The sequence below is a fragment of the Mustela lutreola genome, chromosome 9, assembly GCF_030435805.1.
Source record: "Mustela lutreola isolate mMusLut2 chromosome 9, mMusLut2.pri, whole genome shotgun sequence".
NCBI lineage: Eukaryota > Metazoa > Chordata > Mammalia > Carnivora > Mustelidae > Mustela > Mustela lutreola.
This window is the reverse complement of record NC_081298.1, coordinates 23,255,529-23,396,991: the sequence shown is the minus strand read 5'-3', so window position 1 is coordinate 23,396,991 and position 141,463 is coordinate 23,255,529. Positions and strand designations below refer to the sequence as shown.

General features: G+C 46.6%; 6 protein-coding genes across 9 annotated transcripts; 2 read left to right on the top strand and 4 right to left on the bottom strand.

Moving 5' to 3' along the window:
• Positions 1–4,710: 4,710 nt before the first annotated feature.
• Positions 4,711–36,959, bottom strand: EDEM2 (ER degradation enhancing alpha-mannosidase like protein 2). Its single transcript, XM_059133433.1, has 11 exons — positions 36,752–36,959; positions 36,425–36,535; positions 34,543–34,582; positions 30,473–30,578; positions 24,838–24,963; positions 22,327–22,538; positions 20,252–20,393; positions 18,871–18,995; positions 10,058–10,202; positions 7,110–7,231; positions 4,711–5,269 (listed from the first exon to the last, which is right to left on the bottom strand). Exons 1-11 carry the CDS (start codon positions 36,856–36,858, stop codon positions 4,769–4,771), a joined length of 1,737 nt encoding a protein of 578 aa, XP_058989416.1. The 5' UTR covers positions 36,859–36,959; the 3' UTR covers positions 4,711–4,768.
• A 14,547-nt stretch (positions 36,960–51,506) lies between these two features.
• PROCR (protein C receptor) lies at positions 51,507–56,045 on the top strand. Its single transcript, XM_059133643.1, has 4 exons — positions 51,507–51,826; positions 54,174–54,416; positions 54,832–55,110; positions 55,359–56,045. Exons 1-4 carry the CDS (start codon positions 51,748–51,750, stop codon positions 55,472–55,474), a joined length of 717 nt encoding a protein of 238 aa, XP_058989626.1. The 5' UTR covers positions 51,507–51,747; the 3' UTR covers positions 55,475–56,045.
• A 25,679-nt stretch (positions 56,046–81,724) lies between these two features.
• On the top strand, positions 81,725–122,654 carry MMP24 (matrix metallopeptidase 24). The gene is made up of 9 exons (XM_059133416.1): positions 81,725–81,943; positions 100,282–100,430; positions 104,333–104,449; positions 106,145–106,449; positions 113,835–113,996; positions 115,892–116,106; positions 118,109–118,247; positions 119,686–119,952; positions 121,811–122,654. Exons 1-9 carry the CDS (start codon positions 81,740–81,742, stop codon positions 122,146–122,148), a joined length of 1,896 nt encoding a protein of 631 aa, XP_058989399.1. The 5' UTR covers positions 81,725–81,739; the 3' UTR covers positions 122,149–122,654.
• A 2,264-nt stretch (positions 122,655–124,918) lies between these two features.
• MMP24OS (MMP24 opposite strand) lies at positions 124,919–125,644 on the bottom strand. The gene is made up of 2 exons (XM_059133421.1): positions 125,513–125,644; positions 124,919–125,430 (listed from the first exon to the last, which is right to left on the bottom strand). Exon 2 carries the CDS (start codon positions 125,425–125,427, stop codon positions 125,248–125,250), a length of 180 nt encoding a protein of 59 aa, XP_058989404.1. The 5' UTR covers positions 125,428–125,430; positions 125,513–125,644; the 3' UTR covers positions 124,919–125,247.
• Positions 125,645–126,154: 510 nt separating this feature from the next.
• Positions 126,155–132,595, bottom strand: EIF6 (eukaryotic translation initiation factor 6). Of its 4 annotated transcripts, none has more exons than XM_059133418.1 (7): positions 132,505–132,595; positions 132,135–132,253; positions 131,916–132,001; positions 129,975–130,150; positions 129,242–129,418; positions 128,862–129,043; positions 126,155–126,444 (listed from the first exon to the last, which is right to left on the bottom strand). In XM_059133418.1, exons 2-7 carry the CDS (start codon positions 132,239–132,241, stop codon positions 126,435–126,437), a joined length of 738 nt encoding a protein of 245 aa, XP_058989401.1. In that variant the 5' UTR covers positions 132,242–132,253; positions 132,505–132,595; the 3' UTR covers positions 126,155–126,434. The 4 variants fall into 4 exon arrangements, with proteins under 4 accessions (XP_058989401.1, XP_058989400.1, XP_058989403.1 ...); XM_059133417.1 differs by having other exon boundaries at positions 132,502–132,587; XM_059133420.1 differs by having other exon boundaries at positions 132,491–132,568.
• Positions 132,596–133,696: 1,101 nt separating this feature from the next.
• FAM83C (family with sequence similarity 83 member C) lies at positions 133,697–140,216 on the bottom strand. Its single transcript, XM_059133423.1, has 4 exons — positions 139,634–140,216; positions 137,375–137,542; positions 137,035–137,159; positions 133,697–136,537 (listed from the first exon to the last, which is right to left on the bottom strand). Exons 1-4 carry the CDS (start codon positions 140,144–140,146, stop codon positions 135,097–135,099), a joined length of 2,247 nt encoding a protein of 748 aa, XP_058989406.1. The 5' UTR covers positions 140,147–140,216; the 3' UTR covers positions 133,697–135,096.
• Between the last annotated feature and the right edge of the window lie 1,247 nt (positions 140,217–141,463).

Here is a 141,463-nt window from a genome sequence, read left to right as displayed (position 1 = left end):
TAATCAAGACAGTATGGTAATGGCACAAAAACAGACACACAAATCAATGGAACATAATAGGGAACCCAGAAATAGAGCCACAATTGTATGGTTAATTAATTTGTGACAAAGGAAGAAAAAATACACAATGGGAAAAAGACAGTATCTTCAACAAATGGTATTGGGAAAACTGGACAGCATACACCACTTTCTTACCTGATTCACGAAACTAAACTGAAAATAGATTAAGGACCTAAATGTGAGACATGAGGGGGGCCTGGGTGGCTCAATTGGTTAAGCGCCTGACTTCAGCTCAGGGTCCTGGGATGAAGCCCCATGTTGGGCTATGCTTCTTCCTCTCTCTCTGCCCCTCCCCCTGCTCGCTCTCCCTGAAATAAATAAAATCTTTTTTTTTTAAATGTGAGACATGAAACCTTAAAAATTCTAGAAGAGAACACAGTAATTTTTCTGACATCAACTGTAGCAACTTCTTTCTAGCTATTCTCCTGAGGCAAGGGAAACAAAAGCAAAATAAATTATTCAGACTACATCAAAATAAAAAGCTTCTGCACAGCAAAGGAAACAATCAACAAAACTAAAAGACAACCTACAGATCAGGAGAAGGTATTTGCAAACAACATTATCTGATAAAGGGTTAGTATCCAAAATATATAAAGAACCTATGCAGCTCAACACCAAACAAACCAAATAATCCAATTAGAAAACAGGCAGAAGACGTGAGCAGACATTTCTCCAGAGATGGGGTGCCTGGGTGACTTAGTCTGTGAGCGTCTGCCTTTGGCTCAGGTCATGATCCCAGGATCCTAGGGTCTAGCCCTGCATCGGGGTCCTTGCTCAGTGGGAGGCCTGCTTCTCCCTCTCCCACTCCCCCTACTTGCGTTCCTTCTCTTGCTGTCTCTCTGTCAAATAAATAAATAAAATCTTTAAAGGAAAAAAAAAAAAAGAAGAAGACGCATAGATGGCCAACAGGCACATGGAAAGATGCTCAACATCACTCATCATCAGGGCAATACAAATCAAAACCACAGTGAAATATCACTTCACACCTGTCAGAATGGTTAACATTAACAAAACAGGAAACAACAGATGTTGGTGAGGCTGTGGAGAAAGGGGAACTCTCCTACACCATCAGTGGGAATGCAAACTGGTGCAGCCCCTCTGGAAAACAGTATGGAGGTTCCTCAGAAAGTTAAAAATAGAGCTACCATATAATCCAGCAATTGCACTAATGGGTATTTACTCAAAAAATACAAAAACACTAATTCATCTCAATGTTTATTGCCACATTATTTACAATAGCCAAATTATGGATGCAGCCCAAGTGCCCACTGAAAGATGAATGGATAAAGATGTGGTATATATACATATATACAGCAGAATATTATTTGGCCATAAAAAAGAATGAGATCTTGCCATTTGGAACAATACATATGGAGCTAGAGAGTATAATGTTAAGCAAAATGTATCTGTCAGAGAAAGACAAATACCTTATGATTTCACTCATATGTGGAATTTAAGAAACAAAACAAATGAACAAAGGAAAAAAGAAAGAGAGAAAGACAATCCAGGAAATAGACTCTTAACTTTAAAGAACAAACTAATGGTTACCAGAGGGAGGTGGGGGGATGGGGAAATATGTGATGGGGATTAAAGAGTACACTTTAAGATTTAAGAGTACACTCATGATGAGCACTGGGTGATGTATAGAATGGTTGAATTGTTATATTGTACACCTGAAACTAATATGACACTGTTAACTATATTGTAGTTAAAATTTAAAAAGCTTCATAAAATTATATATTTATATTTACTAATATATATGTATATATATGAGTATACTTATCTTGATGAACACTGAGAAATGTATAGAATTGTTGAATCATTATATTGTACACCTGAAACTTATATAACGGAGTGTTATATAAATTAAATTAAATTTAAAAAATTATAATTTTTTAAAAGGTTAAAAAAAAAACAACCAATGGCTGTTATAAAGACAATCAAACATGTATCTCCCGACTGAAGTATACAACACCACTTATGAGCCATTTTTGCAAAATTAAAACAAAAAAATCTGAATGATGAAGCCTCTAGATCTTAATATCAACTTACCAAAAAACAAAACAAAACAAAAACAAAAAACAAAACAGACAACATAGTTCCTTCAACAAATTTCAATGAAACCAAGAAGTAGTTCAAGAGAATGAAAAGACAAGCCACAGAGTGGGAGAAAGTATTTGCAAGACATACATGATAAATAACTTTTTTTAATAATTTTTTTTATTTACCTGACAGAGATCACAAGTAGGCAGAGACAGAGGAAGGGAAGCAGACTCCCCGCTGAGCAGAGAGCCCAATGTGGGCTCGATCCCAGGACCCTGAAATCATGACCTGAGCCAAAGGCATAGGCTTTAACCCACTGAGCCATCCAGGTGCCCCTGATAAAGAACTTTTACCCAGAATATACCAAGAACACTTTAAGTTGAGCAATAAAAAATTTTTGATTAAAAAGTGGTCACAGACCTTAACAGACACTTCACCAACGAAGATACACAGATGGCAAAAAAGCATATGAAAACATGCTCCATGTCAGGTGTTATCAGGGAAAGGCAAACTAAAATAACAAGATACTACCACACACTAATTAGAATGGCCAAAATCTGAAACACTAACAACGCCAAATGCTGGTGAGAATGTGGAGCAACAGGAACGCTGTCATACATTACCGGCAGTAATGCAAAATGGCCCAGCCTCTTTGGCAGACAATCTGGTAGTTTCTTACAAAACTAAACCTACTCTTACCCATAACCCAGCAATTATGCTCCTTGATAATTCCCACAGGAGCTTAAAACTTATATCCACGCAAAACCCAACACACAGATATTTACAGCAGCTTTATTCATAATTTGCCAAACCTTGGAAGTAACCAGGATGCTTTAGTAGATGAATAGTTTAATAAAACGGTACAACCAGACAACGTTCTAGAAAAAAAAAAAGCTATCAAACCTTGAAAAGTTGTGGAAGAAAACTAAATGTATATTACTAAGTGAAAGAAGCCAATCTGAAAAGGCCATATACTACATGATATTCTGGAAAAGGCAAAACTATGGAGACAGTAAAAAGATCAGTGATTGCCAGGAGTTGGGGGAGAAAGGGATGAATGGGGCAAGCACACACATTTGTCAAAACCCAAAGAACGTACAACACCAAAAGTGAACTTTAAGGTAAACTATGGACTCTGGATAACGATTTGTCAGTGTAGGATCATTGATTATAACAATGTTCGGCTCTGGCAGGAGATGTTGGTATTGGAGGCTATGCAGGCGTGGAAGAAATGGGTATATGGGAAATTCTTTATACATTCTGGCTAGGACTTAAATGAACCTAAAACTCTTCTAAAATATAAAGTCTACTAAAAATCGATAAATTCATTTCCTCGGTCACAGAGAGCCCCATTTCCAGGTGTCAACAGCCCCTGTAGTGGTTACTCTATGGGACAATGCAATCATTCTAATTGTTCTATTAGAACATTTCATCAACTTGGAACAGTCTGTAGGAGAGCACGGTTCTGTATCTTCATTGTGGTGGTGGTTACATGGGTGTCCAAGTTTGCAAAAGCTTACAAAAAAAGGATGAACTGGGTGTAATTAATTGTATGTAAATTATATCTCAACAAAATTGGGTTTTTAAAAAAATAAAGAGAAGACCTATAGACAAGAAGATAATTCAGAAACAGATCATCTGAAATCAGGATCCCTGCTTGGATCCTGATTCAAATAAATTATTTATAAAATATCCAAAAAAAATTGAACATAATTAGAGACTTGGAGATTATTAAGGAATAATTGTTCATTTTTGTAGGTGTGTTTTGGAGGTACATTCTGAAATACTTAATGGGTGAAATGATCTAGTATGGATAGGGGGTTATTATCCTGTTCTCCACACTTCTGTTCATTGTCAGTTTTCCATAATTAAAAGTTTAAAACCTCACTTCCTCAGAGGCCTTCCCTGCCCTCCCTAAGGTAAGCTAAGATTACCTCCCCTCATTCTTTTCTAGCATGCATCCCATTAGCTTCCTGGCACTTCCCACAATGTGATTTTATATTATCTACTACTATTTCTCTCCGCTAGAATTTAGTTTTCCCGGGGATAAAAACCTTGCCCTGTCCACACTGGCCACTACGGCTGGGGCTGGGGTGCCACAGTGTTTGTGCTAAAGGGTGGGAGCACAGACTTGGGCCAGAAGTGACAAACCCATTCTTAACCACATCCTCCCCAGAGATACCAGAAGATGGGAGCCTTGAAAGGAAGGGAGATTCAATCATCAACCCCCCTGGGGTCTGTGCAGTGGGTTCAGCTGGACTTTGGGTTTAGCTGTTTCTCCAATGGTATGAGAAAAGGAAATGAGATTCACAATGTTTTTTTTTAGCCATGAGATCTTTTCTTTGAACCAAATCTCCCAAGACAACCCGATAGGTAAAACAGAAAAACAAGGGGCACCTGGGTGGCTCAGTGGGTTAAAGCCTCCGCCTTTGGCTCAGGTCATGATCTCAGGGTCCTGGGATGGAGCCTCACATCTGGCTCTCTGCTCAGCAGGGAGCCTACTTCCCTCTCTCTCTGCCTGCCTCTCTGCCTATTTGTGATCTCTCTCTCTGTCAAATAAATAAATAAAACCTTAAGAAAAAAAAAAAAAAAAACAGAAAAACAAGATTGTCAAAAGCAGGTTTATTGTCACAGTTCAAACACAAAAGAAAAAATCAACCAGTGGTTATGAGGAGTCCAGGAAAACCTGTCCCAGTAATGCCAACTTGGAGGTAAAGGGCTGACTCGGGCAGCTGAGCAATGGGATTTTCGGCTTGGCAGGCTGCTTCTCCCTCGCCTGGTCATGGCTCTCGGGTGAGGAGACTGTGCCTGGCCGTGTTGGCGGTTGCCACGGCCCCGAGCTCATCGTTTTTTTCTGAAATCTCGACCTGTTCCGTTTGAGGGAGTAGAATTCCCTCATCAAGTCTTCTACTTCCCACTGCTCCTCCTTCAGCCTCCGGCAGCAGTGCAGGGCGGCGGGGTCGATGGGGTGCGCTTCAGTGTTGAAGATGTAACCGCCGGCCCCTAGGATGCACTCCCCGTAGGGGGTTATCACCGCGTCGAAGGTGGAGCCGTTGTTGTGGATGAAGTTGGCCGGGTCGAACAGAAGGTAGAGGTATTTCACGGTCTCGGCCAGGAAGAAAGACTCCATGCGGTTGTCCAGCTTGTGGTCTCGCAGATCTTTGATCTACCACGAGGAAGAGGGAGGCGAGTCAGAACAGTGGCAGGGGACAGCGGATGGGGCCGCGGAGCCATTAGCTATTTCCACTTGGCTATGGAGCAGCTGAGCACCAACCCAGTAGGTTGGAAACCTAACGTATAGTTATAGGGTAAGGCTTAGGGGTCACTCCTCCCGTGAAAGCGCTCTATTGACATCCCACCTCATGAAGACTCAAAACCAAAGTCCCGATCATGGCCTGAGCGGTCCTCCGGGTCTGGCTCGGGCTCTCTCCCTTGATCTCGCGGGTCAACCGGGTCAAGCCAACGGGTTGTTCCGTTAGCAAGCACACCCGCACTGCCCTTGATCCTACCCTTGTTGTGACCATACACAGATCGACTCATCCCCTTGAATGACACTAAAAATACAGCGTCATTTACTTAGCTAATCTCCCTTGATGGGCCTTAAGGTGGTTGCCAAGTTTTTGCTACTGCCATAACCAATTAGAAGTCTGTAAGAAGAAAAATTCATACTAAGTTCACAGTCATGGATGAGTAAGTTTACTTCCTACATTTATAGTTGCGTCTCAGAATTAGAGATACATTTTCTTAAACTAATTCTCGGTGGACATCTATTTTTCACCAAAAAATGTGACTAAAATATGGACTTGATGTACCGAGAATTATTATTTGTCAAAGGCCAAACAGTCTGACGCCTATTCCCATCATTTGCCTTGGAAGACCTCCAGAGGGCTTTCATTTTCATGGAAATAAGTCAAATATTTTTAAGAAGTTCGCATTGGGCTCATCCACTTTGGCTTTTCACAAAATACAATACGTTAGACACTAAATCATACCACTGCTTTATTTTCTCCCTACATATATAGGTCTTTTAAAATAAATATATCTCTTAAATAGAAACATATATTTAAATTTTTAATTTTAAATTTTAAAAAATTTATATAAAATTAAAAATTTATATACTTAAATTAAATATATATATGTATGTATGTATATACACACACACATATTCATATTCTACTTGTAGAATATAACCACAGCACAAAATTTTGAAAAAAGAAGGATTTTTTTTGGGGGGGGGTGTCTGTTTTTAATCCCATACCCTAAAAATCCTCTGTGTACTTTTTGGTGAATTTTCTTCCAGACAAATTTCCTACACATCTGGTTTTTACATGTCCGTAATGATGGTTTATTAATAGCTTGCCTGCTTAGGTCCTCTAAGGATGTGACATGGCTCTTACCCTTGACCCTTTCAATTCCTTTTCCACAGAGCAGCCAGAGTGATCCTTCTAAAATACAAGTCAGACCATGTCCCTGCTCTGCTGTCAGTCCTACAACAGCTTCTCCTGTTAAGTAGAACAAAATGCAAACTCTCCCCAGCACCTCTTCCAAAGCCCTACACCATCTAGCCGCTTCCTCCTTCTGGGATTTACCTCTTCCTCTTCCCTCCTTGCTCACTCCATTCCAGCCATATTGGGCTTCTTTCCGTCTCCCAACTACATGTTTGTTGTTCTTCCTACTAAAATATTTGCTGGGGGGCTGGTCTTTGTTCATTGCTAGAACCCTCGGTCTAGCATAGTGCCTGGCACATAAAAGACATTCAGAAAACATCTGTGAAACTACTGGACTATTTCATTAAGGACCGCCAGATTTGAATATAAGGCCATGGGACTCTATTTCCCTTCTAGAATCTACCTTACAGGCCTTTCCACAAAACTTTTTACAAAATGTGCCCCAGTAAAATAAAGGCATATGTATATCTCTAAGGTCCCTTCAGTGCTCCTATGCCAGAGGCTTGTTAGCAGCAGAGGGAGACATTTCTCAACTCTTGGGCCCGTGGAAACACTTACTGTTGCAAATCCACACTCCACCTTGCTGATTTTTTCAATGGATTCCACAGCATCTCTTCCGAGTTCTAAGAGGGTGGGGTCCCCCGTGGCACGGTAGAGGTACATTGCGCTCTCAATGAGCTCTGTAAAGTCCAAAGCAGACCCTTCTCATCCAGGGGCTGAGCAGGGAAGGCTCAGGGCCCATTTCAGGCAGTGAGAGACTCCTTCCCTCCATACCTTGTCCACAGGGCCCCAACCAGGAGGAACAGGGGATAGCTCACACAGTGCTGAATTTCCAGAGCCGATATACCCAAAGCCTGAAGTGGAGATCAGCCTTAAAACTGACCATGGACTTCCAATCCCAAGGGAGAGAGAGGCAGCTAGGTTCTGGGATGGGGAGGTGGCAAAGGTTACTCCCTGTCTCCCACTATCTGTCCTCTCCTTCTTCCTTAGTAACAGCATCCTTAACTATAGCCATGTACACCCAGCAGCCAGGTGTGAGACTAAGGTCCCTGACACCATAGAGGGACATATAAGGCCAGAAGTGAGAGAAGAATAAATGTCTATCTTAATTAAGCTACTACTTACTTTCTGTCACTCACAGCCTAACCCAAACCTAAAACTTGAAAGTATGAGGCCCTTTGTCATTATGAGGCCCTTTGGAGACGGGATGGACAAAAAGATGAGGTTAAGATATTCAAGAGGCAATCTTCAATCTAACAAAGAAGGAGCCACCAGTTCACCAGGCCCAGAACACGGCGATAGTCTTGTCTGACTCTATATGCACAACCGGAATTGGACATTCAGACATGGGCCCCATTTTCAGATAAATATTGGGCAACAGAAGTTGATTGTGATGAGGAAGTTTATTCTGGAGAAAAGAAAACCCAGGATGTGTTTACTACTTTCAGATATAGAGCTAGTATAGAAAAGAAAGATTTGACTTCCAGAGTGACCCCAGTGGGCGGAAGGTACAGCCCAACAGACTTTTCTACTTCTTCCCCCATCTCTTCTCAGAGAGGAGAGAACTCCCCCCTTCCTAGACCAACCTCTCCTCCTGATCGCCTTCCCTGTTCCCTCCTGGGCCTTGGTCAGCACTTTTTTCCCTTTTGATTTATTACTGCAAACTCTATTTCTTACTTTCGGAAAAAAGACCTCTGCCTGTCCCCCAGTTCTTCCCCACCTCTCCCTCCTTTTCCCCATGGGTCTCTAGACAATTGCTAATCTGATGCTCATATTCTAGGCACAGGTGGGGGCACATCTAGTGGTAAGAGAACATGCTGTGTGCGTTCAAAGAAAGAAAAGCTAGGGAAGGCTCTTGTCCTGCTGCTAGCAGGGGCTGGCTCAGTGTCCCTAGGGCCCAGCCACTTTGTTTTCTTTTTCTCATACATAGGCCTACATGGGCTATCGTCGTCGTTTTAATTTCTTCTATTTTGACCAACTATCTAGAACAGCGTGACAGCCCAAGGCCTAGACTTGGACTTAGGCGGAGGTAAAAGCCCTCAGACTCTTAGGCCAGGTTCTATGCTACCATGCTGCTGATCAGATGCATGTACCAGAGCATAAGACACTCATCAATCTAACGAAAAAGCACTACCTTATCTCCCATTCGCTATTGTTTTAGGGTAGGAAGGGTGACTAGCTAAGGCTATTACTGGATTCCCGGCTGTGCTGCCTTACTTTCCACTGAGGCCTTCCGGCCAGCCCCTCCTGCAAATGGAACAGGGTGCCTCTGGAAGTAGTGAGCTCCCTGTCACTGGTGCTAACTGAACAAAGACCAGATAACCACTTGCCAGGGCAATGACAGGGGACCTCAGTTAGAAGGCCTCTTGGGTTCCCTCTAACTCTGAGAATGCACAAGCTTCCTTCCTATGTTTAGCCCCAAACTGTCTTCATCTCATCTACTGGTATCACTGGGTAGGATACCTTTTGAGAGTCTTCTCTTTAAAAAAAAAAAAAAAAAAAGAAAGAACGAACGAACAAGAACGGGAAAGAAAAGAAAAGGGAAAAAGAAAAGAAAAAGCTGTGAGAACAAATGCATTAGAAATACCAAGAACAAAAAAAAAAAAGAAAAGAAATACCAAGAACAGCAGACTCGAGGAATCAAAGTGACTAATTTGCTCTTTGCAGTTGCTGTTTTACTTCCTCTTCTGTTCCGCCTCCACAACTTCCACAACAACCTCTTGAGCAGGAGGAAGGAGATGGGCAGGAGGAAGGAGAGAGCAGAATGGGCAGGAGGCATGCGAGGGCCGGTCCTGCAGCTCAAAGGCATTCAGGTGGGAAGGTGGGAAGAATGTAACAATGGGAACGCAAGCCCCTTTGGGGTGGGGGATGACTGTGTGCTGACTAAGCTTCCTTCCTCTGGCCCCCTTCCCCTTCTCCTCCTTGCAGTATTTAGCTTTCCTGTAGTGAATCAGAGGCTCAGGGCTGGAAAGGAACTCTAAGACAGTTATCGAGTGTGGAATACCTTCCTTCTCTGAGCCTTGATTTCTGAGCTGCAAATGGGGAGGTGGACAAGATGATTCGTTCCTAAGGTCCATTCCAGAATTCTAACATTCTGTATTATAGAAGCATAACTCACGTGACCCAGTGATTTAGGAAGTTTGTCTACACTTCTGAAATCCCGATGGCAAGAACTCAAAAGGAGACAACCTGGCTCTTCCCTTTGCCCTCACTTGCTCAAGTTTGAAGGAGCCTAAGATTTAGCTGAGAGGCCTGGGTTCTAGTCCCACCTCATACACTTAGTCTAGGGCAAGCCAGCTCAACCCACTAAGCTTCAGTTTCTTTATCCAAAAATATATGGGTAGGTCATTCCTACCAGGAAAACCACCCAGAGCTGCTGGAAGCATCAGATGGGAAAAAATTAGCTTGTGAGCACTTGTGAGGCATGGAGCCTCACAGAAACCTGAGGGTTTGGGATTTAGAGAACCGGAGCTTTTGGGTTGGGATGAGCCAGAGATACTGCTTACCTGGCCGAAGAGGGTAGCCCTCTCGCTTCTCCACTGTGTATCCCTGAGGAATGTTGTAGAATTCTGGGAGCCCCCCAAACTGCTTCCATATAGTGTAGTAGTTGAGGAAGGTCCTCATGGCATTGTCAATGTCCCCAATGAGGCTCTGTAGGACAAAAATGGTTGTCAAGCCAGCAGCCACCAGGCATAAAAACCCACATACAAAAAAGAACTCCCATACCACACCCCACGTACAACTTCCCGGAAGAGACAATAAAGGCTTTAGAGCCACAAAAGCCTGCAATCAAACCAAGTCACCCATTTATTCATTGTTTGGCCCTCGGCCAGACACTTAGCTTCTCTGAGCCTCATCTCTCCCATACAAAACACAAAAACATTAAAGTTACCGTGAGGGACAGAAGTTGTATTCAAAGTCCCTGCTCAGTCCCTGGCTACTACAGTTTTTAAATAGGTAAGTCAGCTGTCTGGTTCAAAATTCTAAAAATAGGAAAAAGGTTAATTTTACTAAGTCTCACTCCTATCCCATACCCCAAACAAATCTGTATTCATTTGTAAACATAAATATGTGTGAGACTCTATTATTTTCCCTGACATAAAAGATCACTATTTAAACATACAGTTCTGCACTTGCTTTTATTCATTTAACAACTTTCATTAATTTTTCATCTATGTGCATAAAAAGCTGCCTCCCCCTATCTACACAGTTGTGTAGTACTCCACTGCCTGGACCACAGTGTAACTAGTTCTCTATTAACAGCTAGTTGGATTGGTTCCAATGTTTTGCTCTTTGCTAGAACAACCAACAGTGTAGTAAATAACCTTGCACATATGTCACCTCAAACATATGCCAAGTTTACCTGTAGGACAGAATTAGGATTGCTGGGTCCGAAAACATACACATTTGTAATTTTATTAGCTGTTGCTAAGCAGCTAATAATACTAACATGAGCTTGCAAGGAAACAGCTTTTTTTTTTTTTTTAAGATTTTTATTTTATTTATTTAATAGAGGGAGAGAGAGCACAAGAAGGCAGAGCAGCAGGCAGAGGGAGAGAGAGAGAAGCAGGCTCTCTGCTGAGCAGGGAGTCCAATGCAGGGCTCCATCCCAGGACTTTGGGATCATGACCTGAGCCAAAGGTAGCCACTGAATTGACTGAGCCACCCAGCTGCCCCAGGAAACAGCTTTTTGACCTGACATTCTTGACATCTCCTGTGGGTGCCTCGTGGATAGGGCAAACTTAACATTTCCCCAAGAAAGCTCTCGGTTCCCTCACTTTCCCACAAAGTTGCCTCCTTACTGTCACCTCTCCCTTCTTAGTACACGGCACTTAGCAAATCGTGGCCATCCTCGACTCCTCCCTTCCCCTCTCCCCATATCCATTCCGTCAGCAACTCCTGTCCATTCCATTCTAAACCATCACCGTCTGTCTCTCCGTACCTCCAGCACCGCCGCCCCATCTGGTCACCAGCATCTCACACCGGGATCCCTTCCACAGCCCTCTCACGTCTCCCACCACTTGTCTCCATGCCCCTCTCCAGTGCTCTCTCCCCATACAGGCAGAGTAACTGCCTTCCTACAAACACCAGACCTCAGGGTTTCTCAGGGGTTCAGCATAAAGTCCAGATACCTCCCCACAGCCCTCAAGGCCTTGCATGACCTGCGTGCTGCTGACTTCCACTGACTGATCTTTCCCTCCCCTGGACTGTGGCCAAATTGCTTTTGTTTCTGGTAAACAGCCAACTCTTTCCTGTCTCAGGACCTTCACACATGATGTTTCTCTGCTTGGAACATCATCCCCTATCTCTGATTCCTGAAATACCAGCTTTAGCATCACATCTCTGAGAGGCCTTATTCCCTCAAGTTTAGGTCCCCCTCCAACATTTTCTCTCAGACTTTCGCTTTGTGTCCTTCATTGCAACGGACTATTTTATGCATTTGTCCGCTCAATTTTTTCTTTTGTGCCTCACACTCTATAAACCAAACAAGGGCAGTGCCTGGAATGCAGCAGGAATTCGGATATTTGTTGAATAAATGAATGAACAAATTGGACGTATCTAAGCCTCCTTTCTTCATCTAGCAAGCAACATTTACTTCAGTGTGCTGTGATCATTCTGTGTCAAGTGTCTGACACAGAAATCATTCTCTTATAAATATTTATCACCTCTGTGTGTCAGTCACACAACAAGGCACTGACAAGATGTTCAATAAATGTCAGTTATTAGTGTTTTTATAATCTCACAGAGAATGAACCCATGACCCCTGGTCAAGCCAGGAAAAAGTACCACACCAAAGGAGATGAAACGCTTTCCTTCCTTATCACACCCTCTCTTTTATTTTCTTAATTTTTATTTTAGGAAATTTGAAAAATAAAGGTATAAAAAAGTCACTCTTAACCTTACCACACAGATAACATAGTTTTGATATCTACCTTCCTAATTTATATTCTATTCAGAGTTACAGAAATTTTTTTTTAAAACATACAGAAATAAAAATGTAATCACCTCCACAGTAGAAGCTGTTTACATTTTTGTCTTCTATTTCATAACGTACCAAAACCAAAATTTTAAAATTATAATCAGTTTACACATAACATAATGCCTTTGTGTGTATTTTGTTATTGTTAAATCTACTTAGAGAATTTAAAAAAAATTTAATTATCACTCCTAATTTCTCACTATAGCCCAACAGTATGTTTCATTCCTTCACATTTTCTTGATTCTTGTTGCTACCTCTTCATGTAACACGGGAGTTTACATATTAATTTCTTAAAGTTGTATAATGACCCATTCCATTAAAATGTAATTATTCAGGGGCACCTGGGTGGCTCAGTTTGTTGAGCAACTGCCTTCGGCTCGAGTCATGATCCTGGAGTCCCGGAATCAAGTCCCACATTGGGCTCCCTGCTTGGCAGGGAGTCTGCTTCTCCCTCTGACCCTCCCCCTTCTCATGCTCTCTCGCTTTTGCTCTCTCTCATTCTCTCTCAAATAAATAAATCTTTAAAAAGTTTTTTTTTAACGTAATTATTCATTTGCCCCTCCATTAGTGGGTATTTGGATCACTTCTAGGTTTTCTTTGTCATGAACTTTGTTGCTAGGAATATCTGTATACGTGATGCATCTTTCCCTCTTGAATTACTTTCTTGGGGAGCAGGCAGAGAAATGGAATTTGGCAGGGTCAAAGGGTGTGATCAGTGATACAGCTGGATTGGACAAGCAGGTTTCCCAAGAGGAATGTAGTCACAAATAGTTTTAAGGCAATAGAGTTCTAGATCCTCTACTTTCCTAAAATGGATCTGCCTGAAAAGATGCTTATAACACAAAGGCAGGCTATCTATTATCACTGTTTCCTTCACAGTTATCCTTCTGCCATTTTACCTTCTCCAAAGGGTACCGACCAGCAATCTCTACCCATTCTGTGGAACACTGTCCTGGGGAATAAAGACTTCCTGAGCACCAAATTAGGTTAAATTTAAAATACTGGTGTAGAGGGCACCTGAGTGGCTCAGTTGTTAAGTGTCTGCCTTCAGTTCAGGTCATGATCCCAGGGTCTTGGGATCAAGCCCCCCCAGGAGGCTCCCTGTGGGAAGGCTCAGTGGGAAGCCTGCTTCTCCCTCTCCCACTCCCCCTGCTTGTCTCTCTCTCTCTCTCTCTCTCTCTCTGTCAAATAAATAAATAAAATCTTAAAAAAAAAAAAAAAACTGGTGCAGGTGTTGAAAAAATGAAATGACTCTAACCACCATGTAACAAATTCTTTTGTGTATCAGATGGTTCCCAATACTCTACCTTCAAAAAACTGGAAGAGGATCTGGTCAAGTTGTCAGCAGAGGAATCATTAAAAATGATTTCTGATGACAGATTATGACTATTTTCATCATATAAAGAACGAACCATATAATACTGCCATTTTTGTAGGTAAGACTATGAAATACTGGCAGTTTTATATGGATCAATCTATTAAGTCAATGATTACAAAGAACTGAATGATGGGCACCTGGGTGGCTCAGCTGGTTACAAGTCCAACTCTTGATTTTGGCTCAGGTCACGAGATGGAACCCCAAGGGCTCTGCACTGGGTGTGGAACCTGCTTAAGATTCTCTCCCCCCCTTGGCCCCTCCTCCTCCCTCCCTGATGTTCAAAAAAAAAAAGGTCTGAATGTCATTGCAATAATCAAACTCTTTCCATTCCTATCTACTTATTTATATGCATAAGGCTACTCAGCACTTACAGCTAAAAGATGAAAACAGGAACAAAACTTTTGATCCATAACCATATCCCATTGTAGCAATATGTGTTGTTCACGCACAAATACAAACTACTTAAAAATTAAAAAGCTCCCAAAATCTCACAAAGTGTATTTCTAATTAAATTGCCTTTATGTTTCATAATTATTCATCAAAAAATGTAAGCTATTAATGTTGCTTTACTCATTTAACATACTAATGATAACCAAGTCAAGAAGAAAACAAATTTAATACTCAGAGCCTATGGTCAGAGGAAATTCTAAAGTATTTTAAATTTCTATGTATGCAAAAATTTTATTACAAAGATATAAGAGGATTTCAATAAAATTTATCTAGCATAAAATATAACAATTAGTATAAAATCTTGTTGGAGGAGGAGAATGAAAATATGAGTTTGAGGAGAAAAAGGTTAAAAACATGCAGGGGATTCCACGATTCTTCAAAATTCTTTTAGTGGGCATCCAAGCAACAGAATTTGAATACCTTAGAAAAGTTGGACCTATATTTAATATTGTCAACAAGTTTTCTCTGAGCCTGTTTCCCCATCTGTAAAATAAGAAGGCTGGCTAAAAGTACATGATGGGGGACTAGTACATGAATTGCAGAATTATCAATTTAATGGAATATATTCATCTGTTAAAAAGAAGTAAAATCAAGGGGCGCCTGGGTGGCTCAGTTGGTTAAGCATCTGCCTTTGGCTCAGGTGGTGATCCCAGAGTCCTGGGATCAAGCCCTGCAGTGGGCTCCTTGCTCACTGGGTCTGCTTTTCCCTCTGCCCCTCCCTGTTATTCGTGATCACTCTCTCTAATAAATAAAATCTTAAAAAAAAGTAAAACTGACCTATATGTATCAATAAAGAATGATCCCCAAGACATATTCAGTGAAAAGGTACATAATATATTCCTATCTATGTAAAGAAAAAAGGTAAATATAATTTATGCATACATTTATGCATACAGATTTCTAGAAAGCTATACACAAAACGTAATACAAGCTGGACTGGGGAGGGCATCTGGGGATGGGTGCTCAAGATTTACTTTTCACTGTATTCCTCTGTGTGCTTTTAAAATTTACCACCATCTACATGTATTATCTTTTCTTAAAATAAAAAAAGAAACGAGCTTGTAAAAATATTGTGGTATACATAGGGGCCTGTTAGATGGGCTCCAACATCCCACCCTCCCAGCTGTGACTCCATCAGATCATGTAATAGAAAACAATAATGATGGCACAGAGAGCAGCCCCAGCTGCTTTCACGTCTTTTCTCAGGCCCGCTGTCAAGAATGAAGAGATTTGACAGAACTGTCCAGTGGAGAAACAGTTGTTGCCAATAGCGGTTACTGGCCAGCCTGGAAAGACACTTCCTACTTCATTTTATTTTATTTTATTTTAAAGATTTTATTTATTTATTTGACAGAAAGAGATCACAAGCAGGTAGAGAGGCAGGCAGAGAAAGAGAGAGAGGGAAGCAGGCTCCCTGCTGAGCAGAGAGCCCAATGCGGGACTCGATCCCAGGACCCTGAGATCATGACCTGAACCCAAGGCAGCAGCTTAACCCACTGAGCCACCCAGGCGCCCCTCCTACTTCATTTTATTTTATTTTATTTTATTTTATTTTTATTTTTTTTTTTTTTAAGATTTTTATTTATTTATTTGACAGAGAGAAATCACAAGTAGTCGGAGAAGCAGGCAGAGAGAGAGAGGGAAGCAGGCTCCCTGCTGAGCAGAGAGCCCGATGCGGGACTCGATCCCAGGACCCTGAGATCATGACCTGAGCCGAAGGCAGCGGCTTAACCCACTGAGCCACCCAGGCGCCCCCCTACTTCATTTTAAATGGTATCACATTTCACAGCACACTGGAAGCTCAGTTCCTGATACCTTAAAGCTCCCTTTGGAAAATTCAGCTTGGCAGAGCCTCAAGTCTGTCTAATTCACTCTAACTCTCTCTTCTGTCTCCAACTCAAGTACTCAAGCAACTAAAATACCTCATTTGACTTATACCAGAATGAATCTGCTTTGATCCTTTCTTAATTAAACTCTTCAGAGTGTAGGGATAAAGGGTACATACCTCAATATCATAAAGCTATCTATGAAAAACCCACAGCAAATACCATTCTTAATGGGGAAAAACTGAGAGCTTTTCCCCTAAGGCCAGGAACACACCAGGGATGTCCACTATCCCCACTGCTATTCATCATAGTAGTAGGAGTCCTAGCCTCAGCAATCAGACAACAAAAAGAAATAAAAGACATCCAAATCAGCAAAGAAGAAGTCAAACTCTCATTCTTTGCAGATGATACTTTATGTGGAAAACCCAAAAGACTGCACCCCAAAACTTCTAGAACTCATATAGGAATTCAGCAAAGTGTCAGGATATAAAATCAATGCACAGAAATCAGTTGCACTTCTGTACACCAACAAGACAGAAGAAAGAGAAATTAAGGAGTCAATCCCATTTACAATTGTACCCAAAACCATAAGATACCTAGGAATAAATCTAACAGAGAGGCAAAAAATTGATATTCAGAAAACTATAGAACATTTATGAAAGAAATTGAAGACACAAAAAAATGGAAAAACATTCCATGCTCATGGATTGGAAGAACAAATATTGTGAAATTGTCTATGCTACCTAGAGCAATCTATGCATTTAATGCAATCCCTATCAAAATATCATCAACTTTTTTCCCCACAGAAATGGAACAAATAATCCTAAAATTTGTATGGAACCAAAAAAGACCCTGAATAGCCAGAGGAATGTTGAAAAGAAAAGCAAAGCTGGTGGCATCACAATTCTGGACTTCAAGCTCTATTACAAAGCTGTCATCATCAAGACAGCATGGTACTGGCACAAAAACAGACACATAGATCAATGGAACAGAATGGAGAGCCCAGAAATGGACCCTCAACTCTATGGTCAACTAATCTTTGACAACACAGGACAGAATGTCCAATGGAAAAAAGACAGTCATGGGACGCCTGGGTGGCTCATTGGTTGGACGACTGCCTTTGGCTCAGGTTATGATCCCGGAGTCCCGGGATCGAGTCCCGCATAGGGCTCCCAGCTCCACGGGGAGTCTGCTTCTCTCTCTGACCTTCTCCTCGCTCATGTTCTCTCTCACTGTCTCTCTCTCAAATAAATAAAATATTAAAAAAAAAAGAAAGAAAGAAAAAAAAAACAGTCTCTTCAATAAATGGTGTTGGGAAAATTGGACAGCCACATGCAGAAGAATGAAACTGGACCATTTCCTTATACCACACACAAAAATAGACTCAAAATGGATGAAAGACCTAAACGTGACAGAGGAATCCATCAAAATCCTTGAGGAGAACACAAGCAGCAACCTCTTCAACCTCAGCCACAGCAACTTCTTCCTAGAAACATCACCAAAGGCAAGGGAAGCAAGGACAAAAATGAACTATTGGGACTTCATCAAGATCAAAAGCTTTTGCACAGCAAAGGAAACAGTCAACAAAACCAAAAGACAACTGACAGAATGGGAGAAGATACTTGCAAATGACATATCAGACAAAGGGCTAGTATACAAAATCTATAAAGAACTTATCACACTCAACACCCAAAGAACAAATAATCCTATCAAGAAATGGGCAGAAGACCTAAACAGACATTTCTATAAAGAAGACATCCAAATGGCCAACAGACACATGGAAAAGTGTTCAACATCACTCACTGTCAGGGAAATACAAATCAAAACCATAATGAGACACCACCTCACACCAGTCAGAAAGGCTGAAAATTAACAAGTCAGGAAATGACAGATGTTGGCGAGGATGCGGAGAAAAGGGAACCCTCCTACACTGTGGGTGGGAATGCAAGCTGGTGCAGCCACTCTGGAAAACAGTACGGAGGTTCCTCAAAAAGTTGAAAATAGAGCTACCCTACAACCCAGCAATTACACTACTGGGTATTTACCCCCAAAACACAAATGTAGAGACCTGAAGGGCCACGTGCACCCCCGTGTTTACAGCAGCAATGTCCACAATAGCCAAACTATGGAAAGAACCTAGATGTCCATCAGCAGATGAATGGATAAAGAAGATGTGGTGTATATGTATGACGCAATATCATGCAGCCATCAAAAACTGAAATCTTGCCATCTGCAACAACATGGATGGAACTGGAGGGTATTATGCTAAGCGAAATAAGTCAATCAGAGAAAGACAATTATCATATGATCTCACTTGTATGTGGAATTTGAGAAACAAAGCAGAGGATAGTAGGGGAAGAGAGGAAAAAATGAAACCAGAGAGGGAGACAAACAAAAGAGTCTCTTAAGGCTCTTCATCTCAGGAAACAAACTGAGGGTTGCTGGAAGAGAGGGGGTGTGGGAGGGGTAGGGTGGCTGGGTGATGGACACTGGGGAGGGTATGTGCTACAGTAAATGTTTTGCATTGTGTAAGACTGAGGAACCACAGAACTGTACCCCTGAAACAAATAATACATTATATGTTAATAAAAAATAAAACAGAATTAAGTTAAAAAAAAAAAAAAAAGAATGAGCTTGCTTTGTCAGTTTCAGAAAAACAAAATCCACCTCTCTGATCATTCCTACCTGAAGACCAGGCCAGTAGGCCTCTAGGGACTGGAAGACTGGCATGGACACAGTCCCCTTGTACATCTGTACCCACAGGTACCAGTCATCGAAGCGGGTGTAATTCCGAATGGCTGTGTTATATTCTGCAGAGGAGATGCAATAAGACACATCAGTGATCACAGAGATGAAAGGCAGGTCTTGACCCCAGAAGCACGGACTTACACTTTTGAAGACCATATGATGGTGTAGCTTCAAAGCAGACTAGGAAGCAACAAGGCATAGAGAAAAGAGCATGAGTTCTGGAGCCAAACTTCCAGACTCAAATTCCAGCTCTAGCTTTACCACTTGCTAGCTGTGACCTTGGGTAAGGTTTTCCTTCTTAAGCCTCAGTTTCATTATCTCTAAAGTGTGGAGAGTAATGATACACACCTCATGGGACTGTTCAGTTATTCATTCACTCAACAACATTCACTGAGCATCTACTAGGTACAGGTACCTACAGGGTAGCAAACAAGACAAAAGGCAGGCCCTGGGGCCCTTACATTCTGGTGGGAACTTGAACTTACACTTCTCTCTAGATTGTAAATCCATGAAGGGCAGAATCCTCCATGCTACATAGTGCATAATATATATGCACAATAAATTATTATCCAAATGAAGTACCAAATACATATGCAAATTAATAAGACAATCTCAAATAGCGCCATAAGGATGAAATGAAATAGTCCACATTGGGTGCTTGCACGGCGCTAGACAGATCAGTGGTACTAAGTATCTGCTGAATAAATGAATGGTAGCCCTCACAGTAACTATTACTAGGTGCTCAACAATTCCTCAATTTCATTATTATTAGTGTCCAAGGGCCTAGAGGATAAAACGCTTTTATTCCACAGGCATTAATCAACCACCTACCTCACGCAAAGCACCGTGGGGGACAGAAAGATGAATACGGCATAGACCCAGCACTCAACTGTTAGCTGTGGACGAAAGCTGACTCTACAAAGGTACTGAAGGCCCTTAGTTCTAAGGAGGGATCAAGCTGCTTCGTGGGCAAGGTGTCACTGCAGCTGGGCCTTAGAGGGTGAACAGAATTTGGACACATGAAAACAGGAAAAAAAGGTGTTCTAGACAAAGAGAACCCATGTACAATGGTCAGCAAATAAGAAACCCAGGGCCACACACAGAGAACAGAGCACAGTTCACTGGGATCTTGCAGGAAGGCCTGAAGAGCTACAGCGGGCACTAAGGGGGCAATGTTCAGTCCATCCTGGCTCTGAATGCAGACTCAGGTACTCAGAACAGATGCTGTCAGCACTTGGGAGCAAGGGGAAATTTCTAAGTAAATCACTTGTTGATGGGAAAAATCACGACAAAAGCCTCCCTACCCCACGCTTTTTACCTAGGAACATGGCCATGAGTTTCTTATCCTGAAGCAAAATGGCTCCTTTCACCAGGTACTCGAAGTAGGAGTCCACGCCAGCCCCGATGCCGGAGTCCTGGGCCACCCACTTTCCAGTGAGCACATCGATATGGTTGCCAACCTGGGAGGAAAGAAGACACACACACACACACATAGTCTCCAGGGAGGGCTCGAGACCAAACACGGATCTCCCCATACCCGTGACTGGCCAGTCAGAGGCAAGGCAGGCGGCCTGATACTCTCAGAAGACACGCAGGCTATCGGGGTATGGGGTTGGGAGGCCACAGACTCCTATTGGTATCTGTCTCTGATTTGGGGAACTGCTCCATGTAGTTTTAAGTTCTGGAACTTCCATCTGAAGGCAAACAGAGCAGACCCTGGGCAACAGAGAAGGCCCGTGGGAGAGACACTGTCAGAAGGCAGGCCATGGTAGGGGCTGAGAGGATTTAAACTCCACTGTGGTGTTCCAGGGCTGGAGAAAAACCTGCTGGTGTTGGACCTACTAACGGAGTTACTGTAGGTCTCCACAGTGGCATCTTCTTAAGGGATTTTCAAGGATTCCTCATACAAGTTTCACTTTTCAAGCTTAGAACCAGACTTGCATAAAATGTGTCCCTGCTTGAATCACTTTCAGACAACTCAGTCTTTCCAAGTCATAATGACTCACCAAAAGTATATTAGTACATCAGCATTACTGCTCTAGTAACTAAGGATCAGAGAGGTTGAGTGACTTGTCCAGGGTTGCAAAGTTTCAGTGTAGCAAGGCCAGGGATCAAACCCAATTCTGACTAAATCTAGTGTTATTTCCTGGATAGCTTTGGCTCAATTACTGTTAGTTTCACCAGATTATCTGATTTAAGAGCTGAAACCAGCCTTAGAGATCATCTGGCTCAAAGTGTGTTCAATCTCCATGGGTTCACAGGTATTAGAGAAGAAAGGGAAGCTCTGGGGTCAAATAAATTTGGAATATAGTGAGTTAAGCCAAGTTAAATAGATTTACTTACCATAGGATTTCATAACCTTTAACCTATTCATGTTCATTATGAGTCTCAAAAAAAAAAAAAAAAAAAAAAGATACTACAGTTGGCCCCTGAACAATGTAGGGGGTGGGGTGCTGAGCCCCATATAGTCGAAAATCTGTATATTAACTCCTGACTGTCAAAACCTAACAACTAATAGCCTGATCTCGAGTGGAAGCTTTACTGATAACATAAATAGTCAATTAACACATAACTTCGTATATGTATTATGTACTGTATTCTTTTTTTAAATGTATTTTTTTTAAAGATTTTATTTATTTATTTGACAGAGATCACAAGCAGGCAGAGAAACAGGTAGAGAGAGAGAGGGAGGCAGGCTCCCCGCCGACCAGAGAGCCCGACACAGGGCTTGATCCCAGGACCCTGGAACCATGATCCGAGTCGAAGGCAGAGGCTTCAACCCACTGAGCCACCCAGGTGCTCCTATGTATTATATTCTTACAACAAAGTAAGCTAGAGAAAAGAAAGGGAGTGTTATTAAGAAGATCATATAGAAAAAAAAAAAAGATAAAAAATAAAATAAAAAAGATCATATAGAAGAGAAAATATGTTTTATAGTACTGCATTGTAAAAAAAATCTGTCTAAGTGGACCCATGCAGTTCAAAACTCAAGGGTTAACGGTCTATGTAGTATTCCCCAAACTTAACTGACTAGGAATTACTTTTTTCATAGAACAGCTAACCATTCAACATCTCTGGCCATCCACCGTCACCATGCGAGTCATGGGCAAGAAGCATATGACACACTTACTAAAAATCAAGAAGCTCAAGGCGTCAAACCTCAACAGGGCCCCCTCCCTGAGAGAGGATGTGCTCTCTCGTGCCCTCTTCCCCCGTGCCAAAACTTGAACTGGAGGCTTGCTTAACTTTCAGTGTCCTGATGCGAAGTCCTGGGTCACTGCTGAGGTCACCCTAAGTTTCCCTTGGTTGGGCTGCAACTTACTGCTCGAGTCTTATAAGCAGGGGCTACGGTGGCCAACTTGACTCAGACAGAAAGGGTGGCAGCCGACCTACCAGCCCAATATCCGACCGGCTCTCCCAGAGGCGCATGAGGGCCACTCTGGCCACATCTTCAAACACGGGGTCACCAGTGAGGCTGCTCAGGGTGGCAAATTCCACAATGAAGGTCCCAATGCCTGCCGTACAGGTGACAGGGGTTTCTCCCGGGTTCACACCATGAAGCAGGTTCACCGTTCCATACGGCATTCCAGTGGGGGTCTGAAATGCTGAATAATCACAAAATAATGATCTCAGACAGGAGTGGGGACATAGGGATGGTTCAACACACAGGCCCAAACCCGAGGCCTCAGCCTGCACTTCCCTCTCTATCTCCTGGGTGATCTGTTAAGAGATGAAGAAAGAGAGGGATAGAGGTCATGATTACAGGCCCTTGGTGACCACCTAACCCAGATGCTGTCAAGCAATGATCAGTGGGGCCGTCGGGCTTTTGCCCATGATGAGGAGGAAAGCAGCAGGCTGTGCTCCAGGCTGCCATGTCCAGGTAGGCCTACTCTGGCTAGAGCAGCTCCATTTTTAAGTATTTTACATGATGCCTTCAGAGGCAGGCAGGAAACGTAGTGGGAGGAATGTAGGGTTTAAGCCACAGGAAGCAGCTGGGCTTGTGGCATCCTAAAGAGCATGTGCCATGAGAAGCCCTTCACATGCTTCTCTCTTTTTGAGTTTATTGAGATACAACTGACGTACAGCACAAACACCTGACTTACCTATACGGTGAGAGGATGAACGCAGAAAGTTAACATCCACCGACTCATACAGATACAAAAAGAAAACATTGGTTTTTTTCCCTTACGATGAGAGCTTTTAGGATCTACTCTCTTAGCAACTTTCAAACATATCGTATAGCAGTGTGAGCTATGGTCATCGCGTTGTACATGAGAGCCCCAGCACTTATGGATAACTGGAAGCTGGTATCTTTGACCACCTTTGTCCGATTCCCCTCATATGCTTTTCCAGACACAGTATGACCAAATGAAACCTACCTGCAGACCCGAAGAAGTCCCAGAGGAGGCAGTTTGAGATCCCTGCTTTAAACAGTTTAGGGGGTAAACTATTACAATTTTTTAAAAAGGATATAAATTGCTTAACTACTGATGTGGTTCAACCCTCAATTTATAGATAGGAAAAGTCATGTCTGTAAGGAAGTGACTCAAAGGTCATAGAGAGGGAGCCAAACAGAGCTGGGATGAGAATGCCCACCTCGTGCCCACTCTGTTACGCTCTGCCCTTCCCACCCCTGTGTCTTCTGATTCAGGGCAAGGAGCTAGATAAATAGCCAGCGGCAGAGATTTCCTCTCTAGGCCAAAGGTCAAATAACCCCAGAGCAGCCCGTGCGTCACTGAACTGTGAACAAAGTTATCAAAACTTCCAAGAAACGCAAGGCCCAGCGACTTCATGATGAGTGGCAGACTTGTGTGTGGCAGGCCCAAGTGGCAAGTGAGGAGAACGGAAGTCACAACCTCGGGGCGCAAAGAAGTATTTCAGAAAAGTCAGGCAGTTTTCAAAAGGTGGGGGGGGGGTGACAAAATCCTCTCTTCACCTGAATGGCAGATCGGTGGGGGCTTGCTCCAATATGGACTTTCCAGCCTGTGTATTTCTCAATACAAACTGGTTTTTAATGACCGAAAAAGAAAGGAGGGGGAAGCAACCGAGCAGTGTGCCGTACCCATGACTCACACAGGATATGATGTTTTTAAGGAGACACTGAGGCTACGAGCCGTAAGCCATGAGTGCATCTGAACCAGCTCCCTCACTTTCCTCTGCTCTTCTCCAGAAAGGGAGAACTGTGGTGGCCAAGAGGTTGGTGAACGCCTCGGGTGATGTGTTTGGGTGTGAACAGCCCCAGAGTCCCCACCACGCCCCGAAGAGAACACAGTGTCCAGCTCGTGCGGCCATGCTCGGCTACTGCACCGCCAGGCAAATACACCGAGGCTTGGCCCGCAGCCCCGGACACAGCTGAGCTACAAACAAGTCCCCTGTGTTTCAGCGGTATTTTCAGCGGTTCTCCAAGCACTTTCTTCTTTCTGACCTCGTTTTCAGCCTCTCAAAAAGCCAATGCGGCAAGCAAGCAGGGATTATGATTCCCTTTTGAGAGACAAGGAAACTGAACCAGGGAGAGAAGAGTGGCTTGGTCAAGACATTGGCTAGTCCAGAACCAGGGGCTTCTAATGCACTGATCGAGGCTCTTCTCTGGAATCCCTTTATTCCAGGAGAGTGTGGGGCAGGGAGGAGGCCAAAGGGCTCGCTCAAGTAAGAGAGCCTTCCACCCACCAGGCTGGCTTTCAGTGCCACCCTGTGAAGAGTCATGAGGTCAGCTCATCTGTCCTGGGCCAGGGTCCCAGCAGGCCCTTAAAATGCCCAGAACTCTGCTGATTTCCATGGTGGGGGTCCAGAGGCAGAGACAGCAAGGGTTTGGGTGAGAAACAGCAGAAAATAACTCAGCATCACCACCCTGGTCTCCAGCAAAAGTAGCAGGACCTACTGGACTTCCTGTACCCCATGTCTTACCTGGGAGGAGTTTTCGGGCCGCCTCTTCAGCCATCCTCAGGAGAGGCCCAGAGCAGGGCCAGCCAGCCTCCACTTCCACCCCAGCCTTCTTCGACAACAGGTGAGCCGACAGAAGTCCTCCTACCACTACAGAGAGCACGAAATACAAGTGTCAGAGTCCCAAAGACCAGTCTTTCCCTTGCGTAAATGAAACCTACATGCTCTGTTGGGTGGCTGCCGGGAAGGGCCTAGAGCCACCTAGTGAAAGAATCCCTTAATCCCACATACTGGTACACTGGTAAGCTTACAGTTTTTTGCTCTTTGTGGGTGGATCCCCCAAACAATGACTATCACTTATTTTTAATCCCTATTGTATACCAAGCCCTAGGTACTACTGTCCCCTCTTTAAGTGAAGATATTGAGGTTCAGAGAGGTAATGTGACATGCCCTGGGTCATTATCTAGCAAATGGTAGGGCCAGGTCTGTCTCACTCCAAAAACCATGCTCATTTCACTTGGTTACTCTGTCTCCCAATCCCTGCCCTTGCCCCCGAGACCTGGACGGGCATGGTGGGGGCAGAGTAGTTATTACCTTTATTGCATTTAATTCATCCGTTTGAATTTCTGACACAATATTTAGGACTTATAAAAAGACATAAATATGGGGCGGCTGGGTGGCTCAGTCTGTTAAAAGGCTGCCTTTGGCTCAGGTCATGATCCCAGGGTCCTGGGATCGAGCCCCATGTTGGGTTCCTTGCTTGTTGGGGAGCCTGCTTCTCCCTCTACCTCTGCGTGCCTGCAGCTTCCCTTGCTTATGCTCTCTCTCTCATTCTCTCTGTGTCCCTAAATAAATAAATAAACAAATCTTAAAAAATAAAACATAAAAAGACATAAGTGTTCTGTATCTGGAAATATGACTAAATAGATATCCTGAATGGCCCTCTCATTGGAAAAGAATTGGTGACCTTGAGCTTCAGTTTCCCCTTCCTCCAGTCAGGGCAGGAATAAGAAACAAAGGCAGAACGTACTGAAAGTGGAAAGTCTGATAAAAGATACCACCATAGGGGTGCCTGGGTGGCTCAGTCATTAAGCATCTGCCTTTGGCTCAGGTTATGATCCCAGGGTCCTAGGATCGAGCCCCAAGTCAGGCTCCCGTTCAGCAAGGATCCTGCTTCTCCCTCTCTCTCTGCCTGCTCCTTCCCCTACTTGGGCTCTTGCTCTCTCTATCATATAAATAAATGAAATCTTAAAAAAAAAAAAAAAAAAAAAAAAACTCCCCAAAGTTGCGATCTGAAAGAATTATATAGCCTGTATAAGGATGGATTCAAAATAAACCCTACCCACCTCCCCCAGCATATTTTAAGGAAAACTGCATGCCTCAGATCTTGATGCCAAGTAAAAGAAAGGGAAAACAGAAAACAAAACCAAAAAAACTTCCCTAAGAATTAGTAACTACACTCACTAAGTTTTACAGTTTGAATTCACACTAACTGTGTAGTCTAGGACAACACAAACTTTTGGCATTAAACAGTTTCTGGGAAACAGTGCCTCCAGCCAAGTGGCAGAAGTAAACAAAAAGTCTACCTGGAAGAACCAACCTTCAGTCTAGGCCTCAAAGGAGCCCAGAGATAAAGTCTAGGGAATGAGTGTACATTAAAATCTAAATAAATCATAAAACATACAAAGAAACAAAGCACTGGGAGTATAAACCAGCAGAAATGACAAAAGAACAAGACTTACCAGTATATCAAATATTGGAATTATTGGACACATTACAAAATAATTATGTGGAAATGTTTAAAGAAATCAAAGAAAGGTCTGGAACAGGCGACTAAGTAGCAAGAAAATATATAAAGGACCAACCCTATTTACAAAAGAACCAAACGGAATTTCTAAAAGTGAAAAATGTAATAATTGGAGTTAAAAATTACTAAAAATTACATAGACAGGTTCAATAGCAAATAAGATATATCTGAAGAGAGAATTAGTGGACTTGAAGACAGATTCCAAAAAATTACCCAAAATACAACATAAAGAGACAAAATTGTTTTTAAAATATCCCAAAGAGATTTGGAGGATACAGTAAGAAGGTGTAACACCTCCCTCGCTATAGTCCTAAAAAGAGAAGAGGGAGGAAATGGGGGAAAGGAACTACTTAAAGAGAAAAGTTCATAACTTTTGAAAACTAATGAATGACACTGATTCTCGGATCCCAGGAATGCCAAGCAAGATAATTAAAAGTAATCCACATTTATGCACATCGCAGTAAAACTGCAGAACACTAAAAGAAAAACAAAAAAAGTTAAGAGTCCATGTTAACTATGTTTTTTTTTTTAAAAGATTTTATTTATTTATTTGACAGACAGAGATCACAAGTAGGCAGAGAGGCAGGCAGAGAGAGAGGAGGAAATAGGCTCCCCACCGAGCAGAGAGCCCGATGTGGGGCTCGATCCCAGGACCCTGAGATCATGAACTGAGCCAAAGGCAGAGTCTTTAACCCAATGAGCCACTGAGGCACCCCCCATGTAACAATGATTATTGAAATTGGGTGATGGGTAGTTCTAGCTCATTATATTATTTTCTCTATTTTTATATATTTTTGAAAGCTTTCATAATAAAAAGCTTTTAAAAGGAGGGGACAATGAGCATAAATAAAACCAACCACGTGCAAAATAATAACAATGAGACTGACAGATTACTTCTTAACAATGACAATGAAATGAGAAGACAATTGAAAGGTTTCTTCCATGTGCTCAGAGAAAAATCCCATCAATTTAGAACCATATGTCCTGCAAAATTATCCCTCAAAGACCCAAGAAAGGCAATGAGATAAAGACATATCATACAAACAAAAGCTGAGAAAATCTGTCAAGAGGGGCACCTGGGTGGCTCAGTGGGTTAAGCCTCTGCCTTCAGCTCAGGTCATGATTTCAGGGTCCTGGGATTGAGCCCCTCATTGGGCTCTCTGCTCAGCAGGATGCCTGCTTCCCCCCTTCTCTCTCTGCCTGCCTCTGCCTACTTGTGATCTCCATCTGTCAAATAAATAAATAAAATCTTTAAATAAAAAAAAAGAAAATCTGCCAAGAACACATCTGTAATAGAGGACATTCTAAAGGAAGTGCTTCAGATAGAAGAAAAGGGATCACAGATGTAAAGTCTGAGACATAGGAAGGAAAGATGGTCAAAGAAGTGGTAAATATGGGGTGCCTGGGTTGCTTAGCCATTAAGCATCTGCCTTCAGCTCAGGTCATGATCCCAGGGTTCTGGGATTGATCCCCACATTGTGCTCTCTGCTCAGCAGGAGGCCTGCTTCTCCCTCTCCCATTCCCCTCCTTGTGTTCCCTCTCTTGCTCTGTGTCTCTCTGTCAAATAAATAAATAAAAATCTTTTTTAAAAAGTATTTAAAAAAAAGAAATGGTAAATATGAGTAACTCTAAAACCTCAACTGTACAGAACAGCAATCATGTATGGAGGGCTTAAAACAAAAAAACAAAAATGCAAACTACAGCATACAGGTCAGGATATCCTCAGAGCCAGGCTTTGTATTATTCAGGTGAATAAAGATTCTCATAAACTCTAGACTTTTGTTATGTTATGTTAAATTTTCAGGAAAACTATTTTAAAAGCTAGATACTGAGCATGATTTCTACATTAATAAAAAGGGATGGGGCGCCTGGGTGGCTCAGTGGGTTAAAGCCTCTGCCTTCGGCTCAGGTCATGATCCCAGGGTCCTGGGATGGAGCCCCGCATCGGGCTCTCTGCTCAGCAGGGAGCCTGCTTCCTCCTTTCTCTCTGCCTGCCTCTCGGCCTACTTGTCATCTCTGCCTGTCAAATAAATAAATAAAATCTTTAAAAAAAAAAAAAAGGGAATGGAATAAGGGGGAAAAAAATCAATCTGAGGAAGGCACCAAAAAAAAAAAAAAAAAGAGAGAGGGAGAGAGTGAAAAAGAACATAGAGAAGATGGGACAAATAGCACAAAATAATACCACAGAAACTAATGCAAATACCTAAGTAATTATAGTAAACGTAAATGGGTTAAATGCTTCAGTTAAAAGAAAAGATTGTCAGAATGGATAAACAAAATATAATATGTAATTTATAAAAGATCTATCTGATCATAAAAATACAGAAAGATTGAAAGTAAACAAGTAGAAAAAGATCCTGGTCGAATGCCAACCAAAAGAAAGCTGGTATAATTATATTCATATCAGCAATAAAAGTGTAACAGACTCATAAATCACAGATAATAAATTAGACTCACAAGCTGTGAACACAGCAGTGAGCATGGCCTCCAACTCAGGTCTGATCCCTCAGCCAGATTTTGTATCATGCTGTCCCTCTGCTCCCTAATCTTTCCAAAAACGTTATCACATACCCGCAATACAAGTTTCATTGCAAAACACATACAAAATAAGGGGAAGAAATATAGCTTGGCCTCCAGAAGTGACAGTTTGTTAAGCCACTGGTGGTCTAAGGGTTCACTGAAAGTAAGGGTTATACTAGCTTCATAAGAATCACTGGAAACCTGATAAAAATATCGATGCTAGGACCCAACTCAGAAATCCCCATTCATTAGGTTTAGAGTGGAACCTAAACATTGAACTTTTTTAAAGGTCCCAAGTGGTTCTGATGCACAGCCAGCTTTGGAAACTAATGCCCAAGACTTGCACCGTATAATGCAGTAAATCATGAACCACATGCCACTATTTTTATTTATTTATTTATTTATTTATTTTAGTGGCAAGGGGCAGAGGGAGAGAGTGTCTCAAGCAGACCACTCTGAACACGGAGCTTGACGCAGGGTTCAATCTCACAACCCTAAGATCATGACCTGAGCTGAAACCAAGAGTCGGACACTTTTTTTTTAAATTACATAATGTGATATTAGCCCCAGGGGTACAGGTCTGTGAATCACCAGATTTAACACTTCACAACACTCACCATAGCACATACCTTCCATAATGTCCATAACCCAACCACCATAGATAGCACATACCTTCCCCATGTCCATAACCCTACCTACCCCCCTGGCAACCCTCAGTTTGTTTTGTAAGATCAAGAGTCTCTTATGGTTTGTCTCCCTCCCAATCTCATCTTGTTTCATTTACAAGAGTCAGACACTTAACCGACTGTGCCACCCAAGTGCCCCCCCCATATGTCACTATTCAAATTTAAATTTGTTAAAAATTAAATGAAATTAAAAATTCAATTCCTCAGTTGCAGTAAACACATTTCAAATATTCGATGGCCATGTGTGATTAGTGGACACAACACTGGACAATATAGATACAGAATATTTCCATCATCATAGAAAGTTCTATTGGATAGCCCTTCTTAGAAAATAAGATCCAAGAAGGCAAGGGTTACGTCCTTCTTACTCATGGCTGGCTGTAAGCCTAGTGTCAAATACAGGAATCACTCTGGCACAATTTTTTCCAGTCTTTTCTCTGTCCCCTGCTCATGTCTAAAACTGATGGGGGAATCCTGAGACCTCCACACCCCATCCTCTGCGGGGAAGATCTCTGTCTGTCACTGGTCTGGGCCAAGTGCTCTGGCAAGGTTGACCCTTGTGATCCTATATACTAACTCCTGGTTTACACAGAGGCAAAACTCCACACTCTCTTTTCTTCCAAAAGTTCTAGAAGGCAGCCCTCACCTCGGATGTTGGTTTCAAAGACGGAGGCATTCACATCAATATCAAAGTCTACGCTGTCCTGGAGCACTTCAACCACTCTTTGGAATTCTGAAACATTCCCCAAAATCTGGAAGAGAAGACAGACTTGACAGTGAGGCTCTCTCAGGCTTGAAGGCCCTGAAGACACTGGATGAAGAGTCTGGAATCCTACACTCGTGTGGCCTTCACTTATTCAACTTAAGACCTCCAGTTTCTGTTCTAGGACTGGTGACAGGAGAAGGAAACATTGAAATCTAGAAATCACCCAGTATCAGGAGACAGGTTAAGTAAATTCTTAGGGACCACTTAAAGAGTCACTATGCACCCACTTTTTTTTTTAAAGTTATGTGTGTTTTTTTTAATTGTATTTATTTATTTGACAGAGAGAGAAAGATCACAAGCAGGCAGAGAGAGGGGGAAGCAGGCTCCCTGCCGAGCAGAGAGCCTGATGCAGGGCTCGATCCCAGGACCCTGAGATCATGACCTGAGCTGAAGGCAGAGACTTTAACCCACTAAGCCACCCAGGCGCCCCCACTATGTACCCACTTAAAGGAAACAATAAAGACTGTAGACTGTGTGAGGAAAAACTAGTTTGACATTTGCAGTGGGTATCTGTTATTTTTAAACTTCTCTGATCACCTTCATCCTTGTGGGAAACACTGCAGATTGGTTGGTCCAATACTGATTTCCAATCTCCTTTACTCTGGTAGTCTCCACTATAGAAAACAGAAATCCAGATACTCGCTTTCTCCACCTCCTTTGCTGCTAGAGGTGACCATGTTATCTAGCCAAGGCTAAACCTTGAGAAGTCTAGTGAGGGTACATCTGGGAAAGCTTTGGTTTTCCTAATAAAATTCGGTTTTCCTAATAAAAAGGGACACTGCTTACTCTTATTTCTGCCTTGAAAGCAGACTTGATTTCTGGAGCTGTAGCAGCCATTTTAGACCCTGAGGTACTAATCATGAAAATGAAAGCCAATACACTAATGATGGTAGAATGGAAACATACAAAGAGCCTGGGTCTCTGATGGCACAGGTGGACAGCCAACCCCATGCTAGAAATTAACTCTAGGGGCGCCTGGGTGGCTCAGTGGGTTAAGCCGCTGCCTTCGGCTCAGGTCATGATCTCAGGTCCTGGGATCGAGTCCCGCATCGGGCTCTCTGCTCAGCAGAGAGCCTGCTTCCCTCTCTCTCTCTCTCTGCCTGCCTCTCCATCTACTCGTGATTTCTCTCTGTCAAATAAATAAATAAAATCTTTAAAAAAAAAAAAAAAAAAGAAATTAACTCTAGACCTCCTCTCACTTGAGAATATTAACCTTCTTCATTTAAACTATCAGCCAAATGCAATTCTGATACCTTTTACTCTGATAGTAGTACCCTAATTCTCTCTCGAGGAATCACTCTTCTTCTACAGCTGTTCCTGCAGTTTGGGAGAGGCTGACCCCATCCCCTCAGCTGCAATAATGCGTGCTTGATGTGGAGCACTGTACTGTATCCCTTGGCCAGTGACTGGTTCAGGAATAAGTGGGTGACCCAAGCCAAATCAATGAGACTCAGTTCCTGATATTAAAGCATAAGGGCTGATTCTTCCCATATGCACTGAGTGGGAAATTAATCTGGAGATACTCTTGGCTACTCTGCCCAGCATACGGAGAGCCCAAGAACACAGCTAACAAAGGAAGCAGAGATAAAAGAAGGACTTGGGAAGACATTTGTTCATATGCCTGGATCCAGCTAAGTCTGACGCCAGGCTTTATCTGGACTTTTTACTTATCTGACTCAGTAAATTCCCTTCTTGTCTCTTATCAGTTTGAACTGGGTCTCTTGTCACCTGGAACCAAAACAATTCTTATTATCTCAAGCTGCTCAGTGATTTGGACTCATATTTTCTTTTCTTTTTTAAGATTTTATTTATTTATTTGAGAGAGAGAGAGCAAGCATGAGCAGAGGGAGAGGGAAAAGCAGACATTCCACTGAGCAGGGAGCCCAATGCAGGGCACAATCCCAGGAACCCAAAATCATGACCTGAGCCAGAGGCAGACACTTAACCAACTGAGCCACCCAGGTGCCCCTCAACCTATGTTTCTCACTGTTCGTCTTCATGTAACCTATCCTCACCTACTTCAGGAAAACCATACCTGCTACTGCTATGCCTCCATTCTTTGCCTTGAGACATGCTGTGCCCTCTGCCAGAAAATTCTCCATCATGTGTCTTCCCATTTCCAAATCTGACCTGGCTTTGATTGTCTGAATGTCACTTCCTAGGAAGGAAGCCTCTGATCCCTCCAGCTAAAATGAACCTCTTCATCCTTTAAAGACTATTTTACCCACAACTCTTACAGCACCTGTTTCTTTCCACATTAAGAGAGACCTTTGTCTGGGAAGGAGCTTCATTCATCCCTGCCTTCCCCCAGGGTGCCAAGCGCGGCCCATGCAGCAAGTACTCCACAAATGCTTACTGAATGATTACGCGAATCTCCTTCCACAATGCAGGTAGTGATCTTCTCAAAATCCCAGCACTTCCCACCCTCTACTCAAACGTTTCAGCCGCTTTCCATTCCTCTCAAATTAGAAATCAAAATCCTTAACATAGTGAACAAGGGCTTCCATCATCCTGGTCCCCAACCAGGCTTCTAGCTCCACTCTGCTTCCTGCACTTCCTTCTCCGCATCCCAGACATACTGGCCCTCCTCTAATTTCCTGCATCTGCCTTGCTCTCTCCTGCTGTGAGGCCCTTGCCCATGCCCACTGTTCGCTCTGCCTGGACCACTACGTCCTCCCCAACTTCCCTAGTCAACACTGGCTTCTCCTTCAGATCCCAACTTGAAGTGTCATTTCACTGCCTTAGGGAAGTCCTCCCTGACCTCCTCAGTCTAGGTCCATTTCTTTTGTTACATGACCACTCACATGTTCCCCTCCCTCGGAGCACTCATCTTGATTTGTAATTCTTTGTCCTTTAAGATTAGTTTTTGATTTCCCATCTCCCTCACTGAAGTCGTAAGGCCACGAAAGCAAGGACCATGTCTTTTTAAACTTACCACTGTTAACTCCAGAGCTTAGCACTGTGCTTGGCATACAGGGAACCCCCAGTAAGTATTTGATGAGTGGACAAGTACATACAAGTTAACATTAAGGGGAAAAAGGCAAAAGTACATCTACAAGGTGATCACATTCAGGTCAATGTTATTAATATATAAAAATGAGGGGCGCCTGGGTGGCTCAGTGGGTTAAGCCTCTGCCTTTGGCTCAGGTCACGATCTCAGGGTCCTGAGATTGAGCCCTACATCGGGCTCTCTGCTCGGCGGGGAGCCTGCTTCCCCCTCTCCCTCTGCCTGCTTTTCTGCCTACTTGTGATCTCTCTCTGTCAAATAAATAAATAAAATATTTTTTTTAAAAATGAGAAGATGTGACAGAAAACCAGAAATAGTGAAGTAGGGAGAAAGTTGTTCAATCCTCTCCTGTGACCTTTTTAAGGAGGACAGATAAGACTCCGAGTCATTCAGAGTTAAACTCAAGTCCTAGCCCCACCATTTCATAGCCTTGGACCCTGGCCAACCCTTTTTACCTTCCTAAGCATCAGATTTCCCCACACTAAGAAGCGGTAAAGGTACATATCTCATGGGGTTGTTGGAAGGATTAAACAAAGTAACACATACAAAGTGCTGTGCACAAGCCCTACACACAACACATGAACTCGTTACTGCTACTATTTTTTTTTTTTTTTATCACCGAACATGGCCAGTTAGAATGTAAGCCTCTGAAAACAAGGAGGGTCTCAAAGTCTCTGCATCATCCAGTTATACAGGCCTATCCCAGTGCTGTGTTCACAAGTCCTCTATAAACGTCTGCTGAATCAATGACCCTGAACACGTTTGGAATTCATCCTTTTCCTCTATCTAGCTGGACAACCAAAACCTGATGGCTCAGAATCTGGAGATGAAGATAAAAGGCCTAAGTGAAGAATTCGTTTCTCAGCCACAGTCAAGCTGCCAAAAGAGGAAGGATCTCGGTTACACAACAGTGGTGCAGTAAAGCAACTGTCAAGACACTTACCAGCAAAGTATCCAGGGCATCAATTAGCGTCAGAGAAAAACTGTAAAAGGACAGAAATCCCAGCTGCTTAGTAAGAAAATCAAATGCAAGATAGTAAGGCTGCCCCAGATCAGATACCCCCCTAAACCAGTAAGTGAGACACAGCAACGCCTCTGCCTGTCCCAACTTCCAGTCACAACAGAGAAGCCAGAGTGATAATTGCCAAGAAGCTCTGACCCATTTAATGCACCTGGGAGGATGGGCTGATACTGCTCAGCTGTGGTTAACCACAGCCTCTATATGCACTGGCATTCTTCTCTGCCATAGGGAGGCAGTATAAGATTCTAGCGAAGGGTATAGGCTTTTCCCCATCTAGGAATTTATCTCAATGTGTGCAAAGCTGTATGTTTGAGAATGCAGATCCAGTAATGTGCAGAAGAGCAAAAAGCTAGAAACAACCCAAACATACACCAGTTGGAAGAATAATTATCTAAATTGCAATACATTGGAATAGTCCAAAACTATGAAGTTGTCAGAAAAGATTGTTATCAGGAGTTCTATGGATTAATGTTAAAATATTCAAATTATATAGTTCAATGGAAAAGACAAGGAATAGAATAGGCAGTGAGAGGTATGTTTCCATCTGCATTTTCGAAGACAGACATGTAAACAGAAGGCAGATTAGCAACTGTTTGGGCCAGTAGTGGAGGAAGGATCAACTTTAAGTTCCTATATAAGGGAACTTTTTAGCATGACAGAAATGTACTCTCTCTTGACTATGATAATGGTTACTATATGCTTTAAATGGGTTCATCTTATTATATATAAGTTATGCCTTTTAAAAGCTGATTTAAAAAGACACATATACATACTTATATGATGGTATAAACTGAAAATATTTTGGGGAGGATGTACATGAAAATCAACAGTGGTTGGAGTTCTAGGCTAAGGGAGATACGGACTTTATTGTATATGATTTGGTACTGCTTGGATTTGCCATTTGCTTACTTTTCTTGTCATCTAAAAAAAGAAAACCAGCACAAATTTTGTTGAGTTAACGTCTCCCGTGCTTAGCATACTCATTTGTTAAATGGAGAAAGCAGCACTTAATTCCTAAGGGTGTTAAGAGAATTACATGAGAAGACACAAATAAAATGCTTAGCACAGTGTTTAATCAATGTCAGCCTCAGCGAAATGCAAGGATTCTTCACTCACTCAGCAAGGAACAAGACAGAGAATTCCATCTCATAAATTTTTATTCTAGTGGAAGTGAGAAAGACAAACTAGCAGACAAGTGAAAATGATAGTATCAGAGAGTGAGAAGTACTACTAAATAAAAAAATAAATAAATAGGGTGATTTAGGAGAGTGACCTGTAGGGGGTGGGTAGTTAAGGGAGCTGATCCTGAGGTGACATTTTGAGCTGAAATCTCAAGAAGCAGTCAGTAATGAGAGTGTGTTTCAGTTACTAACAACAAATGCTCTGAAGTTTCGAGTTTGGAAGAGCTATACCCCCTCCTGGGCCTATTGGCCCAATTATAAAATGAAGGGGTTGGGTCTTCTGACTTCTTGGAGTCCTTCCTCTATAGCCTAGGACTCCAGAAATCTGTCCATTTGTCCAAGTCCCCACTGCGGGTGCCTGTTACTGTCGTGGCTGGAGCCCAGAGGTCCAGTCCACCAGGCTGTCAGGCTTTTTTACACGGTGGGATCCAACTTTCCAGGAGACTGGGTGGATCCCGGTGGTGCTGGCCTGAATTGGAGGGAACTTGGCCTCACCCTCGCTAGGAGCTTTTTTGGAACTACTGAGGAGACCGTGAAGCCACCAGCGCCAGCAGACCCGCCCACAGGACTGGACTGCCACACCCAAGCCGCCCCCCCCCCCCTTGCTTCTCCACTCCCACTACCTGCCCCAGGTGTCGTGCCCGTCACAGGTGAGAGGTCGCAGCTCGTCGTAGGGAAAGGCATTCTCCAGGTAGCTGTCGTAGGCGTGGTAGAACATGGCCTTGACTCGCTCCCTGGTGCGCGGTACAAGAAATAAGTCAGGGGGCCACAAAACGAAACGAGGCAGGGAAAAGGACAAGAAATAGGGCGGAAAGTGGGGAATCACCACCTGAGCCCAGTGGCGGGATCCCTCAGGGTGGCGGGTCCTGGGACCAAGGGAAAGGAAAGGGACCGGGTCTGCGCTTCCCCTTCCCCAACTAAGGAAGGGTTAGGAGCCTGACCCCCTTCACCTGTAGTGAGCGGGGTCGGGCGCGGTGCCATCCGGGCCTGGCGCACCATGGTGCAGGGACAGCAGCACGCACAGGAGGCCGAGCGGGATCAGCAGCCGGAAAGGCATAGAGCTCGCGTCCTGTCAGCGAGGCCGCCGCAGCAGCAGCCACCGCCACCCGCTCATCCTGCGAGCCTCTCTGCTGGTTGTTCCGGGAATCCGCGCCCCTGCGCCTGCGCGCTGATGAATCAGTTACCCACTTCCGGACTACAAGTCCCAGAATATAATGCGAGGTGGAATCCAGGCAAAGAGCATCTTGGGACATACAGTCCCTGAAGTGGAAATGAACGTGGCTGAAAAACAGTGGCTACTACAGATACTATAATTAACTAATGTTTTAGTAACAGCATTTGTTGAGCACTTATTGTGTACTACGACTGTATTGAACACTTTAAATACATAATTTTTTTCAACCACCGTATAAACATTAAAGACAGAGGACAGAAAGCAGGAGACTTAGATAACACAGGTGCACTGCAGTAGTTTCCTGTGACGACTATAAAAAATTACCACACATTTGGTGGCTTAAAGCAACAGAAACCGATTCTCTCTTACTTCTGGAGGCCAAAAGTCTGAAATCAGTTTCACTGGATCAAATTCCTCTGGAATCTCAAGAGGAAAATAAGCTCTTTGCCTCTCCAGCTTCTCCTGGAGAAGAGAAAGTTGCAGTATTCTTTAGCCTGTGGCCGTATCACTCCAATCTCTGCCTTCTTGTGAGTGTGTCTTACCACTCTCTCCACTTATCTCTTATAAGGACACTTGTGATTGCATTTAGGTTCCACCTGAGTAATACAAGATAACAACCCCCCCCCCAACTCAATCACATTTGCGAAATATGATTTTTGAGTAAATATTTGTGGTTTTTTGTTGGGTAATATCGTGTGTGTGTGTGTGTGTGTGTGTGTGTTGTGTATACACATATACAGACACACACACAGTGTGCAGAAGCTTTTTTTTTTTTTTAAGATTTTATTTATTTATTTGGCAGACAGAGATCACAAGTAGGTAGAGAGGCAGGCAGAGAGAAAGGAGGAAGCAGGCTCTCCGGGGAGTAGAGAGCGCGATGTGGGGCTGGATCCCATCACCCTGGGATCATGACCCAACCTGAAGGCAGAGACTTTAAACCACTGAGCCACCCAGGCGCCCCTGCAGAAGCTTTTTTAAAAATATATTTTATTTATTTGAGAGAGAGAGAGAATGAGCACATAAGCAGGGGTGGGAGGGCAGAGGGAGAGACAGACATCTGTCCCAGTCTGGGACAGATGAGCAGGGAGCCCAATCTGGGGCTCAATCCCAGGACCCCAAGATCATCGCCTGACCCAATGGCAGTGCTCAACAGACTGAGCCACCCAAGTGCCCCCGTGTAGAAGATTTTTACTGTGATGTAGCCCCAATAGTTTATTTTTGCTTTTGTTTCCCTTGCCTCAGGAGACATATCTAGAAAGATTAAGTCACTATGGCTAATGTCAAAGAAGTCATTGCCTGGGGCACCTGGAGGGCTCAATCGGTAGAGCATATGATTCACGTTCTTGGAGTCATGAGTTGAAGCCTCACATTGGGCATAGAGTCTACTCAAAAATAAAGTTACTGCTTATAATCCATTTTAAATTTATTTTTGTACGTGATGTAAGAAAGAACTCCAGTTTCATTCTTTTGCATGTTACTGTCTATTTTTCCCAACACTATTTACTAAGGAGACATTCTTTTTCCCATTTGATATTCTCTCCTACTTTGTCACAGATTAAGTGACCATAGTTGTGGGTTCATTTCTGGATTTTCCATTCTGTTCCATTGATCTACATGTCTGTTTTGCCAGTACCATGCTGTTTTGATTACTACAGCTTTGTAATATAACTTGAAGCCTGAAATTGTGATGCCTCCAGCTTTGCTTTTCTTCTTTAACATTGCTTTAGCTATTGGGGGTCTTTTTTGGTTCCACACCAATATTAGAATTGTTTGTTCTAGCTTTGTGAAAAATGCCTTTGGTATTTTGATAGGGATTGCATTAAATATATAGATTCCTTTGGGTAGTATAGACATTTTAACAATATTTGTTCTTCCAATCGATGAGCATGGACTGTCTTTCCATTTCTTGGTGTCATCTTCAATTTCTTTCATCAGTGTTTTCTAGTTTTCAGAGTACAGATCTTTCACCTCTTTGGTTAGGTTTATTCCTAGGTATTTTATAATTTTTGATGCAGTTGTAAATGGGATTGTTTTCTTAATTTCTCCTTCTGCTGCTTCATTATTGATGTACAGAAATCCAACAGACTTATGTACATTGGTTTTGTATCCTGTGACTTTACAGAATTTATCAGTTCTAGCAGTTTTTTAGGGGGGAGTCTTTCAGGTATTCTGTGAATAGTACCAGAACATCTGCCCTTATTAATTGAATGTGTTGTTGTAGGCAATAATTTCTGCCCTTGAGAGTCTGATGGACAGTGCATGGCATACAATCAAAATTCCAAAGTAGTCAGGCCACAATCCTTTCCTTTGAAGTGCTTGCAATTTTGATAAAAATGAAAGACATCTATTGGAAAATACCTGAAACCGTAGAGGGTCAAGTCTTCTTGTGGGTGAATAGAGTTCGAGGATGCTCAGATTGTGTTAGTCCCCAGCGTGAAAGTTCTTGGTCTCTGTGACAAGCAGAATGAGCTTTGGACTAGTGGTCAGAAGCCCTTGGTTCTATTACTGGTTTAGCCATCATTTCTGTGTGATCTTTTTCCCCTGTGAGGATTCAATTTCCATATCTGGAAAGTGAGAGAACGAGACTGCCTCTCAACACAAGGAAAATATTAACAGATTCATGCAGAGTCATTGCAAAAAAAAAAAAAAAAACCAAAAAAACAGAAAACAGAATTCCACACATATCAACTGCAGAATTTTCCCCCAGAAACAATCATGAAGCCAAATAAAACTATAGGAAAACACTCTAAATTTGACTGTTTTCCATCTGAATAATAACCATAATAATGCTAATATGAAAATGGCCAAGATATATTGATCATAGCAAGTACTTATATAGCAACTTACTATGTTCCAGACACTGTTCTTAGTACTTTACAGGTATCAACACCATTAATCCTCACCACAACCCTCTGGAACAGTACTATTATTATCATCTTACAGATTTAAAAGAAATGGAAGCACAGGTTTTAAAAATTGAATGAGGGGTAGAGCCAAGATTTGGTGTCAGTCTATGATGAAATTAATGATAAATGTTTAGATAAAAGGCCAATACAGAATTTAAAAAGTAGAGATTTGATTGACTTCTGCAATGTCCTCTGGCTTTAGCTGCATATAATTCTACATTCAACATTCCCTTTCTTTTTGCTGGGAAGTCAGAGTAAAAAGTTCAGTTCCCTGGGCACCTGGGTGGCTCAGTGGGTTAGGCCGCTGCCTTTGGCTCAGGTCATGGTCTCAGGGTCCTGGGATCGAGCCCCACATCGGGCTCTCTGCTCAGTGGGGAGCCTGCTTCCTCCTCTCTCTCTGCCTGCCTCTCTGCCTCTTTGTGATGTCTGTCAAATAAATAAATAAATCTTTAAAAAAAAAAAAAAAGTTCAGTTCCCTGAAGCTGGAAGTCAAAGCACTATAGTTCTCTTTTGACCCAGTTCTCTCTTGACTACTTTTAGCAAGGAAGTATCTGGGAATTCTTTTTCTAGCATCTGGGGGCCATGTGGTTCAAGCAGATTCAACCACCTCCCAGAGCAGAACTTGTATGCTACATATTTTGTGACTGCCAAGAAATAACTAGTTTATCCCTGGGAAAGTTTCCATCTGTTGCTTTGTAGAAATGTTTGAATTCCCCCTGTCTCCAGCATGTCCATGCTTTTAGAACAATGATCCTTGGACAGAGCCCCAGAACGTGTTTTACAGTGCTCATGTTCCAACTGAACTTGGACCTATGGCAATTTGCCTAGAGAAACCTAGCCATCCTGGGTGTATTTAGGCAAAAGTGTAGAATCAAGAAGAGACCACACATGGTCTCATACTCTGGTCTGTCCAAGGTCTTGGGCCAGATTACAGTCTTTGACGTCTCAAGCCTTGAAAATGGTGTCCATCCCTCATGTGCAATTTAAAACAAAAGTAATCCTATACTATAAAAATTAATGGAGGCAATAGGCAAAAGATGGAAATAGTGCAAATGCCCTCTGATCCACAAATGGATAAACAACATGTCATAAAAATACGATGGAATATTATTCACCCTTCAAAAGGAAGGAGGTTCTGACACATGCTACAACATGGACAAACCTTGACGACATTATGCTAAGTTAAATAAGCCATCCACAAAAGAACAAATATTGCATGATATCACCTAGATGAGGCACCTAGAGTAGTCAAATGCATAGAGACACAAAAGTAGAAGGGTAGTTGCCAGGGGCTTGGGATGAGGGGAACGGTTTACTGTTGAATAGGTACAGAGTTTGAATTCTGCAAGATGAAGAGTTCTGGAGACAGATGGTGGTAATGGTTGTACAACATGACTGTCTTTAACACCACTGAACTGTGCATTAAAATGGTTAAATAGATCTTGTGTGATATGTATTTTATTATAATTTTTTAAACTAAAAAAAATGGAAGAAATAAACAGATAGTGGGTCAACACTTTTCTGATTTTTCCATGGTGTCTACTTTACTGTGTTTTGGAAACATCCAGTTCTTTCAAAGCAAATATGTCCTTTTGGGGATGGGGGTGACTCCTCTGTGATGTCCAAAGCAGACACTCCCCTCTGCCTATTTGGTGACACAGAATTAGCCAGATAGCACCCCAAGTTGAGGGAGGGAAGAGCATAGGTATCCTACAGGTTTCCCCTCTCAGCCAACCTGTTCTGTAGGCCCTAAATTCTGCTGCTGGAGAAAAGGAAAAAAATCCAATCAAATGAAAATCATTCAGCAAACATTTATTGAGAACCTTAACAACAACAGTTAGTATTTATAATTAAACTTATTAGTGTTAAGAAAAACGATCTGAAACATGTTACTAAAATAAATAGATGACTCTGTGACTTTTTTTTCTAAAGATTTTAAGTAATCTCTACACCCACAGTGGGCCTCAAAGTCACAACCAAGAGGAGATCAAGAGTTGCATGCTCTACCCACTGAGCAAGCCAGCCGCCCTCGTGAGACCTTTTAGTCTCATAATAAAGCATGGACCAGCATGTCTACTTAAGAGTCATCGGCTTGTAAAGAGAAGTTTAACATTATTGACACAACTGGCTAGGGCCCAGACACTTTACAGTTCTGTAAAATGATAAACTGTGATGATTTCATTTTCAGTCTGTAGTGAAGACAATCCCAAAGGTTATGGTTTTATTACCCTGTAAGACATTAATTCATTTTGCATATAATTTAGCAATCTTATTTTTTTTCAATGTTTTTCTTTTTCATTGACTATGAAAACTTCAGTTTTTATATTCTATTTTGAACTGGCTTTGCCATCCTGCTAGTCCCTTTATTAATGAGCTAAATGAAAATTTGACCCATGTTCAGTGTCTGTTTGTATGAGAATGATGTTTTTAGCATACTGAGAATTATCCGTGACACTGTATAAGATCTGTGATTAAGCATTTCACAGACCCATGACACCCCTTTGGGATAATTTCTGTTTTATCCCCATTTTCCAGCTGAGAAATCGGAGGCACAAAAAAGATTAGATAATTTTATTTTTTAAGAAGATTGATTGATTGATTTTAAAGATTTATTTACTTGAGAGAGAGAGGGAGGGAGAGGGGGAGGGGAGGGGGAGAGGGAAAGAATCTCCTGCAGACTTCCTGGTAAGCGGGGAGCTGATGTGAGGCTCCATCTCAGGACCCTGAGATCATGACCTGAGGCAAAATCAAGAGTCGGACCCTTAACCGACTGAGCCACTCAGGCACCCCAAAAAAGATTAGATAATTTTCTATGGGCCAATTACGTGCCAGGCATTTTGTGAGTCACAATTTTCTTTCCTTCCCTGGATGTCCTATTTATTTGTTCATTCACCCAATAAACATCAATTGAACACTTACTCTGTGCCAAGTACTCTGCTAGCCTGGTGACGCAGAAATGTTAAAACACATTCCCTGCCCTCCTACAGCTTTTGGTGTGGAGGACAGATGCTTAAACAGACAATTATCACGGAAATAATTAAGGGCTATGAAGAGTGAAAAGAGAGAGCTATAGTAGAACAGTAGGAATTGCCAGCTCAGACTTGTGGGTATGAAGTTAGGAAAGGCTTCCTCGAGGGGCACCTGGATGACTCAGTCAGTTAAGCATCTGCCTTCACCTCAAGCCATGATCCCAGGGTCCGGGGATCGAGCCCTACATGGGGCTCCCTGTTCAGTGGGAAGCCTGCTTCTCTCTCTCCCCACTCCTGCTCATGCTCTCTCTTGCTATATCTCTCTCTCTCTCTCTAATAAATAAAATATTAAAAAAAAAAAAAAAAGACGTCCTGGAGTAGGTGGCACCTACTCTAACAAGTGTTGGGGAGGCCAAAGAAGGAGGTGAGAGTCACCTCAAGATAAAGTCTCAATTCTTTAATGCAGCAGGAAAGACTCTTCGTCAGATTCCAGCCCCCCCCCCCCTTCACATCACATCTGCCTCCCCAACGTTTGTTCTGTTTTGGCCATCCTTAAATACTACCAATGGCTCAAGCCTGTTACGTTCATTTTCTTTCTTTCCTTCCTTCTTTCTTTCTTTTTCTTTCTTTCTTGCTTGCCTGCCTCCCTCCCTCCCTTCCTTCCTTCCTTCTTTCTAAATCTTATCTGTTTCAGGTCCTAGCACACAGTAAGTACTCAATAAATACCCATTGAATAAAGGAATGAAGCATCAGGTGAAGCACATTAGAGGAAATAAAGGAAGAAGAGAAGATGGCTCCAGAAGCGTTTAGAAATAAATAATGCCCCCCCCCCCAAAATTGTGAATGGCTCACAGTAGCCGAAGCATAGAGTAGTGGTAATGACTGCTGAGTGAGCTAACAGAAATAATATGTGCCCAGAGCTGTACTAAGTAATTCTCTTATACCAGCTCATTTCCTTCTCACAACAGCTCTGCGAGGCAGGTACTATTGTTCTTCCTGTTTTTCTGATGGTCTCAGAGAGTCCGAACAGCATCCCCTAAATCTAACAGCTAGCAAGTGGCAGGACTGAGATGTAAATCCCGGCAGCTTTACCCAAGCCCATGTTCTCATCCTAGGTCACACTCCATACTTCCTCTGTTCTGGGTCCTGGAAGGTAGGAGTGGGATGAGAAGAGAGCACAAGATTTAGAGTCTGGGAGAGAAGACAAGAGAAAGGAGGTGACAATGGAGCTACAACCGGACACAAATTCTATTGGTTTTGTAAGAAGAGGGAGAGGTCATTTCTAACATCTGGGAAGGCTTTTCAGAAGGAGGTGGTGCCACTGCAGGGCTTTATAAGGAGTGGGGAGAATTTGGAGACATCTGGAGAAAAAGAACCAAAGAATAAAATATACATAAAAAGGAAAATACCTCATAAAGAAATTTCATCTCAGTAATGCAAGGTTAGTTTGATAATATAAACTTAAAACATTTGTCATGTTAACAGGTTAAAGATGGAAACTTGTATGATCATGTCATTAGATTATGGTAAAGGATTTGAAAAACTCAAAACAGTTATGATAAAAACTCAGTAAACTAGAAATAAAAGGAATCCTATTTAATACAATAAAGGGTATCTATTAAAAATACAGCAAGCATCATGTTTAATGGTAAAAAGGTGAAAACTTTCCATTTTAAACCAGGAAAATTTTAAGAATACTTAAAAAAATTATTTCTATTCATATTGCATTAGAGGTTGTAGCCAGAACAATAAGTTAAGAAAAGGAAACTATAGGGGCACCTGGGTGCCTCAGTTGGTTAAACATCTGACTCTTGATTTCGGCTCGGGTCATGATTTCAGGGTTGCGAGACTGAGCCCCACATCAGGCACTGTGCTGGGCATGGAGCCTGCTTAGGATTCCCTCTCTCCCTCTCCCCCTCCCCCCCAAATAAAGAAACTATAAAAATTAGAAAAAAAGAAATAAAAGTCACTATGTATTAGTGATATATGCATATAACTATGCATATATGAAATTCAAAAGAATCTGTAATTATTGAAATAAATAAAAGAGTTTACTAAGGTTTCTAGATACAGAATCAATGCAACAAAATAATCATATTCTTATACTAGCAATAAGCCGCTAGAACATGGCATTTCTTTTACATACTATTTTCGGTAACATTTTAAGATATGAAAGGCCCAGGGACACCTGGGTGGCTCAGTCGGTTAAGAGTCTGCCTTCAGCTCAGGTCATGATCCCAGGGTCCAGGGATGGAGTCCCACATCAAGCTCCTTGCTCAGCAGGGAGTGTGCTTTTCCCCCTGCTTGTGCTCTTTCTCTTTCTCTGACATAAGAAATAAGTAAAATATCTTAAAAAATATATGAAAGGCCCAGGGGGGAAAATCTGTCAAAGGATGGGGAAGATGTCTAGAGATAAACTTATAAAACTCTGAAAGGCACCAAAGAAGATATAAATAAACGAAGAGATATACGCTATCATGCATTGAATGATTTAATATCCTGAAGATGTCAATTCTCCCCCAAACCATTAACACATCTAATGGGATACCAACCAAATCCTAACAACCTGGTAAAGTGATTCTAAAAGTTATGTATAGAAGTTCAACATACAAACACAGCCAAGATACTCTTGAGGGACAGAGTAGGAAGACTTGATTTCCAAGATATGAAGGTGTATTATTATAAAACCATACCAATTAGGATAACACAGCCTTGGTGCAGGGAGAGAAAAATAGGCTATTGAAACAGAATAAACACATTTACTGTCAGGCATATCACTGCAGATCAGTGAGGAAGGGCAGAATTCTAATAAACGGTGTTGGGGAAACTGGATACCCGCATAAAGGAAACTAATCTTGACCCGCACTTCACACCATACACCTAAAGGTAAAAGGCTAAACTGTAAAGCTTTGGAAGATAAATTGGAAACATCTTCATGACCCCAGGATAGGGAAGGATTTCTGAAGGCACAAAAAGCATGAACTAATGGAAAAGATTTATAAAGTTGACCATCTTAAAATTAGGAACTTCTGTTTATCTAAAAAGAAGATAAGGAAAGTGAAAAGATAATATTTGTGTGTTCTGTGTTCAGGAAATCAGGAGGAGCAGATTTGGCTGAGACCAGAGTACATGGAAAGATAAGGCTGGGTAGATAGGCAGGAGCTGAGCCAGGAACATACCAGGCTTCCACTGAGGAGGCGAGAGCGGGAATCGCTCTGACGTGACGGGCTTCTTTTCATCTTCCCTAAATTGGGGTGGGTTAGTGACTACATGGGGAAAGTTCTGAGGAAGATTCATATCTTCCTTGCCTCCCCTTCAGGATCATACTTAAAGTCAACGGTCATTCTTCCTGCTGCAGGGTCACTTCCGTTTGCTGCCCCCAACCCAAAGCCAAGGCCCTTTCTTATCTCTCCCACCTACTGAATTCACACTCTGTCCTGGCACTTTGTATAAAAGTAACCTCATTTATCCTTATGGGACGGTCTAATAGTTACAAAAGTATGTTTCAGGTGAACAGGTCAGATCACTGTTCTCTGCCTCCGTTCCCTCATCTATGAGATGTGAATAATGGCTGTTTCTTTATACGTTTCATAGGGCACTAGTGAGAATAAAACACATGTATTCTGCTTGCTTAATACAGTGCCCAGTACATGCGTAAGTTCTCCATGCGTGGTTACTAGTCCTCGTCGTAAGCAGGAGGTGATCTCTGAAGGGACCACACTCCGTTGTTATCTGAGTTGGGTCTGGTTGGTCAAACCGTTAGCTACTCTCCAGTAGCTAAGAGGGGAGGGAGAGCCCTGGTCTTCTGAAGTCCAGCTGGGCACATCGCCAGTCCCTGGCTCAGCTCAGCCTCTCCTCGCCCACTGGGGCTGCACCGGCACTGGCCCCTGCTCGGCTTCCTGTCTCCCTTATCTTCTCCTGGCATGTGCTCTCTAGAGTGGGAAATGCTACCACTGGCTTCCTTCACTTCCCCCTGCTCAACAGGACCTTCATTCTTTAGATCTCAGTCAAATTGCAGCTGGCCCTATGCCCACTCTGCTCTGTGATCTTCTATCCCTCGTCCACCCAGGCCCCATGTAGCACAGGCTCCAGCTCCAATCACAACCTGTCTTTTCTCTTTCCCGTCCCAGCCCTGAGTTTAGAAGGGGATGTGAGGATGCCCCTCAAGCTGTCCCCACTCGCCACCTTCCCCACCCCAATACTCTCTTCATACTCCCTGTACCCAAACCCATACCCCTTGGTTTTTGAGTTCAAATCTCTGCTCTGTACTTTCATGGTGTGTGACCTTGGGCAAGTTACTTAGCCTCTCTGGGCTTGAGTTCTCTCATCAGCAACATGGAGACATTGAGCCTGGTGCTATCCTCCCCAGAGAACACGAGAAAGGCCTAGGACACAGTATGAATTGGGGGCACATTTTATATTATATATAACATAAATATTCAGGAGTGTTGGAAGTATGTGTTCAAAAATGTATTGCTGGAGAGTGATCCCCTAAAACTTTTGAGACACTATGTGGTGGCTAAATTCACAAACTTTGGCATCAGAGAAACATGGGTTCAAATTATAGTTTTTGCTGTGTGATCTTAGGTAAGTCACTTACCCTTTCAGAGCCTCAGTTTATTAGGAAAATGGTGATGTTAATGAAACCACCTCGAAAGACTGGCATATGGATAAAATGAGATTATTTGTGTATAGAGCTTACCACTGCTCCTGGCCCACTATAAATGTTAGCTATAATAATAATCGTTATCTCTGCTATTTGATTTTTGGGGCACTGGTGTGTGAGGAGGACGCTTGGGAAGTAGCCATTGCTGTTGTCATCTCTGTCTATGACAGATCTAAGCTTGGTGGGAAAGGCCCATCTGTGATTAGCTCTGCGGATGCAGGTGTAGATCACTTTAACCCCAGGGATACAGGTCCTACCTGCACAGATCAGGCTGACAGCACCCAATTCTAAACTGGTCCAATCATATACTTTATTACCCTCCATCCCAAGGCGGCTTTCAGATCCTCAAGGGAGGAAAAAAAGGCAAAGCAAAAATATGCACAAACTCACTAGAAATCAGATGAAGCACAGAGAAACCAAAATGTAGTGCCATTTTATACCCATCTGACAATGCCAAGGGTTGGCAGGGATTTGGAGTGAGGGAAATCTCGTGCGCTGTTGGGAATGTAAATTGGCCCAAACATTTTGCAAAACATTTTGGCAATTTTTAGTAAAGCTGAAGATGAATATACCTATGACTCAGCAATTCTACTCCCATGTTTGCACCTACAAAAACTCTCCCACGTATGCATAAGAAAACACATACAAGAAAGTCATACCAACACTTTGCATAAGCGAAAAAAAATTCTGGTGGGGGGGAAGACTTTTAACAGAAGAATGAATAAATAAATTGTGGTATATTCATAAAATGGTATTATAAAGCTGGGGAAATTAATGGACCTACATATAATAATACGGATCAATCTTATTAATACATTAGGTGAAAAAAGTAAGTTGCAGAGGAATACACGCACTTCAGTATTATTTATACAAAGCTCAGAATACGCAAACCATCATAACATATTGCTTACGGATATATGCACATACAGTAGAGAATCCAGAAATGAGGAAACAAGAAATAGTAAATTCTTTTTGTTTTTTTTTTTTTTAAGATTTAACTTATTGGGCGCCTGGGTGGCTCAGTGGGTTAAGCCTCTACCTTTGGCTCAGGTCATGATCTCAGGGTCCTGGGATCGAGTCCCGCATTGGGCTCTCTGCTCAGCGGGGAGCCTGCTTCCTCCTCCCTCTCTGCCTGCCTCTCTGCCTACTTGTGATCTCTCTCTGTCAAATAAATAAATAAAATCTTTAAAAAAAAAGATTTAACTTATTTATTTGAGAGAGAGAGCATGAGTAGGGGGCAGGGGGAGAAGCAGACTCCCCAGGATCATGACCTGAGCCAAAGGCAGACACTTAACCAACTGAGCCATCCAGGAGCCCAGAGAAATGGTGAATTCTGATTAGTGGTTACTTTGGTGACAGGGCAGGGGGGTGAAAGTCACGGTCAGGGAGTTTAAGGGTCTTCAATTATATTGGTAATATTTTATTTCTTCCCCTGGGTAGTGAGGACAAGCAGGTTTGTAATAAAATTCTTCAGCCATGAAAAAAATTCTTCAAATATGGAATATTTCATAATCATTTTTTATAAAAGCCAAAAGAGTGTAACTGGCAGTGATTTAAGACTGTCCATTCTTCCTGAGTACCAGTCCAGGAAACCAAGGTCCCCATTTGCCTCCTGACTAGACCATTTTGGCAAGCTGGAAAAATACTTGATTCTTTCTTTCTTTTTTTTTAAAGATTATTTATTTATTTATTTGACAGAGATCACAAGTAGGCAGAGGCAGGCAGAGAAAGAGGGGGAAGCAGGCTCCCTGCTGAGCAGAGAGCCCGATGCGGGGCTCGATCCCAGGACCCTGGGATAAGAACCAGAGCCGAAGGCAGAGGCTTTAATCCACTGAGCCACCCAGGTGCCCCAACACTTGGTTATTTCTAAGCTTATCTACAATGACTGAGGAGTAAGCACGGACACTCTTATATTCAGTTCAGAGAACGGGAGGCTGGTATGTGTTCAGGGTTTGCCCTGAAACCATTAGGACATCAACTCTCCCTCCAAGGAACAGTATATAAAATAAGGAAGTTAAAACCCCCATTTCAACCCTTTATCTAATCCTGTTTCCCAGAGCTAATCTCTCCTGACATCCCGCACCTGGTATTCTTCCTACAGATATAGGTGTATTACTCAGACAGAAGTAACACTCTAAACTAAAACTAGATGGAATTATCCTGTACGTATCATTCCACACTCCCCTTTCTCACTTATCAATGTCTCATGTCAGTACGTCAGCTCACGTGATCTGCCACCTTCTTCCCCCATAGTTTATTACTTAAACTTTTATTGTTAATTCCACACAAGATATATCATCTCATGTTAGGGGCGAACTTTTCTTTCTTTCTTTTTTTTTTAAATTTAAGATTATTTATTTATTTGACAGAGATCACATGAAGTCAGAGAGGCAGGCAGAGAGAGAGGGAAAGCAGGTTCCCCGCTGAGCAGAGAGCCTGATGCGGGGCTCCATCCCAGGACATCAAGATCACCACCGAGCCGAAGGCAGAGGCTCAACCCACTGAGCCACCCAGGCACCCCAGGGGTGAACTTTTCAAACAATATAGATAGAGTGATAAAACCCTTCACAAAATAGACGGAAAAGGCCTTCACAAGACTGCCGCCCCGACACACACACACACACACACACACACATTCACACACGCATGCGCCCACACAGGTGCCCACACACATTCATATGCACACACACACGTGCTTACACACATACACACACCATACACATATACATACACATCCGTATACTTTTAACCTTGGGCTCCTCCCTGATAATGAATCACTGGAGATAAATCACTGTTATATTTGATGCACATCCTTCCAGATTCCTTCCATAAAGAAATAGGTTGTTTAGTGGTAACGTGTGTGGCAGACACATACATGGTTCTAAACCTGATGTCCTGCAACTTACTCTTTGAGATTTATGCATATCTTCACTGTCTCAGTCAGCAATCACTGAGTCACTATCTCAATCACCTGTTAACTGATAGTGATTATGCATTGTAGTATTTATTATGTGCTCCCTTCCAAGCAAGGGAGCAAACAAGATGGACAACCTCTTGGGGCTCACATTCTGGTGGGACATTCAGACAAGAAACATGTAAATGAATAAGTAATATAATTTCAGGTAGTATTAAGTAATATGGAAATAGAGTGGAGATTAGGCAGGGGAGGGCTTTTGTTTTGTTTTGTTTTGTTTTTTAACTACTACATAGTATTCCATAGGTAATTCTATAGGATTACCATAGCTGGGTGGAGTGACTTCCAAATGTTTCCACTTGCTTCCAGAGTAAGAAATACATTTTAAACTGCCATTCAAAATCCATCACAGAAACATACATTCACAAAACTAGAACAGGCATGTGTACAACTGAACGACTATTTCATAAAATAATGCTTACTCTGACCCAGAAGGAGGCACTGAAAATTTTTATTCTGTTCCAGTTCATAAAAACAAACAAAAACAAAAACAAAACTGCTGCTAGTCATCATCTGCTAAACTGTTTCATCATCCAGGAGTAGACTGTGACCTGTTTGAAAAATACTGCTTTAAGTGACCCATCCCCTAATGAGATTTAGATTGTTCATAATTCTCTCCTTTTACAAAGAGCACTGCAGTGAGCTGTTTTGTACTCATTTTGTAACTACGTATTTCTGAGAGCAAGATCCTTGATTGTGTAATTACTATAATCCTGATAAAACATAGCCAGCATGCTGGAAAACTGAACTCTAATCCCAATCGGTTACCAGCACGACATACAAACTTCTGTTGGGCAAGTCCCTGCACCTCTTGGGGCCTCAGTTTCCCCATCAATAACCTGCTGATCGCTACACCCTAGAGGGTGCTCCAAGTTGAAAGCAGATGCCCCACCCCCTGACTCAGCGAGGGCAGAACTTCTCTCTGAATCTGACTCCCCCTTTTCCGCTCCCCGTTTGGAAGAGGCCCAGGGAAAAGGGAAAAGGCAGGTCTGGGCAGGAGAGCCGATGCAGGGCGGGGCAAGGGAAGGGCAAGAGGGAGGCCAGCCCCCTAGTAGGAAATGAGACAGGGGAGGAATAACTTTATAAGCCTGCCGCCTTCTTCCTCCTCCTATCCTCTGGCCACCTTCCAACCTCCTCCGTTCAGCCTCCTCCCCTTCCAGACACTCCTCACTTCTTTTCCCTCTAGGCTGCAGCCAGCCAGAGCCCCCTGCCTGCCAGAGCCAGGAGCCCAGGTGGGGTAAGAACCTCAGCCCCAGGATGTTGACAACATTGCTGCCACTGCTGCGTCTACTCCTCCTGCCTGGCTGGGCCTTTTGTAGCCAGGACGCCTCAGATGGTGAGTCAGGGGCACATCTCCTTCCTCGGGATGGTTCTGGAGACTCTCAGCTTGTCTGGGGCACATGGGGAAGACCAGCGGAGCGCTTCTCCCACAGTGCCTGTGCCTGCAGCCAGCCAGATCTCTCGATGGGGCAGGCTGGGTCCCGGGGACTGATTTGTGTCCCAAAGCCAAGGTGAGGAAGTACAGTTCGCCTGGGAAAGGGGGTGATGGAAGAGGCTGGAGGAACAGGACTGGAGAAACGGAAAGGGATGGGCAGAAAGGGTAAGGGGGTTGGCCCTGGGGAGAGGGGGTGAGTCTGGAGAGGGAGTGCTGAGAGTAATGTGGATAGGGGTGAGTCCACGGAAGATGGGAAGAGACTCGGAGGAGAGATGAGAGATGGAAGGAATGGGAAGCTACTGAAGAGACTGGGGTTGAGAGAAGCAAGGCAGATAGGAGACTGGAGAAGGTGGAAGATGGGTGGCAGGGGGCAGCGGGAAAGTCTGGGGAAAGGGAAGCTCTGGTCCATGGGTGAGCGTACAGGGGTCAGGCTGCCTTAAGTGGCTCTTTAAGCGGAGAAAGGAGTTATTGCTCTGTATTGTGACTGCACAGGGACCTCCTCTCCCCTTTCCTACAATCTCCAGAGCTATACCCCCCCCCCCAATCAACCCCTGTCTTAGAGAGGGAGCAAATCACCAGAATTCTACAAGCATTCACTACGGTTAATACACGCAGTGACGCATCAACCCCCGCGATATCTCTATGGCGAGCAATATGATTATTTCCATTTTACAGCAGAGAAGACTGGGCGCGGGGCAGTTAAGAACCTTATCTAGGGTTACCCACACAGACCTACTTATTCATACCTGCAGACACAGAGCACTTTTCATATGCAAATGTGGACCAGCCGCACACACCACACACCCACAGATTGACAACCCCAGACCCACCCCTCCTCATACATTCTCTGGACATCAACCCTGTGCCAGGTCCTTAATAGGTGTAGAAGGCAGATAACCAGGCACAATTCTATAGCCTAGTGGAGCCCAGTCTAGTCTGTATATTCAGAGACAGTTATGTATTTGAAAACAGTTATGTGAAATCTGGGATCATTGAAACGGACTCACTGTGTCTGGGAGAGTAGGTAAGTATTTATTTATAGATTTTACTTATTTATTTGAGAGAGAGAGAGAGAGAGAGAGCACAAGCAGGGAAGGGACAGAGGGAGAGGGAGAAGCAGATGGGAGCCTGATGTGGGGCTCAATCCCAGGACTATGAGATCATGACAAAAAAGAACGCTTAAGCATCTAAGCCACCAGGCGTCCCTGTGTCTGGGAGGGTAAAGAGGACAGGCATTAGGAAAACTTTTACAAGGAGATGGCAACAGAGCTGGGTCTTTAGGCACGAAAAGAAGTTTGCCTGGAGGCAGAGCAACCTGGACAGGCTATTCCTGTCAGCCAGAAGGCAGCAAGAGGAACTCCAAGTAGTTCACTGTATCTAAGCACAGGAAGAGGCCAGAGAAGCCAGCTGGGACCTGGTCTCCTGCAGCCTTGAATGCCGAGCGAAAGACTTTGGACTTCATTCTGTGGACAGACATCCCATGGGAAGACAGTACGGCTGAGTGGCTAACCGTGCCAGACTCACACTGCCTGCATTCAGATCTTGGTTCTGCTGTACCACTTAGCCCGCTTCCCTTATGCACTGAGGTTAATAATAGCAGCCACTGCATTGAGCTAATGGGAGGAAAGCACAAATAAGATAATAATGTGTGTAGGTACACTGTTTGGTTCATCATAAGTACTTAACAGCAATTATTACTATTATTGATAGGCGAATGTGTCACTGGAGCATTTTAAGTAGGAGAAGGGCATAATCTTACTTCTGGGTCAGATGGAGGTCAGATTGGAAGGAGTGAAACTGAACAACGAGGACAGGGGGATGAGGAAGGAAGTTACTACCCCCGTCCAGATGAGCACCTATGAGGCCTGAAGTAGGGCAGTGGCGGGGGAGGCTGAGAACTGGAGAAGGAATGGGATTTTATTGTAGGTCAGCCTGTGCTGACCAACCGGAAATGGAGGTAGTTAGGGGTGAGAGAGAAAGATCGGAGCGGCTCTTCCACTGACTGGATTACCCTGGAGCAAGTGGCTTCTGCTCTTCCCAGCCTCAGTTTCCTTATCTGTAAAATGGAGATAATAATCCCTGTCCTGCTCTCCGGACAGGATTGTGGGAGGAAGGGTGAAAGCACACTTTATAACTATAACTATAACTATGGGCGGCCAGGAAGGTGGGCGGCCGGCCTTTGGGTAGGGGGTTATTATCTCCAGCTTCACGCCGGCCCAAGAGCTGACGCGCTGACACCTACCCGCAGGCCTCCACATGCTCCAGATCTCCTACTTCCGTGACCCCTATCAAGTGTGGCACCGGGGCAACGCGTCGCTGGGGGGACTGACGACGCACGTGCTGGAAGGCCAGGACACCAACGTCACGATCACGCAGCTGCAGCCCTTGGAGGCGCCCGAGAGCTGGGTGCACACAGAGGAACACCTGAAGACCTACCTGAGAGAGTTCCAGATGATGGTGCAGCTGGTGCACCAGGAGCGGCGCTTGACCTGTGAGTGGCAGGTGCAGCCTGGGCGGGGCCGGCGAAGGTGGGCCTTCCGGCTGGGAGGCGTGGCCTGTGGGAGGGACTTGGTGGGGGCGGGCCTTGGAGAAAGGGGAGGGGCGTAAGGAAGAGGCGGGGTTCCTGGAGGGGTCTCTGTGATCTGGCTGCTCCGGAGGAGCCCAGGTGTCAGGGCACCTGCCTTTGCTGATTGCTGGGTGGGAGCTTGAGCCCGAAGAGGAGTCCTACTTGCGGACCCTAGGTCAGGCCCTCTTCTTGCTGGCATGACCTCGGGGTAGACCGTGTTGGGACGTCCTGTCCCTGATCCATCCTAAACCCCAAAAGTTCATGTTCCCCCCGGTGGCCATCCTCCCACACCTGACACCCTTTCCACACAGCTGTCTCACCCTGAATCCCTCATCCACAGTTCCTCTGACCTTTCGCTGCTTCCTGGGCTGTGAGCAGCCTCCTGAGGGCTCTCCAGCCCGCGTCTTCTTCGAAGTGACTATGAATGGGAGCTCCTTTGTGAGTTTCCAGCCAGAGACAGCCTTATGGGTGGCAGGGCCCCAGGCACCGTCCAAGGTGGTTACCTTCACTGTGCATCAGCTCAACCTTTACAATCGTACTCGGTACGAACTGCAAGAATATCTGCGGGACATCTGCGTGCGGTACATGCAGGAGTATGTCACTTGGAAAAACTCAAAAGGTAGGATGGGAAGGGGGTAGGGGCTGGGTATAGGGTGGGTTCCAGGCAAATGGGTGGACCTGAAGGATGGGTGCCTTGAGCAACAGGAGGCCCCGGGCTGGAGGTTTGGGACAGAGTATACACAACTTCCATCACTTGGTGAATTAGCCCCTTCCTTTGCGGGTGGGAATCCCTTCGGGTGTGACTCAGAGCATGGACGAGAATGTTAGAGGTAGGTTCCTCAGGCTAACTCTGTGCATGTTCTGCAGGGAGCCAAACAGGCCGCTCCTACACTTCGCTGGTCCTGGGCGTCCTGGTGGGCAGTTTCATCATTGCTGGTGTGGCCGTAGGCATCTTTCTGTGCACAGGTGGACGGCGGTGTTGATTACTCTCCAGCCCCCTCTGAGAAAGGGCTGGACTGACGGGGGCTGGCAAGGGAAGACCTCAGCTCATGACAAAACCAAACACAGTCCCCCATCTGGGACATTACATCCCAGAAGGTTTGGAGTGGCGGCTCCTTCTCTCTGATCTGCCCACCCAGAGTCTGGGGGAGGGGAAGGGAAGGGAGGAGGCTAGGTAGACAGAGTCTTTGGTTTGCTGAGCACCTAAGAGCTTGCATGCTTTGCTGAATTGGTCTGAGAAGCGAATGCTTATCTATCTTTGTGGAAAACAGTTGATGGAGTTGGGTGGGGCTGGGGGGATGTCTATGGCACATCCTTCAAGGACAGAATCGCCTGAGGCATTCAAAACACCTAACAAATACAAGAAGTCCATCCACAACCAAAATAAACAACATTCGGTGCTTCCAGGCACATCAGACTTGGGAAGGGACACTGGTATAATAGAGGTAGACAGAAATAACCATAGAAATGGTGAAAGTGTAAAATATAAGTAATATGGGAGCAAAGAGTTATTAATTACTTAATAATATTATTAATAAATTCCTTACTTATGTATATGGCATTATTTTTTTCTCCCTCTACTTTGCAAAACTTCTGGGAATGTAACCTTACCTTTTGCTTCTACTTTCTCATCTTCTGTACACTCCCAAACCACTGCAAACTGACTTCCTTATAAACTGCTCTAAGATCATCAATGACCTCTAATTGTAAATGCTTCATCCCACATGATATCCGTAACATTTTCCTTTGTGGACTAGAACCTTGACTTCTGAGATACCATCCTTCTAATTTTTAGAAACTGTTGTGGCCACTCATTCAATCCCTTTGCCTTTGTCATCTTACTCCATTTGCCTTGGAAATGTGGCTTCCTTAGAATTCCATTTTTTGGGCTCTTTTTGTTCCCATTTGAACTGTACCCTTTGTGGATGAGCTGCTATGGCTTCAAATGCCATGTATTTGCGGTGTTTTCCATGGAAGACACATTCCATGGAAAACACATTTTGTCTTTAAAAGCCAGTGTTTTATCGTCAGGCTTGAGTTTTACTTCTTTGAATGAAGAATTTAACTTCTTCAAGTCTCAGTTTCTTCATAAATAAAGAGTATAATAAAAATAACACCTGCCTTTACCTCATTGAGGCTTTACAAGTATGAAGTAAGAATATAGATATACATCCCATAAAGAGACTGAGTTGGAAGAGATGAGGGAGGTTGCCTACTGTCTCCTCCTCGCTTTGATTTTCAAAGCACCTTTGTATCAATGATCACATTCAATTCTCACAACCTCCCCTCAGAGTAAGGTCACAGAAGGCTGGAAACCACACGCCCACCTCAGACACTCCCAGACGGTGGCCCCCAGAGCTACAACTCAACCTAGAGGTTCATAGTAACACCTCAAGCTACCCCTGCCCACAGAATTTTCCCAAAGAAACTGCTTTGTCCTCAGTCCCTGGAGAAGAGCCAGAACTTGGGCAGCCATATCCCATAACAGGCAACCCTACTTCCATGAACAGATTTGTCTAAGGGTGGGCACTGATCCAAGGACAGGCACCCCAGGGTTTCTCAGACTTTGGTCACCTGTGACCCACCTTCATGATTTTGCTATAGCATCACACCCTGACTATTTATGTACTTTTTCCCTTTAAATTGATATACTTCTTAGGTATGCATTTTCCCCAAATATAAATTAAAATAAATGAAGTACTAAGTGCATTCAAAATTAAAAAAAGAAAGAATATAGATATAAAGCACTCGCCGCTGACCTCCGACCCCCCATTTACATTAATTCTTGAAATCATCTCTAACTTAATATTTTGCAGACATTTCTGAGTCAACATGTTCTAAATTAAATTCCTTATCTTTCTCCCCAAACCTTTTCTCTCTCTCCTGTTGTTTGCTGTCAGTTAAACAGAATTACTATCAAATCATATCAGGGTAGAGATCTCAGGGTTAACCTTTATTGACTCCCTTTTCATCCCCACCTAGAAGAGAGAGTATCTGTAGAATTTAATCCACGTTTTCCACTCTCTTGCTTTTTTTTTTCCAAGATCGGGTCCCTCCTGTCTTTCTCTGTGGCAGGCCCGGAGGTATACTACCCGGTCCTACCTTCAGGGAAAGTCTAGCCATTTAGTTACAGGGCGTAGAGGCAGCAGCTAGCAAGCCTCTAGCCGCTTCAGTTCCTTCCGTGTCGGCCTCACCTGCAGAGAACAGTCCTGCAGGAGGTCACGTTCCTCCTGGGGCTGTCCTCATCTGGTGACTGAGCAAAGCAAAGATGCAAAGTTTCAGCCATTCTGGCTCACTGCAGGACAATTCTGATAAGCAGCATTCACTCCAGAGCTCCTTGCCAGGGGGCGCTGGGTCTCTGTCATTGTCATATCTACACTGCAGTTTGACTTCTCCCTCTCTTCAACCCTGCTTCCTTTCCCCACTTAGTATCTTCTACCTCAATTGTCTCAGCATCTGCTTCCAGAAAACTCTACCCTATGACTGATAATCTTTTTTCTTTCTTTCTTCCTCCTTCCTTCCTTCCTCTTTCTCTCTCCCTCCTTCTCTAGATTGAGAGATTTGCTCAATATTGTATGTGGACTATGGCAATAGCCTCCTTCTGACTACTCTCCTGTCCTCTAATTTCTCTGAATTCTTATCCATCTACATGGCAATAAACAAACAAACAAACAAACAAAGATCTCTCATGTCATCGTTGCTCTGCTTTGTAAAGCAGAGTAATTATTGAGCTAAAATCAGAATCCTTAAAATGATATTCAAGGCCTTGTACAATCTGGCCTCATCCTGAGTTTCATATTTTATATCCTACCACTCCTCTTCCCCCCACTGTGCTTTAGGCTCTCAATTTCAAAAGTATATTTTTATTTTTTTAAAGATTTTATTTATTTATTTATTTGACAGACAGAGATCACAAGCAGGCAGAGAGTCAGGCAAAGAGAGGGGAAGGGAAGGAGACTCCCCGCTGAGCAGAGAACCTGATGCGGGGCTCAATCCTAGGACCCTGGGATCATGACCTAAGCCAAAGGCAGAGGCTTTAACCCACTGAGCCACACAGGCACCCTAAAAGTATATTTTTAAAGATTTTTTTTAAAAGATTTTATTTATTTATTTGACAGACAGAGATCACAAGTAGGCAGAAAGGCAGGCAGAGAGGGAGGAAGAAGCAGGCCCCCCCGCCGAGCAGAGAGCAAGATGTGTGGGGCTCAATCCCAGGACCCTGGGACCATGACCCAAGCCGAAGGCAGAGACTTTAATCCACTGAGCCACCCAGGAGCCCCTAAAAGTATATTTTTAAATAACAGAAGTAATACAACAATACTAGCAACACAGAAATTTACAAAGAAAGTTTTTGCAAAGGGAAAAGTGAAAGACCTGTGCTTTCTCTTTCTCCCTAACCTTACCTCAACAGTATGCCAGGTTTCTTAGTTTCCAGCAAAAGAAACCAACTCCACCAACTTAAGGAAGAAATAAACATACTGGAAGGTTACCAAGAAATCCTCGGTTTGATAGGAAGGTTAGCTAATTAAGTTCAGAGAATAGAACCAGGAGTATCAGCCAATGTCACAACAGAGGAATGATCTAGGTAAGGGGGCCACAGCTGGAACCACTGCTTTCATCATGAGCATCATTATGATGATGCCATCGTAAATTAATTCTACTCTGTCCCCGTGTTTTTACACTATTTGTTCAAGATTCAAAGTCCTGATGAGAGTGTCAAATGACCAAGCCTAAATCATGCCGCCCTTGCCTTAGCTGTAAGAGGGGAAAAGAGAAATTTTACGAGAGTAGCAAGGTTAGGGGAAAATGTATAGTTGCAAGTGCCTATATTAAAAAGAAGAAATACCTCAAATCAAAAACCTAACTTTTCACCTAAATAAGGTAGAAAAAGAGGAGTAATCCAAACCTAAATCAAACAGAAAAAGGGAAAGAATAAGTAGATAAAATAAGTAAAATATAGACTAGAAAAACAGTAAAGAAAATCAATAAAACCTCTTTAGCTGAAAAGATCAATAAAATTAACAAAACTTTAGGTAGACTTACCTATTAAAAAAATGAGAAGATCAAGTTATAAAAATGTTACAGAAATTACATTAGAGGGGTGCCTGGGTGGCTCAGTGGATTAAAGTCTCTGCCTTTGGCTCAGGTCATGGTCCCAGCGTTCTGGGATGGAGCCCCACATCAGGCTCTCTGCTCGGCAGGGAGACTGCTTCCCTTCCTCTCTCTCTGCCTGCCTCCCTGCCTACTTGTGATCTCTGTCTGTCAAATAAATAAATAAATAAAATCTTTTAAAAAAAGAAATTACATTAAAGAAATAAAAATGATTCTAAGGAATACTACAAACAACTATATGCCTAATAAATTAGAGAACTTGGATGAAATGGACAAGTTCCTAGATAGACATCCATGCTTGACACAATCACAGATGCAGAAGAAATAGAAACCCTAAATAGATATATATATCAAGTAAAGAGACTGAATTAGTAATTTTGGAAAAATAAAATCCCACAGCTAACATCATACTTAATGATGAAAGCTTGAAACTTTCCCCTAAAATCAGAACTAAGACAAGGGTTTTTGCTCTTTCTTAATTTCACTGTGTATTATATGTGAGATTCTAGCTTGCACACTCAGGCAAGAAAAAGAAATAAAAGGCATCTGGATTGGAAAGAAAAAAGTAAAGGTATACCTATTCTGAAATTACATGATCTTGTATATAAAAAATCCTAGGGTGCCCAGGTGGCTCAGTGGGTTGGGCCGCTGCCTTTGGCTTGGGTCATGATCTCAGGGTCCTGGGATTGAATCCCGCGTCTGGCTCTCTGCTCGGTGGGGAGCCTGCTTCCCTCTCTCTCTCTGCCTGCCTCTCTGTCTACTTGTGATCTCTCTCTGTCAAATAAATAAATAAAATCTTTTAAAAAAAAATCCTAAAGAAGCTCCCCAAAAACCCCCACCTTATTTATTAGATTTAATAAACAATTTCAGTAAGGTTGCAGGATACAATATTAATATATAAAAATCCATTGTATTTCTATGCACTAGTAATGGACAACCCAATAATGAAATTTAAAAGAGAATTTCAGGAGCACCTGTGTGGCCCAGTTGGTTAAGCATCTGACTCTTCAAAAAAAAATTTTTTTTATCTACTTATTTTAGAAAGAGAGAGGAATCAATCAGAGGGAAGGGAAGGGATAAGCAGACTGAGCACTGAGCACGAACCCTGATGTGAGGCTTGATCTTATGACTTGAGATCATGATCTGAGCTGAAATCAAGAGTCAGACATTTAACTGACTGAGCCACCCCAGGCATCCCAAGCATCTGACTCTTGATCTCAGGATCATGAGTTCAAGCCCCATGTTGAGATCCACACTGGGTGTTTAGCATATTTTAAAAAGAGAGAGAGAGAACCATTTACAATAGAATGAAAAAGTAAAATACTTAAGAATAAATTTAACAAAAGAAGTGTAAGATTTTTACATTGAATATAAATACTTATTGAAAGAGATTAAAGGTCTAAACAAATGGAAAAACATCCTGTATTTATTGACCAGAGACTTAATATGTTAAGACAGGAATACTCCCCAAACTAATCTACAGATTCATTGCAATTCCTATTAAAATCCCAGCTGCCTTTTTTGCAGAAATTGATAAGCTGATCCTGAAATTCATATGGAAGTGCAAGGGATCCAGAATAGATCCCAAAGAAATCTTGAAGAAAAAAAAAGTTGAGGACTCACACTTCTTGATGCCAAAATTTACCACATAGCTACAATGATCAACACAGTGTTTTACTGGCATAAAGACAGACATGGAATAAGACAGAGACTCCAGAAATAAACCCTTACATTTGTGGTCAGTTGATTTTCTACAAGATGCTAGGAAAATTTGATGAAAAAGGAATTATCTTTTCAATAAGTAGTTCTAGGGCAACTAGTCATCACCAACAAAAGATGGAAGTTGGAATCCCAACATCACCCTATATACACAAATTAATCCAAAATGGATCAAAGGCATAAATATATTATCTAAAGCCATAAAACGCTTGGGGCACCTGGCTGTTTCAATTGGTGGAGCATGCAACTCTTGATCTTGGGGTTGTGATTTCAAGCTCCCATGTTGGGTATAGAGGTTACATAAAAATAAAATCTTAGAAAAAAAAACCCATAAAACTCTTAAGGGAAAACATAGATGTAAATATTTGTCTTAGATTAAGCAATGGTTTCTTAGTTATGATACAAAAAGCACGAGCAACAAAAGAAAAAAAAATAGATGAATTGGACTTCCCCAAAATAAAAACACTTTTGTGCTTCACAGGACACTATTAATAAAGCGAAAAGACAGCCCACAAAATAGAAGAAAATATTTGTAAATCACATATCTGATAAGAATCTAGTATCCAGGGGTGCCTGGGTGGCTCAGTGGATTAAGCTGCTGCCTTGGGCTCCGGTCATGATCTGAGGGTCCTGTTATGGAGCCCCCCATCGGGCTCTCTGCTCAGCAGGGAGCCTGCTTCTCCCTCCCCCTTGCCTGCCTCTCTGACTACTTGTGATCTCTCCCTCTGTCAAATAAATAAATAAAATCTTAAAAAAAAAAAAAAGAATCTAGTATCCAGAATATATAAAGGACTCTTACAACACAACAATAAAAAGACAAAGGACCCAATTAAAAATAGACAAAGGATTTGAATTAACACTTCTCGAAGATACATCAGAGGTCAATAAGCACATGAAAAGATGTTCAACATCACTAGTCATTAAGGAAATGCAAGTCAAAACTGTAATGAGATACTAATTCACACCATCAAGAATGGCTACAATAAAAAAGACAGACAATAACAAGTGTTGGCAAGGATGTGGAGAAAGTGGAACCCTCCTATAGTGCTGCTGGAAATGTACAATGGTATAGCCATTTTGGAATACATTTGACAGTCCCTAAAAATTCATCATAGAGTTCCATTTGACTCAGCAGTTCTACTCTTGTTACATACTCGGGAGAATGGGAGACACATGTCTACACAAATACTTGTACATGAATGTTCATAGCAACATTATCCATAACAAACAAAATGTGGAAACAATCCAAATGTCTATTACTTGATGGATAGATAAACAAAATGCAATATGTTCATACAATGGAATCTCACGTTGGCCTAGAATGAATGAAGTCCTGATTTATGCTACAACATGGATGAGCCTTGAAAATGTAATAAGGGAAAGAAGAAGCCAGTCACAAAGAATCACATCTTATATGATTCCACTTCATGAAATTTCCAGAAGAGGCAATCCATCAATATGGAACGTAGAGTAGTGGAACGTAGCGCTGAGAGGATGGAGTGGTGGCAGAGAGTCACTGCTAGAGGGTACACGATTTCTTTTTGGGGTGATGAAAATATTCTAAATGTACATTGTGATGATGGAGGCATAGTTCTGAATATAGCTTTAAAAAACCGAATTGCAGGGTGCCTGGGCGACTCAGTGGGTTGAGTATCCCACTCTTAATTTCAAGTCAGGTCATGACCTCAAGGTCGTGGGATCAAGCCCCGCATCTTGGGCTCCATATTCAGTGGGGAGTCTGCTTGGGATTCTCTCTCTCCCTCTCCCTCTACCCCTCCCTGCTGCTTGCATACATGCTCTCTCTCTAAAATAAATAAACAAATCTTTTTTTTTTTTTAATATTTTATTTATTTATTTGACAGACAGAGATCACAAGTAGGCAGAGAGGCAGGCAGAGAGAGAAGTGGAAGCAGGCTCCCCGCTGAGCAGAGAGCCCGATGTGGGGCTCGATCCCAGGACCCTGGGATCACGACCTGAGCCGAAAGCAGAGGCTTTAACCCACTGAGCCACCCAGGTGCCCCATAAAATAAATAAACAAATCTTAAAAAAAAAACACCCCACTGAATTGCATACTTTAAAAGGATTAATTTTATGGTATATGAATTATATCTCAATAAAGATGTTACAAAGGGGTCATGAGAAAACAATCTTGAATACAAAGAAAGAAAGAAAGCAATGGATGCTTAAATCAGAGGCTGTCTAAAAATGTTAATAATTATTAAAAAGATGGGGGCACCTGGATGGCTCAGTGGGTTAAGCCTCTGCCTTCAGCTCAGGTCATGATCCCGCATGGGGCTCTCTGCTCTGCAGGGAACCTGCTTCCCCCTCTCTCTCTTCCTGCCTCTCTGCCTACTTGTGATTTCTCTCTCTCTGTCAAATAAATAAATAATTTTTTTTTAAATCTTAAAAAAATTTGTTAAAAAGAGAGAGAGAGTGAGACTCTGGAGTTAGGTTGGGAGAGGTACATTCTCTCTTTGTACTTTCTCAGTCCACGGTCTGATGAATCTTCCACTGTGTCCACAAGAAGAATAAGGAGGTAAAATTACAAAATATTAGACCCAAACGCACTTGTCCTGATGGTGAAATTGAAGCTGGGAAGGACTAAGCAGCGTGTCCAAGCTTCTACAGTTGGCTGGGACAAGAGCTGGAGCTAGAGTTTGGGGCTTTTGACTTGAGTCCCTGAGTTGTTGCTGCGACACTGTGTCCTGGGGGAGGAGAAGCAAGAGTCCCACGTTGTAGGAGTAACAGGATTCTCTGAAAAGCTTTTGTCCACATCCAAAATCAGGAGAGGTAAAAGCATCAGGGAAAACAGTAGGATGGGTAACTCTTGGGCCTTTAGAGGTATGATCCTCATTTCCAGGACGTTCTACAACAGGGGAGAGAGTGAATCGAAAGTTCATCTGCCAGTGTGTGAATATTTGTTTCTAGCTGTGTGACCTTGGATAATCAGTCAGAGGCCCCTCTCTGAAAGGGAATTTATAATTTCTAAAGATACCTCCAGGTCTAAGAATTAGGATTCTAAGTTCCTAAGCCCAGACTGCTAGAACTTGGGCAATTCTAAGTGTCCTAGAAGTACCCTTCTTATTCTCGGAATGACCTCAGAATATTTGGCTTAGGCCTGTCCCCTGACAGACAGACCACGGGAGGTCATGTTGGAGTTTACACAAGAAATAAACAAATCTGGAATAAATGTAAATAAGAGTCTCTCTAGTGCATCCTAAAAATCTCCTTCTGGGTGGCTTGGATTACTTTGATTCCTCCGCTTTTTAAAAAAAACTTTATTTATTTGACAGACTGAGATCACAAGTAGGCAGAGAAGCAGGCAGAGAGAAGAGGAAGCAGGCTCCCCACTGAGCAGAGAGCCCTATGCGGGGCTCCATCCCAGGACCCTGGGATCATGATCTGAGCCGAAGGCAGAGGCTTTAACCCACTGAGCCACCCAGATGCCCCTAATTCCTCCACTTTTTAATTCAATTCAACGTGTGTCTCATGATTAGATGCCTCATGCCAGCTGGCCTGAGGTTCAGGGTTTTGTACCCAGTTCAGCCAACTACTGCTGAGGTCTATTTGATGCAAAGCATTGTGCTCACTGCTCTCAGGGATGCAGAAAGAGGTAAAACATGATCCCTGCCCGGGAGCTCCCGGTCTGGAGGAAGAGGCATACAAACCACGTCGTTTGAGCACAGAAGAAATGAAAAAGGCAAAAAAGTGATTATAAGCTATGTACTGAGGAAAAGAGATCAGGGAAAGCTACACAGAGGCCATATCTTCCATCTGAGCCTTGTAGAAAGAGAATTTTACTAGGTGAAGAGGGAAAGATATTTCTCTCCTCTTGGGCTAAGATCTTTGAGGAAAGAATAAGGTCTTATTTATCAACATGTTCCTGACACCTAGAATAATACGTCATATAAGGAAAGAGCCCAGTATGTCTTTGTTCGGTAAGTGAATAATGAGTGGATTCTGGACTGCTATAACAGCACAAAAGCAAAGGGGATGAAAGTGCCCTGTATGTTTGGGGAACAGTAAATGGTCTGATGTTGCTGCTCTGAATTAAGTTTATGCAAGGAAATGTGGGAGATGGGATGAAACACTTGGGTACCAGATTACGTATGCCATGCTAAGCAGTTAAACTTAATTCTATGGGCTAACTAAATAGGTTATGTATTTACTCCTCTAGGGAAATATTAGCCTTGTTCATCTTTGTGTCCTTAATATCTAGAATAGCCACAGGGATTTGGAAGATAGACAACAAATGGCTGGATGAAAGAATGAACTCATGATTTTTGAGAAATGAAGCTATTTCATCCAATATCAGTTTATACTACTACTAATCCTCACTTTTATATGTAATTTTTAAAGATTTTTTTTTTTTTTATTTGACAGAGAGAGATCACATGCAGGCAGAGAGGCAGGCAGAGAGAGAGGAGGAAGAAGGCTTCCTGCTGAGCAGAGAGCCTGATGCGGGGCTCAATCCCAGGACTCTGAGATCATGACCTGAGCCAAAGGCAGTGGCTTAACCCACTGAGCCACCCAGGTGCCCTATATGTAATTTTTAAAAAGATTTTATTTATTTGAGAGAGAGAGAGAGTATGAACAGGGGGTAGGGCAGAGGGAGAGGTAGAAGCAGACTCCTCACTGAGCAAGGAGCCTGATGAGGGGTTCCATCCTAGCACCCCAGGATCATGATCTGAGCTGAAGGCAGATGCTTACAGAATGAGCCACCCCAGTGCCCCTATATGGAATTTTATACTTTCAGAAACACTTTTATCCTATTATCTCATTAAAATTTTTGCTGAACCACCCAACAGGTTCATTAGGAGAGAAGGGCAAGTATTATTCTCATTTTATTCTCATTTCCTGGCCAATCTTGTGAAACTGAATGAAGGAAACCTCTTTCAGAATGGAGTGGGGTGGGGGGGGCGGTGAGGGAGTGGATAGAGTTGTCGCCTGGGTGACTAAATCTGTTAAGCCTGTCTGACTCTTGGTTTTGGCTCAGGCCCTAATCTTAGGGTCATGAGATCAGGCCCCATAGCAGAGTTTGCTTAAAGAGTCTCTCTTTCCCCTCCCTTTCTGCCCCTTCCCCCTGCTCACTCGCTTTCTCTAAAATAAATAAAAGAATCTTTAAAAATAAAAAATAAATAAATAAAATTAAAATGGAGCCGGGAGGCCAGCAGAGGGAGCTCTCACCCCATACCAACTCAGTCAAGAAAAGACAGACCTTGCATTCCCAGCAAGAAGAAGGAAGATTTTTCTCTTGGCCCAACAATAGCGCAGCCAATGAGAAACTGCCACACTCAGCCAATGAGAAATTATCATCATCCTCAACTCTCACTTTGCTCAAAGGGTCTTTCTTACAAAGTAATACCTCCCAACTTACTCCTTTTTCTCCTGAGTTGCCTATGGTTTTGCCCTAGTTGCTGGTCCCAAATTTCAAAATTCAAAAATCAATGAATGTAATTCCTTATATTCACAGGCTAAAGAAGAAAAAACATGATAATCTTAATTGATGAAGAAAATGCATTAACAGAATTTAACTTCTGTTTATGATAAGATCTCTCAATGAATTAGGAACAGAAGGACACTTCTCTAACCTTAAAAAAAAAAAAAAAAAAAAAAAGCATGTACAAAAAGGCATCATACCTAATGGTGAAAGCCTGAATGTTTTCTCCCTGAAGTTGGGAACTCAAAAGGATGTTCACTCTTGCTACTCCTATTCAATATTATCCAGAAAATTTTAATTAATGCAACAAGACCAGGGAATAATGAAGACACATGGATTGGAAAGGAAAAAACAAAACTGTCTCCATTAGTAGTCAAAAATGATTGTCTATGCAGAAAATTCTATTTAATCTACCAAAAAACTCCTACAACTAACTAATGAATTTGTCAAAGTCTTAGGATTCAAAATCATAATAGAAAAATCAATCATATTTCTATATAAAGACACAGTTGGCAACAAATAATTGGAAAATCAAATTAAATAAACAATGTAATTTATAACCATACCAAAGTAATGAAATACTTAGGGATAAATATAACAAAATATATGATGGATCTTTACAATGAAAACTTCAAAATACCAATGAAGAAAATCAAAGGAGCTTAAATAAATGGAGCAATAGAATATGAGTAGGAGGCTCAATTCTGTTAGGATGTCATTTCTCTCTAAATTGAAATACAGATTCAACACATTCCCAGCCAAAATCCCAGCAGGGTTTTTTGTTTTTTGTTTTTTTTAAAATATTTTATTTATTTATTTGATGGAGAGAGAGAGAGATCACAAGTAGGCAGAGAGGCAGGCAGAGAGAGAGGGGGAAGGAGGCTCCCCGCCGAGCAGAGAGCCCGATGTGGGGCTCGATCCCAGGACCCCGAGATCATGACCTGAGCTGAAGGCAGAGACTTAACCCACTGAGCCACCCAGGTGCCCAGGGTTGTTTTTTTTTTTTTTTAAATAGATGTCAATAAGTTGATTCTAAAATTTATACGGAAAGACAAAAGAACTAGAAAGCTAAAACAATTTTGGAAAAGTAAAACAATGTTGGAGAACTCACACTATCTGATTTCAAGACTTACTACAGTTACACACTAATAAAGACAGTGTGGTATTGGCAAAAGGATAGACACATGTGAATCAATAGAGTCTGGAAATAGATTGGCACAAATATGGCCAATTGATTTTTTTACAAAAGTACAATGGGGAAAGACTGTCTTTTCAGCAAATGATGCTGGAGTAATTGGGCATTCCCATGCAGAAATGTGAACCTTGACCTATACCTTGTATTTTCTATTTTAAAAATTCAGTTGAGGGGCACCTGGGTGGTTCAGTGGGTTAGAGCCTCTACCTTGGGCTCAGGTTGTGATCCCAGCACCCCCCCCCACCTACTTGTGATCTCTGTCAAATAAATAAATAAGTAAATAAATAAGATTCAGTTGAAATGGATCATGGACCTGAATGTAGACCTATGAAACTTTTAGAAGAAAGCAAAGGAGAAAGATCCTTGTCATCTTAGGTTGGACAGAATTCTTAAATGCAACATCAAAGTGAAATTCATAAAGGGAATACTTGATAAATTTGACTCTAGGGATAGAGAACACATTGGTGTTGCAGGACTTAAGGGTGGGAGAAGGTTTTGCTCCAAAAGGGGTAACTACATGGATGTTTTTAGGGAATGATGGACTATTCTGTATTTTGATTGTGGTGGTTATATGACAGCATTTGTCGAAACTCACAGAACTCTATGCCAAAAAGTAGTTTTTACTAATGTAAATTAAAGTTAAGTTAAATAAATGCATATGTATATATACATGAATTTTTAAGTTTTCTTTTCATAATACTATCAAGTCACATCTAACAGATTCTGTATTTGTATAATTATTTTTCTCTTTTTTAATAAGATCTTATTTATTCATTTGCCAGAGAGAGAGCACAAGCAGGAGGAAGAGGAGGCAGAGGGAGAAGCAGGCTTCCCACTGAGCAGGGAGCCTGACGCAGGGCACGATCCCAGGACCCTGGGAACATGACCTGAGCTGAAGGTAGACACAAAACAGACTGAGCCACCCCAGGCATCCTCTAATTGTTTTTCTTGAGCCCGAGATTAGGACTGCCATAATGCCTGTTCATTTTTTCATTTCCTCTCCTTCCATAGAACCTGAAACTCTACCATCAGCCGTTTATTCTTTTTGAGTAGGTTCTTGTTTCTGGGTCGGGGAGGTCAGCCTCCTTTTACTGGGAGTGGTAAAATAACACACTACCTGTCATTAGCACTTTAGCAGGGATCCAGTCACTGTGGTAACTAGCTGTCACTGTGGATGGCAGTGAGCAGGCCTCTGAGGGGCCAGGACACAGGACAAATGTGGTCTGAGAGGAGGAAATTTCGGAAAAGAAGGGCCTGCAGCGATCGCAGCCATGGGACGCGAGAGGCTGGGGCTGGCCGCGGGAGGACAGCGGATCAGGGAGCAGAGCTGAGAGCCCGCCAAGAACACACTGTGCTGACTTCACAGCTTTGCCTCCGGCTGGCTCTGGACTTCAGCCAGTGTCTCCTTGAGCTTTCATTTTCTCCCTTCTGAACCTGTCAAGTCTCCGCTCACAAGAGTTCCGTAGCATAAATAAGATCCTTGTCCTTTGCCTCCATTTATTCAATAAATAGTTATCATAACTGCGTCTAACACTCCCTTCTGTTTGAACAGCACGAAAGCCCTTTTATATCTACTTATCTCTGTTAATCCAAGAAATGGAGAATTCGCTCTGATTTCCCAGAAGGAAATAAAGTCTCAGAAAGGTTAAGTGATGTAGGCAGTTACTTTTTTCCCTAGGGAGGCCTGGACTCTTCCCATTAGCTATACTCTGCTGCCCCCTACTGGGAGCATGGCATTACGTACTAATTTCAACACACAGTTAACACACAGTTGTCCCAAGCTGAGAGTTTACATTGGTTAACTTAATAAATACTTATTGAGATCTTACCATGTGCCAGTGGTGGTGGTGGGGAACAGACACAGTCCTTGTGCATACGGAGCTTATTATGTAGAGGGAGAGATAGAATTACACAAATAATAATGTGATTACAACTTGGATAAGCACTGTGAAATGTGGAGGGTGTAGACCAAGGGTGTGACACTCAGTCTGGAAGATCAGGGAAATCTAGCACGAAGTGTAGTTCATAGGATTAGATTACTAGTTAGCTTGGAGAAAGAAGACCATGAGCTTAGCTTTTGCCTTTTCCAGTTTGGAAATCCTATGAGACATTCCAGTGTAGGTGTGGAATAAGCAAGTGGTATTTGAAATTGTGGTTATGGGTGAGATCTCTCAGTAAGAAAAGAAGGAAAGGTAAGAGGGCTTATCACAGCCATGAGAAACTACTGGATTTAGAAGTCCAGTTCGGAAGATATGAACTAGATCAGGAAGCTTGGAATGAGGAGCCAGAGAGACCCGGAGGAAGGTCAGGAGAGTGTCATAAAGTCAAAGCCAAGGGGAGAGTGTGTTTCAAGAGGAAGGCTGTCAACTGTGGTGGAAGTTATGAACAAATCAAGTAGAACTTATTTACCTGGTTTACCTGGCAGAAAGCAGGCTCAGTTTCAGAGGCCTGGAGTCTGAAAGATCCAGGCCAGGACTTCCTAGAAAAACCTCCATGGGCCACCAGAATGTGTTGCCTTGGACAAGTCCTCATACTCTTTTTCACATACCACCCAAAATAATTTTGATAAATGCTGTCACCCTGTAATTAAAATATGTTTCCCTGAAACTGCTATTTTTAAAAGTCCCTTTGTTTCCTCCAGGATTTTTTTTTTAATTACCTCAGGCAATATACCCTGGTAAGACTCAGGGATTCAGGGCAGGCCAGGGGTATACCTTTCTTACGAAGACTGGCAAAATGGATCAAAGATCTAAATGGAAGAGCTAGGGGCACTGGCGTGGCTCAGCCAGTTAAGCTCTGACTTCAGGTCGGGTCATGGTCCCAGGGTCCTGGAATTGAGCCCCACATCAGGCTCTCTGCTCATGGAGGAGTCTGCTTATCCCTCTCCCTCTTCCCCTCCCCCAACTCAGGCTCACTTGCTCTCTTTCTCTCTCTCAGAGAAAGAAAGGAAGGAAGGAAGGAAGGAAGGAAGAGAGGGAGAGAAGGAGGGGGGAGGGAAAGGAAAAGCCACTTGGAGTCTCATCCCCAGGAACTTTCTCAGGCAGAGTACCTATGGAAGTTGAGGATATGGAAATTAATTCCCTTAAAAATACCGGTACGTGACTACCTCTTGGGAAATCGTCATGTATCAGCGGGTTATTGCACACTTCCATTTGAAGGCCAGATTTGCAAAGGATTAGGGACAACTTAGAACTACTATCAGGTTCTTAGAACCTGGAACTGACTGATGGAGCTGGCTGGCCCTGATAAAATCAGACCCCGATTTTATTTATTTGATTTAATTTAATTTAATTTTTATTTTGTATGTTTATTTACAGACCCCCATTTTATTTTATTTTATTTGAAAAGATTTTATTTATTTATTTATTTATTTATTTGACAGAGAGAGAGAGAACAAGTAGACAGAGAGGCAGGCAGTGAGAGAGAGAGGGAAGCAGGCTCCCTGCTGAACAGAGAGCCCAATGCAGGGCTCGATCCCAGGACCCTGAGATCATGACCTGAGCTGGAGGCAGAGGCTTAACCCACTGAGCCACCAAGGTGCCCCTACAAACCCCCATTTTAAAAGCCTGAACTTGTATAAGGAGCTTCAGAGATAGGTGTGGGCGGTTTGGAGGGTCCTCCAAGACGCCTTCAGGCTCAGACATCTCCCGCCACTCCAGGGGACCATCCTGAAACTGTATCACGACTCTCAGAAGCCAGAGCCAGCCATCAGGGCCTGCTGTCCTCACTGAGATTAGAGTCCAGCCTGATTTAGCAACACGAGGGGGAGGTGGAACCGGGAAGCAATCTGACTGATTATTAAGCGCACCTGCCCAAACATATCCACGGCGACTCATTCATTCTCCCAAATCCCATGTGCTAGGCCATGAGTGAGGTACTGGGGTTACCGAAGAATCACAAGCCACAGGCCAAGCCCTGCAGAAGCTCGGGGAGAGAGACTTTTAAACACATGCTTGTAATTCATCGTAAGGAAGAGTAAATACGGCTTCAGTGCAAGAGCTGGGGGAGCACTGAAGAAAGAGCATCTGGGGTAAGAAGGGCCAAGGAAAACTTCCCAAAGCAGGGGACATTTGAGTGATTTCTTGACAGGCATGCAGTGCACCAGACAGAAAAAGAGAGGGTGGGGGCAAAGTGGTTCAGGCAGAAAGAGCTTTGCAACCTGTGTAGAAGGGGCACATGACCTCTGCAGTCACCCAGGGACTCTTAGAAGGGCCCCCATCCTTGTTCCGTGCTCTGCCATCGCTCTTTTGAAATTCTCAATATTTTTTTAACCAAGGGCCCTGCATTTTCATTTTGCACTGGGCCCCAACCATTATGTAGCAGGTCCTGCGAGGGGATAAGACGAAAGCAGGGAGACCTGCCGAGAAGCTATTCCTGTCCTCCAAGTAAGAGATAATGAGAGGCTAAATTAAGATCATCTTGTCACAACAGCACTACAGACCCACATTATTCTTTTCAACACCTACCTAGTGTCCCTCTGTTTAGATGCAGCGGTTTCTCTAGTTGGAAAATATTTAGGTTGACTGTGATCTTTTGTAATCACAACGACTGCTGCAATGAATAATTCTGTACATTTGTCCTTGTACTCGTGTAAGGATTATCTCTCTAGAATCAATTCTCAAAATTAGAATTGATGGGCCAAAGGCATGCTCATTTCCAAGGCTGACAGGCATTGCTAATTTGTGCTCCAAAGAAAACATACCAATTTATACCCCTCCCACTAATACCTTTATTATACCCTCATTAACATTCTGTAACGTACAACTTTTTGAAATTTGCAGTCTTGTTGGTGAGAAAGCAAGAGCTCATTGTTCTAATTCGCCTTTCTTTAATTACAAATGAGGTTGGTCTTTTTTTTTAAGATTTTATTTATTTTTTGAGAGAGCAAAGGAGAGAGAGAGAGTGCAAGTATAAGCAGGCAGAGGGGCAGAGGGAGAGGGAGAAGCAGACTCCCTGCTGAGCAGGGAGCCTGATGTGGGACCTGATCCCAGAATCTCAAAATCATGACCTGAGCAGAAAACTGAGCCAGGCAGGTGCCCGAGGTTGATTGTTTTTTTAAAAAAATAGATTATAACTCCATTTATATTCTGTTAAGAGGAAACACATTTTGCCATTCTTGAACTGGGTTATAGGTTTTTTTCCTTATTGGTTTCTAAGAGCTGTCTTATGTTAAGAAAATGAAGAGTAAATATATTACCTATTCTGTTGTTTATTTATTATATATATAAAAAAAATTTTTGCCATACAGGTTAAGGCCTGAAGTTTTGAGACTGCCCACCTATGAACCGTTTTTCCTTCTACCTTCATACTACAATATATGCCCTCTTTTCAGGGAATGGCCTTTGGAGACGATTACACTTACTTTTAAAAAGTTCAACTCATATTTGTCTACTTTTCAAATAGATAATCCGTCCACATAGTTAAAAAGTCAAAGGACACAAAAAAGTAGGCAGTGACAAATCTCCCTGTCATCCTGTCCCGCAGCCACATGGTTCCCCTCCAGGAAAGCAATTACTGTTCTCAGCGCTCTGGGGATCCTTCCATATTTTACACGTTAACAGACAAGGGTGCACGCGTGCACACACACACACACACACACACACACACACATTTGTTCTCCATTATCACATCAACAATGCCATACTCTACCCTGTATTCTGCACCTGGCTTTTTTTTTTTTTTTTTTTCATTTAACATTACATTTTGGAAACAATTGCCTATCAGTTCATAAAGGAATTCATTTTTTTAAATGGCCTCACAGTGTTTCACTGAATGTGCGTCTTTTCCGAATACAGTCGTAAGGGGAAAATACACCTAAGTCATTGGATTTGAGGCTGGAGGGGGAGACAAAGGCGGCAAACTGAACAGGGCCTTCAGTACATCCTGAACGGTCAAACCCTTTCCTTCCTTCTAAGGCTTTACCTTCCCATCTCTGCCCGTCAAAACTTCACACAGTCTTCCATTGCTTGTGTGTGTTAATGAGCGGCATGTATTGCAGATAAAACAGTGTAAAAAACTCCTCTGCTTACATAGGCTCATCCTAAATGCTACATCCTTTCTGAAGCTTTCCTTGAACTCTGTGATTTTTTTCCCCCAGCCAGAGTGACCTCACCCCCTTCTGAAATCCTATGGTAATTGTAATGTGTTGTGTTGTCACATCCTCTATGTGCTCAAGTCTTCACTCTTGTACCTAAACACTGTCTCACTCACCCGATGCCTTCCCGAATGGCTGCTTAGTAATGTTTATAGAATCTCTGAGGTAATTAATGAACGAGAAAATATACAAGGAGTTAGGACATACGCTTCTATGCCAGACATTTGGGGTTTTTCCCTGGTTTGGTTGTTTTCTGGGTGCGTCATTGGCTAAATCACTTTTCTTCTCACCCTTTTCTTAGAATCCACGTCCTGGGACACTTGTGAGGATTCAGTGACGTAATGGGGATCAATCGCAATGCCCTTAATAAGCCCTCAATATGGGCTGGTTGCCATAGTGGGAATTCAGAAGGAGAAGAGAAGTCCAGGAGACTTCCTGAGCTGGGTGGTGCTCTCCAGCCTCCTGTCTATATTTGTTTTCAGGGGCACCTGGGTGGCTCAGTGGATTAAAGCCTCTGCCTTCAGCTCAGGTCATGATCCCAGGGTGCTGGGATCAAGCCCTGCATCTGGCTCTCTGCTCAGCAGGGAGCCTGCTTCCTCCTCTCTCTGCCTGCCTCTCTGCCTACTTGTGATCTCTGTCTGTCAAATAAATAAATAAAATTTTTAAAAATAATAAATAAAAGAATAAATATATATATTTTTTAAAAAGGATATATTTGCTTTCAGATTCCAAGTGAGAACTTCACTTTTTTCTATTCCTGTGTTCTCTTTTTGTCTTTATCTTTTGGGTAAATTTGTCTGGCTTCAGGCCTTGGGCACTCCAGCACGAAGGGCTACTCAACTGTTTCTTAACTTTATGAGAAGCAAGGATCTCTATCCTATGGTTGAGCTAGCAGGTTATTTTCTTCCTCTGCAGTGTTAAAGGAAAAAAAATCAATGACCCTTGGGGAAGACTTAATTCATGGGAGGAGGAGTGTTGCCATAGGTATAGAGTCTACCGCAATGGAATTTTGCAGTGGGGGAGAGAAATTAGGCTCAGTTATGAATACAGCATGAGCAAAGGAGGGCATCTATAATTAAGGAACAGGGCAAGGGCCAAGTGATAGAAAATTACAAAGAAGAAACATCAGGGGTAAGGGGGATTCTGGCTGAGCAGACCTAACAGGACTCTTGCTGAAGACAGGCCAGGATGACCAGACATCATGGGGGAGACAGTGGAAAATGAGGCACCTGATCAGATAGCACGGGGATCAGACATTGAAAGGGGAGGGGTTCTGGATAAATTGAGTTACCAAAGTTTTTGGTAAGACTAGGAAGTGCACGCAGATGGGCCTAGGAGAAAGTTTAGAAGCCTGACCACAGTTTGGTCAAGCAAAGAATCTTTGTCATTGAATAGAAGGCATTCTGATATCAGCAACAGGATCGAGAAACAGACAAAGTTCCATAAATATTAACATAAAGAACACAGCGCCTTGGGGCTCCCGGAATTCTAGTCGCAACAGCCTTATCATTCACCTCCCTTGTACAGGGGGACAGTCGTGAGGAAAGCATCCCCCATCTGCTGGGCAAAAAGTAAGTAACCAACAAATGCCAATTCCCCTCTAATCTCTTGTCTGCACTGGTACTAAATTTACACTCCCTTTGTACACCTGCATAATCGTGGATGCTGCTTCTGCCATTCTCTTCCCTTTCTCCCCCAGGATCAGTTTCCCCCTCTCTACTGGATTGTTCTAGGTCAACTTATAAATATTATTCCTCCCACGAGGAAAACAAACAAAAACAACCCTCTTTTCACTCTACTTCCTCCTCCAGCTGCCACCTATTCTCCTTCCCTTTGTAGCAAAATTCCTTGGAAAAGTGTGGGTGTACTCAACATTTTCAATTCCTCAACTGTGCCCTCTTGAACTTATTCCAATCAGATGACTGACCCCTACAAGCCACCAAAAATGCCCAAGATCACCAATAGCTCCACACTGGTCAATCCAATTACGATTTCTTAATCTTCGCATGACAATCTGAAAGGAGCATTTAGTCTAGTTGATTACTCTCTTTTCCTTAAAACACTTTCTTCACTTGGTCTCCAGGATTTCTCATGATTCTGGATTTTTCTTCTTTTGTCTCTTCCTGCTCAGTGTCTTTTTGATTCCTCTTTATTTTCCCAACCTCAACATATTAGATTTGCTCGGCAGCCGCTTAACTCACTGAGCCACCCAGATGCCCCAATCCCTCGGCTTTTATATCCTGTCTTTGTTCTGAGAACCCCCCAATTCATTTTCCAGTCTAGACTTCTTTTCTGAAGTCAGACTCACATATGAAACCGCCTATTTGCCACATCCGCTTGGATGTTTAATAGACATCTCCCACTTAATATGTCCCCAACCAAGCTCTTGATAGTTCTCTTCAAACCAGCCACTCCTGCAGCCTTCTTTGTGTCACACAACAGCAACTCCACTCTTCCAGTTACTCAAATGTTTGGTGTCATTTGACTCTTCTTTTTTCCTCATCCCTCCTGTCCATCCATTGCCATGTTCTGTCAACTCTATTTTCAAAATCTATTGAGACGCCAACTATGTCTCCCATCCCTGCTTGGACCCTGGTCCATATCACCATCATCCTGCATCGGGAGTCTTACCATGGCCGCCTAGTTAACCTTTCTGATTACGGCCCTTCAACCTGCTCTGAGTACAACAGTCAAAGTGATTCTGTTAAAGGTAAGTCAGAAGATGTCTCTTCTGGTCTTAAAATCTTCCATGGGCTTTTTTATTTCAAGAAATGTACCTCCCCTCTATAACCTTCATCCCTAGTACTCTTTTTTTTTTTAATTAATTAATTTATTTGACAGAGAGAGAGAGAGATCACAAGTAGGCAGAGAGAGGGGTGGGGGGGGGGGAGCAGGCCCCTGCTGAGCAGAGAGCCTGATGTGGGGCTCGATCCCAGGACCCCGGGATCATGACCTGAGCTGAAGGCAGAGGCTTTAACCCACTGAGCCACCCAGGCGCCCCCATCCCTAGTACTCTTGCCCTTCCTCCACTCCACCACACTGGTCTCCACATTGTTCCTCAAACCTGCCAGCCATGCTCTTGCTTCAGAACTTTCCCCCTTGCTGTTCCCTCTGTCTGACTTCATTTCTCCCAAATATCTGCAGAGGCTATTCCTTATTCCTTCAGACCTTTACTGAAAACTCACTTTCTTTTCTTTTCTTTTTTTTTTTTTAAAGATTTTATTAATTTATTTGACAGAGATCACAAGTAGGCAGAGAGGCAGGCAGAGAGAGAGGGGGAAGCAGGCTCCCTACTGAGCAGAGAGCCTTATTCGGGGCTCAATCCCAGGACACTGGGGTCATGACCTGAGCCAAAGGCAGAGGCTTTAACCCACTGAGCCACTGAGGTATCTGGAAAACTCACTTTCTTACTGAGACCTTCCCTATCCAAGATCTCACACACACACCTTTCAGCTCTCATATCCTAGTTCCCTGCTTTTCTCAACAGCTATTACTTTCTAATATACTACGGATATCAATTATTTTGCTTGTTGTCTGCCACACCAGGATAATGCAGGTTCTGTGAAAACAGGGAGTTTGATTTGATTTGTTTATTACTCTATCCCAGCACCTCAAATCCTGCCGGGCCCATCCAGGTGTTTAATAAATATTTGCTGAACAATTTGCTGAAATGTTATCCTGTCACTCCTTTATTCAAAGCCCTTTGGTGAGGTCCAGCAGCTCAGAACAGGGTTTTCAAACTTTTTAATCTCAGAATCCCCTTTAAACTCCTAAAAATTATCAAGAACTCCAAAGAACTTGTGTTTATATGAATTATATCTATTGATCATTACCACTAGTAATCAAAGCTGAGAAATTGTAAAATATTTTCATATTAATTCATTTAAAAAACAGTAATAAACCAGGTAACATAAATAACATTCTTGTGGTAAATAGCTATGATTTAAAAAAAAATTAGTGAAAAGACTGGTATTGCTTTACATTTTTTTTAAGAGAGAGCGAGCAAGTGGGGGAAGGAGCAGAGGAAGAGAGACAAACAGCCTCTGTGCCAAGCATCATGCGGGACTCGATCTCAGGACCCTGAGGTCATGACCTGAGCTGAAATCAAAATTTGGAAGCTCAACGGACTGAGGCACGCAGGCATCCCTGCTTGACATTTTTGACAACCTGTTTACTGTCTGACTTAATAGAAGACAGTTATATTCTCATGTCTACTTCTGTAATCTGTTGTGAAGCCTCAAAAAAAACCACACAGCGCCCTCAGGTGGGAAGGAGAGTTAAAGAGACAAACAATGCTTAGTATTGTTGGGAAAATAGTTATGATCTCACAGACCCCCTGAAAGGGTCTCAGCCACTCTCTGAGAATTGCTGGCCTTGAACATGAAGTCCAAACTCCTCAGCGTGGCACTTGTCTTTTTCTGTGTCTTTGGATATACAGTTCCTTTTGCACTCTACACAGCAAATTCCTGCTGGTCATTCAAGGCCCACCTCTAAACAATTAGTTGTTCTCTCCTCTCTACTTTCCTAAAACTTTTCTTTTATTGCACATGTTGTGCTATCTTCTTGCTATCTATATGTGTCCATCTCCTCAGCTGACTATCTTTCTAAAGGAGACAACTATAACCTAATCTTTGTATCCACGCCCAGTTAGTACCCAAAAGATACTTAATTAATATTTGTTGAGTAGAGAAGTTAAGAGAAGAGGTAAAGGGAGAAGGGTTCTAGTTTCCCTACAGCCAGCTCTCGTACTGGCATAACGAGTCCTGGTAAGATGATCAATATTTAAGTTTCTCCCAACATCTGCTCAGTTGACTATGTAGTTTACAAAGTGAATCCCAACCATTTGTGTGGTCCTTCTAATGAAGCAGAGAGGGAAGGGTCATTAGTTTTACTTTACAAATGAGGAAACTGAGGCTCAAGGATATGAAATGACTCTCCCAAGGGTGCACTACAAATTAGCGACAGCCAATACTGAATCCAGGTATCTGACTCTCAGACCTGTGCCTTTTCCATGAAAAAAGGGAAAAGAAAAGCCGTGCCCTGGTGAGTTCATCTTACAGTGTTACTCTGATGCCTCTAAACCTCCTCTTGGGCTGGCTTCACAATAGACTCCAGACCTTCTCTACTAGGGACCTGCCTTAAGGTTATATTCTATAAGCATCCATTTACTTATACCAAAATTTCCTTCTTTATCATTAATTACCTACAGCCACCCATGTCCACCATTCTTGATATCTGGCTTGAATGTACTATTTCCTCCTGGAATGCACCCTTTCCCAAAGCTTCCAACATTGGGTAATTTGCTGCTCTTTCCTCAATATTTCCATAACACTTCCTTCCCATCTCTGTCATAATTTAGCATGAATCCATGTGACTAGCTCTGCCCCATCTTCCTGCTAGACTATGAGCAGGAAATCAATGGTGTGTATACAGTCCTCAATCTCTGTGATCTCCCTGATACTGCCAAGTGTTCTTCGTCTCCTTGAAATGTTCCTCCCCTTTCCCATAGACTCCATGATTCTGACTGCACAATCTTTGGAGCACTCTTTAGACTGAATATGTATGTCTCAACGCAGGGCCTGCAGCTTTGCTTTTTCTACTCCAGTCTCTCAGTTTCAACTATCACATTGATCTCAAGGTTTCTAAAACGTCCACTCTCCACCCTCTTCTGAATTTATTCCTATGCCCATCTCAGGGATCTTATCATTGCCGTGGCCTCGGCAAGCCTAAAACTGTTTGCCATCTTCCTCCTTATGATACCTCCATTTCTGTAAAGACATTACAGTCCATCTTCCTGGACTTGTTATCACTCCAAACTCCTTTCCTTCTTTTTGGCCCAATGTCTCTTAAATCTCTTCCCCCAACCCTATCCTAGAAAAATGTGTTCTGAGGTCATATTGCTTCCCACTCTGCCACTTGTGAATCATGCAAATTTGGCAAACTTATTCAGAGCCTCCACTTCCTTATTCTAAATTGGGGGTGTTAATAGTGTCTGTTTCATAGGTTTATTTATGAGGATTAAATGAGATATAACACAGTTAAGGGCTTAGCCCAATGTTTGTTACATACTAGGCATTTAATAAGTGTTTGTTATTATTGTCATCATTATTTCTTTACACTGAGACTATTGTAGTCATCTTCAACAAATTTCTGTTTCCTCTGGTCATCATTCTGTACACTGGAAGGGGAACTAATACAGAACATTTCTTAAGTGCCAAGCACATCATCTTAAGAACAACCTTATGCATTAAAATCAACAGCATTCTGTAAAAATGGAAGAGAGCCAATATATGAACATAGGTCTGATTCCTAAGCTTGTTCTCTTTCCCCACCTCCAAAGTACCAAGTAACCATAAAACACCATTTCCCACGTACTATTCTGCTTAAAGGAGCTTTCAACCACCACCACCCCCATTTCCCTTCCCAAATTCATTATCCTGGAACCGACAGTCTTCTGCTTCCTTCACTCCCAGCACTTTACTATGGGATCCCTGTGCTCCAGAGAAATGATCTACAGCCCCAACCACATCCTGTGCCCCTCATCTTCCTACCTGCCATGCCCTCCCCATTCTCCTTCCCTTATTTAAATCCAGCCTTTCCTCAAGACCTAGTTAGAGCCCCCACTCCCTTCATAACACCTGTTCTGACTTCATCCTGTCCCCCATCAAGCCTGTCCTGACCCCTGGAGCACCTGCCTGGATCCTTTTTGACACTTGGTGTTTGCTGCCCTGTGTTTCTTTGCACTTCTGTTTTCGCACCCAGCTGTAAACCTCTACACTTCAGGGAATCAGCCTCCTTTTTTTTTTTTTTTTCTTTTTTTTCTTTTTAAGTCCCAAGTAGCCCAGAGTCCTACATATATATAGAAAGTGTTCGATACATATGGGTTGTTTTGGATGAAAGATGATCTTCCCAACTGGTTGATCACTCTCCAACTAAGGGGGGCGGTGAGAGAATGAGCTTCACCTTAATTTTACCTAATGTCTCCCAGGGATGCTCCCCCCAAAACACTCCTCAAATCTATTCCTTAGTGTCCCACCATCCCTGCCCTCCTTTCTCCAAGGCCCCCCTCTCAGACCCTCTCCGCCAGGGCCACCGGCCCCACCCCCGCCGTTACCCCAGGGCGTCTCCTCAGTTCCTTCCCCCAGTGCTGTCTCCCATACCCCCCTCCTCCAGGGCCACCCCCTCAGACTCCGTCCCTCAGGGCTAGTCTTTTGGCTTCGGATCCCGAACCCAGTATATCTCCCCCAGAGCCATAGCGCGGTCTACCTCTGCGACTATTTATTTAGCCTCTTCCCCCTCCCTCAGGGCTGCCCCCAGACCCCCGCCTCCGGTTCCACCCCTTCAGACCCTCCCTTCGGAGCTGTGCTACCGGCCGCTGAGACCCCTCCCCCGCACAGCTCCCCAGCCAGTGCCCTAGGGCTGGCCCAGAGCCGCCGCCCCCGTGGTCCCGCCCGGGTGCTGCCCCGGTGCCCCTGGCCGCCCCCCGCCGGGGCGGGGCGCGCGGAGGCGGGGGCGCGCTGGCGGCCGAGGCGGCGGCGGCGGCGAAGACAGGCGGGCCGGGCGCGTGTCCGCGGCGCCGTGACTCGGCGGCTCCGCAGCGGCTGCAGCGGGAGGACCCGGCCGGAGCCGCCGCCGCCGCCGCCGCCGCCGCCGCCATCGCAGCCGGGCGGCCGGGCCCCGCCGCGGGGATGCCGAGGAGCCGGGGCGGCCGCGCCGCGCCGGGTCCGCTGCCGCCGCCGGGCCGGGCCCCGCGCTGGAGCCGCTGGCGGGTCCCCGGGCGGCTGCTGCTGCTGCTGCCGGCGCTCTGCTGCCTCCCGGGCGCCGCGCGGGCGGCGGCGGCGGCGGCGGCGGCGGCGCGGGCGGCCGAGGCGGAGGCGCCCTTCGCCGGGCAGGTGGGGCTGGCGCGCCGGGCCGGGGCGGCGGGCTCGGGGCCTCCGGGCAGGGCGGGGGGCGGCGCCGGGGCCGGGCCTGGGCCGGGGCGGGCCGCGTCTGCCGCTGGGGGCGCGGGGGTGGCGCGCGGGGGTCTGCGCCTGGGGGCCCGGCCGGGGGTTGCCCAGGGCAGGGGCCGGGAAGGGCCGCGGGGCTGGGAGCTGCTTCAGCACCGCGGACAGGGGCAGCGGGCGGGGGCGGAGCAGGAGGGTCGGGATTGTTGTGGTGGCGGTGGGGTGTGTGGCCTGCATGACTATGTGTGAGGGAAACCGTACAACGCCTCGGAGTAAATAGTAAGCGCAGCCAGTATGTTGTGGGCTGGGAGAAGAAACCAAGGATGTTCAAGCTGGAGAAGAGAGGATGGGGGGGTGGGGGACGGGAGGGCGGGGGAAGGACTCGATCACTGTCTTCGTATCTGAAGAGCTGTCACGTGGAGGAAGGATAGTCTTGCTCTGAGTCGCCCCACAGGGCAGAATTAGGGTCAACAGGGGTGGGGGTAGGGGTTGCAAGAAGACAAATTTCAGCTCAATATTAAGAAGTTTGTAACAATCAGAGCTGCTCAACCAGCTTAGGAGGCGGTGAGCTGCTCATCGGGGACATGTGCAGGCAAAAGCTCGTTGGGGGGGTGGGGGCTTGGATGGATACGTGCATAATAATAACAATAATGCCAACTAGTATTTACTGATGAGCCAGGCCTGTGCTGTGATTTATATTAATAATCTAATTTCAATCTCATGACTACTTTATGAGATAGTTGTCATTATTATCCCCCTTTGGAGATGAGGATACAAACTTCGAGAGCTTCAGTAACTTGCCCAAGGTCACACAGCTATGGAGCAATGATGTTGGGATTCTACCCTAGGCAGGCTGACTCTAGTCACCATGTATTTAACCATGACACTATTCTATATCACAGAGAAGGGGTTTGGGGGGGGGGGCAGTTGGACTAGGTAATTTTTCTGGTCTCTTCCAACCTGCAAGTCTGCAGTTCTAATATGTGCTAAGTAATAAGTTAGGACAGTAGCTCTCTGCCAAGGAAAATTAGAGTGATTGCCTCAGTTATCCTGTGAGATTGAGCCCATTTGTTGCAGCAGGCAGTCTGTTCAGAAGAATGTGCCAGAACAGGGGTTCTTAACTGGGCATGGGACTCGGGGGACTGAAATTTTGTGCTAGATTGTGTTTGTGCATGCAAATGTATTTTTCTAGAAGAGAATCCCGAGATTTCTTCAGATTGTCAAAGGGGTACACGATCCCAAAAAATTAGGGTGTGTAAAAAGTCTCTTTTGCCCCGGTTGGTATTTGTCTTTCAAAGATCTATCATTGCTCATTGACTTTTAGTGGAAACTTTCCCTCTCCTGTTTGTGTTTTCAGCTTTATTACATCTCAAAGTAATGTGTTTCATAGGTTTATACCCTATAAAAAGTCGGATTCCCTTAGTATTCCTGAGTGCAAAGGGTGAGGTAGAAGACCTGGCCTGGGATTTAGGCGGCCTGGTTTCTAATCTGACCTTGGCCCCTGGTGGCTTCTTGACCTTGGACCATTTCCTTGCCCTCTCTAGGCTTGAATTCTACCATCTCAAATATAAAGAGATAGGGCTAGATGACCTCAACTCTGAAACCCTTTTATTCCTGTGATATTTCAAGCATCAGGAGGAGACTATTTGCTTAAATATGTCAGGATGTGGAGGAAAGGTTATGCATACCCATGCCTTATCCTTATCAGCTTTAAAGGTTTTGATTATTCCTCCTCTCTTAGCCTTTGTCTTTTTATGCGTGAGCTTCCCCCTTATGACCAGCCAGCCACCCATAGAAGAGCCACATTCATCCTCTGGGTCATGGTAGTTGCCTTTTTTTAGATATCCTTGGGCCCTAGTTTTCAATAGATATAAACCTGACCACTGTCCCAGATGTGGGACTCTGTAGTCTGGCACAAAGGGATGATGATTCCTTCTTTGGTTTTCAGCTCCATTCCCGCTCCTGCCTATCCCTTTGTCAGCCTTCCTGACCCACACGTTAGGACACTGCCTTTAGGAAACAATCTGCAGTAGTTCTCCGATCCCTTTCCTGTGTCAAAACTGATAGCCTGGAACCCAACACCCCGTATGTGGATTATTTTTATCAGAGTGCTTTACCTTACGTTTCCTCACGTTGACGTTTACCTGCTATTTTGCATCCCACTCAGTACCCTCCTTTAGCTCTGTCTCCTTCGGCAGAGCATTTCCCTTCCTTCAAAGGTTTGAGAGGACCTGCAGTTCTTGAAATTTTCACTTTGCTCTACTTCTGGATCACTTATAAAAAATTTACATGAGACAAGTCCCAGCATGGTCTCCTGGGGCCCCCTGAACTCTTCGTTTCCTTTCATTATAAGAAGTGACCCTATATTTCTATTGTTTCCTATTTCTAAGTGACCCGATAAAAAAAAAACCACCCTTCACAGACCTGGGGATAAAAATATATGTATATAAAAAATATATGTTTATAAAAAATTTAAAAAAAAAAAAAAAAAAAAAAAAAAAAACCACCCTTAATTCCATGATGACTCCATTTTCAATGTCTAATATATTGCCCAAAAGTTTCTAAAAGATAGAAGAATTATTTCCTCTGCTTCTCTCAACAATTTGCTCCTAATTATCCCTTCGTTGAACACTAGCAGCTCACGTGATTGAAACCTTACAGAAATATGGTTGCTTTTCAGCCAGCAGATAATATTTAACTCCTCTTTCTGTTTTTTAAATCCTCTGGAGTCTGAACCCACACGACCTCCTCTCTGGAAGGCTGTGTTTCCCACTGCTCATCGGTATACAGTCTTACTGCAAACAAGCTTGTCTCTCCTTTATCCTAAGACAAACTAACTACCCACATTTCTCTGCATGTCACATGACGTTTGTGTCAGTACCTCCACTCATCCATCTGTGACCTTTCCTTACAGTTTCAGCCCAAGCCCCACTTCTTCAGGAAACTCCCTGACTCCTCTAATTATTTATTCCTCTCTTTTCAGGTTAACACTCTGAAGCAGCCCCAGCCAGTTTGCCATTTAATTTTTTTTTTTTTTAATACATAAACATCATTTGGGCAGTTCTTAGGCAGGGCCTGAACACATCTTCTGGTTTTAGATCTAACATAATCCCCAATGCTCATCATTAATTACTCAATAAGCATTCGGTGACTCCTACTCTTTGTCCCTTGTGCCAAAAAGTTACATGGATCTGAAATAGATGCTTATGGATAGGGTGGGTGCTTCTAAAATGCTTGTTAGGGATGGACTCATTGCCCATCTGTCCTTCTTTCATTGGAAACAGAGGTTATTCTTTTTGGCAGTGGTCCCACGATCTCACCCTTGAAAACCTGCTCAGTAGGTCATCATCTGGTGGTAGTGACATACCACAGAGAGGCACTGAGAGGTGGCCGTGATCCTAGAGATCACCAAATAAGCACATGGTAGTACCTAATAGACACTTCTTGAATTGCTGGGAGTTGCCCATGGACTCTAAATCTGATAGTAGGTGATTCAGGACTTGAAACTTCTCCCTGGTCTCCTGACTTCTCAGTTGAAAGCATTTTCACTATCTTTGGCTTTTAATTTTATTTCTCTGATCTATCATTACCAAAAGACAAAATGAAAAGAAAAAGAAAAACAACCCAGCTCATTCAATCTGTTTTCTCCTTCGCATTCTTGAGTCTTTCTTTTGTATTTTGCACATCAGGGGGTCCCACTGATTCCCTAATTGGCTTCCTGTGTCGGTTTATTTAAAGCATCCCTTTCTTTTATTATTAGCTGAGTAGAATGTCCCACAGATAGTGTTTTGGCCCTGCTACTTTCCAGTTTGATTCTGAGGAAGGTCAGTACAGACAGAGACAAGCTGATCAACATGGGTCACACAAATAATGGAGTATGACGGGGGACCCAAGGCATAATGGACTCTTGCCCTCTAGACCAGTTTTGAGGGAACTGCCCTGAGTGGATAGAGAGCATTCTTTGGTTTGCATCTATAGTCAAGAAAAGTTAGAGCCCCAGTGAGTTTAGCAAGTGAGGCAGGCCTATTAAGAAGCACAAACAGATTCCCAAACCATAAATTTCTTTCAATATGATCATGGCCTCCAATTATAGCTTCATTCTTGTCTGGGGGGAAAAAAAGTTCTCAGGAAGTTCTCCCTTTTACCTAATCTGAACCTAGTCTGCTGCACTTTAATTCATTTCTCTTATTATTACTGTGGTTTTTTTCCCTATGACTTTAACAGCCTCATATCTGAAAGGTGCTTTGCACTTTCCAGATGCCGTCATGTGTGTGGCCCCCCTTGGTCCTGGCAACAACACCATGAGTGAGACAGGGAAAATACTGTCATCATTTTATAGATGTGCAAACAGAGACTCTGAGAAAGGATGTGACCTGTCCACAGCTTGTCCAGGGACCCACATGTAGCTAATAAACAGTAAGGCTAGGACTAGAAGCTAGATTTTTTTTTTTTTAAGATTTTTACTTATTTATTTGACAGACAGAGATCACGAGTAGGCAGAGAGGCAGGCAGAGAGAGAGAAGGAAGCAGGCTCCCTGCTGAGCAGGGAACCTGATGTGGGGCTCGATCCCAGGACCCTGGGATCATGACCTGAGCTGAAGGCAGAGGCTTTAACACACTGAGCCACCCAGGCACCCTAGAAGCTAGATTTTTTTGGTCCTCGGTCTGTGTGCTTGTTCTAGAGTACTGCAATAGCCTTTCAGCCCATCTTTTCCACTGGAAAGGGTTGTCCTTTCCAGTCCTTGAGACCAGGTAGTTTCAGAGCAAAGAAAAGTTAATTATAATTGTACTAAAGAGACTGATCTTGGGACATGTCTAGCCTTATGATACGGTATAGTTTGAACTCAAAATGAGAGGAACCGGTTCTTAATAGATGGCAGCCAATGTCTCCTGAGTATCTAGAACAGTGCTTGGCACATTCTAAATATTTTTTAATTGATTCTATTGTCCGGGCCCCCACCAACTTCTCTCGATCACGCTTCATACACAAAAGTCAGCACCTTTGTTTGAAGAACAGATGAATGCATGCTAGAGGTATAAATGAGGGCTGGGGAACATAGCATGGGGAAGAGATGAGGCTCTCAGAGAATGTTTTAGGAAGAAGGTTGGTATTAAAGATGAACCATTGAGGGAAGAGGAGGGCAGTCAGCAGTGAGGGGACAGTCCAGACAGAAGGAAAACCGGGAACCAAGGCTCTATAAAAGCGCATGGTATGTTTAGGAAACGGCAGCTAACTTGATGAACCAGAGGCATCACGTTACTGGCTGTTTCCAGTAAGAGAGCAGGAGAAGAGGCTGGACAGGGAGGCTGAGAGCAGATTGTGAAGCTGGCTTTCGTCCAGAGGCTGAGGGGAGTCATTAAAGGTTTCTGAGCAGAGAAGTGACCTGCTCAGAGCCGGGCTGAGAGATGGAGGGACAGGGGCCTGTTCCTGAGCCAGCTGGGTGCTGGCTCCTGGCCAGAGGCTTGAGTTTTTCCTCCCATAGCTTAGATCTGCATACCTGTTTTAGGAAATAGTGTGTGGATAGAAATTGGGAGTCCCAGCTCCAGCCCTCCCTAGCGAAGAGATTTTGGAAAAAAGCTTTTGGTTTTTCTGGACCTCAGGATTGACTGCATTCACATCCTCCGCTAGTTTTCCTTCATCATTACTCCATCATTTGTTTGTTTGTTTGTTTTTAAGATATTTGTTTATTTATTTATTTGTCACAGAGAGAGAGAGAGAGCACAAGCAGGCAGAGAGGCAGGCAGAGGCAGAGGGAGAAGCAGACTCCCCACTGAGCAAGGAGCCCTATGTGGGACTCTACCCAGGACCCTCGGATCATGACCTGAGCCGAAGGCAGCGACTTAACCAACTGAGCCAACCAGGTGTTCCCTTCTATGCCTTTGTTTTAAAAGGCAACTTTGAACTAGGCTTTAATGACATACAGGAAGATGGCAAAGCCTATATATAAAAGGCAACATTTTCTCAAAGATCAGACAGGCTGTTGTAACAAAGCAGGTAGAGAAAAAACAGGCATTGTTATAACAACTTTTGTTGGCCATAATAATTTTAGAACTTGATTCTACAGCACACGTACGCTCCTGGGCACACTGTTCTCTGTGCCCCAAAAGCTCTGGGCCAGAGAGATGGGGCTTGCTCGCCGCCCCCCCCCACCTTTTCCTCACCTCACCTTGCAATCAATGACCAGGCCCCAGAAGTTCTTCCTCCTGACTGGATCTCCCGTGCATCTACTTCTCTCCACCTCCACTGCCTCCTTCGTAGTCTGAGCGTCTACTCTCTCTCATCTGGACTTCAGAAATTTCCCACCTGCTCTGCCTCTCTCGCCTGCCTCTAATCCTTCCTCAAATGGCAGCCAGAGTGACCTTTTAAAAATAAATCCACACAGGGGTCAGTTATATCTGAAGCAAATATGGCCAAAGCGAAGATTTAACAAAGCTGGTCGGCGATTATCCAAGTCCTGTTTATTTTTATGCCTTACTGAGTGCTAGAAATATTTAATAATAATAATAAAAAAAACTTTTTAAACAAAAAAATCTGACCATGCTACTCCCACACTCACCTTGCTAAAAGTGGCTTTGTTGGTAGAGTAGTATTCCTACTCTACCACCACTTCTTCCTTTTGATTCTTGTTATGGGAACATCTCAAACACCGATGGAAGATCATAGTATTACAAACCCCCTCGTGTCCGGCACCCACCCAGCCGACGATGGCCTATGTGACTGAGTCCTTCCCGGCTCTCCCGCTTTCTTCTCAAGTCTGGCCACCCTGGCCTTCTTTCTCATTTGCTAATGTGCAGGCCCCTTCCCATCTCAGGAATTCAGGAAGATGTGCTTCCTCCCGGGCTGCTCCTTCCTCTGCCTTCTCTGGGCCCCTTCTGCTCAGACACACGTCGCCACTGACGTGCCACGCATCCTCAGGGAGGCCATCGCTGACATCACAGCCCGGGTCTCCTGTCAAACACGTTCATGACACCTTCTCCTTCTTCTTCATCCCGCTCAATGAAACATTGAGTCTTTCTGTGTCTGTCCCTCTCACCAGGCCGTGGGCTGCAGCATGCAGTGGGGGCCATGGGTATGTGAAACATGATGTGTAATGTCATGTGAATGAGGGGGGCATGGCATGCCACTGGGAGCCCAGAGGAAGCCCACCCACCCCTGGATAGCCTTCCCAGATGAAGTGGCCTTTGGAAGGGTATTTAATAGTTCGTCATGGAGAAGCCATGAGGGGAAGGCATTCTGTAAGAGGGAAGGAAAGAGGCACAGAGGAAGGAAACCGTGGGATGAGTGCTGTCAACACAAAGAGGTTATCAGTAGCTCCAGAGGGAGCCCTGCGGTGGGCAGTCAAACAGTAAGACTCTCTTGACTGAAGATAAGGCTAGAAAGGTGCATTGGGTCGGACTGGGAGGCTTGGGTGCCACACGAAGGAGCCTGGATTTAAAACTGGCAGCGAGGAACCAGAAGATGGGTTCCACACCCAAACCCATCAAACTAAAATTATTATACATTCTATACTTTGTGTGATTATTTACGAGTTATCTACTTCAGCCACCTGCCTGGTACAGTTGAAAAGGCCTGACCACGGTCTTGTGTTCCCTCTTCCCTTTTCTTGACTCATCAGTACGTCAAACCCCAGGGGACAGAAAGCTGTGGCAGATTGGCAGGAAGGCCCTGCAAAGAGGTGAGGACGATGAAGCCTCCTCCCTCCTCGGAGAGTGAATAAGAGCGTGGCCCCCTCTGCTGGCCCCGGGAGGAGGCCTCCCCGGAATTGGGAAAACTTGGACATCCCCGTGCTGGCCCCAAACCCCAAATGTGCCATCTCCTTGGGGATGGTGATTCTCTGGCTTGTGGTGGCCTCCTGGGAATGGGCCAAGGACACGGAGCAGAGCGCCAGGGAGTTCCCGCCAGTGCACTCACCACCCACTCAGGAGCTGGTGGCAGCCAAGAGGCAACGCTGTGCCATTAAGGTGTTTGTCAAGAAGCTAAGCTGGGCATTGTGGGCGATCCTGAGGGCCCTTTTTAGACTGGCTGTAAGTGAAAAAGAAAAAAAAGAAAAAGAAAAAAAAAAAGCCAGCGCTTGGAGGCAAACCAGAGCTAGAGCGGAGGGTGTAGCATGACAGAGAGAAAGCTCCCTAGCAGGCAGGGACCCAGCTCCATTTCCTCTCTCAACTTGCTCGGTGATTTTGGATAAGTCATTTCTCCCTTCGTTGTTTTATCTTGCTCTTCTGCAAAACAAGTGTATTAAAGCAGATGGTTCCAAAGCATGCTGACCAGTGCCTTTTCTAGATACCTGAATGGTGAAGCCTTCAAGTTTGCAATTTTTAAAACTTAGCTATAACGGAGGTGGGCTCCGTGGCAAGACTGGGATCCCAGAGGTATGGCTGGAGAAGGAAGCAGGGCTCTGGTGGGACAGGAGCTGGGGAACTGACACGATGGTAGGGCTGATCTCTGAGACGTCACCGCACTGTGATTTGGGTCACCAAAGATAGTGGTCCCTCTCCTGCCAGAGAGTGCAGGAGCAAGAACACAGACAACAGCATTGTGAGAATGCTTACTACCGGCCAGAATCTGCTCAATGCTGGGCCTGCATTCGTTTCCTATTGCTGCTAAAACAAATGACCACACACTTCGTGGCTTAAAACACGGATTTCTCATCTTCTGGAGGTCAGAAGCCTGAAAAAGGACTTACCAGGACTAAAAGGAAGGTCTCTGAAGGGCTGGCTCACGGGAGGATGCGTTCCTGGCCTTTCCCAGCTTCTAGAGGCCTCCCACAGTGTGGCCGCGCGTGTGGCCCCTTCTAGCATGGCGCACTCTGTCTCTTGCTTCTGTCGTCACCTCTCCTTCTCTGACTCTGACTCTCTTGCCTCCCTCTCACAAGGAACCCGTGATTAACATTGAGCCCACTTGGATGTTCTAGCATAATCTCCCCACCTGAAGATCCTTCCCCTCATATCTATAAAGGCTCCTTTGCCAAGTGAGTTCACACAGTCATGGGGTCCAGGGACCAGGCTGCAGCCATCTTTGGAGGGCCATTTTTTTCACCTACCACAGTGATCATCTCATTGGATCCTCCTCACAACCTTTTTTTATCATCCTCTGCTTAATAAATGAAGAAAATGAACCTTAAGGAAGTAAGGTCATTTGCCCAAGGATGTTCAGCCGGAAAGAGCAAAGCTAGGTGATATTTGGTATGTGGTGATATCTTGGTCCCAAGTGACCTGTCTTTTCAGATAGGACCCTACCCAGCTCCCAGCTGTACAGACACTAGAGTCTCACTCTCTGGAGAAGACCGGGAACCAGGCAGGGAATATGAGACCTTGAGAAACAGATTAGGGTCATAGCAATCTCAGCTTGGGACCTAAGTGCCAGACAGGGAAACCGAGGCAGAAACCCAGATATAAGGATTGAGCTAACGTGGGAATAGATGGGGAAGAATGATGTTAGACCACTCTTGATGCTGAGTTTTAAAATGCAGATTCCCAGTTTCCGGCCTCCAGCCTCACACAGTCCAGTTTAGTAGGGTCTAGGTTCAGAGTTAGGAATATGGACTTTTAACGAGTTCCCGGAACCCTGTGATGCTGACAGTCCATGACACATGAGGACTGTGCACCGAGGGACACAGCCTTGGTGATGGGGCTTAGTACAACGAGGTGTTTAAGTTGCCTGTCACCTCTCAGGAAAATAATAGTTGTTGTTATTGCTATCTTTTACTGAGGACTTAATACCACGAGCTATGTTATTTCGTCTCCACAACCACTCCACGAGGCATGTGCGAATGACACGAAGCGGTTGGAGGAAGTGAGCATAAGGGAGGTTGAATACTGTGCCTAAGGTTGTGCAACAAGTAGACGAAGAATTAGGATTTGAACAGAGCATGGTTTGTCTCCAAAACATATGTTTTTAACCACGACCCTACACGTCCTCTGGAGCTGCCTTAGTCCTCACCCCTCAGCCTACCCCACATCAAGGCCACTCCTGCCCACCTGCCCAGATGAGGAAACCAGTTCTCACTCTGAGCCTCGACCTGGGAGGCTACTGACTGAAGCCTCATGCTTTCTCTAAAACAAAATATAGGGTCAAACGGACCCTTACAGGATAGTCAAAGCAGCTCTATGTGGGACTCTTCTTATAGCAGAGGTTCTCAATCCGGGACAGTTTTGCCCACCCTTAGGACAGTCTCCTCGGGGAGACTTTCGGCAATGTCTAGAGACATTTTCTCGATTGTCACAGCTGAGAGGTGGTGCTACTAGTTATTCTAGTTGAAGAAACAAGGGATTCTGCTAAACGTCCTACAGAGCACAGGACAGCCGCCCTGCAATGAAGAATGATCTGGCCCAAACTATCGGTAGTGCTGAGTTTGAGAAAGCCTGTTCTACAGCAAGTTCTGACTCCATGATTCTCCCTCTCCCCGAACACGTCCACTCATTTTCACTCAATAAACACGTATCCGAGCCAGGCCCTGTGCTAGGTGTCAAGGCACTGTGGTGGTGAAGACAGACTATGGGCCCTGGCCGGGCACTGTGCAGACAAGAAGAGGTGACCAGTTAACAGCATGTGATGACAACAGTGCATGATAAGAGTTGTGATAAGTTAAGGGGTCAAGGAAGACCTCCCCAGAGATAGGAACGAGATCTAGATAGAAGGACCAATGTATGGAAGGGTCTGGAAGACTTGGAACACACCAGAAACACAGAGTGCTAGGTGGGGAATGGTAGAAGAGGCTGCAAAGGGAGTCAGGGGTCAAGTCATGAAGCCTCTTTTTTTTTTTTTTTTAAACCACTTTACTGAGGTATAATTGACACCCCAAAAGCTGTATATATTCAATGTAGGCAGCTTAATGAGTTGGGAGATAAGCACCTGTGAAGCCATCACCACAGTCTAGGCCATGAAAAAATTCATCTCTTCCAGGGGTTTCCTCCTGCCCTCATTGTTTATCACTAGTATTTCATGCCAAGAACACTTAAGATCTGCCCTCTTAGAAAATTTTTAAAGTATATAGTACAGTATTGTTCATTCTAGGCCCTGTGCTGTACAGTAGATCTCTAGAACTTACTAACATTGTGAAACACTGTCCCCTTTGACTAACACCTCTTGTTCTCTCCCTGGAAAGTTCTTGATGGAAAGCCTTTGAAGCCTTGGAGGTAATGGTACTTTCTGTTCCCTCTTCAGGTCTCTTGCCCAGATGTCACTTCCATGGGGCCACTTTCTCAGACCATCCTTTATAAAACAGTTGTCCTACCCCTCTTAGCTCCTCAACCTGCTTTGTTTTTCATAGCACATAATGCCCCATGGTTCTTCCACTAGCCTGTAACTCGACATTAACAAGATTGTTTCTGTTTGCTGTTCTATCCCAGAGCCTAGCACACAGTGCCTGGTACATAGGAGTGGGACCTTTAATACTTACAGAATGAATGAGTGAATGAATAAATGAATGGACAGAAGCCCATCTGATATTTAGGAAGTAGAACCAACAGTTCTTTGGCAAAAGACGGATGTGGACTATGAAGGAGAGGGTAGAGTCATGGGTCATATGAGGCTGCTGGTTGGATAACTGGGTACGTGATGGTGCCCTGGCACAGGGTTCAAAGTAGAAGGGTATGGAACTCACCATGTGAGATAAGACATTGCTCTTTGGAGTATGAGGTGTAAGATGTCCTGGGAGGGGAAAGAGATTCTTGTACAAGTTGTCTGACAGTATGGAATGCCTGGTTTCAACCATATCTGGGTTTGCCTCCGGCCACTTCTTAGCTTTGTGACTCTGGATGGTTTGGTTACTTCTCTGAACCTGTTTCCTCATCTGCAAATCGGGGAGATTCCTACCTTGTGGGGTCATTGAGTTCTAGAGTAATGCCAGGTATATAGCTGGCATTCTAACACAGTAGCTGTTATCATTGTTGCTGTAATTAGAACACCTGTTTCAAAATTGTTTCCTATCAGGAGTCAAGATCTATGTCCTATCATCTCCTGTGCTGGTCTTAGGTCTGCCCTCTGGATCAACCAGAATAAATCCTCTTCATCTATAGTGAGTCAGCTTTATGAAGACTGGCATGTCCCCTGCAACTCCCCCTTCTCCAGTCTAAACATCTCTCCTACTTCCCTTCTAGTAGGACATGCTTCATATGAGTGGTTCCTTCATTCACCCAGCCACTCTCCCTTAGTCACTGTCCTTCTGTGGGATGGGACCTGGACATCCTAGGATTGTTGAGGTCATGCCTTCTTCCTGTTACTCACATCATCGTCCTAGACTATGACCTCAGCTACCCAAACTCTTTGATCGGGGGTCTTTCATTCTTTCCTCTTCATTCTAGCTCATGCTTCCAAATTGGACACCTCTTGCCTGGTCCTTCTTTGTGGGCTTCCCCTTGGACCTTTCTGATAACACCTTCCAGCCCACTGCGATCCTGATCAAACATCTGATCCTAACCATTCTCCTGCTCCTTCTCCAGACCTGCGCAGTTGGCATTGGCCGCACACCCAGACGGTGCGATGCTCTGGGATAGCCCTGGAGGCCATGCTGCTTTAGCGGATCCATCTTTCTCTCCTCCTCCACCGCTTTCTCTGTTCTCCAAGAGCAAACAGCAGCACCACCCGCTGATCCACTTCTTGCTGCCCCCAGCGCCACTTCTAATGTCACCACCGCCTCTGCTGTCTGCCGCTCTCTTCCCTCTCCGGGCCACGTTTCTTCTCCTTGTTATTTTCCGCTCTCTCCTTTGCCTGCCACTACTGAATATCTCAGCTCTGGCTTCTCAGGAACTGAAATCCCGCCTTCTGGCCGGCAAACCAATCACACATACTGTCTGCCATCTCTACATCTTCGGTTCAGCCCCGCTATTTTGGTCCCTGCTCACCACACTCTGAGATTTTTCTCACTTTTTTCTGGATTTACACCTCTTTCAGCACTTAAAGGGTGACAGACATCCTAGAGTTGGTGAACTGAGCTATAAAGATCAGACTTCTGACATGGCTGGTGATTGGTTAATGGATCCAGGTGTAAAAGGACGGAAGGTAGGTCATTGTATTTAAAACTGAATGGGGCTTTTTTTTTTTTTCTTTTCTTTTCATGGATTTTATCTTCTTTCCGATGGGACAACGGCGCATATTGCCTCATCAAGCAGAAAAGTCAAACCAGATAGACTGAGTTTCAGCAAATGTTTTTCTTGGCCTCTAACAGATACCAAGAATTGTGCTTGGTGTTTTTGTGTGTATTGCTCAGGAAGCCTTCGCAAGATGAAATCCCTTCTTTGGTCCCTCCTGGACCAGCTTTTCGTTTGTTGGTTCATTCATTCATTCGTTCGCTCATTTATTCATTCATCTAGTGATGATTTGTTGTGCCAGGCACTGTTCTGAATGTTGTAACAGATACAAAAATAAATAAGACAATCTCTGCTCCTCCAGGTCTCAATCTGGTGGGGAAAACATATCAACCGACAGGTAGGACTCACTGTGGCATCTGCGTTTAGAGTGGCAGACAAGCAAAGCCCTGCAGGAGTAAGGAGGGTGCCCGCCAGTTCTGCAGGGAGACTTAAGGAAGATTTACCAAGAGAGGTAACATTTCAGCTAGACCCTGAAGGATGAGTTTGCTAACACACATAAAGACAATGGGCTTGGAAAACAGCAGGAACGGCCTGAGAGTATGCAAGGGCAGGGGTTATTTTGGAATAGGTATGGCTGGAGCATAGAAGACATGCATGACACGAGGAGCTTCTGCCCAGAGAGGTCAAGAGGGACTGCACAGTAACAGAAGCAAGTGAGTGGTAGAGACTGGGTTAAACAGCAGAAGTTGGAATTATCTGGTCCCTAGCCTCTTAGCCCCTCATACATGCATTCACGTACATACACACACTCAGGTCTAATCTCAATGCCCTGTTCCCTGGTTTGGAGCTGTCTGTCCTTGGACCAGCCCTTCCCCCTCCCATTTTCCTTCTTAGGGGTCTGCCCCTGAGCTCTGAGGATAGTTTCCAGTGAACTTGGGAGGGAAGCAGAAGCAGAGCTTAGAGAAGGCCGGTCCATTCTCATGTTTCAGCCTGATACAGACATTTGCCTAGGACCTGCCTAAGATCCTTAGGTCCTAGCTCCCGATGCTGCTGAGCTAGACTCTGTGACCTTCATGACATAACCTATGTGGCCCCTGAGTGGCTCCTTGCTCGGGTAGCCCAGAAAAAGAGTTGGGTAAACCAGGTGGCCATTTACTGAGGAGGAGCTATTTTCAATTCCCCCAGGTTGTCAAAGGCTGGAGTAGGTCTATGCCCAGAGTTCCCTGTTCCTTATCTCTTACCATAAACAGTAATGAGGGCAGGAGGGGAGAAAGTTCTGAATTCCTGTGCTAGTTCAGAGGAAATCCTCAGTTGGCTCAAAGAACTCAGTTGGCTGCCCGGTGGTATTTGTCCAAAGATGCCCAGTCATTTCCCAAATGCCATCATTCATCTTAGTTGGGTTTCCCGAGTGTAAACTCCACAGATAAAGAGGAATTCCATTTATTTTAGATTTGTACCACACCTCTTTCTGGAAGGGTTTGAGACAGCTTACAGGTTGAGACAAGGGTTGTAAGTAAGACTTTTAAGGATGAAACATAACTTGGTGGTGGGAAAGATGAAAAAAGTAAGTTACTTCCAGGTCTCACCATGTTCCATATTTAAGCCATACATTTGGCTGATGGATTCTTGGGGGAAAGGCCAAGAGGGAAAACCCCTGGGTCACCCAGGGTCCACTTTCTGAATCCAGAAAACATAATCTCCTGCAGGGAAAACATTTTCATCAAGCTAAAGCTTGATAGAAAGCAACTGTATTTGGGCCTAAGAAAGTTGAGTGAGGGTGAAGAGTATACTATTCAAGCCAGCTGTCAGTTCTCCACTGAGCAGTTCTCCAGGTGCTGTGGGAGAGATGGTCACGGCCACCTGCCACCTAAGGGCAAGCAGACTTGACCGTGACACCTGCTGCTCTCCACAGGACCCATTAGGACTGGCTCTTGGTCCAGGGAGAATGTGGGAGGATGGGATGACTAGATTTCAAAAGCCAAAGGAGTCAGAGACCAAGTTTTTCCACGTTGAGTTTGCAAAAGATAACAGAGACACCATCCCCAGCAATAGCAAGCACCTTTGTGATTATGTGTCAAGGACATTTGTTCATTTTATCTTTTTTTTTTTTTTTAAAGATTTTATTTATTTATTTGACAGAGAGAGATCACAAGTAGACAGAGAGGCAGGCAGAGAGAGAGAGGGAAGCAGGCTCCCTGCTGAGCAGAGAGCCCGATGCGGGACTCGATCCCAGGACCCCGAGATCATGACCTGAGCCGAAGGCAGCAGCTTAACCCACTGAGCCACCCGGGCGCCCTGTTCATTTTATCTTAACAGTAATCCTGTGGAGGAGGAATTATGGTTCACATTTTACACACTAGGAAACTGGAGTTCAGTTTGCCTGGCGTCACATGGCCAGCGAGCAGAGAAGTCAGGATTTGATCTCAGAACTGTGTACCTCTTTCCCACTGTGCACCTTGTTTATTTAACCCAATAATTCTTCACTGAGGTTTCCATTAAAAAAAGGAACCTAATGTACCATTCTGGCTGAAAGGATGCAGTGCAGGGGTGTAATGTTTCGATGGCATGACTTAACCTGGGGGGAGCAGCTGGGCACCAGGATGAATAGTGGGTAACTTAGCTGTGCTGTCATGTCCATTTCTAGATGATTTACTTGAGCTTTTTGGCTGATCCTGGGCCACAACAAAGTCACAAGTGATTCTCTGTAATTTGCCCACTTTGTGAACACATAATGACATATCATCTCCCTCCACATCCTCCTCCTCCTCCTCTGATCACCATGCTCCCCTCCCCCAATTCTTCATCATTTGAAACCCCTCTCGGAATGCGCCCGTGCTCCCCTCCCACAATTGCTCATACTTTATGCCTCAACACTGCTTCAATCCCTCTTTGCCTGGGAGCCTCCCCTGAGTTCCCCTCTCTCCCGGTCCCCACCCCCATGTGGAGAAGACACATCTCTCTTGTTCTCCTATAGAACTCTGTACACACCTGACTTTGAGGGCTGTGTTTTCATGGTAGGTTTACTTGTGGGGCTGTGAGCTCCTTAGGCATCTGTGTATCCCCAGAGCCTTGCATGGTGCCTGCAGTGACTGCCCAGTTATGTTTGTTGAACAGATATGAGGAGCAGCACTGGGTGTCAGGCACTTCCAGGCACTGGATGAAGAGAGACGAGTTAGAACACAGACTCTTCCCTTAAGGCACTTAGAGTCTGACAAGTCAAGTAACGATTAGAACCCAGTACTGTAAGGTCTTTACTATCTATAATGGGGGGTCGGGGGAGCACAAAAGAGGAAGAAAATGACTTAGTTGGGGGGGGCTGAGGGAAGTCTTCTGGAGTTCTGAGTGGAGCTTTAAAATAATGGAAGATTTTAGCCTAAGGAGTATGCCAGGGCCAGGGGAAAAAACATACAAAAGCATGAGAGAGAGTCAGTGTTTGAAAAGTGTAAGAAGTATTGATATTTTGTGCCATAATTTGGAGTGAAAGACACGTTCTAGGTCTCAGTAGGAAGGTGGTAAGGCTGTCATGCTGTTGTAGAGGTTAAGACTTTATTGTTCTGTTTTGTTTTTAATCAGTCAGCTGCATTTATCACAAGGCAATAAAGATGTTATAGTCACCTTAGATGAAAAAAATAATAACTTATTTATAGTTTCTGGTCTGCTTCCTTCCCTGGTTTGCTTTGACTTGTAATGATAGATACATCCACAAGAAGACTGTTGGTATAGAAACAAGAAGCAAAAATCACAATGGGAATAATATTATTTTCTAAGTTCTTTCTCCTTCCTTAAATCACGTGGTGTGCAGGGTAATTTTCTGAGGGTGGGCTGAAGCTTCCATCTGGCTAAGAGACCAGCATGGGGGGGAGGTGCCCCGTAAATGCTGGTGGGTTCAAGAGTCCCATGGGGGTTTCCCTCATTTTCCAACTGATGCCACAGATATTTCCTGGTGCTCTTGTTTCTTCAGGCTTCCATACCCGCCTGTCAGTGGGAATGACACTTTTTTTTTTTCTCTCTATTTTGCTGTCTTCCGGAGCCATTGTCTGTTTGAGTTTCTTCTTCCAAGTTACTTTCTGACATTCTTGCCCTTTCAAAGTGTTCCTCCCCTTTTTATTTGACTCCATGCCTAAAACTTAGAAAACAGAAATGCTCCCCTGTGATCCTCTAATGGAGGATGCTCCTGGTTAATTCTTTTTTCATTTAAAAAAATATATGTTTTTAAAGATTTTATTTACTTATTTGACAGACAGAGATCACAAGTAGGCAGAGAGGCAGGCAGAGAGAGGGGGGAGCAGGCTCCCTGCTGAGCAGAGAGCCTGATGCGGGGCTCGATCACAGGACACCGAGATCATGACCTGAGCCGAAGGCAGAGGCTTTAACCCACTGAGCCACCCAGGTGCCCCTAAAAAATATTTTTGACATCATTTCAGACTTTCGGAAAACTTTTCCAGAATAGGACAAAAAAGTCCTGAATACCCTTCACCTGGTTTCCCCAATTCTTAACGTTTTACTACATTTGTCCCCCGCCCCTCCTCTCCCTCTCTCTTCTCTGAATCTGTTTAAGAAAAGTTGCAGACATCGTGCGCCATTATATAAGCCAAAATACTTCAGTGGATATTTTCTAAAAACAAGAAATTCTCTTACATAACCATGCTATTATTTATTTATTTTTTTATGTGTGCCTGTCTATGCTTTTTCCTATGCATGCATTTATGTATTTATATTTAAATTAAATAATGCATTATTTTGCTTATATGTACTTACAATGGCTTGCTCTTTTGGAGGGGTTAGCGATAAAGCCTGTATATAATCTCAGGTCAGTAAGGATTCTATAACATGATCCTTCAGCCGACTCTGACGTTCGACACAGCGGTTCTGGAGCGTACATTTTAACAGGCTGCTCTGCTTCAGAGAAGAAGCATTCTTATGCTCATGCATGTCTAGTTACATTTCAGCGGAAACCACTGCATAAGGGAGTAAAGAGGCAGGGTACCAGACAGCCTTGAATGCAAATTTAATCTTTTATTCTGTAGCCAGTAGAGAGCCCAGGAACACTTCAAGGAGAGGGAGCCAACAAGAGCTGGGTTTTCTGGAGATTAGCTTACCAGTGCGTGTGCAGGAGGGAACGAAGGAGGAAGCAATCAGAGTATGAATCCATCGGTCCCTTCAGTAAAATGATCCCGAGTTTCAAGGGCGGATCTCTGCCCAGGTAGATCGAAGCCTTCTGCATTATGATGCGTCTTTCTCTTTCCCGTGTCTTTCAGAACTGGCTAAAGTCCTATGGCTACCTGCTCCCCTCGGACTCCCGGGCACCCGCGCTGCACTCAGGGAAGGCCTTACAGTCAGCAGTCTCCACTATGCAGCAGTTTTATGGGATCCCCGTCACTGGGGTGTTGGATCAGACAACAATCGAGTAAGATCTGCGTAGGCCATCGTGCCCTACTCTCCAGACTTACATTTGGGTTCATATTTGTCACGGGCCCCGTGTATATACCATGCCCATCCTGTCTGCCTGTCTTTCACTCCTGCAGTATCATCCAGTGGGTACCCCAAGGTGCCCTTTCCTATGTGAGTGGGGGAGGGGCTCTGCCCTAAATTTGCAGTGTGACCTTAACCCTTCTGGACCTCAGTTTCCTTATCAGCACAATGAGCAGTTTTGTGAGAGGGGGTCTTAAATCTCTTCTGACTCTAATAGCTTTTGGCTCTCTGAGTCACCGCTCTGGCTTTTCCTGAGACGTACACATCTCCCTCGGTACAAACAACTCCAGAATGATCATGAGTTGGCAACTCGTTCCACTTTTTCCGTTTTTCAAATATCACTGAATGCCTACGTGTGCCAGGCACTGGACTTGATCCTATGAGTGCTGCCCTTCAGAGGCTCACCACGCCATGAAAAGTGCAATCATCTGGCTGTACCAGTCTAGAACACAGAAGGAAACGTGAATTTTCAGGGAGGTACTCCAGAGAAGCCAGACCATGAGCCTGGTTGCGTTTACTCAGGGGGAGTACAAAGAGGAGGAAGAGACGGAGTGACAGGAACGGAACCCAGGATGGGGGCTGAAAAGGAGCAGCCAGAGCAGTAGAGGAAGCTAGGGGTTCTGTGTCCTGGAGCAGAAGGGGAGCATGGCCAGTGGGCCCGGCTGCTGCAGAGCAGTTAGGAGACAGAAGAGCACCAAGGCCGAGTCTAGCAGGAAGGAGACTAGTGCAGGCTCTGTGGACCGGTGGAGACGAGGTCCAGCAGTGGGGAGGAACGCAGGAGGGGAGTCGAGGTGGCGAGTGGAGGCAAAACTTGCTAGAAGCCTGACAGTGAGGGAGGAATAGAGGGTAGCTGGAGGTGGATGGATTTTTGTTGGCTTGTTTGTTCTTTTGAAGATAGCTGAGAATTAAGCATCCTTACGTTTGTTTGAGAAGTAGCCTTCAAAGTCATTAACGCTGCACAAGGAAAGCCACTACCACCACGAAGGCATTGGCAGCGAGCTGGGGGAGGGTCCCAAGGAGATGCGGAGGGCTGGGGGTCCTGAGCCCAGATAGTAGCAGGGAGCAGAGCCCCAGGGCAGGGTGCGGGGAAGTGGTAGGTGGGGGCAGATCCAAGATCCATCCACCTTGGGCCTGAGTCACCCCCAGGAGACTCATCTTTCTGGGCCTCAGCTTGTTCACGTACAAAGAAAGGGGAGCGCTGGATTACGGGTCTCCAATTCTACATCCCATTTTTCTAAGCTGTTAAAATTGGGTTGAGTCTGAGGTTTTCTGATCTTCTAATTCTGTACGAACATTTTCTAGTCCTCGGGTTCTCTGATTGCGAGATTGTGAGCTTCGGAGACAATACGTTTCACTGCTGCAGTGATGGCGTGGGGGATGCCGTGGCCCCGTGGCCTCTGGAGGCAGCGGGTTACAGAGAGCCCGGCCGTATTCAAAGCAGAGGTTATTTTGAGGGCTTTGTGCAGGCCTCGTGGCAGTGCATCCTGGGGCAGGAGCAGTGGTGTCTCTGCTGAGGCACCACCTGGCCTTGGGTTTTACTCTGTTCCAGAAAGCCCCAGGCCTGCTGGACTGGGTTCAGAGAGTGGCAGGTGGACCAAGAGAGGAGGAGGTGGAGGGAGCGAGCTGGGGAAGGAGGATGGCATCTCCCACGTGCAGGTCTCTGCCCCCACTTCTTTGTAGGAAGGCAGGGAACGCGGTCTTGGAGGCACGACAAGGGAGAAGGCGCACACACTTCATCCCAGACCTGAGTGGGGAGGCTGTTTGGTGGGGTAGAATTTAGAGACCTTAGTTTCTATTCCAGCTCTGTGACCTTGACAGTCACTGCCTTCCTCTGGGCCTGTTTCCTCCCCAGGGGTCCTTCCAGGCCTACCCCAGCCTTGGCTGTTGCACAGGTGGCTCCTGGTTCTTCCTAAGGACCATCAGGGAAAGGAAGCCAGAGCAGCCATTTAAAAGTACTACTTTTTGAGTGCCTACCTCGGAAAAATGTCACACATTCCTTCATTCAGCATATCCTCAAGCCCAATCTTGTGCTAGGCCTGAGGAAAGAAAAGCCCCAGCTTCTATTGTCTTGTTTTGTTTGTCAACTTGCATGAATTACTAGCTCATTTACTCATTCAACTAAGTCCCTGTCCTGCCTCAACCGCTGTATTCTGCAAATTACTCGATTTATCTGTGTATCTTTTCACTCCTCTGCAAAAATGAGGATAAATAATTTCTGGTCACCTCACAGAGCTGTTTTGAGAATTGAAAAAAAAAAAAATGTCTTTAAAAGAACGCCAAACTCTGTAAAAATTAGAAACGTTTGTACCAATATGTGATATTGTTATTATAGTGTTTTTTAGTATTGATTTCTGAGTAGAGGCATTCGAGGCAACAGGAAGCCTGCAAAGATGAATAAGACCTGGTGAAGTCCCTCGGGGGGCCTTTTGCTATTTGGTGACAACAGTCTCTGTTTCCTCTTCTCTATATTGCCCATGGCAACAGCTTTCAGCAGCTGCCCAGGAGGTGGACTGTTGGCTCTTCCAGCAATCTCCAGCTGTGGTTTAGTGAGTTGGTCATTAGGCCAGCACAAGGACATAAAATACAAGGATAGCCTGGGCCCCAATCAACTACGATCTTCTAAAATCTCCTACCCTGCCCTCTTTTTGATATCCCCAATGATGTCCCAGGCTTAATGTCGTTTAGCCTGACAACAGTTATTGGGATTCACTTAGTTCCAGGCACTGGGCTAGCTCCTGGGGACATGATGATGAATACGATGCCATTCCAGTCCTCGAAGAATCTGCCATTTGTTAGAGGCGATACACTAATAGATTTAAAAATCACAACACAGCGTATGAACTGCAGCAGAGAATTCTGTTCCAAGCCCTACAGGTGTTTAGCCACTTTCTGAACAGCTCTAGTGAAAGGGAATTTGCTGTCTTAGGAGCTACGCCACTCTGCTGCTGGGTGGTTCTGATTCATGCTCTGATTCATTCAGCAAATCATTAGCAAACATCTTCTGGGTTAGGCACTACACAGGCAAGGTTCCTATGTTCACGGAACTTAGAATCTGCTAAGAAAGACAAAGAATAAACAAAAAAGCGAATATATGATATAGTTTCAGGCGATGATCGATGCTATGAAGAAAAATTAAGCAGGATAAACGGATAGCCGTAGGATGAGAGTGGGGAGCTATTTCAGAGGAGGGGGGCAGGGAAGTCCTCTCTGAAGGGGTAACATCTTCACATCAGAGTAACATCAGAGACCTTAAAGAAGTAAGGGAGCAGATCATGTGGAGAAGAAGAGCATTGAAAGCAGAAGAAACAAAGACTCAAGCAAGAAGACCCTGTGGCTGGGAGTCCAGTGTAGGGGGCGATGGGGAAGCCTTCCCCTTGAAGAGGACTCAGGGCCTCGATCATGTGTATCCCCGCAGGCCGACATGAGGAGTTTGCATTCATTCTAGGTGTTTGGGGACATCGTTGGAGGGTTTTAAAGTAGGGAGTGAGGTGACCTCATCCCATTTACAGGGTATTTCTACATAGACTAAGGCTTACTACAACCTAAGAACAGCGAGAGCGAGAATTCTCGTGTTGTTGATGGGGAAGCTGAGGTTCACAATAATTCGCTTGCCTGGGCTCCCACGATGAGTGGTGGAGCTGGAACTATCAAGCCCCCGCCGCTGAGCCCCAGGGAGTAACCAGTAGGTCCTGTCCCGCAAGGGAGCCCATCAGAGCCAGGGTCCCCAATCCAGGGTGCGGGAGCACACGGCCATTTCGACCAGGACTGGGAACCCTGCCTGGCCTTCCTAGAGTGCCGGGTGACCACAGCACGTGCATGTGTGTCCTCTCTGCCCAGGTGGATGAAGAAGCCCCGCTGCGGTGTTCCCGATCACCCCCACTCGAGCCGCAGGCGGAGGAACAAGCGCTATGCTCTGACCGGACAGAAGTGGAGGCAGAAACACATCACCTACAGGTGCTTACCTCCCTGCCCCCCATTCCTGGCTTCGCCACTGGCTCCTGCTGTATACGTGGTGGGTGTGTGATGGGGGTGAGAGCCAGGTATGCTGGCATCAAGACCTGGTACGGAGGGCCTATGACTTTGTCCCCCTGGTAGCTTCCAGAGGATGCTATGTTTCCAACTTCAGGTGTATTTGGTCCTTTGGGGGCTCATTAGTTGTGTCCTGCTTAGAGTCCTACAGTTTTTAGAAAGTGGGGTATGGATCATTCAGCAGCTTTCTGCTGTGATAAAAATCCAGGGCTGTGTGCACTCTCCCTGTCCCTGCTTACCAAACCCCACTCCCTCCCTTTGATCTGGGTCCCTTCTCCACTGAGACCCCATGGACGTCACCTGAACTTCCCAGCACAGTTCCAGTTGTCTCCTAAGGGAACTGAATCACAACAATGTCTCTCCTGAACTGTCTGGGGAAACCAAGGGCAGAGGAGGATCAGTCCCCAAGTAAGATCAGTGACGGAGGACAGGGGTGATGGAGCCCAGCACAGCACACTCAGACAGCTGAATCTCAGGGGCTGAGGCCGAGGCCAGGCATAGAGCAGACTCAGATGGGCTCTAGTTGGCACCTCTCAAAGCTCTGACTCCATCTCAGGTAGATGCCCTGGGGTTAGGGGTAGGACCTAAGACAGAGATCCCTTAATAAAAAATCAAATTTAAAAAAATTTATATATTTATTAGAGAGAGAGAGAGCACAAGTGGAGGTGCGAGGGGCAGAGGGAAAAGAAGCAGGATCCTTGCCAAGCAGGAAGCCCAACTTAGAGCTCAATCCCAGGACCCTGGGATTATGACCTGAGCCCAAGGCAGACACTTAACCAAATGCACTGCCCCTAAGACAGAAATTCTTAAAACTGAAGAATGAAGGACTCTTCTGCTAATCAACGATAGAGACTAGGACTTGAATTTTTTCCAGAAATCTGACAAGAGAAGGAAACCTAAGAAGAATCTGGGTTAGAAACTCGATAGACTCTTAAGGTATCCTAAAGAGGTAGAATGAATCAAGAGAAAGAACTGGCTTCTAACCTTAACTTCTATCATCAACCTCTCTGGGCCTCAGTTTCCTTACCTATAGAATGGGTGAATAATCCTTACCCAGGTGTCCATGGGGCAGAGCACCCAGTAGGGATGCCCTGTATGGAGAACCATTCAATATGGCTCTTGTAACCTTAAATCACGAAATCTTTAACTGACAAAATCAGATACCACTGTATACCAACTTCCCAGGTCGACAAGTAATAGTTGGGTAATTGGTACCAAATATTTATAAAAGGGATGTTTCACTTAAACTCTCCACTGTTTAAATATTTCTGTAACTTCTATAAATACATTTTATGTATTAGGAGAAAAATGTAAAATTTTGAAAATGCTGTTCCCCTCCCCCTTTCTTTCCTGCACATTGGAATGGAATTCTGTATTCAACACAAGCTTTGTGAAAGGTCAAATATAAGACCTCAATTAAAGCTAAGCCACTGAGACTGAGTCAGGGGTAGGGACCCAAAGGCTTCACCCAGCCTCTTCTTTAACACCAGAGGTAACTCAGCAGAATCCTAGGGTTCAAAATTTGGAGACGACTGGTCCATATGGTCTCTGGTATCCTATTATCTTGCAAATCTCTGACTCTGACGGTTCCTTCCTACTGACTCTCCCCTCTCTCACCAGCATTCACAACTACACCCCGAAGGTGGGTGAGCTAGACACACGGAAAGCGATTCGCCAGGCTTTTGACGTCTGGCAGAAGGTGACCCCGCTGACCTTTGAAGAGGTGCCGTACCATGAGATCAAAAGTGACCGGAAGGAGGCAGACATCATGATCTTCTTTGCTTCTGGTTTCCATGGCGACAGCTCCCCATTTGATGGAGAAGGGGGATTCCTGGCCCACGCCTACTTTCCTGGCCCAGGGATTGGAGGAGACACTCACTTTGACTCAGATGAGCCGTGGACACTAGGAAATGCCAACCATGATGGTAAGGCCATGAGGGGAACGGGGTTAGTCCTGGATTGCTCAGTTGTCAGGGAAAGACGCCCCAGGGAAGAGCGTGGGATGCCACAGATGAGTTTCCTGCTCTGGAGCTTTGTGTCCAAGAGCTAAGAACCTACGAGGGTGGAAACTGAGGTCTCTGATAATGCTCAACACTGGCCCATCCATGCAGATGGATCAGATCACTTAGTAAATGGTTCTAACGTGGGGTGAGTCCAGAAGGAGGGGTTAGGCCATGAATAGGAAGAGGAAGTCATGGATCAGAGGCTGGAGGAAAAGGTAAAAACATCATTCAAGCGGAAAGAGGGATCTGAAAATGGTAGTGCCTGGCCTGGCTGCTAAGGGCTTCAAAGGCATCGTACAAGGTAACGTGACTCTCTCCTTTATGTCAACCTCATGGGTGAATAATGGGCCCCATAATCACTCTAGTATCCTTGGGTAACTTGCTTTTCACCCCCGTAACTTTCACCCCCCAGTAACAATACTCTTGAGCTTCCAAAAGCGTTCCTCATCAGTATTTACTCCCAAGGCACTTGCTTAGTAAGGAGGCAAGTGGACATCATTATGCCCATTTTTAAGATAAAGGCTTGGGGCTCAAACGGTACAGCTGGTAACCAGCAGCGCAAGGGCCCAAAACACAGCCCAGCCACTCAGCTCTGTGACTAGAGGCACAGAGTATCCTCGCATATAAAAACGAGGGACTGGACTAGGTCATCTCTAAGCCCTCTTCCAACACTAGTGTGACACGATACACAGCCCAGGGAAGAGGATACCCAAACATTTAAGCAAAAAAGACATGGTCTCTGCCCTCTGGTAGTCCACAGTTGAGTGGGGGGAGACACGCGTGCATAAGCAACTCTGTCACAAAGCCAACCACTGAAGGAGGTAGCTGAAGTACCAAAAAAATAAGAAGAGGCAGAGGGGGTCTGGAGGAGAAAGGGATAGAGGATTCTGACTCCGAGATGAGAATAGATAATGATTAGCATGTTGAGATTCCAAGGCCTGTGTCAAGGGCTTGTCACATACTATGTAATATGTATATATCATTATCATCATCCCCATTTTACAGATAGGTAAACTGAAGTCTGTAGAAACATTAAGGAGTCTTCCTACAGTGCCATAGGCAGTGAATGGTGAGATGAGGCTTTGAACCTGGGCATTATGACTCTGGAGCACTTTCTTTCTTTCTTCTTTTTTTTAAGTAACCACTGCTCCCAATATGGGGCTCAAACTCATGATCCTGAGATCGAGTTTCATGCTCTAATGACTAAGCCAGCCAGGCACCCCTGGAGCACATACTCTTAGCTACGAAGCTAAGCTCCCATGGTCCTCAAACTGCGGGGCACACCAGAATCGTCCAGAAATCTTTCTAAAGAATGCCCATTCCAGGTTCCAGGCCCCTAACCTCTTGCTACTCTGATTCTTTGATTCTGGGGTCAGGCCTGGGGATCTGCGCTTGGTGTGATAAATGCTCCAGGAACTTCCGATGTAGGCGTTCCCTCATCTCGAGAAATACTGGCTTGGTCCCCAGAGTTTCCCCTCACTTGCCTGGTCATAAGAATCCCCTGAGATCCTTGTTAGAAACAGATTCCTAGGCCCTTCCCCTGGGCATTCTGATTCTTAAACTTAGGTACGTCAGGGGAACACGGGGCATTCTTTTCCCTCAGCTGTGCTGCAGGCTGAGAGCTGACTCCTACAGGCCCCATTCCTCAGGCGCTCAGTCCGGTGTCTGGGGCTGGGGAAAACCCCCTTGAGAACATTTCAGATCATTGCGTGGATCAGGGATCAGCATCTCTTGGCTTATCTGTCAAAGGGTGACTCGCCAAGGCTCAGCCTCGGCAAAGACAGGAAAGTGTTAAGCTTCTTTGTCCCTCGCCCTCTTCAAATGTTGGTCCTCTTTCCTATCCAACGCCATTTCCTCGGCCCTGATACCCTCTTCCTGACATCCTGGGTGTGCTTTCTGGCTTTCTAAACAGCTATTTTTCTCCCCTTCTTCTTCTTGAATCAGTGTCCAGGAAGGGCTGTCTGTGCTACCTGATAAAGTGCGAGGAGAAGAAATTAACGTTTTTGAGCCCTGTTATGTGCCTGGCACGGTTAGCTGATAAGATTTTAGTTCTAGCCCTGATGGAGACAAATGAATTCTTAAAGGGATGTTGGCTAGAGGAGGCACAGGGAGGACACTCTTACCAACTCTGCCTTCCCCTTCCCAGCTCTGGGGTTTCTACTGCCTGCCAGCCCTCCTTGCTGTTGGAGACCTTGCGTCCCATCTCAAAATCCCATGAACTTCTGGTGGTGCGTGCGGGAAGGAGCTGGGACCTGTGGATGCGCACAGTCCCAGCATCTCTCGCCTGTCCCACCCCATCCAGAAGAACAATCACCAATTGTGACAGATCGTCCCAGATGGCCAATGTCTTCTCTGGACAAGAGTCAGGACTTTCCTGTGCTCTGGAAAGCCAAGCACAAACTTGTTTAATGCAGCCCCTGACCTTAGCAACGGGCCCCTGACAGGTGAACTGGAACACAGCAGGTTGCCCTAAGACAGGTTCTGGAAGGAGATGAGAGGAACCAAGATTTATGGAGCACCTGTATATTATCTCGTTTAAATTCCACATAAATTCAGCGAGGGAGTATGTGGAGCCTCCCAGGAACTTTGTGTTTATTGGCTTTCTTCTCCTTCTAAATTTCCATTATGGAAAACTTCAAACTCACAAAATAAGGGAGAATGATAATATGAACCCCCAGGTGCCCACCACCTTGCTTCGCCCATTCCCCTTGTGATGTCTGCGCCGGCTCACCAACGCTCCCCCTGCCACTTTTATTTCCTGGCTGACGTATTTTAAAGAAAATCCTTGGCACAATATCATGTCCCCTGTAAATACTTTAGGACATACCTCTAACGGGTTATTTTTTAACCCAACCACAAACCGTTATCAAACCCAACAAAATTTTCAAGAATTTCTTAAAATCCAATTCCTGGTTTGGGTCCATTTTCCCAGAATTATCTCAAAAACGTCTTTAACAGCTGTTTGCTCACAGCTGGACCCAGACAATAGCCACATGGCGCACACCGTTGACATCTCGTAAGCCATTTCCATTCACAGCCATCACCTCACCTCCCCACCCGCAACCCCATTGAAGAAACCGGGTCACTTGTCCCAAGCACAGTTATTTGGCTTAATGGGATTCAGATTCACTTTTAACGCATCTCCCTTCCTCCCATATCCTGAATATTGGTCATTAGACCTGCAGGCCTGACTAGACTCACTATTGGGCAAGAGTGTCCTAAGTGGCGGGTGTTGTCCTGCACTGGGATGCCCGGCTGTCCCACCATTAGTGGCGCCGTGGTGGAGCAGCGGCCTCACGTGTGTCAGCCTGACCCAATCACTATAAAATTCACTTGGGGGATTTTATATTTAAAACAAAAAAATGGGGGCACCTGGGTGGCTCAGTGGGTTAAGCCACTGCCTTCAGCTCAGGTCATGATCTCAGGGTCCTGGGATCAAGTCCCGCATCGGGCTCTCTGCTCAGCAGGGAGCCTGCTTCCCTCTCTCTCTTGTCTGCCTCTCCATCTACTTGTGATTTCTCTCTGTCAAATAAATACATGAAATCTATAAAAAAAGAAATCTTGCTGCAGAACAGCTTACAGATTAATCTCATTTTTAAAAAAATTAAAAAACAAAACAAAACAAAAACAAAAAAATGTTACCTAAGTCCTAACCCCAAACCCCTGAATCAGAAGCTCCCCCATCTATTTAAAAGGCTCTCCTGGAGAACCACTGGATGTAAGGGTAGAAGGGTGATCCCGATTCCTCCACGTCATTGGAGATTGTGGAAAGGGCAATCTGGCCCACCATCCCTTCCAGCTGGTTTCGGGGGCTGCTTCCAGGCACCTGCTGTCCTCATCTCTTTTCAGTGAGTCAAGCACCAACATCTGAGTTCACTAAGCTCGATGAGAAGGGGGCCCGGCCCTGGGGAAAGGTGACAAGACAGGAAGAGTCACTGAGACCAGCCCTTCGTAGAGTCCTTCCACGATGACTTCTGTGACTCTTCCCCGCCCTGGGAGTTAGACCAGACAGGGATCATAATCTCCCTTTAACGGATGAGGAGAGTAAAGATCCAAGTGGTTATAAAAACTCCGTTAAGTGGCAGAGGCAGGTGGGAACCCAGGACTCTGAATTTTTCATAATCACCCCAGATGGTGCTGCAGCAGGTGGTCCAAGGTACACACCTGGAATGTTTGGCACCGTTCCCTCCTGGCTGCTGTCACCCAGCCCTGTCCAGCACAAAGCCTGCCCTCGAGGAAGTCACAGTCCTGGGGCAGAAGACCGTGTGTGCTAGTGGCTGCCACGGAAGGTGGAAAGGGGTCAGTGCCATAAAGATGACTTGAAGAAACTGCTAGGGGAGTCGAGGAGGGAGGACTCACTGCCAGTGGGGGAATTCAAGGAAGTCTTCCTGGAAGATGTGGCGATGAGCTGAACTTGGACGGAGTAAGGCTATTCTGGGTAGAGGGGACAGCACTGGCAAAAGAACAGAGGGAAAGGGAAATGTTATAGCCTTTGGGGGGGGTCGGAGGGGTTCAAAGAGATAGGACTTCACAAATAAGGAGATTCTAAGAAAAGGAAATGAGGCAGAGACAAGGTATACTTGGGTAGTCGAGTCAGACGTTTGGGTACTTGCTAGGCGATCCCAGCCTGTGGGGATGCTGGTCCTTGCACACAGCTCCACGGGACCCTGCTAGTTAAGAGTGATCCGCAGCTCTGTGCCAGGAGGCAGAGTGAGCACTTTACATGCCTTGCCTCATTGACTTCACCCCCATTCTTAGGGTGAAGGTACCATTCCCCGCATATTACAGAGAAGAGATTTAAACCGTCACACGGCTGTGACATGCAGAACTGGGATCCGGGTCCGGCTCCCTCGGACCACACTTCCGACTACTCTGCTTCCTTGCTTCTCACCCTCTGGGAGGGTGAAGACCCTAAAAGCCTCCTGCCCCTTAAGTCCTGGGATCTTCTCCATCCTTCTGCTTTTCCTCTCACACGTTCCAGGGAGTTCTTCTGCCCCCTCCTCTCTCCTTCCATCTCCCCAGAGCACCCCCCACTGAAAAGTCCCTTCAGGTTCTGTGCCATGGGATGCCAGCTCCCCAGGTCCTCTCTACCTTTTGGTTTCCAGCATAAGCCCACGGTCCTCTTTCCTTCAAGGGCTTACTCCCGTTCTCTGCAAAGACCCAGGCACAGAGGCCATCAGAGTAACAGACACAGACTGAGGACAAAGGTTTAGAATCTTGCCAAGTGCTCAGAGCCCCGCTGCCTGGTTCCCAGCAGAGATCCCTGTGGATGCCCCCTAAGGAAGAGCCTAGTCATGGGACAAGAGGCCTGAACAGCTTGTCCCAGGTCGCAGAACAGGCCAGGAGCAAAGCCAGGCAGCACAAGCCCCCAGGAAGCAGAGCTGCCTTCCGCTGGCTCCAGTAGCTGCCTTTGTTTGGGATGGAGCTGAGAGATGAGCTCACCCTTCCCTGCTGCCAGAGGAACCAGGACCTGAGGAAGGAACTGGGGGCGGCCTGGCCTCCTCCTGCCAGCTTGCCCTGCCCCAGCAGAAGGCCAGCCCCAGGCTCTTGGCCAACCTTGCCCTGATCTTGCCCATCCCCACTTTGCTGGAGACGCCGATGATGTCAGCAGAGAGGCAGGCATGCACACGTCTGGGTCGCCCAGAAAACTCCTCTTTTCCCAAGACCTTAACCAGAAAGGCCAGAGATAATCGCCAGCCCCATATGACCCTCACGGGGCCTTGCACAGGGCTGGGCAACTTTGCCAGTGACACTGGAGCCGGAGAAGGCACCGGCTGTGGACTCCTGACCACCTCATGGGCTCCTGGCAGCCTCCCCTGCACTTCAAGGTGGCAGGACTGAGCCACAACATGCCTTAGAGCTGGGCAATGAGAGGCAGAGCTCAAATGCCAGAGGTCAAGGCAAGCAAGAGTTTATAACAGGACGGACAGGGGTCAGGACTCTACAACAGCCTGCCCAACTCACTGTCACTTGTGTTCCTTTCCCAAAGGTGGGGTTACTTAACCCCTCCCCACCCTCAAATCAGGCCTTGCTCTGTCCCAGGCCTGATCCAGAGGCTCAGAGGAGCTGGCCTAAGAAAATCTGGTAGCTGGAACGGCACGGGCCTTGTCCTTCTTTTCTGGTCAATGGGCATGTTCCAGGTGCCAAGTGGCCACCTTAGATATGCTAATAGCAGCTGCTGGGCAGTGCCACGCCCTTCACACATATCTTATCCAATCCTCAGGAGACCCTATGAGGTAGATATGATCTCCACATTTTACAGCTCAGGATGTTGAGGCTCAGAGGGGAGACCGACTGGCCAAGTTCACAGCACTGGTGGGGGTAGAGCTGGAGATGAGGGTCCGTCTGGCTCAGGGGCCCACACTCATGACCACTGTGCCATGTTGCCGCCCCAGCTTCGTGCTCGGGATCCCGTGTCCCACTTTCAGCACCTGGACCTTGTTGTTTTCACTCGCATTTGAGTCCCTGCCTTGATCTTGGCCATGGTTCAGTTCTGTCAGGATTGAGGTCTTGCCCAACCGAGCGCTGCCGGCAATCAGAGCCCTGCTTGCACCCGGGCCTCCTGAAGCTGACTGCCCGTCCGCTGCCCCCAGACCTCCCCCTGCTGCTGCTGCTGTTACTCCCTCCCCTGGCTTGGCCCTTTCCATCTCTCACCCAGACCCTTCTCCGGGCTCCAAACCGGCCCCACTGATGCCCTAGCTCTGGTCTCCTTCCCCTCTGCTCCCTCCTCCAGCCACAGCACAGGCAGAGTGACTCACCGGCTAAGAAGCCAATCCAGATTCCTTTGCGTGGCATCCCAGCCCCACTTGCCAGCCTGGCTGACCTCATCTCTCTCTCTGCCCTCCCCTCGTGCTTTGTTCCAGAGCCAAGTGGAATGAGCCTGCTTGTCCCTGGATCTTGTTTACAGTGTCCCCTTGGCCAGGAATGCCAACCGCCCCGCCCCCCACCCCGAATCTATACTCCTGACTAACTTCTTCTCTTTCAAGAGTCGACTTAAACTTCACCTTTATGAAGCTTTCCCTGAACATCTTCAAGTGTAAATCACGCCTCTCTTCTCAGAATCCTCCCATGACCCTTACAGATATCTATTCAAGCACCTGGAACATGAATATCACTTATTTGTTTCTCTCTCCAAACCCCCACTATATGGAGAGTTCCAAAAGGCAGGACGGTGTAGGATTTCTCTGGTAGATCCCAGTGTCCAGCACAGGGCCTGACACAAAGCTTTGCTCAGTGTTTGCTGAAGCAATGGATTGATTGATACCTAAGTGGGTGCCCTGGGCACCTCCCCACCCCCCTCTCCACAGGGAATGACCTCTTCCTGGTGGCTGTGCACGAGCTGGGCCACGCGCTGGGACTGGAGCACTCCAACGACCCCAGCGCCATCATGGCGCCCTTCTACCAGTACATGGAGACACACAACTTCAAACTGCCTCAGGATGATCTCCAGGGCATCCAGAAGATCTACGGTGTGTGGCAGGGGAGACGGGGGCCACTGCTCCTTCTTCGGGAATGGACTGTGACTACCTGCCCAAGGGGTTGGGGGACACTCACATCCTTCACCATAGCTGCTGTCTGACCTTGAGAGACCTCTGAGGTCTTTGCCTGACCCACTGGGAAACCACGGGGAGGGTCTGAGCTGCCAAAAGTGAGTGGAATTCCACTCACTCCCTCTTCTCTCCCTCCTCCCCCTCCATACACCTCCATCTTGCCTCCTGTGGTGCACTCTCAAGGGGACCCCCACCTCTAGTCAAGAGATTCCTAAACAAGAAAAAAATGAGAAGCTAGACTGATATCTTGGTAAGATAGGAAAGGCCTCCCTCCCAGTTCTCTGTTCACACTGGTCTATGAAGGTCTTGTTCTTATCAAGTCATTTGAGAGGGGAAGACCAGATTCTGGGGCAAATGTACAGGAGCATAGCACAGGCCGCCTCAGGCCCCAGGCTATGAAGCACGGGAGAAGGGCTCCCTCTGGAGGCCCAGAATTTCTCACAGGACAGGCGGCCCCAGTCAGAACCGTGGAGGATGGGCAGGATCTCTACCAGCGAAGCCGCGAAGACGGGGCAGGAGAGGGGAAGGGAGGGACTGGAGGTATTTTGAAAGTAGAACAGACAGGATTTGCTGATAGACCAAACATGGGGGTGAGAGTCAAGGACAACACCAAGATTCCTGGCTTTTCTAATTGTGAGGCAATAGGATTTACCAGTCTATTGCTCAGAGATCTGGGCTGGGATATTGATTTGGAATCCCTGGTGTCCAATGTATAACCACTAGCCACGTGTGACTATTGAAGTTTAAATTTATATTAATTTGAACAAAATTAAAATTTCAGTTCCTCTGTCACACTAACAACTAGTCACTCATTTCAAGTGCTCAACAGCCACATATGGCTGGAGGCTACTGTATTGGACGGTACCCATATAAACCAGTTCTGCCATCATAGAACATCCTATTGGACAGCCCCAACATAGAAGGTCTTTAAAGCCATGAACCCGGATGAGATCACTTAGGGTGGTGATGCTTAACTAGGGGACTCATTGGAATTACCTTGGAATTTCAGTAAAAAGTGCCCACATTCTCAGAGATTGGGTTCTGATTGGTCTGGGCTGCCTTCTGAGCATCAAGCATTTTAAAATCTCTCCCAGTGATCCTAATACACTGCCCAAGTGAGAAAACTGACCTGGGGGCAAAAACAAAAAGAAGAGGATCCAGGTGCACTCCAAACTTTAGAGTAGGGTGGGCGAGGAAAAGCTACCAGCAAAGGAGGTAGAGAAGCAACAGCCCGTGAAGTAGAAAGAAAATCAAGTCAGTACGGGCTCCTGGAAAAGTGCTTCTCTCATCTTGCTACTCCTGGCATCATCTGAGAGCCTGAAGAAATGCAGAATGGCAAGCCCCACCCCAGACCCTCTTGAGTCATAATCCGCATTTTATCAAGATCTCTGGATAATCTGGATGCACATCAAAGTTTGAGTCAGGAACCCTTGGATTTGGCAACATGGAGGTCACTGTAGATCTTGACAGACAGGGCGGACACTGTCTTGGAGCAGGGTAAAGAGGGAAGGGGAGACAGAGTGAGGCCAGCATGTGTGCAGGGGTCAGGGGAAGACGGTATGGGACACTGAGCCTAAGAAAGGACATGCTCTCTCTTACAACAGAAGAGAAGAAGAGAAGATACCGGATTTGCAGGTGGAAAGATAAGAGTCCCATTTAATGGCTCTTTCCATCTATTTTCTCAAAGATTGGGGGAGGAGGAAAAATGGGAGAAGGAACAGAGGGCTGGAGGTTGACAGACCCCAGAGCTGCCTGGGTGGTGACGAGGCACGGGCACTGGGAGGCCCTGTCTAAGATGTAGCCCCTCTCTCCAGGACCTCCAGCTGAGCCCCTGGAGCCCACGAGACCACTCCCCACGCTCCCCGTCCGCAGGATCCACTCACCGAGTGAGAGGAAGCACGAGCGCCAGCCCAGGCCCCCTCGGCCGCCCCTGGGGGACCGGCCATCCACACCGGGGGCCAAACCCAACATCTGTGATGGCAACTTCAACACGGTGGCACTCTTCCGAGGCGAGATGTTTGTGTTCAAGGTAGGGCCAGTCCACTGGCAACACCCAGATGGCCCCCTTCCCACTCGTTCCTCCTTGTGGGGCAGGAGAAGACTGATGCTCTGGGGTTCAGCCTGCTTTGGGCTTGGACAGCAGCTGGCCCAGTGGCCAGGACATGGGGTCCCTTTCTGGTGCTGCCGGGTGATGTGACTTACTTCCAAGAGGGAGGTGGGTAGACTGGTGATCCTACACCTTCCCAGGGGTTAACGCTGGGGGAAAGTGCTGGAGGCCTGCTTCTGGTTAGTAACTTTGAGCAAGTCACCTCCCTTCTCTGGACCTCAGTTTCTCCGTCTGAAAGCTGGGAGTCATTCCCCTCATGAAGGGTATATGAAGATCAGATGGGTGCATGGAGTAACGGCTGGCACTGTGGTGGCTAAGTCTGTCACCAGATCCCGCCAGAGTTAAGGGGCCAGTACCGAGGGATGCCTGATAGGAAGCTGGCCTAGGCTCCATCTCATCACTTATCCTGCTCCTGTCACTTCAGCCATGCTCCAACCTCAGGCCAGCCTGTTTGGTGGGTGTGTTGCAGATTTTGAGACAGTGTTTGGAATGCAGGATTTCAATTAGGAAGTACCTCTGGGATCAAAATCTGGGAAGGAGGGAAGGAAGCAAGCCTGACGGGAGAAAAGCAGCAACTAGGTCCGCTGCAGAGTTGGCCACCCCCATAGGGAGTTCTGGAGCTAGAATGGCCCATCAGAGTCATCCCATATTGGGCCTCCTGCTTCATTCAGTCACTGGATGAGAAGGGGTATGACCTTGGGGGAGCTCTCTAAAGCTGAGGCCATCCCCAGAGAAGCTGGCAGTTGAAAACAGCCGCTGACCACACCCTGGGCCACCAGGGCAACAGGCCCTCCACTGAAAGCGACCTGGCCAGCGTGTCTCCATCACACTGGGTGGCTGTGGGGGCTGCCCCCACTCCTCTCAGGGAGTTCTCCCAGCAAGCTCTGAGTACCAAGCTAGAGTCCGGCAACACGAGTCAACGCCAAGCCTGCCTCTCACAGAGTAGCTCTAGGAAAGTCACTTGGCCTTCCTTAAGACTTGGACTATCTCAAATCTACTTAACAATAGATTGTGAAAGTCAAACTAAGGTTTAAAAAACTCGTTGTGAAAGTACTTTGTAAAACACCTTAAAAAAACCTTTTCTAGTTTTTGTACCATCATTTACACATGACCTTCATCCTTCTGCACTCTGATCCCCTACCGAATGGCTCCTCGGCCAGTCTAGGTTTTATCATCCCCATTCACACATGAGAAAACTGAGCTCCTGGTAGGTTATAGGCCTTGCCCAGACTGCCTACCTGTACAGGCCCATGACACTAGTTGAAGAAGAGGGCTTTGATCAGACACTTGGCCTACTGAGCTGCCATTCATTCAACACCAACTATGTGCCCCCTGCTGTTCTAGGCACTTTACCCATAATCTCTCATCTGATCCCCATTGTTACCCCCATTTGTAGGTGAGGTGCTTAAAGTCTGTGCTCACGGTCGTGCAGCTCTGAGTGGAGGAACCTGAATTCACATCCAGGTCTTGAAAGATTCCCACAGTTTGCTTCCCAGGGTCCTTGCCCTGCTGGGTGGAGCCAGCTGGCGAGGGGGGCGCTCTGCCCAGGCTCAGTGGCCAGCCTGGGAGTGGCCGCTAAGGTCAGTGACTCTCTGCTGCCCTCATGTGGCCACACCAGGCCCGGCATCATCCCTTCCAGGTCCTCCACACCTCACCCCTGCACCAGGCCCATCTGCTGTCTGTCTCATGGCCCCATGTCTTGGGCAGCAAGAACCATCAGGAGCTTATATGAAGAGAGTTCACAGGCATCTTGTCTTCCTCACAAGGCACTGGAAGCTAGAAGCAGCAGATGGACAGACATCAAGGAGGGTTGCAGGGCTGGGCCCAGGGGAAGCTTTTGGGTTACCGAGGCTTGAGCCCCAGGGCTGAGACCACTAGATTGAGGCAGGGCCTGCCATGCCTTTCCCCCATCCCTCACCTCCAGGATCGCTGGTTCTGGCGCCTGCGCAATAACCGGGTGCAAGAGGGCTACCCGATGCAGATTGAGCAGTTCTGGAAGGGTCTGCCCGCCCGCATAGATGCAGCCTACGAAAGGGCCGACGGAAGATTTGTCTTCTTCAAAGGTAATACAGTCTGTGCTGAGAGACCTGGGACAGTTCCCTGACCTTCTCAGGACCCCCCTTTCCCATCTGTACACAGGGAGAGGTGGGGTGAGGAGCAGGTGCCCCACACCAAGGGCCCCTCTGGCCCTAACAGAGACACTGACTTCTGACAGGGCAGATCCCTGCAGGCAGGCGAAGCACAGTCTGGGGGAATTAAGTCACGAAGAGATAGTGGAGGGTCTGTGCGCCCAAGTTGGTGGGATAACAAGGCTCAGCTACACTGGGTGGTCCAGGCACGTGAAGACCATGCGGGGCTCCATGGGAGGCCATCCCAGCAGAGGTGGTTGGGAGGAGGTCACAGAGGCTGCAGAAGCCAGGGCAGGGGGCAGGGGGAGCTAGCGTGTGTGTCCTGCCCACTCAGAGCTAGGTGGTTTCACTTCCATTATCCCGAGGTGGGCCCAGCCCCAGAAGGGTAAGAGACAGTGAGAAGTGAGGACGGCAGTCCAGGGGTAAGGGAGGGTAACAGAGTCATGGTGTGGGAATGTGCACGTCCACTGGAAGAGCTTAGACTGACTGACCACGGAGCCCCACGTCGGACAGCTGTGAGCGGTGACCTGGAAGGGACAGTGGGGGAGGGTCCTGAGGAGCCTCGGTTACGGCCGAATGCGGTCTTGACCTGTTAGAGCAATGCTGGAAGTTCACGGGACGTCTCTGAGTAGTGGAGAGCCAGGGGGCAGGTGGCAATCCAATAGGTCAGAGGTGCGGAGGCCATTTCTGAGTCAGTTGCCGGAGGGAAGGAGAGAGAGTCGACGAGGCTCGCACCAGGGAGGACTGGTGAGGCCAGGGTGGGGACAGCTAAACGATGCAAAAGGCCTCATAAGAGGCGGAACATTGAGAGGAGAAGGAAAGAGAGGGGCAAAGGTGATGCTAGGGCTTCTTGTTGGGGAACTGGGAGGCAGAAAGGTGATGAGGGAGGGAGCCCTCTGTGGAGGCGATGAGGAACTCCGGGAAGCAGATGTGGAAATGCCCAGAAGCTGGGATCAGGGTTCCTGGCTCTGGGGCTCAGGTCCGATGGGAGTCGCTGTGAACCTGCAGAGTTGGGTGTCACTGGTGGAAGGTGGGGGAGTCCTCATATGTGTGAAGCCACAGGAGTGGCTGAGGACACCCCAGAGGAGAGGAGCAGGTCACCTGAGCCAACAGCGGGGTGGGGCATGGAGGCTGGGCGGCGTGGGTCCAGCTGCCCAGGATCTGTGGTGACTGGCTTCTGGCTCCCATCCTCTGCCAGGGCCAAGGGGCTTCAGTCTCCCACAGAGGACCTCAAGCAGACCTTAGCTGCTTCCCCCTGATCCTCTGGCTCTGTGAATGACTTTAGTCCTGGAAGATAGACCCGTGGCACTAGCTGCCACCCCTGGTACTGTGTGACTGGGGAAGGCTGATTCTGGGCTTCTCTTGGCTACAGGTGACAAGTACTGGGTGTTTAAGGAGGTGACGGTGGAGCCTGGGTACCCCCACAGCCTAGGAGAGCTGGGGAGCTGTCTTCCCCGAGAAGGCATCGATACAGCTCTGCGCTGGGAACCCGTGGGCAAGACCTACTTTTTCAAAGGTGAACGGTATTGGCGCTACAGCGAGGAGAGGCGGGCCACGGACCCTGGCTACCCCAAGCCCATCACTGTGTGGAAGGGCATCCCACAGGCTCCGCAGGGGGCCTTCATCAGCAAGGAAGGATGTACGTAAAAGCTTGGTGGTGTAGGGGGTGGGCTGATTTTATATGGGTCTCAACAGGGTCCATGGGCATACTCTCAAGGTACCCAGATTTGAGAAAGGTGCCTGATGGTAAAGACAAAGGCCTCATGTCTACCCCTTTCTCTTCCCAGCTACCAAGTCACACCTCTCATCCGCAGGGATGTCTCACATTTTATGTTTCCACAGACTGACTTCGCCCCTTTGGATAGCATCTCTCAAATAGTGGTCCTCAGATGTATTCTAGGGGTTCCTCGAGTTTTCAGATCTGAAAAGCAATGATGGATACGGGTGCTTTCAAAGGTGCTTGTGTAATAAGGCTTGAGGGCAGGCCAATGGAAAGAAAAGCCTTTTATATTTATGAGACATCTCCAAAGCTCCTCCTGGAGGCCAGGCTGGGAGCTCCCCATCAGACTAGGAGCTTCTCAAGAGGAGGGACTGGGTGTTGCCCAGTGCAGAGTGGGAGTCCATGGATGTTTGTTCCATAACTTTCCCCTGATCTGGGACTCAGGAGCCTGGCTGGCTTCCTGTCCCACCTCCACCACTTCCTAGGAGTTTGGGCAAAACATCTGTTTTCCCAGCATCCTCATCTATCAAATGGGGATAATAATGGTACCTACCTCGTTGGCATTTCTTCACAATTAAATAAGATAAATTAAGGGGAGTACTTAGACACACACCTAGTACACGGTCCCTGCCCTGTGCGTGCTAGCTGTTGTCATCATTGCCATCATCAACTTCTGGTTGGCGTGTCTTATGTTACGTAGAATGGCAGGAGTCATTCAGTTACTCCACAATAATTACTGAGTGTCAGCCTGCGTGGGAGAGCTGGAGAAGGAGCAGGAAACAAGCCTTGCATTGCATCCCTGGCTCCCAGTCTAGAGGCAGAAAACAGCTAAGGTGGCAACAAAAGCTCTAAGGGAAGGGAATGCAGAGGGAAAGCTGGGGGTTTGGGGGAAGGGCTCTCCAAGGAGATGTCACTGGTAAGAAAGCCAAAAGTCTCAGGGGCAGAGCTGCTACTTGGTGCATCTCCTGTGTACCTAATGGTCTTTCTGGGAGCCTCAGAGACAGGTGACATCAAGGACTTTGGCCAATGAAAGTCCCAGGGTGTGGGGGGGCTGGCCAATAGGAGAGCCCGAATGAGTTGCTTTGTTGTCTCTAGACTGGCTTGGCCCTGAGGATGTTGTGGCTGCCCAGCACCGCAGCCCACCCCCCACCCCCCCACCTTTCTTTCCAGGCCCTTCCCCAGCAGGGTCCCAGAGACCCTGCCTCTGTGTTGTGATGTGTGACAAGCCAAAGAAAACCCATGATAACTGTGACAAAGTGGTGTCTGCTGTCAACAAAAGGAGAAGTCTTGCTCCCCACCCCCCCCCCCTTGCCTTAGGCAGGAGCTGGGCTGAGGCTCCAGAGCTAAGAAGGCACTTGTCCAAGCCATAGTTACTCACCAGTGTGAAGGGGGGGGCTGGTGAAAGGCAAATGTGATGGCGCTGTGACCCAAAGCTAAGGCAGAGAGGGGCAAACTGGGACTTACCACTTAAAGCCCCTCAGTGGCTTCCCAGCACCTCTGAGATGACGGTCTGGGCGGCCCCAGGTCCTGGGCACACCTCTCTGCAACTGTATGGGTCATACTCCGTGGCCCTGCCACACTGTGTGCAGAGTGTGTGAGCGCTGCCCTCTCCCCACCTCCAGGCCTTGCTACGTGCTGCTCCCACCCCTCCTTCAGAGCTCCTCTTGGACTCCAGGGTGGGAGAGGTCCCCTTCCTCCATGCTGCCCTCTCGCCATGGGTCAGAGCAGGTGCAGGGAGGGAAGCATCTGGGAGTGATGCTGGGCCCTGTTTCTGCAGATTACACCTACTTCTACAAGGGCCGGGACTACTGGAAGTTTGACAACCAGAAACTGAGCGTGGAGCCAGGCTACCCACGCAACATCCTGCGTGACTGGATGGGCTGCAACCAGAAGGAGGTGGAGCGACGGAAGGAGCGGCGGCTGCCCCAGGACGATGTGGACATCATGGTGACTATCAACGACGTCCCAGGCTCTGTGAATGCCGTGGCTGTGGTCATCCCCTGCATCCTCTCCCTCTGCATCCTGGTGCTGGTCTACACCATCTTCCAGTTCAAGAACAAGGCAGGCCCTCAGCCTGTCACCTACTATAAGCGGCCAGTCCAGGAGTGGGTGTGAGCAGCCCAGAGCTCTCTCCGTCCACTCGGTCTGGCCAGCCAGGCCCTTCCTCATCAGGGTCTGAGGGGCAGCTCTGGCCACTGCCCACAGGGGCCAGCAGGGCCCCAGGCCAGGGGTCATGCAGCTGAAGTGGTAGGTACATTGGCCTAGGCTGAACGTGGGGCAGGGAGTGGTGGTGGCTGTGCCCCAGGGTGGGTGTCTGGCACCCAGCTGCCAGCCTTCTGTCCTGGGTAAACTGCTCCCTACCCAAGGGAATAGGCCAGGCCCCATCAGGAGGCAGGGACCATGCCAGGAGGAGGCCCTGTGGTCACTGAATCCTGTGGTATCAATGAGGCACCACAGCTCCGTTCCCAGCTGGGCCCAGCACCTTCCTGTGGAAGCCAGCACTAGCACTCTCAGCCCCACCTGGGAGATGCCACCGATCCCGGTCCCCCTTTGCCAACACCTGCTGGTCAGATGTCCCCCCCCACCCCTACTCCCACCCCACTGTCCTCCAAGGCTACAAGACCCCTGCTGCAAACACGGTGGGCAACAAGCCTGGGTTTCCCCTGCTGGCATTCAGCAGATCCCTCAGGAAACCTGCTCCAGGCATCAGGGTCTCCTCTGAGACCTAGGATTTAGGGTCACATGTTGCAGGCAGTGTTGTGGCCCAGCTGGGTCTGACAAGGACCCAGCTGTCATGTCGTGAATATTTAAATGTCCTGTCACTACTGTTTTAAAAGTCCCATTCTGCAAAGGCTGTTTGAGGCGTTAGGTGAATTAGAGGTGACTATCTTGGTGATGAGGCCAGGGTGGCCGGCCCTTCCCCAGGAGATAAGGACCAAGGTGCTGCTAAGGCCACTCTAGTGCCCAGACACCCCAAGAGCTGGATTCAGCTCATGAGGCTAGCGGGCTGGGGCAGGAGCTGACCCTGTTTCTGGAGGCTGATCTGAGTTGTGAACACCCTCCACTTCCCTGTCCCTCTTCCCTGCTCCCCAGTTCCTGGCCCTGTTGCTTACAGTCTGGGGCTCAGCCCGACTAGTTAGGTGTGGTCTGGGGCTCAGTCTGACTAATTAGGTGCACAGAAAAGGCTCCAGGCCAACATTCTTGTGGTTTTGGAGTAACATGCCCAGGGGAGCCTTCTGAAGTGTTCAGAGCCCACACCCCTAGCTACCTTGAGGCCAACTCGATCTCTCAGCCTGGAAGCAGTGTTTATACAAGCTTGGCCCTTGCTAACCCAGCTCACTGGGCCCATCTTCCTGCACTGCTCTTTGGAAAAGGGCACCCCCAACTGGTAACAGTCCCACTGCTAGGGGCCAACCCTTCACTGTCTGGCAGGACTCCTAGGGCTCAGCTTGCCTCTCTCCAACCCAGTGGAGACAGCCCCCTTTGTCACTGAAGAGCCCCAGGAAAGACCCATGGGTTCAGTGGTGCCCACTGGCTCTCTGTCAAAGCCAAAAGGAGGTATCAGTCCTCAGGGTGCTGGCAGAGCCTCAGATGCCATCCTGACCCTCTGAGCCTGCATGGGCCTTGCCCCTACCCTGTGGCCTCTGAGCTTTGGGTTGGCTTAACCTGTAGCAGGCAGGGACTACTGTTGCCCTGGGAGCTGTCTTGAGCAAAATCTCTCTTGTCCCAGAGGCACCTATGTGGGTCCACTGTGTTCCCTGTCATCATCCTTCTGTTTTTTCTCATTTTGGCCAAGGGCGGGCTCCCTGGGGCGGGTGGGGAACAACTGCAGAGGTATTAGCAATTCATAGGTTTGTATAGTGTTTTATACTTTGCAAAGCACTTTATTAGCTCATACCTGTCCACTCACATGAAACTCGTGTAGGCCCTGGGAAGCCTAGGGTACCTCTCACCGTGCCCTCAAATGAAGCACAGAGAGGTTGTTTCTCACCCAGGCCATCATCCGGTGGGCTGGCTGAGTCTTGGGTCCCCACCTATGGACGCCTCTAGGGTCCAAGATGAGATCAGAAGGGTCTCTTTTATCCATCTCTTCCTGGCCTCCCTTCTCCCCTTCTAGGTCCCCCTCCACTCCTCAGGTTGGTGCTCTCACTTCTTGAAAGCTCTAGGCTCCCCAGGCTCCCCATTGGCTCCTGGTACTACGGAGGCCAGCTGAGAAAGAGCAGGAGATGGAGGCAGGCAGAGCAGGCTGCAGACGTGAGGGATGCAGGGCCAGGCCCAGAGAGGGCTCAGCCTGGAGGCTTCCAATCTCGGATTCTCCTGTCTTGTGGTCATCTGTTTGTCCATCACCCCAGGACAGGGCAGACAGACAGAGGGACACAGCACTGGGGACCCCAGAGCCCAGCTTCCCTCAGCCTGGGGAACATCACAGCATTTCAGTGTCGGTCACATTTTAAACTGATCAGCCTTTGTATAATGTTTTTTAAATCATTTCTAAATAAAACAAAAATACAGAGTATGTTGTTTCCCTGGGATTTAGGAACAAGGATCAGGTTCTGGGAGTGGCCTTAAGAAGCTTCTGGGAGAAGGGGAACAAGGTGCTTTGGGGTGTCTGGGAACTGTCCCATGCATCTCATCTCCCAGCCCAGCAATCAGATGTCTCCTCTCTCCAAAAGGCTGGCCCTGTAGGCCCAAGGTTACTGGGGTTCCCGGAACACAGCCTGATAATGCCTCAATAGGATCCAGGACGACAGAGCAACTTCCCCTAGGAAGGGCACCGGGAGGGTCACTGTGGCTAGATCTTCTCTGAAGGCAAGGCACGTGGTGCCATAACCAAAGACAAAAGCAAAAGCCAGGTTCTCAGCAATAAAGGACAGAAGACAGGAGGTCAAGTCAGCAGTCTTGGGGTTTTACCAGGAGTCCTGGCCTGGTTTGGGAAATCAGTGCTGGGGAGGGCTGCCCCAGGACCCAGACTGCTGAAGCTACGGGGAGGGGTGAGCACGAAGGTTTGAGCTGGTTTGGGTTCAGGCTGATAAGCGAACAAATCTGGGGGTAGCTTAGAGGCAAGCCGGTGCCCCATCCATGGTCCTCCGTGACCTCCTCAACTCTCCGAGCGTCTCCTGGGCACCGGGGGTAGAAAGAGACCACGAGAGACGAACCAGGTGAGGCGAACAGAACGACAGTTGGCGGCAGGCGGTAACTGCGGAGGGTGGCTTGTCAGTACCAGGAGGTGCAGGTGATGAGGAAGCGCACATCGTCCAGCGGCCCCCAGGGACCGGGTTCTGGCGGGGGCCGCTCAGGGGCCTCGGGCGCCCGGGGCTGGGGTTGGGGTTGGGGCTGGGGCTGGGGCTGCACCTGCTCCGCGGCGCCCTGGCCGCCGCTCAGCCGAGAGCCCATGGTCTGCAAAGAGAGGCCGTCAGGCGTGGGCCGGCCGCACGCCACCCCGTCTCCCCGCCCCGCTCCAGCCCAGCCCTGCCCTCACCTCGCGCCAGGGGAGCCGCGGGTGTCCGGGATCCCAGCTCCCGGGCCGGCGACGGCGCTCCGCAGGCAGCGTAGCTACGCCGGAGGGGCTGGCGCCGTGGCGTCATCGCGCGCACCGGCCCCGCCCTCAGGCCGCTGCTACACACCCCGGGGGCGGACCTGACAGATACAACCCCACCCACCAGCCCCCGGCCAATGCGGCTCCAGCGTCCCAGGGCCCCGCCCCACACACCGCCCGGAGACACAAGTGACTCCTCCTCCCGACGCTTCCCACACCCACTGGAGCTACGGTGGGCAGCTGTTTCGCAGAGGGTGGCAGCCAGCACCGCAACCTCCGTCCACCTCGGTCCAAGGAGACAAGATTACCGTGTGGCCCGTTGCTCCAGACCCCTTACACGTTCTCATACCAGATTCTCACCCCTTGAAGCCCATAAGTATGAGGCTGAAGTTGTGTGGAAAATGCGAGAATTGCAGTAGAGAGAATGCTTCTTCCTCTTGCCATAGGAGGAATCCACCCATCTTGATCATGGTGGGAGGGTGGTGGGTGATTGCGAAACTGAAGTGTGTGTGTGCATCCTACCCATTTCCCCCCAGAACAGTGCTAGCGAAGGAGGGTTGCAAGCGGAGGCTCCCAAACAACACATTCGAGAATAGCAAGAGGCAGCTGCCCTTTAATGGAAGTGGTACAGCAAACAGAGCAGTCAGTCAGGAGCCCTTAAGGCCTGACAGACAGCACAACATGGCAGATTTTTGCAGTAACTGTAGATTCAGGAGATGGGCACAGGTGAAAAACTGGGCATACAGCCACTCAGTCCCAGTGAGCTCTCTGCCAACTCCCGGCCAGCATCCAGAACAAACTGGGTGGAGCATGGAGGGAGCCGAAGTCCAGAGCCAAGAGCCCACAGAACAGCATGGAAGGTGACTCAGGTGAGACTAGGGAGAGAAGAGGGAATACTGTCAGTAGGTTCTTCTCAGAGTGCACCTCACCCTTTATTAGGACACTGCCTCCACCCTTACCCCTTTGTTCCAGCTCAGCCCCGAAAAGCCACACTCAGAGTCCCACCCTGCTGCCCGGCCCAGATTACACTGCTTCCTTGAGTCACAATCCAGTCCAGATCCCTCAGAGCTTAAAACCTAAAAGTAACTCCTTCCCCACTCAACTCAGTAATTTATTCAAACTTATCAATCATAAACCAGAACCTCAGAGGTCAAGTCCAACAAACATCAGAAAAGGGAGTAAGAGGATTCAAATTAGAAGGGACATGCCCAGACCTCAAATCCCCCAGTGACAGGAATAGGGCCAGAACATTCTTCCTGGAGGTAATAATCACACATAAAATTATAAAACTAGAGTACGTATTTCTTTTTTTTTTTTTAAGATTTTATTTGTTTATTTGACAGAGAGAAATCACAAGTAGATGGAGAGGCAGGCAGAGAGAGAGAGAGGGAAGCAGGCTCTCCGCTGAGCAGAGAGCCCGATGCGAGACTCGATCCCAGGACTCTGAGATCATGACCTGAGCCGAAGGCAGCGGCTTAACCCACTGAGCCACCCAGGCGCCCCTAGAGTACGTATTTCTAATCACCTACCTGACCCCATCATTATGAGCGCTCATGGGTACCTCAAATCAGTGGGTGCAAAACCAAAGGAAGCCAGTGAGTTTTAGCTCTTCCTTTCTAATACCACATCTTTATCTAACTGCATGACCTAGGACCACTATATGCTGACACGTGCTGGGGACTGTGAGTAAATTCTGCCTGGCTTTAAGAGCAATTTCTAAAGCTTCACCATTAAATACAACATTTGCTGTAGTTTTTTGGTAGGTATTAATGATCAGGTTGCAGGGGCACCTAGGTGGCTCAGTGGGTTAAGCATCTGCCTTCGGCTCAGGTCATGGTCCCGATGGTCCCAGGGTCCTGGGATCGAACCCCCACATCCGGCTCTCTGCTCAGCAGGGAGCCTGCTTCCTCGTCTCTCTCTGCCTACTTGTGATCTCTGTTTGTCAAATAAATAATCTTAAAAAAAAAAAATCAGGTTGCAAAAATGTCTTTCTGTTCTTAGGCTGCTAAGAGGTTTTAAGTTTTGTTCTTTAATGAAATGATTGCGTACCCACTGTTTTCTTTTTAAGATTATATGTTCCACAAGGGCAGGGAGCATGTATTTTATTCATTACCACATCATGACTGTCTGGCATAGCAGATGTTCAAAAAGAAGTTATTGAACAAATGACAAATCCACTGATACCACCTTCCCATTTCAACTGATCCTTTCAGCTGCTCTCCCAATGACAGTTCCGCATCAGAATCATCCAGAGAAACTTATTAAAATAAACCACACATGGCTGGGTCTCACTCCAGACCTAGGCAATCAGTGAGTGAGGGGTGATGCCAAGAATCTCCATCAACAAGCATTGCAACATAGATTCAAGGTCAAAATCACAGGCCCACAGTCAAAACTTCTTGATGCAAGCATTCACGTCCTTGCCTTTCCCTTGCCCACTCCACACTTTCCCACTCAGGGTCTGTCTCAAGTGCTTCCCCACTCCATCTCTGCCTATTCAAATACTAACTCCTTCCCCTGGGGACCAGACTACATGATGTGTCCTCCACAAAAACCTTCCTGGATAACAGAGTGTCTCACTGGAGTTTCCTAAGCCACTTCGGGAACAGGGCTCAGTGCACATCAGGTGAATGAATGAATGAAGAAGGGAAAATGAAGGATAATTTTGCCTGTTAGGTAAGGGGTCTGTAACTGAGTGCTTGCTCTACTATGGGGTTCCTATTCTCATACAGATTCCTGTGATACTTGGGGGCGGCATGCTTTGAGAAGAATCCTCCAGGAAGGGTGACTGCCCACGCCTGCTGCTTTTCCAAAGAAAAATGATTCCAGAGCCTCACACCCCAGACTCTCCAGGGTTAGGGCCCAAGAACCTGCTTTTTCCTTAAGCACACAAAAATCCAGACGACTGCAATTTTGATGCAACCCCACCCCAACAGGCCCCCTAGGAATCTCCTCAGTTCCTAAGAGCAGCTTCCCTTCCTTCCCTCTGTAGACCGCTCTTTCTGTCTCAGACTCTGGGCTGCAGGCTGAGAACACGGACACACAAGCAGCCAGACAACAAAACAACGTGGTGAGAAAATAAGACGGCCCCGAGGGAAGCTTTGTGAGCTGAGCCTTCAGAGATGGTGATGATATTCAGGCAATGCTTACTGGCTGTGGCCTGGGACCCCTCAGCAGCGCTGCAGGTGTGCCCTCCCACATGAGGAGAACCTACCGGTACGAACACAGTGCGGCTCCCATTCTTGGTGGCATCTCCTCCTACCCTCCAAAGGCAGAAGAGAGGCCCATGTACCTGTCAATAAGGGAGTCCCGCATGCTGGTAGCGATGGTGCTCGGCTGGGCTTCGTTCAGCTTGAAGACGCTCTCCACCACGGACAGCTCTGTGCTGGTTGTGTCCAGGCCACAGAAGGCACACCAGTCGTTCACCACCATCCCAGCGGCAATCACCTCGCTGCCTCGGTTCACGGTGCCCGCCTGCCAAGGGATGGCTCAGTGTGTCTCATGCCCCCAAAAGCCCAAGTCCTGCCACTCCCCGCTAAGGACGTTCCCCAAATCCCACTCCCCGCCCTGCAAACCCAACTGCTAACTGGGACGGGTAGTAACTCTGATCCTTTATATAGGGCAACGGAGCTGCCTCAGCTGGAGACAGAGGTCAGAGAAAGGAACGCTTACCACAAGGGGGACCTGAAGAAGAGAGGACAGCTCATCCTGGTCTTCAATTGAAGTCTTGGGATGTACCAGGCCTCCCTGATTGCTGAAGACAGAGTAGCTTCCTACGAGCACCTGGTCGGCCACTGTCTGTCTGAAGACTTCCACCTTGAGCACATCAGCCAGGATTTCTTCTGTTTCCTGTTAGCCAAAGGCATGGTACTCAGCCCAGAACCTGCAGGTCAAGGAAACCCAGGGCCCTCCATGCCCAGAACCACCCCGGGGCTGGGCTCCCTAAGCCCCTCATTCCTCTGCTACGTAGTTGCGTATGGAAGCTTCACACAGAGAAAGGAGGGCATATGGCTTGGAGCAGAGTCAAGGCCCGCTCGGGAGCCCCTAGTATGTGTGAATGCCCTGAGTAGACAGGCTGGTCTCCAAATCACTGTCTCTCTTCTAACCCATACTCAAAAGTTCAACTGTCAATCATCCCTCCTGGTACTGGCTGCGGGACGGGATGTGACCATCTCCCTGACTCTGAAGGATTAATTCCCTCTTCAGCTTCTTTCTTGCACTGACCACACCACGGAAGGCCCCATTAATGCCTAGCATGTCAGGCACGAATGAGTGCGTAACATGCTAGAGCCCAAGTATAAAAAGAACCCACAAAAGACACCCCTAAGTCCTGGCAAGACCAGCGACTAACCAACCACTGACTAGGCTGGTCCTGTGACTCCCGGGCCAAATCAGGGTACCTTACCCTGTCCAGGTCTGGGTGAACCAAGGCCACGTAGTCGTTGCAAGTGGTGACATTGCCCAGGGCTGAGAGCCGCTCCTCTACCCTCCGGATCTGCACCGAGTCTGGGAGGCAGTTGCGAATGTGCTGCAGTTCCTGGTCGGTGGTATTGTTGGGCACCAGGAGACCGTGTCTGTTCCCTAGAGAGACCCAAATTAAGAGGTGGGACAAGAACGGACCACAAATCCACAGGATGCCTGCTATGCTCTAGGGGCTGAAGACATAATCCAGTCCAGTTAGCTTCCCCAAGAAGCTTTAGGTCCAGCCCCCGGCCCACCAACCTATTGATCCATACAACACCCAGGGGGGACCAGGAGTCCCACTGGGCAGGCCACAGATAGCCCAGGAATCTGTCCCAACACACCCCATCCACTTTGCCATCATCAACCAGGGGAGACCAGGACTAGAAAGAGGAACTCTTGGTGTTGTGTATTTTGCTACTTAAAAACTGAGGTAATACTACACACTTACCAGAAGGCTAAAATTTTTTTAAAAATGTCAACACCACAGGTTGGCAAAGATATATGGAACAACCAACAGGAGTGTAAATTGCTCGACCACTTCAGATAATTATCTGGCATCACCTGGTACATATATTCACATACCCTGTGACCCAAGCATTCCTCTCCTAGGTATTATATATCCAAGAGAAATATGTCCATTTGTTCAGTGAAAGCCAGAGCAACACTATTCGTAATAAAACTAACCAGAAACTACCCAAATGCCTACTGTCAGCACAATGGTTGAATATATTGTGTTATATACCTATACAAAATGCAGTAAGAATGAACTACAATTAGGGGCGCCTGGGTGGGGTGGCTCAGTGGTTAAGCCGCTGCCTTCGGCTCAGGTCATGATCTCAGGGTCCTGGGATCGAGTCCCGCATCGGGCTCTCTGCTCAGCAGGGAGCCTGCTTCCTCCTCTCTCTCTCTCTGCCTGCCTCTCTGCCTACTTGTGATTTCTCTCTGTCAAATAAATAAATAAAATCTTAAAAAAAAAAAAAAGAATGAACTACAATTATATTGTAACAACCATAACTAAACTTCCACCTACTACAGCTAGAACACAACTCTGAACTTCTGAACTCTGAGTTACCACACATTATCAAAAAAAAAAAAAAAAAACACCAAGTATCAAGTCCAAAGTTCATGACTAGGGATGAGAGTGTTTGGCCTGAATAAGAAAATACTCAGAGGCCAGGATCATCAGGCTTATGATAAAAAAATAATAAAAGAACAAATTCCTATATGCCTCCAGTGAAAAGAACTAGCAAGAAGAGGTGATGGTAAAGAAATAAGGGGCGACAATGAGACAGATACAGCTCAAAGAAATGACCAATGGCTAGACTCAACAGTGATGGGAAGTAGGGGAGTAGGATGGGGATGCCACTCAGAGACATGGTAGAGGATTTACCATTTAAATGGGTAACTGAACAGGATGACCCAGAATTTTAGCTTGTAATTTTATAGTGGTAGAACTGGATCCTCATAGAGAGGAAGCAACATGCCCAGAGTCAGTGGCAAGGGAGAGATGACATTTCAATTTCTCTCACACTAGGTGTGGAACCTGGTGAGTCACTGGGATTCTTTGGATCTTAGCTTCATCATTAATCCGATTAGGCAATAATGCCTACCTGCCAGGGTCTTGGTGAAGGAGGAAAGAAATCAAGTGTAAGAGTGAAAGCACTTAGTGTTATTTGTGATCCTATGGATCCTGAAGCCTTCTCCAGTGTCAGATCTGCTGACAATAAGTGGGTCCGGCCCAGGCCTGAGAGATTCTCTCGTCTCTGAAGAAAATGGATGAAAGCCTGGAAAATCCAAGGATCACTTGGGCTTCCCTCCGAGGCTACAATTAAAGCCTCTGGTCGGCTCCACTCCCTCGCTCCGCGTCTTCCACCAGGCTTACCCACACACATGCGGCCGATGATGCGGCAGCCGGCGATGGACGCGTGCACCACGGGGATGGTATCGGCGAGCTCACCCTCGAACACACTGTAGGAACATGGACTCGGTGGTTACGGGGCTCAGGGGCGTGAGCCCTCACTCTGCCAGAGCCCCCGACTCTCAGAACCCTCCCCGCCATGCAGCCACGCCACTGCCCGCGGATCCGGGGCTCCCGCCGCACCTGTAGAAGTTCTCGGACCCTCCAATGGCCACTAGGCAGTAGGTGTTGGTGAGTTTGGCAAAGCAGCCGATCTCACAGTTGTTCTCGAAAGACGCTCGGACCGCCATGAGGCCTAAGGGCTGCGGGAGCGGGAGTTCAGGGCCCGCAGATCCTCTCCCGGCCCCTGGGTCCCGGTTCGCGGGCCTCGGCCCCTCAAGCCCCGCTGCGACCACGCCCCTTTCGGCCCCTCAAACCTCGGGTCCCGCCCACTGGGCCCCTCTAGACTCTCTAGCCTCGAATCCTCCGGCTCCTACCACTAACGATGCCGGGATGCCGGGATGCCGGGATCCTGGATCTGTCCCTCCGCACGGGCTCACCAATCCACCACTACCTCCGCACGCGGCAAAGGAGTCCACTCGGCCTTAAGTAGGTTTCCGTTTCCGCCTCCGCCCAGGGAGACTTCCGGGAACGCTCGGCGCACCCAGCCACGCAGGCGGCCACCGTAGCTCCACCCCGTGGGAGGACTCCAGGGTTGCGATTGGTCAGGTCTGTACCCCACCTGGCCCCGCCCCAAGCGTGCTCTCATTCATCTATCCATCCATCCATCCATCCATCCATCCATTCATTCATTCATTCATGAGTTTTTTAGGAGATGCAATTGATTGAGACCTGTGGCTGCTTGCATGCGAGACATAAGAGAGGAGCAGCCAGGGATGTCTCCCAGAGACACAGTGAACTGATGATGGAGGTATTTACTGAAGTAAAGCCTAAGGAGGAAGAGCAGGTGTGAGTAAGGTGACAGTCCGAGAGTGAGGTGCGAGACAGATGTCCAGCCAGATCTGGAGCCCAGGAGAGAGTGAGGGACTGAGATTTGGGGCTGAAGTCTCCGGCAGATGAGGTCACCCATGGAGGCTTCCAGTGGGGAGAAATTAGACCAGGACAAAGGCTGGAGAAGGAGGTGTGGCCAGAGAAGTAGAAGAAACCAGGCTGAAGAAGATATTGGAGAGAGGGAAGGATGAATGAAGCCGCGTCTTAGGGAGGGTCCAGATGGGCAACCGTGTGGGTCCTGACTGGCTGCCACTGTGTGCCCCTTGCATGTGCTTGATCAGTCAGCAGCCACTTTCTGTCCCCGAGATAGAGGGTGGCAGTCAAGGTGGCTCTCGTGGATGAGAGGAATTTGATCTACATTTTGTAGAATCCACAAAGCCCCAGGGCCTCTCAGAATGTCACAATGAGGGGCACCTGGGTAGCTCAGTGGGTTAAGGCCTCTGCCTTCGGCTCAGGTCATGATCCCAGGGTTCTGGGATTGAGCCCCGCATCGGGCTCTCTGCTCAGCAGGGAGCCTGCTTCCCTATCTCTCTGTCTCTGCCTGCCTCTCTGCCTACTTGTGATCTCTGTCTGTCAAATAAATAAATACAAAATTTAAAAAAAAAAGTGTCACAATGAAGGTAGAGGAGGCCTGGAGCCCCTGTCCTCCCCCCACCTCCCCTCACCCCCAGCCCTTCTGCAGCCATCCACTCTCTCTCAGGGAGCCCTCCATAACTGGACTGAACAGTGCCCTTTCCCAACCCTCAACATGCAGTTTCATAACTCCACCTTTCTCAGAATACACCAGGCTGCTGCTGGGTCATAGCATGTCTGCCTTTATTGATTTGTATCATGTAAACTGTCCCAGACAGGTGGTGAACTCAGGAAAAGGACATACAACCTGTCAGAACCTTTGCTTCTAGGGACACTCAGCAAACTGTTGTGTGCCTGTGTGTGTGCGTGTGTGTGTGTGTGTCGGGAGTCTGAGTATCCATGCCCTCTACATTCTCCCCAGCTCATCTCAGACCCACTTCTCCAGTCTTCTCCCTGGCTTCTCTTCAACCGCTTCCTTCTACCAGGAATTCCTCTTCTTCACCATCTGTCCAATCCTCCCCATCCTTCAAGGCCTGGCTCAAAGTCTGCCTCCTTTGAAACTGCTCACCACTCCACCGTCACCACCACTCTCTGCCCTTCCTTCTCCACCATCCATCACTGACTGATCTTTAGTTAGATACATCTTTGTCTTGCCTGCCACCGGCATTTATGCATTTAATCCTTGTCTCCCAGGGACCGAGTCTGATTTACTTGTCAGCCCCATTGTATGCTAGTCCAGGGCCAGGTACACCGCTTAGGTCAAAGAAGATACTGGTTGGTGTGTGCAAGTCTGTGTGTGTGTGTGTGTGTGTGTGTGTGTGTGTGTGTGGTTATGTGCACATTTATCATCTGTGGTTCCTGAGAGATCTACAGGTGAACTGAATGTATATATTTTGTGTAGCCATTGATTTAGCCGTATAACATTTATTGAATACCTATAACTAGAATTCTGGGTGTTTGGGTTTATCACATGAACCTTTGTGTACTTTCTGTGTGTCTACGGGTGTGCAGTTTGTGGATGTGAACCCCGTCAGTGTATTGTATGGCATTTGGGGCATCTCTGTAATGTGCATATTTTGTGTGCAGGGGACATGTGAACTGTTGATAGTAGTGTGCCGTGTGCAAAAACACCATCTTAAGAGTCAGAGACATGGGGTTTGGGCCCTGGCTCTGCCATTGACTTGGATCTCATTCCAACCAAGTCATCAAACTCTCTGGGCCTCAGCTTCCACATTTCTAAGACAGGAAAGATAATATCTATGACCTTAGACATGTATACCTTCTAGAGGTCTATCTTGTAGGATATTATGAGCATGAAGGATGGGAATTAACCAGTGTGAAGTCCCCAGCACAGTGGCAAAGGGCAGGTACTGTGGGTTCCATTTCTCTGTGTGTGTGTGTGTGTGTGTGTGTGTGTGTGTGTGTGTGTAAACAATCCCGAGCCCAGTGAGTATTTAACCTGGGCTTCTAGACACCCTCTGCTCTCCATGCAGCCCCTGCTGGAGTGGCCTGGAGTCTGGAACTTTGATAAATCTAGAGTCTAAGTAGATGGAGAAGGGACACGTCTCCGCTGGGAGCAGGACTAGGATTCAAAGCGGCTTCGAAGCAGCTTGAACTTGGACTTGTTGTACTTAGTGATGAGGTCCAGCTTGCTGTGGCCCAAGGTCAGCCGCTTCTCATCCCCAAAGAGGCCATTGTTACTGCCATTGTGATGTCCACCTGTGGGGCCCCGGGGGAGGCCAGGCTCAGGTCCTTGCCTGGCACCCTGCAACTGATGATACTTGGTGATGAGGTCCAACTTGCTGTGGCCCAGGGTCAGCCGCTTCTCATCCCCAGAGCCCACTCCAGCCTTTCGAGCAGGGCTTGGTCTGGGGAGACCATTGGGCCCAGGTCCCTCGCCCCGGAATGGGCCAAACTTTGTGATGAGGTCCAGCTGGCTGTGGCCCAGTGTCCGTCGTCGCTCATCTTGACCCTGCTTGCCAGCTCTGGCTGAGGAGCTGGCTTCAGGAGGCACTCTGGAGCCCCCACCCTTGGGATACTGTGCCAGGAGGTCCAGTTGGCTGTGGCTGTAGTTCGAGGACAGCCTCTTGTCCTCTGGGGTTCGGTTGCCAGGTCTAGGGGAACCTGACTCAGGGGTACCCCCAGCACCCTGGGTCTGGGGCAGGAGATCCAGCTGGTTGTATCTCTGGTTTGGGGGCAACTTCCTGTCCTCTGGAGCCTGTTCTCCAGGCCAGGGGGAGCTTGAGTTGGGGTTAACCCCAGAATCAGGGCCTCCGGCTTCTCTGGCTCTGGGGAAGGGGACAAGGAGATCCAACTGGCTATGGCTCTGACTCAGAGACACCTTCTTCTCCTCCACTGTCTCCAGGGCTGTACCAGGGACCCAGCGACCTCGTTGGGGGCTACACTCCTGGCTTCCCAGAAGCCCATTCTCTGGGAGCCGGGACAGGACTACAGCCCCCTGGGGGAAGGGGAGGAGGGGGCGTTGGCGAGCAAGCAGAGGTGACCCCACTGCTAGGGTTAAGGGACTAGCACCATTGTGGTTGAGGGCAGGAGAGGACTGGGACCATGGGGACGCCCCCAGCTTGCCTAGATTGGACCTGTAGAGCCCTAGCAGTGAGCCGTGGTTTGAGTCTGACAGCTGGCGTTGCAGAGAGGACTGGCCACTGGCCTCGCGGCGGGCGGGGCCCAGGGATGAGGACCCCACACCCGTGTCACTGCAGCCAGCACCTCCCGGTGGAGCGAGGTAAGAGGAGTGGCCCATCAGAGGTGAGCGTTTGATGCTGCTGAGGCTGGTGCTGGAGGGTGAGGAGGAAGTGGGGCTTGGCACAGCGGGCCCGAAGCCCAGGGCCGCTGGGGGAGGACACAGTGCCCTAGGAGACACGGGATCCTCGCCACCACAGAAGCCCTCCACAGGCCGAGACTCGGCATACAGACAGCGGAACTCTCGGTCAAAGTCTTCCACGATGCGGCCTCTCAGCTGTAGCACCATGCTAGTGTGGGCCTGGCTGCAAAGCCAGGTGAAGCTGGGGGCAGAGGGTCAGGGTCAGAAGGCCAAGTGCAGGACCCTGGGGTTAGGCAGGGGTCACAACCAGGGGAGGACATCAACCACACCTCCACCACCTTGAGGACCCAGCTGACGCAGAGCTCTGACTTCAGAGCTGAGCTTAGAGGACTTGGGCCCATGGTTCCCCATCTCAGGGCCTCAACTTGCCCATCTGTAAAATAGACTGGGGGTGAGATTCCCTGAAGTCTCCAGTTCTGAGGTACCATAGCCATTTTCTCTGCCAAAAGCACTAAAGCAATCCTTCCACGGGATGACCTCCTCCGGGGTCCAGCTTGGGGCTGTCTTGCTTCCCATACTATCTCCTGAGCCCAGTACTATGCCTGGCAGGGGGCAGCTGCTCAGTCTATGCTGGAAGGGATGGATGAGGGGAGGCCCATTCAAGCTGCCAGGCCCCAGGCACCCTCACCAGCCAGTGGCACAGACCCCCGCCCCTTTCTGCGGGTCCCACATGCTCACCTGTAGCTGCCCGCCACCACCTGCTCACAGTCGATGACGACAAACTTCTCCAGGGCCTGCCCCGTGAAGCGACGGCCTGCCTTGCTGCAGTAAGTATCCCCACACGTGCTGCGCACACGCATATTCTAGGCCAAGGACAGAGGGAGGTTGGTTGTTGACCTTAAGACAATGGGACTCAAGCCCTGTCTAAATCCCACGCAGTCTCTAACCTTAAACAGCGAAGGGAACGCAGTTGCCCACTCCCCTCGACCCCCAATGTTTCCTGACCACCCAACTGACCCTTCTTCCCTCGCCAACTCCCCACCCCACCCCTTGGTTACTGCCCCTGTCCCTCACTGACCGGCAGGTGCCCCCCATTGAGGTCCATCTTGTAGCACATCTCCAGGAAGTGCCTGAGGTGCTCCTGGGCCAGAAGCAGGTAGACGGGGACACCACGCCGGCTCGAGGCCTCCATGAGGTCACATAGAAGCTCCATGTCAGTGAACACATCCATCACCACGGCCACCACCTGGGGGATGTAAGGGAAACTCAGTCCTGCGCGGAACATTGCCCAGTGCAGGGCTAGGAACTGGGGTCCAGGAAAAGAGAATTCGGCTTAACATCGGGAGGCTGGAGCCTGGGAAAACATCTGGACTGAAAGGGCTTATTAACAACAACAACTCTCCTTAACTGAGACGCATGGAGGGTCCCCTGTTTTGAATGCCCAGAATCTGAAAGTTTCTACGTGCATATCTTTGAGGACAGAGTGTTTATCTGTCCTGAGCTTCTCAAAGAGGCCCAGAGCGGGAAAGGAGTCAGAAGCAGAACCGAGACCCTGATTCCCAATGTACCTCACACTCTCCCACTAGCTCCAGGGCTAGCTCTGTCGGCGGTTCCCTCCGCAAGAATTAGAGCGGCAAGCCAGTTATTGGGATCCTCAAGCCCTTTGCCAGACCTGCTTCAGTTTCCCTGTGAAGCTGCAGAGGTCTGGCATGGTTTCCCATACCCAGGGACTCCCTCACTTCCACCCACACCAGGTGGAACCAAGTTTTCTGCTCGGTTGTGGGGCTGGGGCTTGTGGTCTCCTCCTACAATGGACTGTCTCAGAGAAGCCCTGAAAAAAAATCCTTGCACCATCAAGCCCCCAATTGCCCCTTCTTCCTGTTGCGTACACATGCTGCGAGAGCGCCTCTCCTCGTCCAGGCTGAGTCAAGAGGTGCAAGACAAAGAGCCCCAGTTCTGGAGCCAGACAGAACAGGGTTCGAATCTGCACTCTGCTACTTGCTAGTGATGTGGACTTGGGCGAGTTGCTTTACCTCTGGGGGCCGCAATCTCCTCATCTGTTAAATGGGGATAATGGGAGCTCTATGTCATAGTTCTGGGGGTTAGATGTGAAAATACTCCACACACGACAAGCACTCAACAAATGTTCCCTGCCTCCTGCCTGCTTAACAAACAAGGACCTTGGCCTACAAGAAAAGGAAACACTTCCCAAGGTCACTTGGACAGTCAGTGGCAGCCCAGAGTGGAAGCATGGCTCCTGGCCCAAATGATAGGGGTGGGGGGTCTGGATGGGGTTAAGGATCCCTCCTTGTCACAGGCCTGACCAGGGGTCAGGGGAAGAAGGTCAGGTAGGGAAGATCAAAGGGACAGGAGTGACAACAGCAGCCACTTCACTAATAACCCCATTCCCAGTGCTAATCAAGCCTGGCCCTCCCCTGCCTGGGGCACAGGTAGGTTTGCCAGGGAGGCTCTGGAGGTAACCGTGAGATTCCCAACGTGCTGGCTCCTGATCTCTGCAGCTGGCACCCTCTGGGCTGCTCCCCAGACAAAGACATGGAGTCTAACTCACCTCAAATCCTTCTTGGAGTCATCTGATCCATGCCCCTGCCTCCTGAGTCGGAGATCAGGGCTCGGGAATGAGGCCATGTCTGTGGCTGGAGCCTTCCTAGGTACTGACCACCAGTACCAGCTCTTTTCCTTCTCTTTCTCCTGAGCCCCTAATCCCCAAACCTGAGCCCAGAAGCCTCCATTCCTCTTCCCTTTGGGTGCAAAACAGAAAGCCCAGCCCTCCAATGCCATGCTGTGGCCCAGGCACCAGTGCCCCTTCCCTGCTCCCAGCCCAGCTGCAGTGGGTGAAGGGTGAGGTGTGGCTGGTGATAGGTCCTAGAAGGCAGCAGCCTCCCCCTAAACTATCTATTTCACCAACTGACACTGGACCTCCCTGAACAAGTTCCAGCCCCTCTCTGGCCTCAGTTTCCTGCTCTGAAAGTCAAGGTGGTGACTCAAATGTTCACAAGGCTGGAGTTCTTAGTTTGGGATCATAAACCTTTTTGAGACTCTGATAAAGACCAAGGACCCTCTCCCAAGAAAGATGCAGAGGATCTCTCCCTGTAGTATACACCGTCGTGCGTGCATATCCAGCGTGTTCGTGGTCGAATGATCTTGAGTGCCAGGCAGTTACCAAGGTAAGTAAAACACATGCCCACCCTCCAGAGTGGAGGTTCTAGTCCAGTGCTGTCCCTAGGCTACTGTATGGCCTTGGGGTTGATCCCTTTCCCTCCCTGGGCCTCAGTTTCCACATCTGTGAAATTAATGCCAGAAGAGATAAGGCCCTTACCGTGCGGGCCTGGCTGAAGAGAAAACGCAGAAGGTCCTTGATGTTCTTGGCCTTGTCCCGCTGGAAGTGGACCACAGCCTGGGTGGGGCTGAAGCCTGTGGCCTGTGGAACCTCGGGCCAGCCCAAGTCCAGGTCTGGGGGGTCAACGTCGGAGGCCATGGGGAAGTAAGTGCCCGAGGTGACTTCAGAGAGCAGGCTGAGGTGGTCAGGCCCTGAGGCTTCTGGTCCCTGGGCCTCGCTGAGCTCAGGGCCCCCATGCACATGGCTGGTCATGTAGTCCATGTCCAGAGCGCTCAGGAAGGGCAGCTCCCGCTCCTCGGAGATGACCCGCAGGTAGGCAGCTTCTCCCCGCTCCAGAAGGGCATCGGCTGCCAGCCGGGCCGCCTCACTGTGCTGGAGCACCAGCGGTGAGGCCTCCCGCCACCACGGCCGCTTCAGCTCCTCCACCCGGCTCCGCAGGGCTCCTGCCATGCCCTGGGCTCCCAAGTCCCCCGGCCCAAGGCTTCCAAACATGCCTGCCCACCGGCTGCCCTCACCCTCCAGCAGGTTCCATGGCCTGCACCCCGGGGCTGGCTGCAGCAGGAGAAACACACTAACAGAAGCACTGCCTGCCCGCCCGCCCTCTATGTGCCAAGGCCCCCAACCTGTTGCTACTCTAAGTCAGAGCCACGCTCCGCCCCATTGCCCCTGGCCTCTAGAACTTGTCAGGTCAGCCTCACCTGTCTGCCTGTTGTTGAGACTCGCCCGCCCAGGGAAATGGCGGGGCCAGGCCCTTAGCACACACTCCTGCCCACCCCCACCCTGGCCCCACCCCAGCATCATCTGCTCCATCCCCACCAGCCTCCTAGCAAGTTTCCTCCAAACCCTCACCTTCCAGAGCCCCCAAGAAGGTTGGCTTATGATCCAGACGGACCCAGGCATTCTCGGGGACACGCGTGCACACACACACACACACACATCATACACACCAGGGTGGACAAATGACTCAAGACATGGAGACAAAGGCGTGAACACACAGGAGACAGGCTGACCCACGGACAGCTGACACATGGATGTGAAGTACAGGCTGACATACTTAGACCGCACATTTTGATCAAACTCATGTAAGCAAACCCGAATGCTAATTCAGAGATTAGCCATAACCCCAACCCATGGTGTATCCTTGGTATTCCAAGCCTTGATATGCCTGCACACAGGCCCTAAATAAGAATCAGAGTGTCACAGAGAACTGTCAACATCAACACCTGTCTGTCCCGCATCTGGGCCTCTCTGCTCCCATCATGGCTCTGCCACACTCTACCTCCATTACTGCAACCCCCATCCTGGCTCTGAGCCCACTCTCCAAAGGCCTAGAGCAGGGGCTTTCACCCTAGTCCCCAGGAATAGTGGGGAAATGTTTAAATGCAGATCCCCAAGCTCCAGCCATCTGAGATTCAAATCCAGAAAGTCTGAGTAAGTTTCTGGAGCCTGCTTTTTATATTTATACTTACCCTGGCACACCTGGGGCAGTGGGCCCAGGCCCATTCCTGAGAAACGCTGTTCCAGATGGCTAAGTTTCTGACACCCTCCATTTCAGGGATGCTCCTGGCCTGCTGTGGGCCACACCACAGCCTTCCTCCCCAACTCAGGGGCTGAGTATTAAATGTTAGTAAGAGGGGAGGCTGGATGGCTCATTGGGTTAAAGCCTCTGCCTTTGGCTCAGGTCATGATCCCAGAGTCCTGGATCGAGCCCTGCATCGGGCTCTCTGCTCAGCGGGGAGCCTGCTTCCTCTCCTTGCTTCTCTGCCTGCTTATGATCTCTGTCAAATAAATAAAAATCTTTTTAAAAAA

Excerpts from the sequence above, each read along its gene's own strand:
- MMP24 (XM_059133416.1), top strand. The coding sequence starts at position 81,740 with ATGCCGAGGAGCCGGGGCGGCCGCGCCGCGCCGGGTCCGCTGCCGCCG. Across the intron at positions 116,107-118,108 it reads GCGAGATGTTTGTGTTCAAG|GATCGCTGGTTCTGGCGCCT; the intron begins GTAGGGCCAGTC and ends CCTCACCTCCAG. Across the intron at positions 118,248-119,685 it reads AAGATTTGTCTTCTTCAAAG|GTGACAAGTACTGGGTGTTT; the intron begins GTAATACAGTCT and ends TCTTGGCTACAG.
- FAM83C (XM_059133423.1), bottom strand. The coding sequence starts at position 140,146 with ATGTTTGGAAGCCTTGGGCCGGGGGACTTGGGAGCCCAGGGCATGGCA. Across the intron at positions 137,543-139,633 it reads TCTTCAGCCAGGCCCGCACG|GTGGTGGCCGTGGTGATGGA; the intron begins GTAAGGGCCTTA and ends TACATCCCCCAG. Across the intron at positions 136,538-137,034 it reads GTGGTGGCGGGCAGCTACAG|CTTCACCTGGCTTTGCAGCC; the intron begins GTGAGCATGTGG and ends CTCTGCCCCCAG.
- PROCR (XM_059133643.1), top strand. The coding sequence starts at position 51,748 with ATGTTGACAACATTGCTGCCACTGCTGCGTCTACTCCTCCTGCCTGGC. Across the intron at positions 51,827-54,173 it reads TAGCCAGGACGCCTCAGATG|GCCTCCACATGCTCCAGATC; the intron begins GTGAGTCAGGGG and ends ACCTACCCGCAG. Across the intron at positions 54,417-54,831 it reads CCAGGAGCGGCGCTTGACCT|TTCCTCTGACCTTTCGCTGC; the intron begins GTGAGTGGCAGG and ends CCTCATCCACAG.
- EDEM2 (XM_059133433.1), bottom strand. The coding sequence starts at position 36,858 with ATGCCTTTCCGGCTGCTGATCCCGCTCGGCCTCCTGTGCGTGCTGCTG. Across the intron at positions 34,583-36,424 it reads GGGCACGACACCTGGGGCAG|TTTTTCTCTGACGCTAATTG; the intron begins GTAGTGGGAGTG and ends GTCCTTTTACAG. Across the intron at positions 30,579-34,542 it reads ATGCCCTGGATACTTTGCTG|ATTTTGGGGAATGTTTCAGA; the intron begins GTAAGTGTCTTG and ends CTTCTCTTCCAG.
- EIF6 (XM_059133418.1), bottom strand. The coding sequence starts at position 132,241 with ATGGCGGTCCGAGCGTCTTTCGAGAACAACTGTGAGATCGGCTGCTTT. Across the intron at positions 132,002-132,134 it reads GGGTCCGAGAACTTCTACAG|TGTGTTCGAGGGTGAGCTCG; the intron begins GTGCGGCGGGAG and ends ATGTTCCTACAG. Across the intron at positions 129,044-129,241 it reads TTCTTCAGGTCCCCCTTGTG|GCGGGCACCGTGAACCGAGG; the intron begins GTAAGCGTTCCT and ends ATCCCTTGGCAG.
- MMP24OS (XM_059133421.1), bottom strand. The coding sequence starts at position 125,427 with ATGGGCTCTCGGCTGAGCGGCGGCCAGGGCGCCGCGGAGCAGGTGCAG.